General features: G+C 45.6%; 2 protein-coding genes across 4 annotated transcripts in view; both read right to left on the bottom strand.

The window, feature by feature from the left end:
* Positions 1-35,334, bottom strand: part of ARHGEF3 (Rho guanine nucleotide exchange factor 3) — a 308,227-nt gene extending 272,893 nt beyond the window's left edge. The window contains exon 1 of one of the 3 annotated variants that reach the window (XM_065933449.1): positions 35,291-35,334. The gene's annotated coding sequence lies outside the window, so the exon portion shown is untranslated. The other 2 variants (XM_065933447.1, XM_065933448.1) reach the window with 2 other exon arrangements.
* Positions 35,335-43,508: 8,174 nt separating this feature from the next.
* On the bottom strand, positions 43,509-112,086 carry IL17RD (interleukin 17 receptor D). Its single transcript, XM_065933446.1, has 13 exons — positions 111,926-112,086; positions 72,955-73,012; positions 68,086-68,211; positions 63,726-63,844; positions 63,078-63,198; positions 60,688-60,732; positions 60,236-60,387; positions 59,125-59,190; positions 58,518-58,572; positions 57,906-58,016; positions 57,176-57,360; positions 50,313-51,252; positions 43,509-49,574 (listed from the first exon to the last, which is right to left on the bottom strand). The coding sequence occupies exons 1-13, from the start codon at positions 112,049-112,051 to the stop codon at positions 49,462-49,464; spliced, it is 2,217 nt and encodes a 738-aa protein (XP_065789518.1). The 5' UTR covers positions 112,052-112,086; the 3' UTR covers positions 43,509-49,461.
* Positions 112,087-144,179: the final 32,093 nt, after the last annotated feature.

Here is a 144,179-nt window from a genome sequence, read left to right as displayed (position 1 = left end):
TAACTTTCCCAAGGCCCCAGAAGTCATCACTAGAGGATGGGATTTGAGTCCATGTGATCTGACCCCAGGGCCCATGGTACCCTTGACCCAGACCCCACTCTGCTTCCTTAATGCCCCGTCCAAGTTGGGTTAGGCATATAGTTGGTGCTTAATAAATATGTGACACTCCCCCCCCCCCAAAAAAGAGAGATATACTCAGAAGGAGAAGAAAAAAATTTTTTCACAGCACACAAGTAACAAATCAAGACTGGTCACAAAATAATTTTTCAGTCTCAGACCTCAGAAGGGAACACACCCCCTGGAGAGATTTGAAGAAGCCCGCCTGCTCCTTCTTCTGCATCATGCTTGGCTTTCGGGAGCGTTATAAATTTTATCAGCAAACAGTCAGGGTCTGTCCTGCAGGCTTTTATCAAAACAGGGCGAGCTGGATACATTTTTTCTTCTTTTGTCTGCCAACCTCAGGACCAAAGCCAAAGTCGGGGTTGAAGACGGACTGGACGATGGGGTCTATGACCACAATGCCCTGAGCCACCTGCCCTCGATGACCTCACCTCTCACATGGCCAAAGAATGCGGCCCAGAGGCCTTGACTGCAAACAAGGCCGCCGCCCCCGAGGGCTGCTGTGGCCAGAGATAAACTGAAGCAGAGATAATGACACTGACATCATGCCATGACCCACAGTGCAGTCCATTTCTGAGAGGCTGGCCCCTCACTCAGATACCGAACGGCACTCCGTCCAGCGTTGCAGACGTGGCAGCACACCCTCGGCTTCCCATAGACTGGCTCGCAGCATCCGAGTGGATACGGATGGGAGTGCCTGTACCCGGGGTGTGCAGACTACTCAGGACGCCTGTACCCGGGGTGTGCAGACTACTCAGGACACGGTGTTTCTAAACCACTGCCTCTGAGCAGGGACGTGGGACTGACTGGAGGTTAGGGAGGGCTCCAGTTACATCTGTACCACTAGTAGTTTTATGAGAACAACAAAAAAAAAGGGTGGACATTTTGGGGGGTTATTAAAATTGTCTCAAAGTTTAAAAAAAACTATGATGGTTACAGAACAGCATGGTGGAGCAGTAACGGAGAGATGGACAGTTACAAGGGGAGCAGCACCCATGGCCACAGGAGGGAACCACGGATGGAATTTGGTCTCAGCGGGCTCTGCGCCTCTGGGCAAAATGAGACAACCTACACCAAGTGTTTAGCCAAGAGGATGCACGCAGTTAGAGATCAGTGTTACTGAATTTTATTTACTCCATCTTTCCTAGAAGCCAGACATTGTGAGGTCCTGGAGGGTAGGGAGTCGGAGGCCAAGAGTTTAGGAATGAGGTCTCCACTACCACCCTCAAAGGGACACTTTGTAAACAACCACTCTCATCCCCACATGCTTTCCCCGTCCTCCAGTGATTCCCCAGTGCTCCTGCCAGGCTCCCCCCTCACCCAAGTCCTGATATGTGCTCATGTCTTCTTGACTGCACCGGGTACAGAGGCAGCCCAACTGTGAGCATGCTGACAAATATGAGTTCCCTGGGTGAAAGGACAAACTCAACCAACTGCATTTGTCCACTCATGACAGACAACACAAACGCTGCAGGACCAGGGCACCTCGGAGGCCATCACCACGCGCCTGAAGAAATAAAGCGGCCCTTGTGGGAGTTGGCCGCCCCCAGCATCACAGCAAAGTGAGGCTTCAAGAGGCAAGCTCCCTCAGTACCCACCTGAGCCCTCAAGTCACTCTCTCAAAGGAAGATATCGGCTGGGGACCCAAGGACTCGGGGTTACATTTCTAGACACAAGGTCAAGATGCCCCAGTGATGGAAAGGGTACAACAGACTAACAGCATCATCACACGTGTTCCAACAAGCATCCTGGACTCGCCCCTGGCCAGGCAGCCTCCAGCTTCGGTGGTTGGCTCCCCACATGGCTTAACTGCACAGAGAGGCTGAGCTGAGCGAGCCCATTGGCAGCCACAGTTCCAGTTCTCACTGAATTGCCTCCATCACGTGCTCCTTTGGGGAGATGGGGACAGGAGACTGGGTCAGTTTTCAGGTCCTCATCCCAAGCCTCAGTCTTCCCAGAGGAAGGTCGGATCCCAGATCCCAGGAGGAGGGTTTGATGGGGATAGCACCAGTGCTCAAGTACTCTCCAGCTCCTAGCTGCCTGTCCTTAGGCCTGAGGGTGTTGCAATTCCAACCAGGGCATCTCCTGTCCTATAGGATCCATATGCCAGGGTTCCTGGGTAAGTCCTCATACTATAAAATAGTTCCAATGCAACAACAAAATAAAAGTTTGAAAAACCTGGTTCTCACAAAACCTCTAAGTCTCTCCAACAACGCCTTTGATGGACGCTCAGTTTGTTTTTGCTGATAGAGAGCATGCTCATGTGTTCACAGAAGACACGAAGGGAGGAGGGAGTGAGACACAGGTCAGAGCAGTGTGCCCACTGTCAGATGGACCCTGCCCGGGGATGGCTCATCCAAGGGAGGGCACGCGGGCGCCCCAAGGATCTGGGCACCCTGGCAGCACTGCCCCCGCTGTCATCACCGCCCTCCTCCTCACCACAGGCAATGGTGACGGCAGCTTTACTATATGCCAGGCACCCTGTGGAGGGCTTCAAATGCTTGATCCCATTCAGCCTTCCCAGCAATGCTGTAAGATAAAGACTCTTACCTCCTCTTTACAGAGAGGCTTAAGTGCCTTTCCCACATCCACGGAGCTAGTGAGTGGAAGAATCAGGGCAAAGCATAAAAATAAGTGTACTCATCTCCACCACACCCTATGTAACAGGAATACAAAAGGGAGATGATTCTCGTAAAATGACCCTAGAATAGACCTTGTGCTTATGTTGCTATCTGGGAACAAAACTGGATCCTTTGGTCAGGGCAACATTTTCCTGACCTGATCCTTCACCAAACAGGGCATTTATTAAAGTGAGCTTCGTAGAACTGACACATGTCACACTCACTAACTCAGCTCGAGGAAAGTAGCCTGGTTTGCCTCACCATCATTCGTTTCCTGCAGAGACAAATGCTTACATATAGCATACTTCATGCCCAAAGAGTACTTCAAAACACCTGCAAAAAAGGGGGTGATTTCTCGGAGAAGCTCAACTATAAATAACGTTTCATGACATCTAGGCACTTGAAGACAATATAAAATTCCCTGGAATTAAATATATCAAGGACCCACCCTATACCTGCCTTTAGTCACATGACATCCCCAGGAGATGCACACTGTTGGCCACGCGTTACAGAGAAGGACACGGGCTTCAGCAGCTTGGCCAAGCTCCAGCAGCTGGAAGTGGACAGCGGGGACTGAACACCTGAACCTGACTCCTGGACCGAGGCCTCCAAACTTCCCAAACCCGCAACTGGCACCTGAGTAAATACAAAGCTTGACTCCCCCAAGAAAACTCTCTGGCTAAATCTTCGCTCCATCTCTGTGCTCTTACTCCAAAGTATCAGCTGAGAAAGGTCCTACAGAGGAAAGGACCAATCACGGCCTCTGACACTGGAAGACAATGTCTAAAGTTAGTGGGGAAGTCCTGCAGAACCCAGAATTCCCCTGGAAGGCCCCTGGAGAAGGTGGGTTCTGGAGAGGGGCGCCCCCTCCCTCGAAGAGCCCAGTGCTGAGTAGGTGACTGTGTGTTCAGTCGCACTCCAGGTAAAGTCAGTGGTTGGGACAGAGGGAACACACAGACGTGTAACCCTTGGATGCCCACGCAGGGCAGCCCTACGGGAACTGGGGCACACAGGATGTGGGGCCAGCTCTCACCACCCCAATCTCCACCCCACCACCCCTTCCAGAATATACACTCACTTAAGCGGAAGAGCAGGATTCAATGATTGTGTCTTTTTTTTAAATTAATTTATGTATTTATTTTTGGCTCTGCTGGGTCTTCATTGCTGCGTGGGCTTTTCTTTAGCTGCGGTGAGTGGAGGCTACTCTCTAGTTGTAATGTGCCAGCCTTTCATTCGTAGAGGCTTCTCTTGTTGCAGAGCACGTGCTCTAGGGCATGCGGGCTTCAGTAGTTGCGGTTCACAGACTCTAGAGCACAAGCTCAATAACTGGCATGCAGGCTTAGCTGCTCCACAGCCTGTGGGATCTTCCCAGATCAGGGATCAAACCCGTGTCTCCTGGCAGGTGGATTCTTTACCACTGAGCCATCAGGGAATCCCCCAGTGGTTGTTTCTTTCTTCTAAGAGCTTCCAGTTCAATCAACATAAGTCAAATGCAAGAGAGATGGGATTCCATGATACCATATTTCCACAATAGCATGATGTACCATAAGCTGCTGAAAGATTTATATTATAAATGCTGAAAACATTCACACTACAGAGAACCAGACAAGCCTGTCAGTTCTGAAGTTAAGACTACAGGGATTCTAATTTGACCTCTGCCACTTGGCGGCCTCGAGAGCCCAGAAAGGGCTACTTTGTGCTTTGGTTTCCCCACCTATGGGCTTTCCAGGAGGGGCTGATGGTAAAGAATCCGCCTGCCAATGCAGGAAATGTAAGAGTCTAGGGTTCGATCCCTGGGTCAGGAAGATCCCCTAGAGGAAGGCATGGGAACCCACTCCAGTATGCTTGCCTGGAAAATCCCCATGGACAGAAGAGCCTGGCAGCTACAGTCCACGGGGTTGCAAAGAGTTGGACATGACTGAAGCAACTGAGCGATTTCATAGCACTGCCCCAACTATAAAACAGGATGGTAATGGTGTCAGCTCCAGGGCGCTTTTCTGGGGATTTGATGACACGCAGGGCCAGTGACAGCACAGCCCAGTGCTCCACAAAGGCTGACATCCCCTCCCTCTACCAGAAACAGACAAGAAGGCAGAGGGTCTCGCGGAGAGGTTAGCAACTTGTCAGAGGTCCCACAGTGAGAGAGTCCAGAAGCCACACTGTATTCAGCACTGGAGGTCTCGGGGAGCAAGGTGTAAGAGAGAGGGTCCCTGCTGGAACAGAGTGAGCCCAGGGCCGCTAGGTTAACAGGCCTGGGAGGCAGAACTTGAAGCGTGGGGAACTGGGCTAACTGAGCAAACAGGAGCATAACAAGGAGGAGGGAGAAACACTTTCAAAGACTATAAAACCACCTGGTGAGGAACCACTCCAGACCCACCCAGTAGGCAAGACCACACAGACACAGAGATCTCAGGAGCCAGTAAACTGGCCACCTCGAACACAGTCACAAAAAAAGTGACCTTTCCAGTGATGGTCACCCTAAATGAGGCTCTGAGCATGCCACCCCCAACCCCTCCACCAGCCCCAACCTGCTGACAGGCCACCTGGCCCCTCCGCTGATCCCCAGGTCGGAGGCTGAAACCTGGATCTGCTCTGGAAAATCCCCTCCAGGAGTCCAAATCCCTGCCCTCCGCTCTGAGAGGCACACGCCCGCAAAGCACAAGAAATGACAAGGAGGTATGAGCAAGCTGCGCCGGGCCCGCCAAGTCACGTGTCCGGAGCCCGCCTGGCTCTGCCCGCTGCTGAACCCTCACCCACTTCTCAGGCAGAGAAGTAACCAGGAGGTGCTCGCAACACCACAATGGGACCTTTACAGCTCAGGAGGCTGCAGAGGTCAAGAGCAGGACCGCACCTTCCACAAACTCACCCGAAGCCTGCAGGTGGCAGGGAGACAGGAGTGGAGGAGGGCCCTGCTGGCCGGTTATAAGCCTTCCTCTGTGTCCAGAAAGGCACGGACAATGCGAAGGGGCAGATGCTTCCGGACGCAAAGCCTGGCACCCGAGCCCTGAGCTCTGCTGCGGGTGATAGCAGCTGTTCCCCATCACCCCCTCCCAAGGGGCGGACAGGGAGAATGAGGCCACAAAGCAAAGGAAACTGGAGGCAAGGGCCCCCAAGTCATTGAGGCAACGGCTGTGACAAAGGCACTTGCTCTTGTGCAATCTGGGGTAGCAGCAGAGGGACACTCAAGTTCAAAACAGCCAGGTGTTTTCACTCCTGCTGACTGCAGGAGGGGAGCAGCCGCTGCCACTACCCAGAAACCACACCTGGGGACCTGGCACCAAGAAAGCCAACCTCACCCAACACCGCAGGACATGCCAGGGCCTGTGGCTGAGACCGAGGGCCTTGTGTTTCCCTAACAGAGCCACAGGGTGTCACAGCCAGAAGGACATGGCGCTCGGGGCCCAGAGGTATCCTGAGACTGCAGGACACAGAATCGTCCACACACAGGCTCACACTCGGCCCCAGTTCGGGTCTTCCGAATCAGGATCGCGAGGCTGGGGCTGGGAATACGCACTGTGACGACACACCACCACCACCTCCCAGGGTGACTCTGAGGCAGCCAGCCCCGCACCAGGCTGCTCTGGAAACTGGATCGGTCCAGCCTGCTGGGTCTGTCTGTGAGAAAATGAGACCAGACAGTGGTCGACGGTTCATTCCTTCCAAGAGCATCTACCCAGGGCCGCCCAGGGGGCTGGCTCTGAGGAGACTCGGTTCCTGCCCGACAGGGAGCAGCTGGGCCCACCTGAGGAGCTTCTCTGAAACGCAGGTGTCCAAGCTCCATCCACTGCCTGTGATTTGGGTTCAAGGGACTCAATCCAGCGAGAAAATGAAACCAAGGCCAGATAAGAACATAAATCTGGAAACTGATGGTTAGGCAGGCAACGGAGAAGCCAAGTCTGGGGAGACTGAGGGTATGGCATGAAGGACAGCTTTGCACAGCGCCGGCTGTGGGCCACGCCTCTGACTCCTGCTGACACCACTCACATTCAACACAACCTATAACGGAGCTGGTGGCCTAGTCCCCTCCTCACAGACGAGAACAGTGAGGTGCATGGTACAGTGAAATGCCCTGGCCCAAAGTCCTGTGGCCAACAAGAGCCGAGGCTGGGATTCGAATCCTGGCAGCGTTGCTCTTTTCACTGTCATCCCCTCCTCAAGTCCCACCTCTATGCACCACACTGAGAGGTAGCCTTGACCCTTCTCTCTCCCGTCTTACTCATCATTAACAATCAGTGACAAGGCCTGACCCCCTTCTCTCCAAATCAACTGCTAACACCACTTTAACCTTCCATTATAGCCTGTGGGCTTCCCCAGTGGCGCTAGTGGTAAACAATCTGCCAGTCGATGCAGGAGATGCAAGAGACACGGATTCCATCCCTGCGTCAAGAAGATCCCCTCGAGAAGGAAATGGCAACCCACTCCAGTATTCTTGCCTGGAAAATCCCATGGACAGAGGAGCGTGCCGGGCTACAGTCCATGGGGTCGCAAAGAGCTGGACATGACTTAGCAACTGAGCACATGCATAAAATATGAGCCCCGTCAGCCAGGTCACTCCCTGGTTTAATCCTCTGCAAGGGCTTTCCACAGGCCAGAAGACACAAATATTCCTCCTGAGTTTGCCTCCGGGACTTCCCACAGAGCTTCCCCTCCACCTCTCCAGGCTAACTTCTCTCAGCTCAGACCCCCAGCTCTCCCCAGAAGACAAGGCCACAGAGCTCTGTCCAGCCCAGGGTGTGTGGGGGGCGTGGGCTATAGTGGTTGACTGACCAAGGGACTCTGCAGCTGGTCAGAGGCTCAAGGACGGTATGCGGCAGCAGAAGGGCCAGAAAGTCACAGACTGGGCAGACAGGCCAGGGCTAGACTGGGAAGGGAAGCCTGTGAATGTGACAGAGAGGAGCCAGGATGTAAGCCTGGGGCCATGGGTGGCTGAGGAGGCTCAGGGAAGCAGGGGAGTAGTAGGACCAAATTCACATTCACATGCTACTGGTGGAATCAATCGCCATTTTCTCTTTTCTCTTTGAAAGGCAATCTGCCAAGAGCTAACAAAAATTTAAAATCTGCCTGCTTGCTGACCCAGCAATTCCAAGTCTATCAAGGATACTCACTGCAGGATCCCTTCATATTAGCAAAAAAGAGAAACTGGCCTAACTGGCCACCGAGAGAATAAACCACAGCCGCAACTCTTCCAAACACTTGGAGCTGGATGCATTTCAGAACTCGTAACGTTGCATTTTAGAAAGGCAATAGGCAGTATGTACAGTATGTTCCATACAGCCGCAGCAGGGCCAAGTGCAGCATCCACAGTCAAGTTCGTAAATATTTCTGCAGCTGAACATGTGACTTTCTACCACACACTCTGAAGAGGCTCCTATTAACTCAGCTCAGATCTGGGCATCCATTGAGTTTGCATCAAACTTTTTAAAAAAACATGTAGTAGTGTCTTGATTCTATAACTGTGGATAAGGGATGGAGGACCTGTGGTCAGGTGATGGAATAATGAAAAATAGAAAGCGATCAAACATACCCTGAGCCCTGATACATCAAGTAAGCGCCAGTGCGGACACACTGGGCCCACGATGGCCCTGAGGCCCGTCACTACTCCGGCCGGTCTAAACACTCTTCACTGTCGCTGCCACCACCACCAACGTCCAGGAGCACTGACTGCACACCAGGTCTTGGTGCTTTACGTTAATTACCCACTAAATCCACACAACAACCCAGCGGTGGTCTCTAATGTATCCTCTATCATCCAACAAAGAGACTGAAGCACAAACGGACAGAGCGACTCACTCAAGGCCACCAGCCAAGGCACCGCACTGGTGCACAAGCTGCATCCCTGTCCTGGGAACTCCGGCTCCAGAGCCTAGGATACTCTTAACCCCTGCACTTTCCTCATCTCCTCTGGGTAAAGGGGATTAAAACCTAGACAGAACACGGCAGACCACAAAGATATAAACAGATGAAAGTCAGACCATGCTAGCATTCAGATCCACAACCAGAGTGCTTACTCTCTCCCAAGAAACCAGGCCTGTCAGAGAGATACCAGCAAGGGCACCCAAGCATGGAGCCAGGGATCCTCTGGAGCACTAGCCCCGGCCCAGGGACCCTCAGGCCATTCAGCTTGGAGATGTGCCCCCAGCAGACCCACAAAGCTGCCCTGGGCAATCTACACAACACACTTTAACTTGTTACAGAGGATCAGTCCAAGGTGTGGGTGCCAAGTGACAGGCCCAGGCAGACAGAAGCAGGTTCCACCTCCCCACTGGATCCCCTCCAACCTACCCAGTAACACCAACCACCACCATCACCATTTAACCATCAGTTTCCGGTAAAGCTAGCCGACAGGCAGGTTCTCCCCCTTCCAGGATGGGATGCTGAGGGACTCTGAGGACAGCAGCAGATAGATGCATCTCTCCTTTCAACAGCACCACAGTTAGGAACAGCCGGCCACCCTCCCTCCCAAGCACTGACCCTTTCTGCAAAGGGAGCCTGGACTGGTGGTGATGGTGGCTGTTGCTCACGTGCTGTGAGGGTGAGGCGGGTGAGGACGAGGAGGAACACACCAGAGCACCATGGCAGGGGAAACTCCGGCCTCTCACGGGCTCCAACCTCCCCTCCCCTCCAGCCTGCCCTGGCCTCGAACAGTTTCAGCTCCCCAACCTTCCTTCACCAACTCTGGAGAAACACTACCGTATATTTTGGATACATAACAAAACAGTTTGCAACATATATAAACTATACAAATCTAATGTGTACAAGTTATTAATGTTTTTAGATATTTATACTCCAATATAACCACCAACTAAATCAAACTATAAAACATTTATAGCCCTCATTTCTTCATGCCCCCCGTCCATCTAGTTAAGTGTCCTGCCGAAGGGCTCTTTTTCATTGTTGAGTATACTTCATTGTGTGGATATACCACAACTTGCTCATACACCTGGCTAGCTGATGAGCACGTGGGTTGTCTCCATCTTTTGGTAATTATGAATAAAGCTGCCATGATCCTCCCTCTGCAAGTCCTCAGGCACTCTTAGACACTCATTTCTGTTGGGTATATACCTGGGAGTGGAACTGCTACCACATAAGTAGGAACATGTTTAGTTTGGGTAGACACTGCCAAAACAATTTTCCAAAGTGGTTGTACCAATGCATGTGCCCATTAGCAGTATATGAGAGTTCCAGTTGCTCCATGTCTTTACCAACACTTTTGTGTCAGTCTTTTTTATTGTAGCCATTCTGGGTGGAGATATAGTGGTATCTTACTGCGGTTAAAATCTTCTGATGACTACTGAGGTTAAGTACCCTTTTATACACGTTTACCTGTCTTTTGGAATCCTCTTTGGTGACACGCTTGCTCAAGTCTTTTGCCTTTTTTAAATTGGGTTGTTTCTTACAGGTCTGTAGCAGTTTTATATACCTTCTGGATATGAACACTTTGTTGGACATATGTATTTCAAATATTATCTCCCAGATGATAGCTTGCTGTTTCACTCTTTTTAAAACATAATTTATTTATTGGCTGTGCTGGGTCCTCACTGCTGTGCGCGGGCTTCTCACTGCAGTGGCTTCTGTTGCTGGGGAGCACATAGGCGCCGCAGTCGCGGCTCCCAGGCTCTAGAGCACAGGCTCGGCAGTCGCATTGCACGCACCAGCTTAGCTGTCCTGCAGCACGTGGGATCTTCCTGGAGCAGGGATCGAGCCCACTATGTCCCCTGCGTTGGCAGGTGGATTCTTAACCACTAGACCACCAGAGAAGTCCTGATAAAGAGTTTTTAATTTTATTTTTCTAATTTATTTTTTTTAACTTTTTTAACTGAATGATTAATTCTATAGTTCAATTTTCAAAAGTTTCACACACATGATTTCATATAATTCCATAATAACCTTTTTTTTTTTTTTAACTCCTTACCCCTTTCTTACTCAATATTCTTATCTGGAGAATCCCACGGACAGAGAAGCCTGGTGGGCTACAGACAGTCCATGGGGTCACAAACAGTCAGACACGGTTGAAGCGACTTTCACTTACTTTCACCCCTGTCTTGCCCCTCCCCTTTTCCTCTTCCCAGTAATAACCACTAGCTTGTTCTTTATATCTGTGAGTTTGCTTTTTTGTTTTGTTCACCAGTCTGTTGTATTTTTTAGATTTCACATACAAGTGGTATCATACAGTATTTATCTTTTTCTGACTTATTTCATTTAGCAGAATACCCTCTAAGGCCACCCATGTTCACATTACTGTTGACAAGAGTTCTTAATTTCAATGAAGTCCAGTTTATAAACTTTTTCATTATTTTTTCATTATTTCATTATTTCAAAATTATTTCATTATTATAAACTTTTTGTGTCTTGTTTAAGAAAGCTGTGCCTCATCTTAATTTGACACAGATATTCTTCTTTATTATCTTCTAGAAGCTCCACTTACTTGCCTTCTCTATTTAGTTCCTTAACACATCTTGAGCTATTTTTATAGAAGATATGAAGTAAGGGTGGGGGGGGTACTTCTAGGTCCTATCAGCTGTGACCACAGACCAGAAGACAAGGACCCCCTTCTCCTGTCATCTCCTGGGAGAGATGGGGCTTCCCAAGCACCCCTTTCCTTTACCTGGAGCCTACAAAAGCATCTCATCTCACCTCACCTCCTGCAACCCAAGACAATTCAGATGTACATGACCCTACTGTTTGGATTTCTGGACACAGACCATACACAAAGTACTCTCATCCCATATTAAGCTTCCATAACTTCCCTTAAGTCCATTTTGACAACTCTCCATGGATCAAAATCCTTTTAAGATGCAAAATAATCAAGTAGGAATATGCACAGGGATGATGTAAGACAGCACCCGGCTGTCAGATGTGCTGAGCACCCACTGTCTGCGTGTACCGGTTGGGGGGGAGTGACACTAGGGGACGCAACCAGACATACCCCTCTTGTCACCACGCTCACAGCCTGGGGAAGACTAAGAAAAAATGGGGGAAGAGAAAGTAAACAGAGGGAAGTGCTAAGAGAAGGACTCCCATTGCACCATTTGGGCCAAGACCTATATATGGAAAGGAGCTGGCCCTGAGAAGAGCAGGGGTTAGAGCATTCTAGACAGGAGAAATGGCGTACACAAAGCTCGAGAAACAGCAGGGACTGGGATCCTGTTAGAAGGCATGACAGGGAGTGGCACAGTATGCAGTGAAAGGCGAGAAAACGTTTGGGGTTTTTTTTTCTAATCAGAATCATAATTCATTGGAGGATTATGCTCTGTTATCTTCTTGAACACAGAAGTTCTCTAGAAGAGCATTCAGTTAGCTGGTCTACTCTGAATTCCTTCTATCACACCACAGTTCAGACAGGCAAAGAACCACAGCCTCTCAGCCTTGACTGAGCTTGCGCACAAATGCACGCCTGTGAGCAGGTCCGTGCGCATACACACATACATACACACACACCTGCTCCCTTCATGCTACCTCAAGCTGAGGACTTAGTACCTCCACCAATCCTGGGTGAAATGGAGACTGCAGACTTTTGCATCTCAGCTGGTGATTTCTCAGCACTTATCACAGCTGTAATTTTACTTACATTCATGTGACTGTTTGATTAGCACTTGCTTCCTGAATGAGTGTCTTCTGATTCTAAAAGGGCAGAATCTGAGCCTGTCTTGACCATCAAGGCATCCCCAGCACCTAGTACATGGCCTGGCCCAAGGCTGAAATGCTCAATATCACATACACACAAACTGTTTTGAATGCAAAAGTTCAAACACATAAAAAAGCAGAAAAAAAATGTACCCATCACACAACCTCCATAGTCAAGTCATTCCTAACCTTTTTTCTTCTATACCCCTCCCAGTGAACTAAACCCCAGCTGTCATATCACTCAGTATGTACTTGTTGAATGAATGTATAAATGAATGTCCCTTACTGTAATGGACAGAAAACCAGGTGCTTAATTTTACTCTTACTGATTTTTCTGTTGATACTAGACAGACAGGAAAAAAGTCGAGGATGGGCCACCTGGATGAGTCAGTTTGCCAACTGATTAACTCCAATAAGATTTCATGAGATGAGATTTAAACTATTGGGTAAGATGAATCTCCCTTCCCCCCTATTCATTGGATTTTAACTTTTTGGTCCTGTTTTCATCATTGCCACATTCATTAAGAAGTGGCTGTAAGCAGGGGAAAATTACATATTTCCCACAATCTCCTTCAAATAAAATACTGAAAGAACAAGTTTCTTTCCATTAAACAAGACATGTGGCCTTTTACACACAGAAAAACAATGCCTTAGAAACGAATATTGTATTATAGCTTGCTCCCTCCAGGGCAAACTATACTACACCTATTTATTGGAATAGTTAAAGTAATTTGTTCCAAATGAGCCTGGTTCTTCTGAAATACCATCACAGTTTTACAAACATTGGACAGAACTGTCATGACTGTGATACTCACAGTGTCCTGCAGAGTGAGAGGCACTCAGTACTCACTGGGTTTGTTTAATGTCATTCACTCTTCAGGATCCCAAAGGAACCAATAAAAATGAACTGAAATGCTAAAATGCAACCAGAATGAATGATCTTTTTCTTGTTAAATATACTTGTTATCTGTATTTTCCAACTTTTTTTCATCAGCACAAAGAAAAAAGTATTAAAGTTGTCTTTAAAACTAAGACCCAGAGATAAAGTAACATAATGGAGTCTAATCTTGCACGAATGTGTGTGTGTGTTTATGTGTCGTCATGGTTACAAGTCCAGCCTCCTGAATCTCTGCCACCTGCAGCCTGTGTGGCCTCAAGCAAGTTGCTTCATCCCTATGAGCCCATTTTTTCTTCTGTAAAGTGGGACTGATAAGACTAGCTGACAAGGTGAGATGAGGCTTGAAGAAGATTAAATGTGCAGAGCCCTGAGCTTGAGCATATTGCTCAAGCAATGTCGCTGCTATTATTATTGTGTTTGTGTTTCCAAAAACGAGCAGGGAAAGAACTCTGGACAACTTTAAGGCTCTGCTGGGGAGTCTCCTCAATGCCTGCACAGAGGTGGGTATCCCTGCCTCCACCCCCACAGGGGGAAGCCAATCGGGGAATCGGAGGGGGCCTCCACGCACCTGGCGGGAAGCTCACAGAGGCCAAGGCCTCTGAGTCACAGCCCAGCCCCTCCCTGCCACATCCCTCTGTTCCCTGGAGGGTGAGCTGTGACTCACGTGCTCTCCGGTTCTGGGCTGGGCCCATCTGACCCAGGGACAGGACTGACAGTCACTAAGAACACTCATCTGGACCCTTTCCTTGTCACTCATCTTCCACCCTCTGGCCTGGTGGCTTGCTTGTCCCACGCCAGGTCCCAGCCGGCAGTATGAAACATTAGAAGGATGCTGCGGGCTCCTGGGTAGTTTACCCCATTACCACCACCACCCCCACCACTCCTGTTTCAGTCTGTACCGTTTTTTCCACTGTAGTTTGCTTCATTTTGAGTTAACTTGAGCATATAAAGAAAAAGTCCGGGAGACCCACCATAGTTCACACCCAATCACACCTTCTAACTTCTCTTACAGTTTTTTTTTTCTTTTGGTGTGGAGAAATTTACAACACGAAATTTACCATTTTAACCGTTCTTAAGTATACAATTCAGTAGCATTAAGTACACTCGCAATGTTGTACAACTATCACCATTGTCCGTCTCAAAACTTTTTCATCATTCTAAACAGAAGCTCCATACTCATTAAACACGAGTTGCTTAATATATAGCGGGGGTCTCCCTCCCCCGGGCCCTAGTAACCTTCATTCTACTTCCTATCTATATGAACTTGCCTACGCATACCTCATGTAAGTGGAATCATACAGTATTTGTCCTTTTGCGCCTGGCTTACTTCACTTAGCATCGTTTTCCAGGTACATCCAAGTTGGGGCTTGTCTCCCCGCTTCCTGTGGCTGAGTAACGTGCCCCTGTATGCATGTGCCATAGCTTGCCTGTCCATTCGTGTGCCAACGGACACGTGAGCTGTTTTCACTTTTCAGCTACTGTGAATAACACCGGTATGAATATGGGTGTGCAAGTATCTCTGGGTATACTTATGGGTGTACCCAATTCTTTTGGGTAGACATACAGGAATGGAATTGCTATTAGTACTTCACATGGGAGTTTTATGTTTAACTCCTCTTGCCCTTTTAAGATGGACTTCCCAAGTGGTTCAGTGGTAAAGAAGCCGCCTGCCAATGCAGGAGATGCAAGCGATGCAGGTTTGATCCCTGGGTCGGGAAGATCCCCTAAAGGAGGAAATGGCAACTCACTCCAGCATTCTTGCCTGGAAAATTCCAGTGACAGAGGAGCCTGGCAGGCCACAGTCCATGGGGCTGCAGAAGAGTTGTACATGACTGAGCATGCACACCCTTTAAGAGTTGGGCATCATAACCCAGCAGCTGCCACAGCTAATGCTCAATGAGCGTTCCCGCACTCTGCTACACACCATCCTGAAGGTTTTTTTGTGTTAACTCATTGAGTCCTCAAAACAATTCCCTGAGGTGGAGTGTGATTATTTTCACCCCCATTTTACAGACAAATAAACTGAGGTTACCTCTACCAGTTAGCAGTGTCAGCATCTGAATACAGATTGATGATGCTTTCACATTGTCTCTCCAGTATGACCAAAAAATCCCCAAAAAACCAATAACAATAATTGAGCTCTTCTGCTAAAATGCATTTTCTGCCCTAAAAGATGCCTTAGGTACCCTGTAACCACTTTCCTTGCTCTGTACTAAAGAACTAAAAAAGAGAATGGGGGCAGGGGGTAGGAGTGAGTGGGGATGCTCCATTGAGTTGGATTATTCTAGACTCTCTCTTTGCAGTGAGAAATCCAATTCCATCTACATCAGTGAAAAGGGGAATCTGTCGGAAGCATAATGAAACAGCTCAGCCCAGGCACCGGATCCACAGGCAATGTGCCCATCTCCCCGCTTATACTGTCGCCACTCTATTCTCTGTAGGGAAGGGGCCCCTTCCTTACAGCTCTGGTGCCTCTGAGCATCTGTTCTGCCACTTTCGAGTAAGGGTGACCTGAGGGAAGCCCATGGCCTGTCCTGGCTGGGCCTATATGCATCCCTGGACCAATCACCACAGCCAAGTGGCTGGGGAACCATGACAGGCCCAGCCTGGGCCGCAGTCCCCTCCTGGGATCAAAAGAATGAGGACTCTTTTCAGAGGAGAGGGAGGGAGGCAGGGCAAATGCCTGACAGACACTGTGGTGTAATCTCCAATAGCAACAAATTGGAAGCTGCCCAATAGTGCTAAACAAAACAACAAGGTTAAATAAAATTGCTACATCCATTCAGTGAAAACAATATGCAGCTGTTTAGCAAGCAATCATGAAGATTATGTAGCAATTTAAGAAAAAAAGAAGACTTAGGGAGTAATGTCTGGTGGGAAAAAACAGGACACACAGACACACTTATATGTAACAATTCACATGTAAGAAAATAGAGCAAGAATTGTATCATAATGAAAGAATCATAAAAGGCTTTTAATCTCTACTTTTCAAATTCTATTTGCTGGTTCAACAAATAGCGTCTCCTCAGTGCCAAGTGAAGTGTGGGGGATATGGCAGGGAGCGAAACAGGAGAAAAACCCCAGCCCTCATGGAATTTCCATTCTAGTAGGGGAGGCAGAAAACGGATGAGATGAATAAGCAAAATATACACTACACTGGACGGTGACAGAAGTTAAGAGACAAAATAAATCTAGAAAGGTGGAGAGGAGTGTTGGGGGTAGTGGTGATAGCTCAGATATGATGGCCAGAGAAGGCGGTATCTAAGTGAAGTGAAGGAAGTGAGAAGCCGAGTTATGCTGAAGACGGGCTTGGACAAGGGTGGTAGCAGCAAAGGTGACGATCAGTGATAGAACTGCCCCTAACTGAGATGTGGGAAGACCAGTGTCCTGGAAGTGAGGTAACGAAAGAGCTTCAAGGAAGAGAAAACGCCCAACTGTCAGACACTGTTGGTAGCCAAGCAGGATGGGACTAGAGAATGGGCCACTGGGATGAAGAACACAGCCGTCACTTCAGACCTGGGCAAGAGATGTTCACGAGGAATAATGGGCTCAAAAGACTATTGTGGGACGTCCTTGGTGGTCCGGTGGTTAAGACGCCTCGCTGCCAATGCAGGGGGCCCAGGTTCAATCCCTGGTTGGGGGAACTAATAACATCTCACATACTGTGCAGCACAGCCAAAATATTTTTTAAAAAGAAAGAAAAAAGAGATAGAGAATTGGGATGGCAACATTATCCAGTTGCCAAAGTGGAAGCAAACCAAATGCCTCCACAACAGATGAGTGGATAATCAAAATGTGATCTTTTACATACAATGGAATATTATTCAGCCTTAGGGAAAAAACGAAGCACATTCTGACACAGGCTGCAACTTGGATGTAAACTGAAAACATTAAACTAAATCAAAGAAGCCAGTCACCAAAAAAGACAAATACCACCTCACAAATAAATACACACAATGATTCTACTTGTAGGGCACATCTAGAGTAGTGAATTCATAGAGATGGAAAACAGAATGGTGGCTAGCAGGGTCTGGGGAGAGGGAGAAAGGGAGAACAGTCATTTAATGAATATCGGGTTTTAGTTCTGCAAAATGAAAAATTCAGGAAACTGCAGCACAACTGTGTGAACGTACTTAACTAAATTGGACACTTCGGATGGTAAATTTTATGTCATGTATAGTTTGTCACTTTTTTTATTAAAAAATAGTGAGAAAGTGCAGGGGGCAAATAATTGGGAGTCAGCAAGTGCAGACAATTCTTTCAAGAAATTCTGCTCTCAAGTGAAAAGAAATGGGAGTCTGACTGAAAGAAAGAAGTGCGTGCGTTGTTTTCTTTCTTGCTTTAAATTGGAAAAAATAACAGCATGCATGTTTATATACTGATGGGACAGACCTCATCATGGGATAGTGTTCTTGAATGTTTACTTTCAAAATTAATGTACTTTGCGATGATGAAAATATTCTGGAATCAGACAGTTGCAATGACTGCACAACCTTGCAAATATACTAAAAACTACTACTAAATTATATATTTAATGTGGATTGATTTTATGGTATGTGACATATCTCAATTTTTAAAAAAGATACAATTAAAACTATAGTAATGTTGTCTGGGATGCCACGTTTACACATGCAGCCTGAGCTTCCCCGAAGACAGCCCTGGGCACCAACAGTCCCTGCGGCCAGTGACCCACAGGGCACCACAGTTATGTCACAGCTGGTGGCTCAGGAGACAGGAGCAGTCCCAAGTTTAAGCTAAAACACAAATGCCGCATTAGCACATAAAGCAATTGAGATAAAACAACTGAACAAGCACCCAGTAGCTGCAGATGAATGGCCCTGCTCAGTGAGGGCCATGAATTCTCAGGCCTCTGATCTAAAACTGAAATGCAAGAAAAGTCCATTCAACTCAAAGGCAGAAAATCTGAGCCACGCCCGGCCCCACCCCATCTGCCAATCCATGCTGTCTGTCCCTCTGTAACTGCAGAGGGATGGCCTTATCTTGCAGTTAGTCAGTCATGGCAGACGGAGTTCTTTCTGAAATGTCCTCCCAGTTGTAACAGTACCACACTTCTGCTTTCCATTGCCTTATTCCTTTCTTCTGAACAACTTCAAACAGTATCTTAACCTCTGAGATACTTCATTTTAAATATCAATTTGGCTAGACCCTAAGGCTCAGATAGTTCATCAAACATTATTCAAGATGTTTCTGTGAAGGTACAGGAAATTTTTTTAGATAAAGTTTACATTTAAACCAATAGAGTTAGAGTAAAACACGCTGTGTTCATAATATGGGTGGGCCTTATCCAAACAGTCGAAGGCCTTAACTGAACAAAGACTGATCTCTACTAGCAGGAAGGCACTGTGCCAGCAGATGGCCCTGGGATTCAAACTGCAACTCTTCCCTGAGTCTCGAGCTTGCTAGCCTACTCTGTATATTTTTAACTTGCCAAGTCTCGGCGATCACATACAAGAATCACCAATTATTCAAAATAAATATCTCTCTCCTTCTCTTGTTTTCTCACTCTTGCTCACTCTCCCGATGTATATGGTATGTGTATGTGTGTGTGTGTGTATATATATAATATGTAAAACATTCTATTATATAATATTGTATAATATGTATATTATGCATCATTATACACTGATACATTATACACTGTTATACAATATTCTTTTTTTTCTTGGATATGGTCTTGATCCCTGTCTCCTGTACAACGTCACATACCTCTGTCCACAGCTCATCAGGCATTCTGTCAATCAGATCGAGTCCCTTAAATCTATTTCTCACTTCCACTGTATAATCATAAGGGATTTGATTTAGGTCTAGTGGTTTTCCCTACTTCCTTCAATTTAAGTCTGAATTTGGCAAAAGGAGTTCACGATCTGAGCCACAGTCAGCTCCTAGTCTTATATTTGTTGACTGTATGGAGCTTCTCCACCTTTGGCTGCAAAGAAAATAATCAGTCTGATTTCGGTGTTGACCGCTTGGTGATGTCCATGTGTAGTCTTCTCTTGTGTTGCTGGAAGAGGGTATTTGCTGTGACCAGTGCATTCTCTTGACAAAACTCTATTATCCTTTGCCCTGCTTCATTCTGTATTCCAAGGCCGAATTTGCCTGTTACTCCAAGTGTTTCTTGACTTCCTACTTTTGCATTCCAGTCCCCTATAATGAAAAGGACATGTTTTTTGGGTGTTAGCTCTAGAAGATCTTGTAGGTCTTCATAGAACCATTCAGCTTCAGCTTCTTCAGCATTACAAAAGCAAAATGGCTGTCTGAGGAGGCCTTACAAGTAGCTGTGAAAAGAAGAGAAGTGAAAAGCAAAAAAGAAAAAGAAAGATATACCCTTTTGAATGCAGAGTTCTGGAGAAGAGCAAGGAGAGATAAGAAAGCCTTCCTCAGTGATCACTGCAAAAAAATAGAGGAAAACAATAGAATGGGAAAGACTACAGATCTCTTCAAGAAAATTAGAGATACCAAGGGAACATTTCATGCAAAGATGGGCTCAGTAAAGAGGACAGAAATGGTAGGAACCTAACAGAAGCAGAAGAGATTAAGAAGAGGTATAGCAAGAATACACAGAAGGACTATATAAAAAAGATCACAACCGAGATAATCACAATGGTGTGATCACTCACCTAGATCCAGACATCCTGGAATGTGAAGTCAAGTTGGGCCTTAGGAAGCATCACTACGAACAAAGCTAGTGGAGGTGATGGAATTCCAGTTGAGCTATTTCAAATCCTAAAAGATGATGCTGTGAAAGTGCTGCACTCAATCTGCCAGCAAATTTGGAAAACGCAGCAGTGGCTGCAGGACTGGAAAAGGTCAGTTTTCATTCCAATCCCAAAGAAAGGCAATGCCAAAGAATGCTCAAACTACCGCACAATTGCACTCATCTCACACGCTAGTAAAGTAATGCCCCAAGTTCTCAAATCCAGGATTCAACAATATGTGAACTGTTAACTTCCAGATGTACAAGCTGGTTTTAGAAAAGGCAAAGGAACCAGACATCAAATTGCCAACATCCGTTGGATCTTTGAAAAAGTAAGAGAGTTCCAGAAAAACATCTATTTCTGCTTTATTGACTATGCCAAAGCCTCTGACTATGTGAATCACCACAAACTGGAAAATTCTGAAAGGGATGGGAATACCAGACCACCTGACCTGCCTCCTGAGAAACCTGTATGCAGGTCAGAAAGCAACAGTTAGAACTGGACATGGAACAACAGACTGGTTCCAAATAGGAGAAGGAGTACATCAAGGCTGTATACTGTCATCCTGCTTATTTAACTTATATGCAGAGTACATCATGAGAAACAATGGGGTGGATGAAGCACAAGCTGGAGTCAAGATTGCTGAGAGAAATATCAGTAACCACAGATATGCAGATGACACCACCCTTCTGGCAGAAAACAAAGAACTAAAGAGCCTCTTGATGAAAGTTAAAGAGGAGAGTGAAAAAGTTGGCTTAAAGCTCAACATTCAGAAAACTAAAATCATGGCATCCAGTCCCATCACTTCATGGCAAATAGATGGGGCAACAGTAGAAATAGTGGCAGACTTTATTTGGGGGGGCTCCAAAATCACTGTAGATGGTGACTGCAGCCATGAAATTAAAAGACACTTACTCCTTGGAAGGAAAGTTATGACCAACCTAGACAGTATATTAAAAAGCAGAGACATTACTTTGCCAACAAACATCCATCTAGTCAAGGCTATGGTTTTTCCAGTAGTCATGTATGGATGTGAGAGTTGGACTATAAAGAAAGCTGAGCACTGAAGAATTGATGCTTTTGAACTGTGGTGTTGAAGAAGACTCTTGAGAGTCCCTCGGACTCCAAGGAGATCCAACCATTCCATCCTAAAGGATATTACTCCTGAATATTCACTTGAAAGACTGATGTTGAAGCTGAAACTCCAATACTTTGGCCACCTGATGTGTAGAACTGACTCATGTGAAAAGACCCCGATGCTGGGAAAGACTGAAGGTGGAAGGAGAAGGGGACGACAGAGGATGAGGTGGTTGGATGGCATCACCGACTCAACAGACATGTGTTTGAGCAAATTTCGGGAGTTGGTGATGGACAGGGAGGCCTGGCGTGTTGCATTCCATGGGGTCACAAAGAGTCAGACATGACTGAGAGACTGAACTGAACTGATGATAATATTCTACAGTCTTCTGTATACTATGGATTTTGTTTCTCTGGAGAACCCTAATGCACTCCTAAAATAACTGAATTCCTATCAGAATCCATCTCTTACAACCAACACTTTCATAAAATGTCAAGTCGTTACATGATTTAAAAGGTAAACAAAAAACCCCCACAAAATACAGCAAATCTAGGAAGAATAACATCTGTCTATATATTGATCAAACTCATTCAAGTATTTACATTAATTTTAAATGCAACTATACATCATACTACTGGTAATAATTTTGTATCCTTTCTAAGGCTATTTTTTTCAGGGTATAACAACTCATTAGGATACTAAGTTACAGCATATTCCTTTGAACTGATAACAGTACCAGATCTTTCTGGGTTCAAGTCCAGCTCCACTATCATTCACAGGGTGACCCTGGGCAAGCTACCTCTGTGTACCTCAATTTTTCTATATATAAAATGGGGGTAACAAAGCAATCTATAGATTCAATGCAATCCCTATCAAGCTACCAACGGTATTTTTCACAGAACTAGAACAAATAATTTCACAATTTGTATGGAAATACAAAAAACCTCGAATAGCCAAAGTAATCTTGAGAAAGAAGAATGGAACTGGAGGAATCAACCTGCCTGACTTCAGACTCTACTACAAAGCCACAGTCATCAAGACAGTATGGTACTGGCACAAAGACAGAAATATAGATCAATGGAACAGAATAGAAAGCCCAGAGATAAATCCACGAACCTATGGACAGCTTATCTTTGACAAAGGAGGCAAGGATATACAATGGAAAAAAGACAATCTCTTTAACAAGTGGTGCTGGGAAAACTGGTTAACCACTTGTAAAAGAATGAAACTAGAACACTTCCTAACACCATACACAAAAATAAACTCAAAATGGATTAAAGATCTAAATGTAAGACCAGAAACTATAAAACTCCTAGAGGAGAACATAGGCAAAACACTCTCCGACATAAATCACAGCAAGATCTTCTATGACCCACCTCCCAGAATATTGGAAATAAAAGCAAAAATAAACAAATGGGACTTAATGAAAATTAAAAGCTTTTGCACAACAAAGGAAACTATAAGTAAGGTGAAAAGACAGCCCTCAGATTGGGAGAAAATAATAACAAATGAGGAAACAGACAAAGGATTAATCTCAAAAATATACAAGCAACTCCTGAAGCTCAATTCCAGAAAAATAAACGACCCAATCAAAAAATGGGCCAAAGAACTAAACAGACATTTCTCCAAAGAAGACATACAGATGGCTAACAAACACATGAAAAGATGCTCAACATCACTCATCATCAGAGAAATGCAAATCAAAACCACAATGAGGTACCATTACACGCCAGTCAGGATGGCTGCTATCCAAAAGTCTACAAGCAATAAATGCTGGAGAGGGTGTGGAGAAAAGGGAACCCTCTTACACTGTTGGTGGGAATGCAAACTAGTACAGCCACTATGGAAAACAGTGTGGAGATTTCTTAAAAAACTGGAAATAGAACTGCCATATGACCCAGCAATACCACTTCTGGGCATACACACTGAGGAATCCAGATCTGAAAGAGACACGTGCACCCCAATGTTCATCGCAGCACTGTTTATAATAGCCAGGACATGGAAGCAACCTAGATGCCCATCAGCAGATGAATGGATAAGGAAGCTGTGGTACATATACACCATGGAATATTACTCAGCCGTTAAAAAGAATTCATTTGAATCAGTTCTAATGAGATGGATGAAACTGGAGCCCATTATACAGAGTGAAGTAAGTCAGAAAGATAAAGAACATTACAGTATACTAACACATATATACGGAATTTAGATAGATGGTGGCGATAACCCTATATGCAAAACAGAAAAAGAGACACAGAAATACAGAACAGACTTTTGAACTCTGGGGGAGAACGTGAGGGTGGGATGTTTTGAAAGAACAGCATGTATATTATCTATGGTGAAACGGACCACCAGCCCAGGTGGGATACATGAGTCAGGTGCTCGGGCCTGGTGCACTGGGAGGACCCTGAGGAGTCGGGTGGGGAGGGAGGTGGGAGGGGGGATCGGGATGGGGAATACATGTAACTATATGGCTGATTCATGTCAATGTATGACAAAACCCACTGAAATGTTGTAAAGTGATTGGCCTCCAACTAATAAAATAATATTAAAAAAAAAAAAAAAGAAAGAGGGAAAAAAAAATAATAAATAAATAAATAAATAAACAGAAAAAAAAAAAAAAAAATGGGGGTAAGTAATACACCCTCCATGAATCTGCTGTAAGAATTAAATGTGATAGCACATATAAAACACAAAGTAAATTGTGTAGCAGTGTTTTTCAAATAGTAAGTTTCTGATTAGTGAAATAAATTTAGTGGGTCTCACAACTATCATTTGTTAAAAATAGCATAAATTCATTAATGTAGGAAATATCAGAGGACACTAGACATACAGAGGGTGAGTATTGTGTTACCAAATTTGTTTTAGATATGTGTGCACACACACACACACACAGACCAGGTGACACACACAGACTGTTTAGATTTTTGTCTTAAAATTGGGTTACAGTGAAAAACAAGTGTGAAAAGCCAGCTTCCACCATATAGTAAGTGCTCAATAAAATTTGGTAGCATTGTCATTATTTTCTCACTCTAAGAGGTAATACGCCTTTCTTTACTAGCATAGTAAAAGAAAGCTGCTAACATTGGTGTCGATTTTACGCCTGTTTCCTGCAATGCTGCTTAAGAGTCACTCCAGCTCCCTAAGTTAACTTGCCAACTCTCTCTCCTCAAAGGACTCAGGCGGTCATTTAAATATTTTCTGACTCACAATGCTGGCCAAGGATTAGCGAGGCCCTGCCCAGTCCAGAACACATGAAATGTGATTTGCTAAGAAAACTACTTGAGTCTGCAAGGCTGCACAGGGCTTTTGTAAAATTAAAGCCATGCTGGAGAGACACAGTTCTCTCCCCCACCCCTACCCCCCGGGAGATGTGTCATAAAGAGAGGTTACATAAGGTCAGTTAAGCTGTACCTTCTGAGGCTGGAACCTCAGCTCTGTAATGTGCTTCCCTGTTTGGGGGCTGGGTTATGTCACTGTGTTTTTCCCCTAACTTTCCAGCCACACTTGCAGGCACACACACTCCTCACTTAAGAATGGAAATGAAATCCCTATCAACTGTTCTTATAGCTTAGGTAAAGGGAATCTGTTAAACCAAAGGAGCTTAGATTTTGAAGATCTCAAAATAATTTCTATTGCATGTAAGTTTTTCCCCTCCAAAAACGAAAAACTCAGCCCCAACTTTTTTGTAACAACAGTGATAAACAACTCCAATCCCCCACCACAGACAAACACAAATACACACACACATGCATTAGCACTGTTTTGTTTAAAATGGAGCTCCTTGTCCCAGCTGAGAGTAAGCTGAGGTGTGAGTGGATCTGCTGTTTCCAATGGAGTCCCCAGGTTGTTCCTTAAATTCAGAAAACCAGGTTCCTACAGATGCACATGTAGGTGCTGTGCTTCTTATTTCTTCTTCTGTGAGAATACAACCTTGGGCTTGTGCCAAGGCATTACATCTGGAACATATAAGTGCATGTAGGGGTGTAAACTAATCTTTTAATATGTGATAGTATTCCGTTCTTATTTTTATTCCATTCTTCAAACTATGATGGGGGGGCAATTGCTTTAGCAGCAAAAACCCTCCCGTTAAATGCAATCTATTTGCCTAGTAGATAAAACAGGTTAAAATGCAGCCTTACTCCAATGCCTTCCACCATTCCCTGGTACCTCCAGGGTGTGGGGTCCTTAGTTCTCACCACATTTCTCAAGGCATGGAGGCGGGGGAATTGAGGAGTATCTTTAGGGATCTTCATCACAGCCTCAGAGTAAAGGGAGCAGGTCGGTCGTATGCTTGGTCAGTGCCAGATGCACTCCCATTCCACAAAATCGGGTGTTAAATGTCTTATCCAAGGCCTTCAGCCTCAAACACTACACTATACGGTGTCACTTTCTTCAACCATGAAAAAAGATGCTGATGTTCCTGGATCTTTGTGCAGCCTGAAGGGTGGGCCTCTGAGCGTGTCCCCATAAGACAACGACCGGTGGAGGTGAGTGATGCACCCAGGAAAAGTATTTCAGGACTGGACTTAGTATTGATGAGACTGTCAAACTTCCCACTGACTACAGATTCAGCACAACCTTGTCACATACTTAGCTGTCTTTTTTGCAGAAATTGACAGCTGATCTTAAATTTTAAGCTGATCTTAAAATTCATATGGGGACCCAAAAGAGCCAAAGCAATCACAGAAAAGAACAAAGTTGAAAGAATTCATAATTGTTGATTTCAAAACTTACTACAAGGGTATAATAATCAAGACAGAACTGACAATGGTAGTATCATAAGGACAGACATATAGATCAATAGAATAGAACTGAGAATGCAAAAATAAACACATTTGTGACTGATTTCTGACAAGGATGTCAAAACAATTCAATAGAAGAACAGTCTTTTCAACAGACCGCGCAGAGTCAACAGGGCATCCACATGCAAAAGAATGAAGCTGTACTGGTCTACCTCACACCACACACAAAAATTAACCCAAAATGGATCAAAGACCTAAATAAAAGAGCTACAACTGTAAAATCCTTAGAAGAAAATTTAGCCATAAGTCTTTATGATCTTAGATTAGGTAAAGGTTTCTTAGTTAAGACACCAAAAGCAGAAGCAACACAAGAAAAATAGGTAAGTTGGCTTCACCTAAATTAAAACCTTGGGCTTTAAAGGACACCATCAAAAAAGTGAAAAGACCAACCCAAAGAATGGCAGAAAATACTGAAAAATTATGTATCTATCTGATAAGGGACTGAATCTAAAATATATAAAGAACCTTATAACTCAATACTAAAAACACAACTCAGTTTTTCAAATAAGCAAAAGATCTGAACAGACATTTCTCCAAAGATGATTTACAAATGGCTGATAAACACATTAAAAGATAGTCAATCAACACAATACTGAAGGAGAACAAAGTTGGAGGGCTGACCCTACAAGACAGGATTTACTATAAAGCTCCAGTAATCAAAACAGCCAGTACTGGCAAAAGACGAGACAAAAAAAAAAATCAATGGAACAGAACAGAGAGCAGAGAAATAGGCCCCCATAAATACAGTCTAGTGATCTCTGACAAAGAACAAAGGCAATACAGTGGGGCAAAGACCATCTTTTCCACAAATGGTGCTGAGAACAACTGAACATCCACACACACAAAAAAGAAAATCTAGACATAGACATCACATCCTTCACAAAAATTAACTCAAGATACATCACAGACCTTGTAAAATGCAAATGTCTGAAACTCCCAAAAAATAAAACAGTAGAAAGCCTAGAATACCTTGTAGTGGTGATGACTTTTTAGATCCAACATCAATAACACAATTCATGAAAGAAATAATTAATAAACTGGACTTCATAAAATTAAAAAAAATTTCTGCTCTGCAGTAGATAATACTAAGAGTAAAAGAAGATAAGCCACAGAGTGGGAGAAAGTATTTGTGAAAGACACAAGTGATAAAGGACTGTTACACAAAATATACCAAGAACTCTTAAAACTGAATAATAAGAAACCATCTGAATGAAAAATGGCCCAAAGACCTTAAAAGACACCTCGACAAAGAAGATACACACATGGCACGTAAGCACAGGAAAAGATGCTACATATCATCATATGACAACAGGGAAACAAAGTAAAACAGCAAGGAGGACACATATGGCAAAGGCTAAAATCCAAAATACTAACAGCACTAAATGCTGACTAGCAGGTGGAGCAACAGGCCCTCTCTCATATGCTGCTGCTGGGGATGCAAAACGGAACAGCCACTTTGGAAGGCAGTTTGAAGGTTTCTCAAAAAACTAAACACGCTGGGGCTTCCCTGGTGATGTGGGGGTCAAGAATCTACCTGCCAGTGCAGGGGACGTGGGATCGATGCCTGGTCTGGGAAGATCGCACATGCCGCAGAACAACTAACCCCGTGCACCACTTCTGAGCCCTTGCTCTGAGCCAGCCACACCTACTGAAGCCGGATAACCGAAGGCCACGTGCCGAGAGCCCATGTTCACAACAAGAGAAACCACTGCAATGAGAAGCCCATGCACCGCAGCAAGGAGCAGCCCCTGCTCACTGCAAACAGAGAAAGACCGCATGTAGCAATAAAGACCCAGCACAGCAAAAAAAAAACCCATAAAAACTAAGGACACTCTTATCATGTGACCCACTCCCTGGTGCTTACCCAAAAGAGCTGAAAGCTTATGTCCACACAAAAACCTGCACATAGATGTTTATAGAGGCTCTATTCATAATTTTCAGTACTTGGAAGCAACTAAGATGCCCTTCAGTAGGTAAAGGGAAAAATAAACTGGGATACACCCAGACATTCATTCAGCGCTAAAAATGTGCTATCAATTCATGAAAAGACATGGGAAATCTTAAATTCATATTACTAAGTGAAACAAGCCAAAATGAGAAGGACACACAGTGTATGATTCCAACAGTGTGACATTCTAGAAAAGGCAAAACCGTGGAGACAACAAAAAGACCGTTGAATACGGTGGGGGTGGAAGAAGGTATGAACAGGTAGAGCATAGAGGGTTTTTCAGTAGTGAAATATTCTGTTTGACATTGTTAAGATGGATATATGTCATTGTTCACCTACCCAAATCCACTGAAAGTAGAACACCAAGAGCGATGAGCACTTAGGGAAACTATAGAATTTAGATGTCCATGAAGTGCCCCTGCAAGTTCATCCTTGGTGATGAACGTAGCATTCCAGTGAGCCATGCTAATAATGGTGGGGGCTAGGCATGTGTGGGAGCAGGGAGCAAGGGGAAAATCTCTGTACCCTCCTCTCAGTTTTACTATAAACCCAAAACTGCTCTAAAAAATAAAGTTAAAAAACATATTTAACATCCCTAACCATTAGGAAAATGAAAATCAAAACCACAATGAGATCACTTCACCTGGACTAGAACAGCAATGATCAAGGAGGTGGACAGTGGTAAGCATCCGGTGAGGATGTGGAGTAATTGGAGCCTTCACACACTGCTGGTGGGACTGCAGAATGGAACAGCCCCAAGGCAAACATTTGGCACTTCCTCAAAATGTTAATCATTGAGTCACCATACAACCTGCAATTTCACTGCTCGGTACATACCTAAGAGAAGTGAAAATCCATTTCCACACAAATTTGTACACTCTTCCAGGGGAAGGTGAGAGCCAGGGCAGGTAAAAACAAGAGAGCATATGGACAGAGAAGGTGCTCTGGGACATATGGTTAAATGGGGGGGAAATAAAGGCTGGAGAAGAATACATACAAAATAAGTGATTATGCTAGCCTTTTAAAAAAATATACACAGGTACACAAACTTGTAAGGTAAGGTTGTAAGACAAATACACACCCAGTTGATCATAGATGTTCTTTCTGGATGAAAGCCTGGGATGAGGGAGGTGGAACTTCGTTATTTACTCTACAATTTCTGATTTGCTTGCTTTTCTGTGTATTAAGAAATAATCAGGGCAACGCATGCAAAAGAGAATTTCTTTTTCTAGCCAAAACAGAAGAAAAAGGACGAGGCCACTGGAGTTGGGTAGTGAGGGAAGCTGTGAAAGTGGACAAGAGCAAAAGAGCATCCCAAGTAGTGGGAATAGCAGGAGCAAAGATTTGAAAGTGGAAAAGCTTCTGGGGTGTTTGGAGGATGTCAGGTTCATTCTGTTACACGAACCAGTGGGGACCTGGGGTGAAGGTAAATCAGAACAGTGAGTTGAAGCAGCCACGTTCCAAAGGTGTCATATGCCCCTCAGGGAGTGACGGCCATGACGACGTAGAGTACTGCTGGGAGAGAACGGGGGGCTATAGTTGGGTAAGATGTCTCGGCAGCAGTTCAGCTTGGCCTCTGTCTCACCATAAACCAATCGCCAACTCCATTATCCAGATCTGTCTAGTAAGATGGTCTCCAAAAAGAATAACATCCACACCACTGAAGTCCCCAAATCTGAATGAAGAACTTCCTGTGTGTCTGAGCACACCTTTTCGATAGGAGCACAAAGAAGTGATGGAGTGACCTGGGTCAATCCTAAGTACCAGATGATGACCCCAGTAAGCCCGGCCACATGCAGGCTGTGAATGGGGTAAACACTTTGCAAATATCTTTTCAATTAATCCTCAGAGCAAAACTCTGAGGTACAGACAAGCACTATCTCCCTTTACTGATGGGCAAACAGGTCTGGGGGCTTCCTTGGTGGCTCAGATGGTAAAGCGTCTGCCTACAGTGTGAGAGACCTGGCTTCAATCCCTGGGTCAGGAAGATCCCCTGGAGAAGGAAATGGCAACCCACTCCAGTACTCTTGCCTGGAATATTCCATGGATGGAGGAGCCTGGTAGGCTACAGTCCATGAGATCGTAGAGTCAGACACGACTGAGCAACTTCACTGGTTCACTGCAACAGGCTTGGAGAGGTTAAGTACCTTGTCCAAGGTCACTCTCTTGGTTAACACTGCAGCAGAGACTGGAACACAAGACCCCAACTGCCATCTCTACATCTGCCAGACATTTCAATCTGCTTCAAAGCCAGGTCACTACTCTGCTCCAGTTTCCAGGAAAATATTACGGAGCTCAGAACTGGAGCTGAATTCAGAGGTTGGGGTTCTACCAGCAAATTCAGACCCATAAAGTTACTATATGCTGGCTGGAAGTGAAGGTGGGGTGTTGGGATAAGGAACCAAGTTGGACCGGTAACTAGCTAGCTTGCTCTTTAGCTGACTGAGCCAGGCGAGACACCAAACCTCCTCTGTCCTCCAAACTCTGGCCAGGGGTCCCAGTCTCTCTTTCTGAGCGTTTCTGTTTTGACTTGGGCCCCACGTCTAGTTCTGCCCTGAAAACCTGTACTTCACCTTGGAAAAGCCAGGAGACACCTGGGACATGAAAGTGATCACCTCCTGTAGCCTTGTTCCTCCATGGCCACCAGAGACCCTGGGGCACCCGCCCAATGTCCCCACAAGCCCGCACTGAGCCAGGGGCTGAGCACTCGCTCTGCCTCCCAGAGCTGACATTCCACAGGGATGTGCACCCAAGAGACGCCTAAGATACTTAAAACACCTGTCTCTCTTCATGTCACTGAACAGATATTCAGGGAAGATTAACTGGCATTTACTGAAGGCTGCTACGTTAGTTCCTTTCCCACGGTACATTCCAACACACACACACACACACACACACACACACACACACACACACACACAGCTATAACCAATGAGAATCCCGCATCAAGCCCCCAAGGCTCATGCTCATTGCCCAGGCAGCAGATTCAGGAACATCACTGCCCTAGGTCCCACTCTCTGGAAAGGAAAGACACCAGCCTCCTGGTCAGCCAGGAGCGCACACAATGCTGAGATCTTACTCCAGCCACCTGCTAAGATCTGAAGAGAGGCTGGGGGAGGTTCTGCCCGTATTGCCTCATTTCCTCTCTCCTCTCCCCAGGGAAACAGACCATATCCATATGTAAAGAGTGGTCCCCAAGGCACCCACATGGCTGCTCCCTCTTTCAAATGGGTTTCCACTCAAATACTGCTTCCTCAGAGAGACGTTCCCTAACTTAAACCAAACCTGCCTCCGTCCCAGCTACTCTGAATCCCCTTACCCAGTTTCATCTCCTTCATCACACTGACCACACCCCTTGGCATCCTATTATGGGTCTAGTTGTCTATTACCCATCTTCACCCCTGCGATGTGAACTCTGAAGGGAGGAGTGCTGTTGGTTTCCTGGGCGGCTGTGTGACCAGTGCCAGGGCACTCCCTCCATAAGTGATTCTTGAATAAGTGAAGAAAATTAGCTGAGCTAAGTGGCTAAGGTACATGGGGGAAAAAAGCAAGGTTTTCCTCCAAAACTCTCCACAGTGGACCCCGCTCCACTCATCACACTGGTGACCTCCCACAGAAACTGGAACTGACTCAATAAATTAGCATCATACACATAAACATTTTGTTTTCATCCAAGTTTCAACCTGTTTGTGCGAGGTGCCACGAATCAGGCAATATCCTTACAAACCATTAAGGTAATGGGTCCAAGGATTAATCTTCTAAAAATATAGCTAGGACTATAATTAATAAACTGATTAAGGAATTAACTGGACAAATCTCAAAAAAGAACAAAAAGAATGAAAGAAACAGAGCCCCATTCCTCATGGCCACCCACCCCTGCTGCCCAGTGAGTTACAGGAGCCTGGACGATAGAGAACTTGGCCTCCAACGGTTCTAAACAATTGCAGTTTTCTTTGGTGCCTCCTTGCCTCAGGCTCCCTCCAACGACTTTTGACTCAGGAGAACACTGAGCTCTGGTCAGGGGCTCAGGAACTTTGGTGATGGCAGAGAAACAGAGGCAGCTCACTGGGATGGATGGGTGGTGGATGAAAGGATCAGGATGCAACTTGGACCAGAAAAACTGGAGCAGTAGCACGCACCTCTCCTCCTCATCAGAGGGGGTACAGGGATAACATCCGGTTCTCTGCATCCCACATCTTTCTCTATCAGGAATAGGCTCTCTCAGGAGGCAACGAGTTCCCTTCATTGGAGGATCCAAGCTTGGGTTAAGCAGTAACTAAGAGGAGGTGCTGTAGAGGTGGTTTAAACTGCAGGCTGAACTGTGTGACCTCAAAGGCCACGCTGTAGACTGACATTCCTATGGGCCAGTTCCTTCGCATTTCACTACTCCTAAACCTCTCCAGCCTCCACGAGCCTCCCTCAGTGGATACCCAGTCCGTGCTGTCCCTCACGGACATTTAGTGGGCACTTACTGTGTGCCAGGGGCCAGAGTGGAGCAGGGACAAGGGCAACAGGATTTTATGTTCTTCTGGGTGGATGAAGACAATAAACCCATGAGCAGATCCGTGAGGAAAACCATTTGAGGCAAGCTCCAAGAGTAAAATACAATGGGGGAATACGGGACTTCTCTGGTGGTGCAGAGGATACAAATCTGCCTGCCAACGCAGGGGATCCCTAGTCTGGGAAGATCCCACATGCTGCAGAGCAACTAAACCCATGTGCCCCAACTTCTGAACCTGCACACCTAGAGCCCGTGCTCCGCAACAAGAGAAGCCACCACAATGAGAAGCCTGTACACTGCAATTAGACACTAGTCCTCTCTCTGCGACTAGACAAAGTCCTCACACAGCAACAAAGACCGAGTGCAACCAAAAATAAATTTTAAAAGTGGGGGAACATGACAGAAACTGACAGAGAAGGGACTGCTCTGGACAAAGTTGTCAGGGGAAACTTTTCTACAGAGGAAACATTGAGCTAAATGGCATGAAAGTGCCAGACATGAGAAAAGGTGATGAAAGAGCGTGCTCAGCAGAAGGAAAAGCACATGCAAAAGAGAAGTCTGAGAAGTCTCCTGACAAGTTGAGTTCAAATATTCATCAACTGCACCCTATCCTAAAGGCCCCACCACAGGCCCTAAACACACATCTCCCTCCACCCCGCCTGCCTTCTTTCCCCACTGACTTCTTTATCAGATTTTCTCAAGTCAAGGCAGAGCTGATTTGACTCTGAACTTTCCACTGGCAGGTGTGCTCTGAGCAAGGGCACAAAGGAACATGTGTGCACCTCTACCTACAGGGACAGAGGAAACGCTGACATCTTGACTCCATAAAAAAGTGGGCCTGTCTTGTATAGGGAACCATAACTCCCATCTTCCCACCTGGCGTTCAGGGCCCACATTTGGAGGATGCAGGCCTTTTGTAGAATACGATCTAAAGAGAACCCTCTGAAAAAATACACACCTGTGCTCCAAGCATCTCAGGTGTATTTCAGAAGGATCTTAGAGCCCCAGGTTCAGAACGTCTGTCTGTGGTTACCACCGTTATAAGAAAAAACTAAACTTGTTCAGCCCAGGAGCACCCCACTGATAGAAGGGACAACCTGTTAGAGGTGAGTAAATGAAAGAGAGGGGACAAGATCAGGCCCTCAGACCCATAAACAGACGCCACACTACCTCATCTAGCTCTGACAGAAGATGTCAGCCTGCCAGGGTACCAAGGCCTGAAGGGGTCCTTAATGAAACCTTATCCGCTCCACTCCAGTGAGGGAAACATCCCACAACACCCCAGAGCCTCCAGAGAAGGTCCAAGACCCCTTTTTCCAGGACTGTCCTTGACAAAGGTCATCTCTAATCTCACACTCTGAGACAACATTTCGCACAAGGCTGGTTAAGCATAGGAAGTGTTAATGCAAAGCCCAAGTGTTTCAAGGCGGAAGGGGACACCAGGCTACTGTGTAAATAATTCAGGTCCTTATCAGGAAATGGGGAAGTGCAGAGAGCTTGCTCACCTAGCTCACAGGGGAGTTAGGGGTGGTGGAGCTCTGTAAATGTCAGTCAGAATAGTAACAAGAAGGACAGTTAGCCCAGGGAGAACTTACCTTGTACCAGGCACTACAATAAAAACTTTAATCTTACTCAACCTTTAAGGGTTTCTACTATTATCATCTCCACTCTACAGATGAGGAAACTGAGGCATGGGCAGGTGAAGTAACTTGCGCAAGACTACACAGCTGACACCCAGACATAGCAAAACTCTTCCACACCCCAGGGTAGAAGGAGGTAACACCTGGGCAGTGCATGAACTGCTTAAAAATAAGTTTCTGCTAGTTCACCCAAGACAACCACCGTTTGGCAGTTCTCGCATCCTTGCCCGGTCCTGGAGGCATTAGGCATTAAATGGTGAACCCTCGAGGAACAAGCCACTCAGTTTCAGAATGTATAAGCCCTTGATGGGGCCGCTGATACTGCAAGCGCGGCTCTTCCTCGTGGCAAACCCCATGGGAACTCGACTCGGTAGAAACTTCCACACTCAGAAAACGCTTGCCCCTCTCTGGCTACGAGGGACCGAAGTTCGCCTTAGCCCCATGGTGTCCGCCTCCCCCTCCTCTATCCCTGGATCCTCGAGCCGCTTAGTTTAAGCAGCAACAAGCACGGGAGCCCGAGTGGGCCCGAGACCGCAGCCACCGCCCCGCGCGCGCAAAGCCGGGTTCCCCGCCGCGAAGTGACTGGTGGGTCCTGCGAGCCCCGACAAACAGCGCCCGACGGGAAGACCCGCGGAGGGAAAGGGGCTGCACCCCAAGACAGGTGGCACCTCCCTCCCCGGAAGTGGGTCCGGGAACTTTTAGCCCAGGAGCTACCAGAGGGTCGAAGGCAGGGTCTAGGCGGAGCGGCGGCCGGTCGGGGCTGGTCGTGGCACTGCCTACCTGTGCCGCGTCCGGGGTTCCCCTGAGCGTTCAGGGTGCCCGGAGCCACGAGCGCGCACTGTGCCGCGGGCACCGGGATGAGCGAGGGCGGCTTGGAGGTGGGGTCCAGCTCCGGCTTGGTGGGTGAAGTGGAGAGGAACCAGCCCGGGAAAGCCTCCCGCCCCAGGGTGTCTAGCAGGGTCTCCGGCCCGGGAAGGTCTAGCGGAGTAGCGGGGCTCCAGGCCAGCCACCCACACTCACCTCGGCTCCCAGTACGGGCTCGACCCGCGGGGCTGGCGCGCGCCGCCGCTACGACTCTGGCAGCGGCCGCTACGGGGGCGGCTCCCCGGGGCGGGGCGGGGCCGGGGGCGGAGAGGCCGGGCCGGCCACGTGGGCGGGAGGCGGGCCGGGGACCCCAGCGGGCGCCAGGCCGGGTGGCGGGGAACTCGGACTCAGTCACGCTTGGCCGCTGCTCAGCACTTCCCACTTCGCACCCTGTCGGGGTCCCAGGGAAGACTGGGGACGGAGAAGGGGAGGCCTGGCCCCCGGGGCAGGCCTAGCACCCATTTGGGAGATAACTTACTGGGTCCGGAAAAGGATGCGCAGCCCCCCGAATCGGTGGCTCCGGGGATCTGCATCCCAACGGGAGGGGGCTGTGGCGACTCCCGAGCTCCGGACAGCAGGAGCGGCCCCGGCGGGCGAGGGCCCGGGTCAGCGCTTGGAGCCGCAGCCTCGCCTACCAGGCTGACCTTGGGCGTGTCTGGTCCTGCCCAAGCCTCACTTTCCCCGACTGTGGGAGTGAGAATAAGGCGAATCCCCGCGCGCCCAGCAGGTTCTCAGAAAATACGTTTGTGGGCGGATGCTGAGTTTGAAAGAGCAGCAGCCAGCAGTGTGGCCTGGGTCTTTTCTGCCGAAATAGACATGAGAATCTAAATACTAAAAGCATTTTCTGTACTTATTCATCCATTCAACAGATTAAATTCTTCCAGTCCTCAGAACCCCATAAAGTCAGGAATAAAAAAATATCCCTACACACTAGTTATGAGCTCTTATGAAAGTACAAACCATGATAAAAAAGAAAAAGTTCATCATCTGCTTTGATGTGCCTGGCGAGGACTTCGGGTGCTTGATCTAGTTGCACGTTCACAAGAGCCTTGTGAGGTGTAGGGCTTGTATGGGCCGTCTCAGGAACTGAAGCTTAGAAAAGTGAAGCCAGCCCCCAGGTCAGAGGGGAAAACACCAGTTCCAGGGCTAAGTTTCTCCGCAGCCATACCGCCAGTAAACCGAGGATCAGGTTCTGAGTGAACCTCCTCACTCTCTCCATGGGGCGAGCTCTAACCCCCACCCCCTCATTCCACCTCACAAGAGGGAGGAGGATGTTGAGGGCTTCCCAGGAGGGACCTGCCCTGGCAGCAGCCGCTGGGTTGTAAATCTCCCAGCCCAGGCACCACCACCCCCACACACCATCACCAGCACCAGGCATTCAGACCTTCATATGGCACAGCTGAGACTCCCTTTATTGCAAACTCCTGTCTCTCCTTTGCAGGGACTCAGCCTCCTAGAGCTGCGTGACCTCTTCCTAGCCCACAGCCCACCTTCTGGGCCAGAAACTGACCAATCTTGAGGAAAGGAACTTTCATTCCAACAGGGGCAACTTCATTCCACTACACCTTGACCCCAAACCCAGTGCTTCATGACCTATCCCTTTCCTGTGTAAGGATCACACACCCTCTCCAGAACTCCATCTCCAAGGCCAAAACCTATATCCAGATCCCTCGTCCTCGACCTTTTCTTCCAAACCTCTTTTGTTACTCTCCCTCCTCCACACGGTAGAAGATCACTTACTACAGCCAGCCATGTTTATTAGGTAATAATAAAGGGCTTCCACTCGCTCAGCAACCCAGAGCTCGGCAGGCACTTCCGCCCCAGAGGTCAGCACCTGGTGCTCTACTCAGGTGGCGTCGTCCGAGATAAAATTTCTGTTTCCATTAGATTCATGTAATGACTGGAGCATCTGCTACATGCCACAGACCACGCCAGACTCTGAACCTCAGCAGTGACTGTGTCACAAGGCAGACAGACATAGTCCCTGACCCCACGGAGCTCACGGCTGACGTGGGAACAGTCAGAGCCATCACTGGGCAGGTGAGGGGGCAGGACGTGGTGAGAGACACACAAGGAAGTGCCGGCCCAGACTCGAGCACCGGAAGGCTTCCTGTGGGATGTGGGGCGACAGGGCTGCAGAGGACAGACGTGGAAGCCCAGAGGTGGGAGAGCAGAGGGCACGCTTCTGGAAGCCCATGGAAAGGGGCCTTGGTGGCCAGGGTGACGCACGAGACCCTGACCGTGGAGAGGCCCAGGCAGAGGTGATGGGACCCCGTGGCTGCTGAGTGAGGAAGGGATGCAGTGGGTCAGTCTCCCGGACACAGCAAAGGCAATGGGCGTGTTGACTATTACTGGGGATGCACTCCTCAGTTTCCTTTGTTTTTCAATTCTGGGTGTCCAGAGATCAGAACAGATCCGCAGGAATATGTAGACCAGAAACAAATCTATGTAAACTTACAACGGTTTATATTGCAGTGCCCCATCACCTCCCACCTACTCATGGTTTGGGCCTGCTAGGGGGAGGGTAAGGAGGACTTGGCTCCTGGGCTTAGATTAGGAAGCTGTTGGGGAAGAGGTGATACACCCAAAGGGAGTCCTGTGGTGGGGTGTGTGGAGGGAATAAGCAGGAAATGTGCGTCACTATCCATGGAGTTTGAAAACTGGTGGAGAAGCCGGAAGATACTGATGATCAGCCACCTTTTCTCCTTGAAACAGTCAGTTCATGAGGGCTCATTCTTGAATTCAGCTCCATCTCTCCTAACTTTGCAAGACAAGGTAGAATAGGACCAAGGCTGTCACCTAAGTCATCAATTGGGAAAGCTGGGGTGTGTACTGCAGGTCTCCACACGAAAGAGTGAGTGAAGAGCTATAACTGGTGACAGGGAGGCAGGGGTGAGGGGCTGGGATGAGGCACCAGGGAGCACAGTTGGAGAAAGCCATCTCTTGAGAAGGCACAACAAGGGCAAGGCGAGATGGAGACCACCAACCCGGCCATCGAGTGCCCACCAGGTACCTTTAACACTCATCCTGTGAGATCACACATTTAAAGCCCACTGATAATATAATACCACTCGTATGACCAATGCTGAGAGAAATATTAAGAATAAGATAAAACCCACCCACAATCACCACCACCCAGTAATCAGTTAAGTTGCTCAGTCGTGTCCAACTCTTTGCGATCCCATGGACTGCAGCACACCAGGGTTCCCTGTCCATCGCCAACTCCCGGAGCTTGCTCAAATCATGTCCATCAAGTTGACGATGCCATCCAATCTTCTCATCCTCTGTCATCCCCTTCTCCTCCTGCCTTCAATCTTTCCCAGCATCAGGGTCTTTTACAATGAGTCAGTTCTTCGCATCAGGTGGCCAAAGTACTAGAGCTTCAGCATCAGTCCTTCCAGTGAACACCCAGGACTGATTTCCTTTAGGATGCACTGGTTGGATCTCCTTGCAGTCCAAGGGACTCTCAAGAGTCTTCTCCAACACCACAGTTCAAAAACATCAATTCTTCAGCGCTCAGCTTTCTTTATAGTCCAACTCTCACATCCATACATGACTACTGGAAAAACCACAGCTTTGACTAGACAGACCTTTGTTGGCAAAGTAATGTCTCTGCTTTTTAATATGCTGTCTAGGCTGGTAATAGCTTTTCTTCCAAGGAGTAAGTGTCTTTTAATTTCATGGATGCAGTCACCATCTGCAGTGATTTTGGAGCCAAAAATATAAAGTCACTGTTTCCATTGTTTCCCCATCTATTTGCCGTGAAGTGATGGGACCAGATGCCATAGTCTTAAGTTTTTTGAATGTTGAGTTTTAAGCCAACTTTTTCACTCTCCTCTTTCACTTTCATCAAGAGGCTCTTTAGTTCCTCTTCACTTTCTGCCATAAGTGTATGATGTTATCATATGTATCTGAGGTTACTGATACCCAGCAACATCTACTGTTATTTTGTGTGCTTTTTTGTTTTCCATTTAACATATTGTGAGCCTTTTCCTTGTGATAAAATATTCTTCATGACTGTTAAGAGTCGCCTGTTGGTCTGTGGTATGAATGTGCCTCTTCTTATCAGCAGTCCTGAATGGTACCTGGATTGATCCTCACTTCTCAGCATCGGGGATAATGCTTAGTGATGAAAATCTTTGCATAACTAACTTTGATACACAGTTCTGGTTATTTCCTACAGAGAAAATGCTAGAAGTGGATCACTGAAAGGAATATTCAAGTCTTCTGCCTTTAGCAATGTTCAGATGCACCCCCCCACACACACACACTTTCTTTGAAAAGTGTGGAGAATCCAGTTGATGAAGCAACACTAACCTTCTCCCCCAGGAGATGGTGACACCTGTGAAGGAGTAACGTGTTCATCTCCATGTTCAGACCTAAGCAATGTTCTGCAAGCAGTTAATACAGTAAAAGACTTCTTTCTCTAAAAGCAAGTCCCATCTGCTCTCATAATCTGGGCTTGAGGAAGACCTGAGAAGCAAGACCAGGAGGTGGAGTGGAAAGATAGACAGGTGCTTCAGAGCAGGAAATGCCTGGGTTCAAATCCAATGTCGCCCTGCCCTGAAGGTGGGATGTTACACCTAAGCCATAAACCCTGCTGGGAGTATGGGACGCGCCCAGGTGGTAGGTGTCCAACTCACAGGGGTGAATCTAATACACAACAGGTCACCACCAAGCCTAAGTCTACAGTCTGGACACAGGGTCCACAGGGGGTACAAACTTGAGACAACACAAGCCACTCGGCGGGGATGTGGGACACCCCAGTGGCCCTCAGCTCTGGAGATCATGGTAAGCGAATGGGGGTCTCACCCCAATTTGCAAAGCAGGAATAGATGCAGTTTACTCTTCTGAGAAGCCTTTTGAAACTCACTAGCAACTGTTACTGCTTACCCTGATGACAACTGAGACAAATGATGGCTGTGCGCACTTGCCACGTGCCAGGCACTGGACTATCCGGACTATCCCCTCCATCTGCTTTATCCTGACAACCACACCATAGGCAGGTGCATTTTTATCACCATCAGACAGAGGAGGAAACTGAGGACCAGGGAGATGAGGTAACTTGCCCTGCTGACCAGTCAGTGGTAGGGCTGGGGTCTTAAGCTGGCTAAAGAAGCAAAGCCCAAGTCCAGCCCACATGGAAGGCATAAGCAAGGGGCACAGCCTGCGCTCAAGGAGCAGCTGGACTAGTGAGTGAGAGGGTCTGGCAATAAACACGGGAGCTGCTCCTGAAGGCGTGTGTCAGGACCTAATGAGGGTGGACAGTGGTCAAGGAAGGCCTGCCTGGTTGGAGACTTCGAGAGGGAGAAGGAAAAATCTGGCACAGAGGGTCCAAGACAGGACCACACCAGTGAGGGTCCTCAAATTCTGCTGTGGTGACAGAGAAGAAAGAGAAACACAGAGGAAAAAGAGGTTGGCTAGGAGCCAGGTAATAACTTTGGGGTTCACTTCTGGGCTATCAGCAGTTTACAAGTAGCCATTTCCTGTAGTTGGTTCAAGCCAACTGCCTGCAGAACTGAGTCCTCCAGGAGACAGGGACTCCACTGTGGTCACTAAGGCCCTCTGCTACCCAGACCAGGGCTAACGGAGACATCTAGGGGATCACACTTTATCACTGTACATCCCTTAACCTGCCCCAGGTGACCACATCCCCAAAGGCAAGGGGGCTCATTGTGTACTGGGTTCTATGACCGTAACTCTGCTTGGGCTCACAATTAAACCTCACCTCAGCCCCATTTGGTACTGAGCTATTACTTATTTCCCAGATGTAGAAACTGAGTCCTGATTGGCTCAAGTGACCTGCTTAAGAGTCCCCCCAAAAGTGGCAGACTGAGATCTAAGTTCCGGGTACCTGAAACCAAATCCCCACTTTAATCACAATGATTAAAGAATCTCGTCAAGAATGCACAGTTATATAACCGTGTGCAGGATCTTCAAGTACAGCAAACTTCAAGTACATAAACCAAAGGCAGGTGCTGCTTATTTTTGCCTTCTGTCACCAGTCATGCTTCGGCCTTTGTCTGCTGTGAGTTCCGCCTGGCCTGGCCTTGCCCAGCCTGTGGGAAATGTCCATGCTCTGCCTGGGACCTGCCACCTGTCCTGCTCCCTGGAATGTTTGGACCAGCATCAGGAAGAGCAGTCCTCAACCTGAGGACCATCACTCGGTCTCTGCATCCCCTCCAGCTTCTAAAACTTGGGAAATCCCCCCAACCACGAGTTGGTCGCCGTCGTCGGTTAGAGAAACAATCACTGCCTTTGTTCACAGCCAGAGCAGAGTGTGGTAGTCCAGCACAGGGACCTTAAAGCAACAAATTCAGAAAAATGTCTGTACCTCTATCAGAGCTGAAAGATGATCAGGGGGAAATGAGCCTGGTAAATGGGACATAGGCAGATCTGAGAACCCAGTCAACTGTTACAGGCTATGTACAGTCAACTTTTAAGAATCCTGCCTTAGCTTAATTTTGTGAGGAGCACCTCCCCCTCCACAAGCCCCATGCCTTCCTTCCACAACAGTCACATGTAGACCCACCCTCTTCTCTTAGGGAAAGAGATGATTTAATGTAGCACCTAATAAAGGTGCTGCGCCCGAGCTCCTGGGCTGAGGCTCCTATCAGCAGGGAACTCTCTTCTACCCATGTCCATAGGGCCCACAAGTAGTCCAAAACCTGCTCTTCCACAGAATAAAAACTGCTATTTACCACACGGCTAGCACTTGCCAAGTGTGGCTGTGGGTGCTATATAAACCCTGGCTCACAATAACCCAGTATGGTGGGTATCAGTCCCATCTTGCAGATGAAACTGAGGCTCAGAAGAATTAGGGGGTTTACCCATAGTCCCATACTGAGAATGAGGTGGAAACGAGATGGCAGGGATCATGTATATCTTATTCATTACTGCATCTCCAATACATATTTTAGGCTCTCAAATAAATATTGTAAAAAGATTTTATTACCTATAAATGTGAAAGATGGTCTAAAAACCCTCTAGAAAGAGGCCAGGGAGCCAAGTCTAGTGATCTTGCATTATTTTTCCTTAATCTCAAAGACGCCATTTAAATTTTATCTCCTTGCAAAAGGCCTTACCCCTTGTTTCTGTCTGTCCTGCCCTTCATTCTATCTCCACTATTCTTGAACCACTTCTGATTTTGTTCCTCTCAACTGAGAAGACAGGGTAGGGGGTAGGGGTGGGAAACATCTTATTGAGTCCTTTATTAAGGACTCACTATGCCCAAGACGTGCATGCATGCTCAGTCGTGTCTGATTCTTTGCGACCCCATGGACTGTAGCCAGCCAGGCTCCTCCGTTCATGGGATTCTCCAGGCAAGAATACTGCCGTGGGTTGCCATTTCCTCCTCCAGGGGGTCCTCCTGACCCAGGGATCGAACCGGCCTCCTGCACTGGCAGGTGGATTTTTTACCACTGTGCCACCAGGGACACCCACGCCTGAGATAGTGAAGGTATAAATTACATCTCCTTCCTCATTCACCTGCTTATTGCCTGTAGCCTTTTATTCAACTAAACCTAAATTAAGTGTCCCCTAATTAAAGCCTGTAAGGGGAAGCTGGTCTTTATGCTACATGAAGTTTGCATTTCTAAAACAAAGTAAATAAAACCAGTGGTGAGGTCCCACAGATGTTGGCAACTGTATGAACCCAAAGCAGATATAAAAATGGACTCTTGGTTTTTAACACCATGGTAAAAATTAGGGCTTCTCATGCTGTCCAACGACTGAGTGACTTCACTTTCGCTTTTCACTTTCATGCACTGGAGAAGGAAATGGTAACCCACTCCAGTGGTCTTGCCTGGAGAATCCCAGGGACAGTAGAGCCTGGTGGGCTGCCGTCTATGGGGTCACAGAGTCGGACACGACTGAAGATACTTAGCAGCATGCTGTCCAAAGAGGATTTTCTCACCACTAACAGGAAAGAGGTATTCACTTACTGCAGCATCCACCTAATGAGATCCTTCCAATGGAGTCCTTTTAGATCCGTCTGCTTAACCTCTGAACCAGCTGTACTCTCAATATGTGGACTCAGGAGGGAACCAACTCGCCGTAACCTGCTACTCAAGTTTTCTTCTTCTTGGAAATTATGGTGAGAGACAGTACAGCCCATTGGTTAGGAATGAGGATGATTCAACGAGATGTACGAATCCCAATGTTGCTGACTTCTTGTTTGTGCCCTCGGCAAAGATACCCCATTTCTGGGTGTCAGAATCTCAAAAATGAGACCCCAAAGTTGACATACATCAGGGATATAACTCAGATCACATGGCACACAGAAGATGAGACACCATCTGTCAGAAGAATGAACAGGCACTCTTTTCTTTCTGAATGACAGGAAATTTGTGGCTCCCAAATTTCAGCATCCATCAACTTCTTTTCCAATTTCTTCAAAGAAAGTCCATTGTTCTGAGAATCAAATTTCTCCTTGAGGTAAGTGTCCCTGCCCCTGTTCCAGACACCGAGGAGACAATAGGTATCTGACCGACGGAGGGTGGAGTAAACGATCAAGGGCAGCAGGTTCCTTTTCCTGCAAGTATAAGACAGACCAGCCAACCTGGCCTACTCTTCCTCCTGGGTAATCTCTCTCCCTCTCAGAATGAGGGCCCACAGAAAATTGTGCTAGGAACCCCAGCTATTCAGGAAACAGAAAACACAACCTAAAATAATGAGCCACCACAATCTTAAAACAAAACATTTTATTTGATGCAGATTCTAGGGTACAAAAACAACATTTTGCAAATGTCACCTGTGGACTACTATCACCTATTTACAGTTATGTACAAACCAAATAAGACAATAACATCTTCAATGTAAAAATATAGCATACTGCTACAGTCTGCTGGTCAGTGCTCACTATTCCATCAAAGCTCACAAAGGAGAAACTTAAAGATGAAACAAAGACAATGGCAATAACCACTGTTCCACAGGCCTTCCCCCAGACATAGTAATAGGGAGCTTCTGCAGTGAAAAACAAAACATACAGTGAAAATAAAAGTCATCTACTCTCTAAATGAATACATTTGGTTTTTACAAAAGCTTTTGCTCTCTCCAGACTCACTACATCTTTTTCTTGAGACAGAAAATAACCACTTATTAAAAATAACATGCTTACACATTAGTGTCATCCAACGGTAATTATTTTTTGGCTAATGACTGGAGCAGCCAACTTTGTCACATACAAACAGAAGATAGCTTCTTTGAATCTTCTCCACTGAAACTTTCTTTGATAAAAACATCAGATACACAGTCATAATGGTTTGCTTTCGTCAGACATCTGCTTGTACAAACCACAGTGCTTGGTCAACTTGGAGCCATGGCTCCAGCCCTTTAGAATATGGACACGTTCCTTGGGGAGTCTGTGGTCCTCACTGAATTTTGGAGAGGAGTTGAAGAGCAGGAAGGAAGGCAGCTGCCCAAAATTCCCAAGAGGGCCTCACTTGCCCTATTAGCAAATTAGCCCTTAGCAACTGCTATCTTGTCTGTGGTTAAAGTCTGCACCATTTAATAATACTGTGAGTCATGAATTAAAGGTGACATATACAGATATATAAAAATAGAATCCAAAATTGGGAGGGAGGGATGGTTGCCACTCAGAAAGTAAGAGCTGGTCTTGAAGGGTATCTTGAAGAAGCTCGGGAATGACATCAGACACATCAAGAATAAGCAACAAGTGTTTGAATACACAAGGGAAAAAAATAACAAACCCACATACGATAGAGGACTACTGCTGAGGAAAAAAACTGTAGTAAGCAACCTTCAAAATGAACACAGGTGATATACCACTTTTAAAAAAGCATCTTTATATTTCTAAATAGTAAAAAAAGCTGGGTACGTAAGAATTTCTGTTAATCCCCATCCTGAGCTTGGCTTTCACAAGGCACCAATATGAATAAGGCACCACATTCTATTTGGGCAACTAAACTGAGTGTGAAGCTGAGAAATAGAAGGGCAGTGAAAATTATTAGGCCCCTGGCAAGCAAGAGCTGTGAAGAATGAGTAGGGGTGGGATTATTTATCACTGGAATAAAAACACTAGAGGGATGACTTCACTGTGGTTTTCAAATACACGAAGGTGACCAGCTGTTCTTTTTCCACTACATGCTGAACAAAAGAAGGCTGGTTTGAATTTCTATAAGGAAGATGTACAAAGAACTATCTGATCAGCAGGGTAGGTTACAGAAGCTCCTTCGCTGAAAATCCAGTATCACATCCACAGCCAAATGTCTGAAATAATTCATGCGCAACCCTTCCTGTTTGACACTAGAGGGGCACCTGCCAGATAATCCAAACTTTCTCTCACCCCCTAAGCTCTGCAATCGCCATGAAAGCTATTGGCTTACAGTCTGATCTCCTTCTGTTTACTTGCACCCTTAACCTGGAAAGGAGGTGATATAGCAAGGATGATCCAACTCCATGAGGACTCCTGACTGGTACCACCATATTCTGTCACACATCTCCAAAACAGATCAATTCACAAGTTATTTAAAACCGAAGACAGGGCAAATGCCTGGCTCTAGTGGATACTCAGGACTCCTCGCCATACTCTTCACAATGTCTGCTTTCCTCATTAGGGCCTGGCCTAAGCTCAGCATTAAAAAAAGTGATTTTTTTTTAAGTGATTTAATTCATCTAAAAAAGTGATTAAGCCAAGAGTTAAAACTATAAATAAGGTCCTTTAAGGTGTGGAATTTAAATGAAACTGTTCCAAGTGTCACATTTTTTAAATGAGGACAAATCTGATTTTGAAATTAACAGTTGCCTTGCCTTTTTCTTAAGATACATGAAGTGTGAAGAAACAATCAAAAGATTTCAAATATATTCACAATCATAGCAAATTTCTTTAGGGAAGCAATGGGTAAAAAAAAAAAAAAAAAACCAATCTATCTTCTGGCTGCATTTAGCAAGAGTATTTTCTTGTGGTACCAGACATCTGTAATTACCATGGATGCCTTTCTTTTCAAATCTTCTAAAGCAGATGCGGCAAACTGATAGCTAGTGGGCCAAATCAGGTCCACCCATGGGTTTCCGGAATTCAATTAAGAATTTTAGTGCCCATGCTAAAGAAAAATAATCAGATTTTTTTCATGTAAAACTCCAGATTCTCAGTTTCTCTTGAAAAATGGGACAATCAGGAAACACTATATGTTCACAACTGGTTGGAGCGGCTGCTCCCTGTAGGTGCAGCACAAAGGTGTCTGCTGGCCACAGTCTCCACCAGGCCCCACTGTCTCTCTGAGCCTGAGAAGGGTTTGTCATCACACCTTATTTATCACTACACTTGCTACAGGGGGGCCTCCTAAAGGAACAGCATTTGTTAAGTAAGAACAGACTCTTTCCCAACAATATCAACTAGAAAAGGCTCATAATCTTCTCATTGCCATTGTCCACCTCTCTCCAATAAAGACAAAGTAACTCCTCTCTCCTTAAGAGAGCCCCATGAGTGCTGAGGTGGTTGCGGACTGCAGGGCTTTCTCTCTTTAGGGAGGACAGTATGTCATTTCTTCACCAGGAATTAAAAAAATAAAAAAAGCTTTTTTCTTCCTCTGCTTCTTTTAAAGGAAAAGACAACTCAACTCCGAACTTCGGATCAGGGACTATCTTCAATTATAATTGTGTCAACTAAAAACTCTTTGTCTCATGACTTTTATGGCCTCTCTCATGTTGGGCTCAAAACACTATTACCTGACTGGGTCAGCCACTGAAATCCTGGGACCTGGGCCTGGATGAGTTCTGATTCTCTGGAGATCAACGTGCCTCACAGCCCCAGGCCTCAGTCCTCCAAAAGACTCCTGCCCCTGTATGACTGGGCTGGGCCCACCCAGGCAGTCCCCACTGCTTGCAGCTCATCTCAGAGGAGAACACACCTTTGCCTGGGCCTTCATCCACCTGGTCATGCTCTAAGAAGAGCCGACTGTGCCAAATGCTAATGTGTCACGTGTGTCAGACATGGACGGCATCGGCGAGTCAAGACAAACAACTAGCTCCCCCATTTCAACTACCTGCCCTCCCCGGTTAGCTGAAGGAAGCCTGGACCTACCCCTGGTCTCCTGTACAGAGGATACCACCTAACTGAGCTACAGAGCCTTTTACTCTCGGGATGAAGGCCCTTCAGTGAGTTCATTCCCACATTCGAATTCTTGGTTCCCCAGCATCTGAAAGCCTGTGACTTTTGAACCTTTATCTGAATTCTGTCCTATGATTTCCACCATCCAGGACCATTCGTGAGTCAAAAGCACCTCTGCGAAAACAACGTTTTGCATTAATCCATACGGTAACCATTCCCACTTTCAGCATGAAGTGAGGAGGGGTTAAAAAAAAAAGTGAAAGTAATAAGACAACACTAGGAAGTTGGACTTCTCAACTATTCAGAGCTGGGCATTCACACTGTCATTTTCATTACTTGGTACAAAAGTTTGATTTTGCTGAACATCACAATCTTTAATATTTCAAAATAAGTACCTAAACCCTAAATCCAAACTAAAGCATCACTTGATTGTTGGCCAAGCACAATTTTTCCTTCCCATTTTCCAAGTGAGTTTATTTAGCAAGCTCTCTGCCCATGCTCACAGAGCTCAGCTGACGCTTCTTATCCAGTCTTTCACTCAGTTTCTGGGGCCAGTTTCTCAGAGATGCCTCCTTTCACTTACAAAGCTGAACATCTATCCTAAGGCAGCTCCTAATGGCACTTCTGGGGCATGCACCATTTCTTGACTTCAGTAAGAAATCATTCTGAAAATGTTCCAAAGTGCATTTTCATACATTAATAAGACTGACCTATCTCCTTCACAGAATGGATGCCGACAATGGAATGGCAGGACACTCACGGGTGCGCAGAAACTCTACATTCATCTCGGATTCCACAGTGGCAGCATGGAACATCCCTCCTCCAACAAGATGCTTGGTCTTAAGGGGAGACAGTTCTGCAGCCCACTTGTCTCTCCCTCAGAGCAGCTGCAGGAAACTCGATGCCAGAGAACAGACGAGCATGTTCTTCTCCCAAGAAGCTGCCAGCTGCCTTTAGAGCAGGCAGTGTGGTATTTGCATCAAAGATATACACAAACCTTTTCTTTCCAGCAAGGGTGCAAGCCTTCCCTTCTCCACCTGCTGGGCATGAGCCTCGAAGGAAAAGTCCTCCCCTCCCACTTCCCCACACCACACCTTAGGATGCTTCTCAGTGTCCCCCCCCCCCCTCAATATTGGTCCTATTTTGTGAAGGAGTGAAAATCAGGGTCCCTGATATTGGTGCCAAAATTCAACAGCATTTATGAAAAAGGTAGAAAAAGATATTCACTCCCCTTTAAGGTCATGGAGATGAAAAAGGAACAACTATTTTCCCTTTGGAAACTAAAATTCTGTACAGAAGTCACTCATAAAAACAGAACATATACTTCTCCCTTTTAAAGCAAATTCTTTCCTCTTAAGCTCTCAATACCTATTTTTGGTAGAGTGAAGTACAAGAGACAAATCTTTAATTGGGTAAGTCAAACAAAAAGAAAATGAAACCTTATTCACAGGCTGGGGTTGTGAGGGAAGTACTTTAAGATTCAAGAATTTAATGATTTCAGGTCCCATGTCTTCTCTAGACAATACTTGAAGAGCACATTCATCTTTGTAACAATCCCTTCCTTTTCACCTTCTTAAAAAGAGGTTTGTCATTAGGTAAAACAAGTTCAGCAGATTAACTGGCTACCACCTCCACATACTGCTGTTTTGTCAGTGGATCCTCATCCCTAATTTTCTGTTCAGAGCTTTAGACTAGAGGTCAACCAAAGCACAAATTACAACTTCAGTGAATACAGCCCAGTTAGGTATCAGTTTCTTAAAAATGAACGTTTAGGCACCAATATCTGAAATTCAACAAAGTATAAGCCAGGGAAACTTGGTGGGCAGACCTGGCCCCTACATGATGCCTATTCAGATCAAGATGTGGCCCCAGTGCCCTCTGCACAATGACCAACCCATCTCAGAAAGAATGGTCTAGATGGTTATCGGCCTGGCCCTGCAGTCCCCTCTTTGGACAGACATGTCCCCCAGTAATATATAAGACTCATTTTTATGAAAAATGACTGTATATTCAGTTACCTTCTTGACCTCTGACTCCAGAGCTTTTTTTAAAACACCCCTGGCATTGTAAATGGCACTGTAAATTCCATACCAACAACGGAAAGAGGTATTATCTTTAACTACATGGATTCCAGAGAGACGGGCACTTGACTTCTGTGGGCTGTAGTGGCATCAAAAGTGCTTTTTCCACACAGTATTTCAAATCAAAACAGCCAATAGCTAACTGGCAAAGTTTGCACAGATAAATTAAGTCTGAATGATCAGTGCGGGTATTTTCCTGTTTCTTCCCTACCTCCCAAAATTGGCTCTAGTCCAAAGTCTGACCTAACATGGCAAGCTGCTGTCAGACATTATGGACATGCCTTTCACAGTTCCACATGGTTTCAGAGAACGGGAGACTCTGCCAATATATTTGGTAGAGAATAGAGAGGCAAGGAGAGCAAGTACTGGCCAGGATTTCGCTCTGAATATCCTTGTAAGAGACCTCAGCTCCAAGTGGGCCACATACCCAGAGAGATGAGCTGGGGAACCAGAGAGAGGCGGCAGCTAAAGTGGCAATGCTTAGACTCTTCCATTCTGTTACAAAGGGGCGACCGTGTGGAGTTCACCAGTGTAGCTGCAGCAACCAGGTTCTGCTTTGCATGCCCCCGAGGCAAGGAGCTTGGAAGGAAGGGCAGGAGGGTCTTCCTCACCTAAGAAAAGAAGAGAGGGCAGAGTCACATGTTACTGCTGGGTGCTCAGGCCAGAATGAGGCTAGATCTGGGTTTGCACCATGCACTTTGCACAAGTGAGGCAGGCATCCCCACCAGCTCAAGGCTGGGCATTCTCATCCTGCCACTAGATTCCAGTTCCCTCAGCTGAAGGGCCAGGTTTGCATGCATGAACTCCAAAGGGTTATAGGCACAGTAAGAGCAGCTCCAGATGGCATCCTATGGGGGGGTTCCCTGGGGAAGCAGGCCCTTCTACCAGAGCCTGTGTTGAGCTAGAATAGAGAGAACACTATGCCCCATGAACCCCTGGGTCAATACATGTGGCTTTAAAGACATTGGCAAGGTGGGGAGTGGTGAACTCTACAAATCTACAGGTCCACAGACACTCATCCAACACACTTGGGGCCCAATGTGTTTAGTATTGCCTTTAGAAAGGCGATCTAATGCACATACTGTATGTTACATAACATGGTACTGGGCAGCTAGCTCACCATAATTTCTTATCAGTATTTCTGTAGCGCACACACCTGAACAATCCCATTACCTACCTGGGAGGCTATCAATGTAGTTTTGTTACTTCCCATAACGTTCGACTGACAAATAAAATTGCAGCAAAATTAGCAAAAAGCTTCTCCTGGATTCTGGAATCAGGGCAAAGCTGTGGCCCGCATTAGGAACCCAACCCACCGAACCACCAGCTTCCCATTCCCCGCGCCTCACCCAGGCCGGAGGAGGACGACACGCTCTCCGTCAGCGAAGACGTCTCCGTCTGGTCGGCGGAGAGCCCTTCCATCAGGGGCAGGGACAGCTCGGACGAGGGTACGGATGAGTCGTAGATGCCCGAGTCCCGCGGCATGTCCGAGGGCCCAGCCGCTTTCCCCGCATGCAGCAGGGGCCGCAGGACGGCACTGGCACCCGCGACAACGGGTCCAGCCTCCAGGTCTTCGTCAGGCCCGAACTGTGGGCCCCCAGAGGGTGGGTCGGCTGGTGTCCCGGGGCCCGCCGACTCGGCCTTGAGGCCGAATTCATTCTCGGGCCCTGGCTTGCAGAGGACTTCGTTTAAAACCAAGCCTGAGTCAAACTTCTCCAAGACTGGCTCCTGGTAGCGGAGAGGAGGCGGATGGAAGGGAGCGAACTGTTTCTCAAACCAGTCAGGCTCCTCATCAATAAACTGGTGCATGTTGCAAATGGCGACATACAGGGAGCGGCCCGACTTGCTCCGGAAGTAGTTCCTTCGGCTAACCCGCCCCGGCTGCTGCCCCGGCTCTTGCGGACTGCGGTCCTGGGAGTGCAGGTGGGAGCAGAGCTGGGGAAGATGGTCCATGAGTTTGTACTTGGTGCTCAGGTCCAGGACACCGGGAACGTCTCCTTCGCAGGAATAATCGAAGTAGACGGCGATGAACTTGCTGAGCGCCGCGGACGAGCTCTGCTTGGCCTGGCGGAGCTTCTCGGCAATGGCAGACACCGCCACCAGGAAGAGTTCCCCTTTCCCCGAGCCTCGGCCGCCTCCTTTGTGCTTGTAGTTCTTCTTGTCCACGAAGTATTTCATGCCTTTGGAACACACCACGATGATGAACTGGGACTCATGGATCTTCTGGATTACCCATTCTCTCTGCCCTTCCCTGCAGAGGCTGAAGTCTTCCCACAAGTCCAGAGTCACCTGGAAAGAGACCAGGTAACCTCACTCACCTGTACAGCTTGGCGAGTCGAGTGACAAGATGGGCAATGTTACAAGAAGGGCTCATCATCTGCCCCAAATCTCTGCTATATGCAGGCTCCAGGCCACCCAGCTCCAAGGAACAGCTAATATTCCATGGGTGACCAACCACCAAGCACCAGGCCCTCTGCATCATGTCTTTAGCATACTGTGGGATCATTACCACTCCCACCCTACAAGTGAAGACAGAAGTACAGAGTATCTGACAACCTGCTTAAGTCACACATCATATGTGAGGCCTCCAGTAAACTTAAGAGTGTGATAGTGAGCATGGAAAACAGAGGAAATGAGGGAGGATCTATCTGATGAGTGAGGCTGCCTGGATGGGGGCAGATCCAGAAGAGAGAACTGGAAGGTGGTAATAGAAGCGTATGGGTGAGGGATCTCAAAGTGGGCTGGAAAATGGAGTTCAGGTCTGGATGCCAGGGTCGCCCACTCATGCTGCCAGCTGACTCAACAACAAATAGTATGAGTGACAAAGAGGGCCTCCCTGGCCACTCTCACAGCCCTGAGGTCAGCCTGCTGTTTATTAGGTGACTGGTGCATGGAGAGAAGGGTGATGATCTGCAATAATACCGCCACTCTGGTTCACTCACTTGTAGAGACTGCCATCTCTCACCATGACTTCTCAGCAGTTGACAGGACCACATCCCTACCAGGCCTTAACCCAAGGGGAGGTCTGGGAGGGAGTTGAGAGTGGAGCACTGACAAAGTAAGACCATAGGACATGTGTGGCCCCTCAGAGGGCTTCACTTTCTCAGACCATCTTCACCTGATTCTGCTGCAGATTCTTTTGGCAATTTCATTTTGTAGTTCAGAGATTAATTTCCAATGTCTATGCCCAAATATGGCAGCCACAGTCTCTTATGGGGGAAGGGGTTCTGAAATGACTTTTGACTTCCTTTTTTGCTCTAAGGTATTACCAAAGGGAAGAAACTCCCCAACATCTACCTACTTGCTAAAGATAATCCTGAATTGTCTTACACTTTCCTTAATTCTCGCTAACATTATATAACATTATATACTCTGAAAGCTAACTGACCAACCACTTAAAAAAATGTTCCTGCCTGACCCAGCAATTCCATTTCTTTGGAAAATCAACAGAAATGAGGCAAACTGGAACCAAAGATGTTTAACACTTTGAAAAAACTCAATTATGTTGAATTATTAATATGAACCAAGTGTCTACTTAAAACTTCAGTTTACATAGAACTGCTAATAATATAAAAAGTCACTGAGTGAAGAGAAAGAAAAAAAAACTCCAATCCATCCAAAATGCAAAACTGTATGTATGAGTTCATCTATGCAGAAAAACAGTAGGAGGAAATACAGCAACTTTAACTGTGGTTCCTCTTCTCCAAGTTAAGATTATCATTCATTTTGAAATTTGTCATTCTTTTCTAGTTTCCAAATTTTCTATTACACCCATATTTATGTTACACTAGCCCACCTTTGAAGTTGTTCAGTTGTGTCCGACTCTTTGTGACTCTGTGGACTGTAGCCTACCAGGCTTCTCCGTCCATGGGATTTTCCAGACAAATGTACTGGAGTGGGTTGCCATTTCCTTCTCCAGGGGATCTTCCCGCCCCAGGGATTGAACCCAGGTCTCCCGCAATGTAGGCAGACACTTTACCCTTTAAGCCAGCAGGGATGCCCTAAAAAGTGTCCAAAATGCAGTACTTGGATGCAATCTCAAAAATGACAGAATGATCTCTGTTCGTTTCCAAGGCAACCCATTCAATATCACGGTAATCCAAGTCTGTGCCCCAACCAGTAATGCCGAAGAAGCTGAACGGTTCTGTGAAGACCTACAGGACCTTTTAGAACTAACACCCAATAAAGATGTCCTTCTCATTATAGGGGACTTGAACGCAAAAGTAGGAAGTCAAGAAACACCTGGCATAACAGGCAAATTTGGCCTTGGAGTATGGAATGAAGCAGGACAGAGGCAAATAGAGTTTTGTCAAAAGAATGCACTGGTCATAGCAAACACCCTCTTCCAACAACACAAGAGAAGACTCTACACGTGGACATCACCAGATGGTCAACACTGAAATCAGATTGATTATATTCTTTGCAGCCAAAGATGAAGAAGCTCTATACAGTCAGCAAAAACAAGACCAGGAGCTGACTGTGGCTCATATCATGAACTCCTTATTGCCAAATTCACACTGAAATTGAAGAAAGGAGGGAAACCCACTAGACCCTTATGGGTATGACCTAAATCAAATCCCTTATGACTATACACAGGAAGTGAGAAATAGATTTAAGGGACTAGATATGATGGACAGAGTGCCTGATGAACTATGGACGGAGGTTCATGACATTGTATAGGAGACAGGGTATGACCTAAATCAAATCCCTTATGACTATACAGTGGAAGTGAGAAATAGATTTAAGGGACTAGATCTGATAGACAGAGTGCCTGATGAACTATGGACGGAAGTTCATGACACTGTATAGGAGACAGAGATCAAGACCATCCCCATGGAAAAGAAATGCAAAAAGGCAAAATGGTTGTCTGAGGAAGACTTACAAATAGCTGTGAAAAGAAGAGAAGCAAAAAACAAAGGAGAAAAGGAAAGATATTCCCATTTGAATGCAGAGTTCCAAAGAATAGCAAGGAGAGATAAGAAAGCCTTCCTCAGCAATCAAAGCAAAGAAATAGAGGAAAACAACAGAATGGGAAAGACTAGAGATCTCTTCAAGAAAATTAGAGATACCAAGGGAACATTCCATGCAAAGATGGGTTCAATAAAGGACAGAAATGGTATGGGCCTAACAGAAGCAGAAGATATTAAGAAGAGGTGGCAAGAATACACAGAAGAACTGTACAAAAAAGATCTTCACGACCCAGATAATCACGATGGTGTGATCACTCACCTAGGGCCAGACATCCTGGAATGTGAAGTCAAGTGGGCCTTAGAAAGCATCACTACAAACAAAGCTAGTGGATGTGATGGAATTCCAGTTGAGCTATTTCAAATCCTGAAAGTTGATGCTGTGAAGGTGCTGCACTCAACATGCCAACAAATTTAGAAAATTCAGCAGTGGCCACAGGACTGGAAAAGGTCAGTTTTCATTCCAATCCCAAAGAAAGGCAATCCCAAAGAATGCTCAAACTACTGCACAATTGCACTCATCTCACATGCTAGTAAAGTAATGCTCAAAATTCTCCAAGCCAGGCTTCAGCAATACGTGAACCGTGAACTTCCACATGTTTAAGCTGGATTTAGAAAAGGCAGAGGAACCAGAGATCAAATTGCCAACATCTGCTGGATCATCAAAAAAGCAAGAGAGTTCCAGAAAAACATCTATTTCTGCTTTATTGACTATGCCAAAGTCTTTGACTGTGTGTAAAAGAATGAAACTAGAACACTTTCTAACACCATACACAAAAATAAACTCAAAATGGATTAAAGATCTAAATGTAAGACCAGAAACTATAAAACTCCTAGAGGAGAACATAGGCAAAACACTCTCTGACATAAATCACAGCAGGATCCTCTATGACCCACCTCCCAGAATATTGGAAATAAAAGCAAAAATAAACAAATGGGACCTAATGAAACTTAAAAGCTTTTGTACAACAAAGGAACCTATAAGCAAGGTGAAAAGACAGTCCTCAGATTGGGAGAAAATAATAGCAAATGAAGCAACAGACAAAGGATTAATCTCAAAAATATACAAGCAACTCCTGCAGCTCAATTCCAGAAAAATAAATGACCCAATCAAAAAATGGGCCAAAGAACTAAACAGACATTTCTCCAAAGAAGACATAAAGATAGCTAACAAACACATGAAAAGGTGCTCAACATCACTCATTATCTGTGTGGATCACAATAAACTGTGGAAAATTCTTCAAGAGATGGGAATACCAGACCACCTGACCTGCCTCTTGAGAAACCTATACGCAGGTCAGGAAGCAACAGTTAGAACTGGACATGGAACAATGACTGGTTCCCAATAGGAAAAAGAGTACGTCAAGGCTGTATATTGTCACCCTGCTTGTTTAACTTATATGCAGAGTACATCATGAGAAATGCTGGGCTGGAAGAAGCACAAGCTGGAATCAAGATTGCTGGGAAAAATATCAATAACCTCAGATATGCAGATGACACCACCCTTATGGCAGAAAGTGGAGAGGAACTAAAAAGCCTCTTGATGAAAGTGAAAGAGGAGAGTGAAAAAGCTGGCTTAAAGCTCAACATTCAGAAAACTAAGATCATGACATCTGGTCCCATCACTTCATGGGAAATAGATGGGGAAACAGTGGAAACTGTCAGACTTTATTTTTTGGGCTCCAAGATCACTGCAGATGGTGATTACAGCCATGAAATTAAAAGACACTTACTCCTTGGAAGGAAAGTGATGACCAACCTAGATAGCATATTAAAAAACAGAGACATTAATTTGCCTATAAAGGTCCGCCTAGTCAAGGCTATGGTTTTTCCAGTGGTCATGTATGGATGTGAGAGTTGGATGTGAGGAAAGCTGAGCTCTGAAAAATTGATGCTTTTGAACTGTGGTGTTGGAGAAGACTCTTGAGAGTCCCCTGGACTCCAAGGAGGTCCAACAAGTCCATCCTAAAGGAAATCAGTCCTGGGTGTTCACTGGAAGGACTGATGCTGAAGCTGAAACTCCAATACTTTGGCCACGTCATGCAAAGAGTTGACTCACTGGGAGAGACCCTGATGCTGGGAGGGATTGGGGGCAGGAGGATAAGGGGATGACAGAGGATGAGATGGCTGGATGGCATCACTGACTCGATGGACATGAGTTTGAGTAAACTTCGGGAGTTGGTGATGGACAGGGAGGCCTGGTGTGCTGCAATTCATGGGGTCACAAAGAGTCGGACATGACTGAGTGACTGAACTGAACTGAGCCCACCTTTCCCCAGGCTAGTCACTCACAAAGTAGAGCAAACAATGGGTTGTCTGTATTTGAAGACTGTGCCACTTGCTGGTCTTTCAGGCTGATCAGCCCACCTCTAGAACCTTCATACATTAGGAAACCCTGCCAGCCTTGTTAATATGCCTTACTGACACTAGGGGGCAGCCTCACCACATGGAGAGAGTCTAAGAAACTCATTGAGCCCTCCATCTCAAAGCACAAATAACTTCCAAGGGTGCCTCCACAGTAAGAGAATCTGCTTGCAATGGTAGAAACACAGATTCGCGGGTTCGATTCCTAGATCAGGAAGATCCCCTGGAGAAGGAAATGACAACACACTGTGGTATTCTTGCCTGGGAAATCCCATGGACAGAGCAGCCTGGCAGTCTGTGGGGTCACAGAGTTGAACACAACTTAGTAACTAAACAACAAAAAACAGAATCATTGTACAGTTCTTGCATCTGTAAGAAACAAGAGTGTGTTTTCCATGAGAGCTTCAAACTTCACTCTAAAATGAACACTATGACATTATAAAAAAGTTACATGTTAATAGCTTAACTCAAAAGAATAGGCAAGAAACCAGAGTAGACCATATGAGCACTTAACATGCTGTTAAGCAAAGTTCCCCCAAAGAATTATCTAAACCCACTTCTTTACTTACCATTTTCTCTTTGACCCTCCAATGCCATGATGACCTCCTCCCACCACCCCCACTGCACACTGCCATCTCCTCCACCATCCATACACCCAACAAGTCTTTTTAAAGCGTAAAAAATTTCCTGCCAGGTGGGTGCCACTCAAGGCTTTTGAGCAGGAGTGTCGGGGTTAGAACGAAGTGTCAGCAAACATTTCGTTTCAGTGATAGCTATGACAGGCTCAAAGAAGAGTGCCACGGCTAACCCCTAGTTGGAAGCTAAGAGCTTATTAGCACACATCCCACCCAGGATAAAAGAAGAGACTTTACACTCCTCACCTCACAGCCACAGAAGTCCTGGAGGAAGTAGGCAAAGCACTGGACAACGTTCATGTGATTCTGGCCATCTTTGCTGGAATAGCAGAGGAAGACCCTGGGCCGAGGCCGGAGCCTCTCCCTGGGGAGTGCGGTGGTGTACGTGGAGGACTCCGAACTCTCTTCATCTAAGTGTGAATAGATATTTTCTAAAGTGGACAAGAAGATAGGGTTGGTGCCCATGAGCAGCGCTCTGACTTGTTCCCCGCGGCTCGAGACGTGAGGCTGTGTTCACTAGCCATGTCACCTGGCGTACTCCCAGCTCCCTAACTCTACCAGCCCCTTGGGTCACCTCTGGGAATGGGACAGCTGATTTCTCCAGCGGAGCCAAAAAGGGCCAAACTTTGTTCTTCACCTGAAACTGACCGTGGTTAAGCCAAAAACACTGCCGGGGCCACCCACCCACCCCCACCCTCCACTCTGGTCAGCGGTATCTCGAACCAGCTCTTGCAGCCGAGTGCAGCTTCCTGACCAATAAAGCTTCAGCAGAGCTGACGTCCTTTAAAACTTTCATTGAGGTTTGGGGGAGCTTTTTTGCACAACTTACAAAGGTAAAGTGCGTACATCTTAAGAGTACATTTCAGGAAATTTTTATCTAAGTTTATACCTCTGTAACCACCAAGTGCTCCCAGTCGCCCTCTGCTGGCCCCAGTCCTGCCAACTTGGATGGGGGGGGGACACACCACACAAATACCTTGCTGCTTCTTTCGGCACATTACTGTGAAGAGCGTGGCGAACGCAGATATGACGACCAATGGCACAGTGATAGCCACGGCTCTGATGGGCCCAGCCCACGGGGAATGCACTGGGAAGTTTCAGAGGGAAGGCTTTTAGATGTCAGCAGTGTAACAGGTTCAAAGAGAAACATTTTTTTTTTTCTTTTTAAAAATAAGCCGCACGACAGGTTCCAAGACTCCCTGACCACCTTCCTCTAGTAATGATTCAGTGATTATAAAAGGATTCACTTTAAAAGACTGTAGCATACAATTCAACAGCTAGAATCTGCTGAGACCACTGAATACCTCTGAGTGAGAATCTGCCCAAGGAAACCTCCCATCCCACCACTTTGCTTCTGAGGACAATTGACTACTTATTTAGTCCCAGTTGACACATGTAACACACTGGCTTTGATCTTCCAGGCATCAACATTAGGGTGGAAGGAAAGTCAGATTTGATGGAACATCATGTAAGAGTGAGGAGCTCAAGTGTTTTCTTTTCCTAAACCATGAAGTACGGAAAGTATCAAATATCTTGGTCCCCTCTGTAGTTCAGAGGCAACATTTCAAACAAGCACACAAAATCTCACCTGGTTTTAAGGCATAATGCATCACTTTTCTTGTCGTATTACTGTCATCGACCAGCTGCAAAGCAGAGGATACTGTATTATTTTTTTTTAAGTGATAGCATCTCAACAGATTCCATTCATTTTTCCATCTGTGGTCAGTGGGGCAAGGGGAGGGCAGAGCTGCTGCTGCCTGTGATCATTTTCAAACCGAGATTAGACAGTAACAGTCAGATACATCTCTGCTTTTCCAAGCAAATGAGTATACAGAAGATAGATAAATAGTAAGGCCCTACTGTATAGCACAGGGAACTGTATCCAATATCCCGTGACAAATCATAATGGAAAAGAACATGAAATAGGAAATATGTATATATGTGTGCATGTATAACTGAATCACTTTGCTATACAGCAGAAATTAACACAACATTGTGAACCAACTCTACTTCAATAAAGCTTTTTAAAAAAACAGCAGTTCCCTGGTGGTCCAGTGATTAGGACTCGGTGCTTTAACTGGCAAGGCTCTGGGTTCAGTCCCTGGCTGGGGAACTAAGATCCTGCAGGTATATGGTACAGTCAAAAAAAAAATTTTTTTAATAAAAATAATAGGGCTTTCCTGAGTTGTGTATACCTCAATTATATAATCCCCAGGAGACACATTTTGAAGAAGGCAGCTGGTTATCTCTGTATTTTGCTCCTGTAAAGAAACAAATAACACTTTAAAACTTTCTTCTCAGATAAAGGTCACCAGGACCCCTCTTTTGTTCTGGAACTGAACGAAGGAGACTTCCCACCAGTTTCAATTATGGTTTCAGAAGATGACAATTAGGAAGCAACTGTCCTTATCTGCCAGGTTATCTGAACTTCACTCTGCTTAAAAGGCCCAGGAGAGCCTGCGACCCCGGTCATAGTCTATGCTGGGCTAGTGATGCCCTGAGCAGCAGTTTTTTTATCTGAAGACAAAGAAGCTAATTAGAATACCTTTTACTTAATAAAAGAATGGGGGAAAAAATTACCCTCCCCTGTTTGTGCATATTTTATTTGCCATAATAGAAGGTCAATGACAGAGGTGAGAGCGGGCAGGAAAACCAAACTCAGCACACGCATCTAGGAGGGCGCTGGTTTCTGCCACCAGAACTAAAAACCTCTCTTGGTGCTCTTGTGGGGTCATCGAGCAGTCTCGTGAACTTCCATGAAATACCGCCCACTCCCTCTGACTATCTCAAGTTTAAGAACTTGGTTACTGAATTTCAAGTTAACCTTGGCCTCTGTATAAATTACGAGCCACTGACATGCTAGTGACTTGGCTCCCAGATTAGCCGTGAGGCCTTAAGCAGCAGGCCAGGTGACCTCCGTGGGCCTCAGGTTCCACATCTCTAAAGCGAGGATAACAGCAGCCTTGGTTTCATTGAGCTGTAAAGACTCAGTGACCACAGAGCTTGCTGACCGGCACACCGCGAGCACCTGATTCAGGTCTGAAATGCAAAAGACCTGACAACTACGTCATTGTTTCGGATCCTTTGGTAAAACTTCACTGGGTACGTCAGCACTGGGCTGGCTAGGGTAGAGATAATTAGATAATTAGGGAGTGAGGGGTGACTCAGGATGACCCTGAGATGAACTCAGTGATAACATTCAGAGTCCACAGAGCCTAAAGTTCACACTGAACCATCCAAATTCCAGAGGCTCTGGGGTCACTTTGAAACATGCAGTGGTTTCTTTATGCATACCCAGCAGCTTACCTGCTTACAGGTCTTTCTCTTGAAGGGTCCTTCATGCTTGAGCTTGTAATGAAGATAGAAGAAACGGAAGCCAAAGGTGTGGGGCGCGTGGTCAAAAGACACCTGCATGTCCGAACCGTGCTGAGTGATGTTGAGGTTCCGAGGCTTCCAGACTAGGGGCAGGAAGGACCCGAGTGAGCACCTGACTCCACTTGGGATTGGACAAAGACAGCTACATGTGTGCTCAGTCACTCTGTCATGTCCAACTCATCGCAACCAAAGGGCCTGTAGGCCGCTAGCCTCCTCTGTCCATGGGATTATCCCAGCAAGAATACTGGAGTGAGCTGCCATTTCCTCCTCGAGGGGATCTTCCCAACCCAGGGATCGAACCCACTTCTCTGACGTTTCCTGCATTGGCAGGCAGATTCTTTACCACTGTGCCACCTGGGAACCCCAAGGACAGCTATACTTACAGGGTTTACAAGCCAGGTTGTCCGGCTGCAATAGCAGGTCACACGCTATTAAGAAAGACACATGCTTTTAGTTTTAGGACAGTTTGACATCTTCCTCACCTAACAATTCAATACAATATAAATATTTGGTACTAAACATTGCTGGAAAGAATGTAAAACACAGCAACCGCATCGATTCAACAATGCTTTTCAGTATAGCCCAGTTGTATCTTGTGAAAATTTGAATTGTACAATATAAAGATTTTAATGCAGTTCATTTTATGCCACATAAGTGGAAACAACATGAAGTCACCTACATTTTAAAAGCTTGTCAGGTATTACATAGTTTCAAGGCCATGGCCAAGGGCAGTGAGACTGTGTTCATGCTTCTGTCCTATGGAGGGGGCTGTCTTAGCTGTAGATAGAAATAATGCCAGCCCCTACCCAACTGCAGAGTGTTTAGGCATAAGAGAACATCGGAGTGATCCTGGCAGCTTGTCTTGAGGTTACTTTAACTTTTGCAGGCTCTCCAACTTAAAATCCTTTTGATGGGGTCTAACAATGACATCCAGGCATCTACTAGGTAGCAGCACCAGTGCTGAAAATGAGGAGCTTTGAAATAGGATTTAAATGTGATTTAAAAAAAAAAAAAAAAAAAAACATGAGAGAGGCCCTATATGCCATGCTGCTAACCCAGGAGGACCCTCTGGAAAATGTGCTTATGATGCCAAGAAAATCAAAGGCTGCACTGAGGTCATGGTGCCCTGAAATTGTGATAAATGCACCTCCTGTCCCACCTCACCCCCAGAGAGACTCTGATTCTGATGAAGAAAATTAAAGTAGGCTAGTTTTGATTTAGGCAAGCTTTCCATAAACACATTCTTTGAATCCTCTATCTGGTTGTTACATGTAAGGCATTAAGAGATACTGTAAAATGCACATGGTCTCTGCCCTATGAAATCTTATTTTCATTAAGAAAATGAACGTCTCTGCATAGAAAACCACTACAGTGTTAACAGAAGAAAACAATCAGAGTGAGAACTCTAGAGCAGCAATTTGTGCTGATGAAAACACATCACACCGTGTGCAGAGCAGGTGGAAAAGCAGAGGCAGGCAGAGAGGGGAACCCAGTCCAGCCAGTGGTTGGCTGCAGGGTGAGGACTCCAGAGTTGGGCTCCGTGGCATTCAAATTCCAGCCCCCAGCAGCCCCATTAACCTCTCTATGTGTGGCTCCACCTCTAGTAAGTGGGGATGGTAAGATTAAATCCTTTGTAGGGCTGTTATGGAGGTCAACTGCATTAATATTTGGAAAGTATTTAGAATGGAATCTGGCACAGAGATGTTAAATAAATAAACTTCCTAGAATGAGGTGACCTCAGGGACACTACTTGATTTTCTTAACCTAATCTTGAAAAAATGACAGGCAGCCACCCACAGAGGCCACCCTCCAGAGGACAGGTACAGAATGGAATCCTTTGATGCTTACCCTTCACCTTAAAATAAACTTATACTTTCTTTTCCTCTTCTTAAGTTAAACAATTTTACTATATGGCTGTATTGCAGCACCTTCAAAAAAGGTCAATTGTCATATCTACTCTATAACGAGCCAGGAATGGGTGTTTCTGGTTAGATGAACAGTTGTTGTTTAGTTGCTCAATTGTATCTGACGCTTTTGTGACCCCATGGACTGAAGCCTGCCAGGTTCCTCTGTCTATGGGATTTCTCAGGCAGGAAGACTAGTGTGCATTGTCATTTCCTTCTCCAGAGGATCTTCTTGGCCCAGGGATCAAACGCATGTCTCCTGCATTGGCAGGCAGATTCTTGACCACTGACTTGCCAGGGAAGCCTGGGTCAAATCTTAATTTTATTTTTTTATTTTTTTAATTTTTTCTTTTTTTTCCCCAATTATTTTTTTTTCATTTATTTTTATTAGTTGGAGGCTAATTACTTTACAATATTGTAGTGGCTTTTGTCATACATTGACACGAATCAGTCACGGATTTACATGTATTCCCCATCCCGATCCCCCCTCCCACCTCCCTCTCCACCCGATCCCTCTGGGTCTTCCCAGTGCACCAGGCCCGAGCACTTGTCTCATGCATCCAGCCTGGGCTGGTGATCTGTTTCACCATAGATAATATACATGTTTCGATGCTTTTCTCTCGAAACATCCCACCCTCGCCTTCTCCCACAGAGTCCAATCCCAATTATTTTTATTAGTTGCAGGCTAATTATTTTACAATATTGTAGTGGTTCAAATCTTAATTTTAAAAATTGCTTTTCTGGATGCTTTTCTCTTCCCAATGCTAGTTTCATACTAGTATTTCGTGTACTCTTTAACATATCTCTGTTAAAATGTCTTTTTGAGAAATGTCTCCCCGTGGAAAGCAGGCAGGAAAGACCATACTCACTGCGGGTTCTGAAGAAGAAAGGGTGATAATTGCTTTCATTTTTAATGGAAGGAAAAGGGACGATCTTTACAAAGTAATCCGTTTCAAATTTCATATTCAGGAAAGGTTGAGATTCCATCCCCTAAAAGGGATCAAAAAACACGTGTGATGTCACGGAGAAATCACCCACCCCTCTACCTATGTGCAAGAATTCCAGTCCATCCTGATAGTCCCCCAGACACAGTTCTAGGGTTGCAGGGGGGGCGGGGGGCGGGTGTCCCAGGGCAGGAAGAAGTCAGGTTTCTTTTCCAGACCAAGTTTAGGTTTGGACCCCTAAATGAAAAGGAATATGGACAACACTGTCTGTTTTTCTTACAGTGAAGCCGAGGCTCCAAGCTGGTGGGGAAGAGTCCACATCCTCTCCTGAGGCCACAAAGCCACCTTCCAGGATGGCTGCTCCACTCCAGCTTGTAACCTGAGAGGTGTGTCTGTCTTACCACCAAGAGGTGCTGGCGGGTTTCTGGGAGTGTGGAGCAGGCTCGCCCACCTGGGCAGGCGGGTTGGACTCCGCAGCCCCTCCTCCTGCAGTTTCACAGGCTCTCAATAGACCATTCAGTCCCCAGAACAATGGCACGTCTTCAGGAGTGCATTCCCCTGCATGCGACTTACAGCTCTTTTGAAGCTACTGTTGAGCTGCTTCGGGTCCTTTAGAATCAGTTGTTGGCACTGTCGTCCCTCTGACTTCAGCTCCTCCAGTATTACCCGAAATCCTTTTAGGAATTCGATGCCTGAGCAAAGCAGAATGCTTTTATTAATATGAAAAGAGGACCTAATTACTTTTGAACATACTTTCCTTCCTCTAAGATCAGTGTCCTCTCCCCCTACACAACAGAATAAAAGGAATTCTAAGTCAGGCAGGAATATCTGGGTTTACAGAAAGGAAAAAGGCATACCCTGCATTCCTCTCATACAGGCCAGGTGACTTTCGGTCCCACCATTACTAATGAATACATCTCTAATCCTGCCAGCCGAACGAACGTCTGTTTGCTCTATGACATTAGGGTTCAAATATTTAGACCCAAGTCACAATTGATCATAAAAATCCGCAGTGGAATATGTAATTTCAATGTCATTAAACAAGGTGTATTCAGCTGACAATCATTTCCAGTGCTGACTAGGGACTTGCCCCGAACCATGTTTCAAATACTTTCCATTTTAGTCCTGTATTTGCTGGCGTGTTTCACTGAGCAACGTAGAAAATTCCCAGCAAAGTGTGTGTCTACACCCAAGGGGGTCCTAGGCTGGAGATTAAATAGCTTAGGAGAATGCCTATGTGATTTACAAAGCAGTTCTTGCTCTAATCACGCCTGAAAGGCAGACACCCAAGAGCTGCCCAGTATGTACTCTTGATGCTGCCCTCAGAGGCCCCCGGGACGCCCACAGCGCCGCTCAAAGGGGCTGGCCCAGCCTCCGCCACCTGAGCTTCCCCCGCTGCACGTCCAACTAGCTGCTTTCAAAAGGATTAAGCTCTGATGGCCACGAGAGCCGGTGCTGGGGCTTCGTATCCCATGGAGACAGGAGAGGTCCAACTGCAGCTGGAGCTCCCCGAAGCAGGCCTCAATTGGCAAGATATCGATTTCGCATTCTTTCGAAACACCAGACAAGGAGACATTTTTCAACCCTTCCCCTTTCCAGGGCAAGAGTAATTACACAGGATGCAATTAAGCAGGTGGGAAAATTATCGATGGCAAAGGCCAAGGAAATCTTTTTCTCTTTCGAATAGGTTCTCCAATCCTGTAATTATTTGATGAAGAGCACATATTTTATGGTGGGAAGGGCAAAGGAGTTACAATTAGAGCTTCACGACTTAAGAGGTCGGAGCACAGAGGGCACAAGTCCGGAGCCCGCCGTGTTGTAGTATTTCGGGTACAAAGCTTCCTGCAGGAGGAGGGCTGGCGGAGCCACAGCCAGAGATTCACACATGCTGACCAGATCCAAGGCTTCTGACCAGCAACTATTCAGGAGATCTCACAGGAACTTGTCTTTTGAAATTCTCCCATTCCTCCCCTGCAAATATTTTTGAACAAATCCTTATTATTTATACTAAGATTTAATTCATGCAATGTTGCCAGAACTGTTTAAACAAAAGCCAGGTGATTCATATGACTGTAAGACTGTACATCTCACAGTTACAGACAAATTCATCAGTTGGAGGTGGGAGTGGGTGATTCCAGTTCTTATATTTAAAAAGACTTGCCTGGAAAACCACTATTCCAAGTTTGGGAATAAATGTAAATCTTATAGTAACAGGTTTATCAAAATATTATAACATCTCATAGTTAGATCATGTTTACAATTTTACAGGGCAGTAAAATAAAGGGACTTATTTACTCCTTGTCATTTAACTGATTGAATCCGTCTCACAACCACAAGAGGAAGGTATTTGTCCCCACTTTATAGATGAGGAAACAGAGGTGTACAGACACTAGATGACTTGCCCAGGGTCACACAGGGATGAAATGGCCCAGGTTGGATCAAACCTAGAGTGCTCTTAATGCATGTGTTTTTCTATCTCCCAAGGAGTCTCCTTAACAGAACCTCATAGAAATTGCTAGAATCTATCCAGCCATCCCCACCCACACACTGTCATGCAGAAAAAAGCTCATCTTTCTGCCCTCACGGTTCCACATGTCAGTTCTCCTCACATCTCTTACTTTCATTCTAAATAAGAAGGAGACTGCAATGTGTCAGGCCAATCCTTTAACCATTGTTAGCCTTATGTTGGAATGACCACTTCTCTTTTATCCACAGAGGATGTTTTTCCTTTTAAATGTTAAGATAATGTTGTTTTTGGAAAACCTGCTGCATTCAGACCCAGTGGTATTTACATGAAGAAGTGAGTCAGGCCCATAGGTCTGATCCATTCTTCCTCTCTGTACTCACCTTTTCTGAATCTGGTTCCTTTGAGATTTACCCCATTTAGATTAAGAAATTCAGGCTTTATCTTACTTGTTCCTTGGTCAGACTTTTTTTTTAAGTTCTAAGATTGGGTGGCAATGTCCTAGGAACCTGAGGACCGGGATCTGATGATGATAACAACAGACACTATTACTGTTTTTTAAGAGCTCTCTTTAGAAATGTACTGTGTGTGTGTGTTGTCCTTAATTCTTTTTCTACTTTTAACAGGTTTATTGAGGCATAATTGGCATACAATTAGTTTCATTTTACAGAGAACATTTTCATATACTTTGACTTATGTGTATACCCATGAAACTGTCATTAAAACCAAGAACTTACCTATCACCTCCAAATTCTTTCTCCTGTCACTTTATACTCCCTCTCCCTTCTGTTTCCAGGCAATTAGGAGCCTGCTTTTTGCCACTAAAGCTTTGTCTGTGTTTTATTGACTGTGTCAATGCTCAACTTTTTTTTTTGTCTTGCTGATTTCACTCAGGAAAACTATTTTGAAGTTCATTCACATTGTTAAGTATATCACGGTTTCATTCCTTCATTGCTGGCTGGTGTTCCATTGTGTGAACTCACCTCAGCTGGTGTATCAGTTTATGCACTGGACGTTCAGGATGTTTCTAGTTTTGGACAACTAAAGATAAAGCTGCTATGAATGCTTGTGTGGATATATGCTTTCCTTTCTCTTGGGTAAACAGTAGTCAAATGGCTGGATCATGTGGTAATGCATATTTAACTATTTGGGAGAATACAAAAAGGTTTTCCAAAGTAGTTATCCCATTGTACATTTCCATTCAATAATTTTTGCAATTTTTTTGGAGTATGCGTGCTTAGTCACTTCAGTCGTGTCCAACTCTCTGCAACCCCATGGACCATGGCCCGCCAGGCTCCTCTGTCCATGGGGTTCTCCAGGCAAGAATACTGGAGCAGGTTGCCATTTCCTTCTCCAGTGAGAAAGTATGAAGTGAGTGAAGTGAGTGAAGTGAAGTCTCTCAGTTGTAGTTGATTTATAATGTTGTATTAGCTTCTGCTGAATAGCAAAGTGAATCAGTTATACATATACATGTATCCACTCTGTTAACTCTTAAATGAGGAGAAAGTCATATGCCTCAGATGGGGAAGCTGAGGCTCAGATAGGTTTAAATGCTTCTCTTAATTTGTGTGTATGTGAGTGCACACTGTCGTGTCTGATTCTTGGCAACCCCATGGACTGTAGACTGCCAGGTTCTTCTTCACATGGGATTTTTCCAGGCAAGAATACTGGAGTGGGTTGCCGTTTCCTTCTCCAGGGGAATCTTCCTGACCCAGGGACTGAACCTGTGTCTCTTGCATCTCCCACAGCGGCAGATGGATTCTTTACTACAAGTGCCACTGGATAGCTCATCCTGGGTTCAAACCCAGGCCCATCTGAACAAATGAGCTCTCTCCATGTCCCACACTCAACTACCCCATCCTATCCTGGGCATCATCAATTCATTAAAGAGGACAAGCAGATTCAGCCCTAACTTGAATCTGGCCAGATAATGTAGGTTTGTTGTTGTTGTTTTCTGTTTAGTTTCTTTGGCTTTTTTTTCAGTCCATACAATTCAAATATAAATTCAGTTCATTTCCAACATTTAAAAATTGTTGATTCCATGATTTCTCCTGAAAACTGGGGTTGTCCTGACAACTCACAAAATGTGCCAAGGCTAGGCCGGTACATTTCCATGTGGCCAAAGAAATGCGGGATCCTGAATCCATTACATTCTTGGATAGGCCACTCATCCCCCCACTCCTGCTGAGACACACAAGCAAAGACCTCAGGGACATTTACCATTCACACACTATTATTTTACAAACCTACATCTCTCTCGACAACAGCCAAGGGAACAAAAGATGAGCCATGAAGCACAGCATGAAGCTGTGTGCATGCGCAGCAAGAGTTACAATCAAGTAGTGTCTGTGCAGAGGCACACCTAAGCCACACTTGTGTCAAGACCTACTTGGCCCCAGGAGGCCACTGCACTTAGGACCTCCGGATTGGGTACCACCCACCATCGTAGACTCCACGTGGACCACTTACCGAGGGCCCCGGGGGACCAGAGAATGGTGACAGCCACTTGGTCGTGGCAGGCATACTGACTGATGGTGATGTTCTGGGCGTCAGCGATCACGTGCTTGCCTACCGGATTCAAGTAAGTGGTGCAGTCTGGAGGGTTGGGAGAACGAAGACAGTTAGATTTAAAAATGTGTTTCTTTCTTTTTCTAAATTCATCTTCTCAAATTACACAGAGCATGCTCAGAGTTAGCCAAATCTACTCTGTTTAAAGATGTGTGCCTCAAAGCCCACAGATGACAACAAAGTTTAGCTGTTGGGAAAACTGTAAGATGCTGCTGTGGGGTTTATGTATAACACCAACACCCCCTCACTTTTGAGTTAAAGTGGTTGGAGGATTATGTAAGGTCTGGAGTTTGCTGTATCAGGCATTCACTTTTTTACTACTCTGACGGTTTACCTAAATCAGTAATAGGTTAGTTCAAAATTTTTCCAATGTTACAGAGTGATCTGAAACCAAACAATGACTAAGTAATCTGGGGTTTGTTCTTTTTCAGAAGAAGCCAAGAGGGCAAGATGAGTGGGAAAGAGGAACTCTTAGGAGGATGTGAACTTGTGGGGGCGTCATTCACAGCCAGGCTGTTAAAGAATCCAATTAGGACCTGCCAAAGGGACTAAGTGATTTAGTGATAAGCAGAGCACCTTGGACGTTAACTAGCATGACAAAGGTACAACTTTTGTTCCCAACACTACCTCATCAAAGACACCCACAATACCCACTGAATCCAAACACTCCCATGGTGCTTGAAAAAAACGAAAACCACTGATTCTTTGATTTTGTCTGAGGACGTGACTCATTGCCACCTGCCCGTGTAGCAGCTGTGCCACCTGGAATTGCTAAGTACACTTTCAAAGTCTGCACGATCCTAAAAAAGCTGCCCGAAGCATCCAGCCAGACCCAGGCGGGGACCTCAGAGGATGGCTGCAGGCTGTTTCAGCCACGCGTGCAGGGGGAGCCGCCAGCCTTCACTACAGACGTCAGAATTACACTACTTTATCGATATTCCTTTCCAGTGATTAAGCTTGAAGACTTTTTTTAGTATATGATGCAAAAGGTCTTCCATCAGATTTCAAACCTACTCATTACCCTCTCGGAAGTCAGGTGGTTTTGGGAGTGAGGTATTCAGAGGTATTTTCTAAGAAGCTTGGTGAGTTTGTGGCACTGCCATTCCCCCTCCCCATAAACTATACCACACATTTCCCACTTTTTATGACAAAAAACATTCACGAGATATCTGAAAGCCGCAAAAGAATATGAGATAAACGTAGAAGTCATCCATAAGCTCCCACCACACAGAAGTAACTGCTAACATCTAATGGATACTTTTGCAAGCCTTTTAACGTGCACATGATATTCTTTTAAAACTTCTTATAAGGGCACAACACTCATGCACTGAAAACACCCCCTCCTATTTGAAACTCCATCTTCCACTCTGCTCTGAGTTCTGCTTTTTCGCCTCACTCCTACAGAAGGCACACTCCCTTCTGCAAACTCCATCTGCTTCAAAAGCAATCACCTCTACATTTCAGCATTACTTTTGAAAAGATGTTAATGATTAACAAAACCAAATTCTACTTCTGATGAAAATTCACTCTCAAAGTGTTCTACACGTGTTCTCTAGATAGACGAGAACTTTAAAGCAGGGGGAAAAACTGTTGAAACACCTGGTTTAACACACACATTGAACAAACAAGGAAACTGTAGCTACAAGGATCGCCTGAGTGGCTTGCTGTGTTGCCAGTGATCAGCCCAAGGCCAGGACGCAACACCACCTCTGAGGGCTCACACAAAAGGCTCTTGCTGTTCTAAATCCAGCACAAAGCTGGACTAAAAAATAAGTTCTGAGTCAGAGGTATTAACTGGCAGAAATCCTGGCTGAGGCCAGCTTCTCAATAAAAAAAAAAAAAAGAAGACAAAATCCCACCCTATATATAAAGTTCAGACATTTTCATTTATTGAGATCAACAATGAAAGAAGGGGCCTTCCAGGTGGCACTTGTGGGAAAGAACTCACTTGCCAATGCAGGAGACATGAGGGACACAAGTTTGATTGATCCCTGAGTCAGGAAGATCCCCTGGAGAAGGGGACGGCAACCCACTCCAGTATTCTTGCCTGGAGAGTCCCATGGACAGAGAAGTCTGCCAGGCTAAGGTCCATACGGTCCCAAAGAGTCGGACACAACTGAACTAACTTAGCACAGCACAGTACATAATGCAAGAAAACTTTTGACTTCCAACAGCTTTAGGAAAAGATTCATGGACAAAAGTAAGTCATTCTTTTTCTTTCCTCTTTTTTCATTTCTAATGTCAAAATCGGCATTCTCTGGGTTTCTGCAAATACAATTATGCAAATATAAAGTCTATGAATTAAAAAAAAAAATGTATTATAACCTATTCAGGCATTACCCCCTCAGAGCCTGAAGAAGAAACAAGAAATCCAATGTGAAAGGAGGCAAGATCTGAGAGCTGGTTTTGACTTAAAGGCAAGACATTTTCTTTCTTTCTAACATTAAATAGCAAAGGAATAGAAAAGTAACATTTCTGTAGTTTAATACTTTTAGTGAAAACTTGATAATTGGTTCTTAGCTATTTCAAACAGAACTAGTAACCAGTCAACAGAGCAGTAACAGGAACTTCTTGTGGGAGAAATAAATTATCTTTTTCAATGGAAAACAATAACTAAGTATTTTTGCACAGCCTGGATCCAATTATTAGCAACTCTAACATTTTGGATTCTGGTTACAAAATAATTATGCCCAAATGACATTTGGCCAAAATGCAACCTAGCTTCAGATGTCTCAGGAGTTGAGTTGTGAATTAAATTCTAATTAAATGCCAAGGAATCAGAAAGAAAATAATGACCAAGAGATAGACATTTGCATGGGTGCCATGTATCTAGTCCCATGAAGGAAACACTAAGGCATTTTAAGTTTTATAGGTATGGATCCTCTTTCACAAAACCCCATATTAAATTAGAGATGCAAATAGTTGTTTGCAGCTGACCGGAAAGTTTTGAACTTTGAATGTAATACAAGATCTACCAGGACCAAGAACATATTATTAGAAATTAACTTTCGAATCTAAAGAAAGATCCCTTACACGTCTTTACTTAGCTGAATCAAGTCTCATGGACTTGTAAATCTTTCCTAAGCATCTAGCATTTACCCAGAACATGCATGCATCATGGACGTGAAGTATCTGAGTTTCCCATGTTAAATCCTCATCAGTGAAAGTACCCATGTCAGCGACTGTGGGCATGAACTTGACATCCACACTTGTATTTAAAATTGTTAGGTTGCACACATGATCTCAAAAACCCTGCTTTAGTCGTGTTGATTCCAAAGACCTCAGTGTGACCTACAGCCCTTACTCATAATTCTCTCCAAGAGACGAATCAAACATCAGGAGTCACTAATATGAATCAATCTCCTTCCTGTCAACATTCTTACCTATAAATTATGGCTCGTAAGGCTAAAATTGCTCATAATTCTATATAATTACCTTCTAGGGCATGAAAGCAGATGCTCAGAGGGGGTTCTACATGCTTCATCAGAAAAAAAAAAAAAAAAAAAAACCCAACCTGCCCTCAAGGAAACAATTTGGCCAGAAAAAGTCACAATTCCTTGACAGAAGGGCCCCAAAAGGTGCTTGGGTTCCAGTTCCAGTTGGAATGACTTCTAATAGTAACATATTAGTTACTGAATGCACACTGAGGACAGATCCTGAGATGAGCAGGTATACGCATTACCTCACTTAAGTCTCAGAATGGTGCTGAGGAAGTTAATCATTACTTCACTTGATGAGAAAACTGCGGTTTGGAAAAGTGCAGTCGTTGGTCATCGTTCACGGCTGATGAGGTGGGGGATGGGGTGAGAACTCAGGCCCCCATCAGAGGTGGCTGCCTGGAGACGCCCGGGCCCGTCTGAGACACAGATTCACTCGGCCCACTCTGTGTTTGTGAAAACTTTTAAGTAAATGCCAATATATATATTTTAATTAATTTATTTAATTGGAGGATAATTACAATATTGTGGTGGTTTTTGCCATGTATCGACATGAATCAACCCTGGGTGGACACATGATCCCTTATCCTGAACCTCCCCTCGCACCTCCCTCCCTACCCCATCCCTCTGGTTTCTCCCAGAGCACCTGCTTTGAGTGCTCTGCTTCATGCATCAAACTTGCACTGGTCATCTATTTTACATATGGTAATATACAATATATATATTTTTTAAGTCCATGCTGGGACTTCCCTTGGTGGTCCAGTGGTTAAGATTTTGTACTCCCAACGCAGGGGGCATAAGGTTTAATCCTTGGTCGGGGAACTAAGGTCCCTGAATGCCACACAGCATGCCTCCCCCGCCAGAATGCTCAAACTAAAAGAAATCAAATTCCCCACTCCTCTTGGAAACCACATCTGACTGAGCTGGTATGGAGGACCCAGTGCTCCTCTAGGACCAGACACGGGCTGTCCGGCTTACCACGGTCCCCATCACTCTCAAGCATCCTGTGCTTGGGGTGCTTTGCTCATGTGACCCCTACTGGGCCCAAGGGCATCTGGGTTGTTCCTAAGGATACGGCTATCTCCTGAGGAAAGCAGGGGAGGTCTCCCCGCACAGCTGCTCTTAGCACTCTGGAGGACAACCAACCCGTTCAAGCTCTGAAATACTTGGGTGGCTTAGATGAGTCTGAGGTGCTTCGGCTCTGTTGACAAACCTGAGCAAGTTCGGGAAATCCCCCACTCGAGGACCTGCAGGGTCCCCGATTAAGCACGACCGTGCAAGCTTTAGATCACTGAGGGGGCTCTGTTCTGCAGCGGTCAAGTCGTTTACTTACTGTCATATCTGAAAGTGATGTTGTGCAGCCCGCTGTTTCTGCTGGCCGGCCCCACTCCCTGTGGGAAAACAGGAGAACATGAGGAGGAGTGAAGTCAACTTGCTTTTCCAGCCCAGATCCACATGGGGTCAAAACGCACACATGATCGCAGAGGCCCAGAGTCACGCCAGTCACCGAGCAACATCCACACTCTTCGTGGCCCCCCGCCCAACTCCCTCCAGCCCAGGAGGTGCCTAACTGCCAGGCCACAGGGATGAGGGGTACTCACTTCCCCTGAAACAATAGCAGCAGGCTGCTCTGTGTTTGGGGGTTAAATAATAATTCATTAACAGTAAAATTGGGAGAGAGAGAGAGACCATGAGCTGCCAGCTGGAGCCCATCCAGTTGGATCCACTTTTGAGCACTGATTGGTTATAAAATTTGCCTACCAGACACTCTCGTCCAAAAGCCCTATTAAGCCACGACAGATAGGCAATTCCTAAAGTTCGAGGAAACAGGTTTTTCATTCCAAGAGCGGGAATGAGTGTGGGAATAAGCTGTTACTTTTAATGAGAAAATTCTTCACTGCCTCCATACCTATGCTTGGAACATAGATGATGGGTCATAAAAGAAAAAGAAAGGACTTTAAAAGGTCTACCTCTGACTCCCAGTGATGTGGCCGCTAGCCATCTGCACTCCTAATAGCAGGGCTAACAGCTCCGCCAGACTTCCCACTTTAATTACAGCATCCACACGGGAGCCCCGGCATCCTCCTGGCGGCCCCGCCTTTTCCTGACCCACCACTTATCCACCATGGGAAAGATCAGCTAAGACTCTGGTTTAACCGTTTCTGTAACCATCAGCAAGTGCACCATTCAGCGTGAATTGCAGGATTCTCCCCCCTACACAAAATGTTAATTCTTAGATGCTAACTGATGGGAAAATATTCTAACCACACAGCTACAATTTCCACCCGACGAGGAGGATGCTGGGGAAAACCATATGCTGGCAGTCTGGTATTTAATGGGCAGTTGTTACACTGAGACGCAATGTGCGGAACCCTTCTGACGGAGCCCAGGGTCTCAGGCCACAGTCCCAGCACATCCATATGGTACAGACATGTTCACTCGGCTTATCCTGAGGCCAGGCACACCCACTGAAACTGTATCCCTGGGCTCAGATAAACACAGACCTTGGGAAAGCACAGCCGTGCAGAAAGGGATGGACACACCTCGTTCTAATTAAAGTGAGGAAGAAACGGTTAACAGAAAATCTAAATCATCATGGTGCGTGAGCTCCATGATCAGCTGGGGTTCCCCTCCCCTTCTTCCTGGTTCACCTTCCTTCTCCAGCTATCCTCCTTCCATCCTCCCTTCCACGTATGTATGAGATTCCAGAATTCCTCATCTGAGTTGAAACACTTTGCAAGGTGTTAATACCTTACTCAAACCTTAAATGCCTCTATTGCTGATTAGAGATAGGCCCACAGTCTGCAACTGGAAGATGCCCAACTTATAGATGGCCACAACCAGAGCACCACGACCAGAAGGAGACCAGGAAGTAGAGGATACAACACCTCCATGCCCCCTAGGTCTTAGGACCCCCAAGACAGCCAAGCCATACCCTTCGCCTCCCATACAAAACCCCAGGACCAAACTTCACTTGGATTCCCTGGTGGCTCAGATGGTAAAGAATCTATCTTCAATGCAGGATGCCAGGATTCAATCCCTGGGTTGGGAAGATCCCCTGGAGAAGGGAATGGCAACCCACTCCAGTATTCTTGCTTGGAGAATCCCATGGACAGAGGAGCCTGGTGGGCTATAGTCCATGGGGTCACATGAGTGAGCGGCTGACACACATCTACTATGAGTCAAATGTTATACGAGGTACAGTGGTGAATGAAAGTCATTATCCCTACCCTTGAGAGCAAAGTGGTTCATTCATTCAAAGAATGCAAATCACACACAGCACATATAGACAAATCTCAAATCACACCCTGACCCTCCAAGAACTCTCAGTATAGAAGGCATACAAGGTCTATGTAGCTATGGTAACAGGGCCATAAATAAGCACACGGTGTATGAAATGTCACAAACAGTGCGCCAGAAAGGATAAACCCAGGGTAAGAACACTGCGTACCAGAAGTTTAAAAGAGGGAAGAATAACTGGGCTAGAATGGAGAGGAAAGGGGAGTCTCAGGAGAGGGAAAGAAAAAAATGTAATCCAGGGGCCAATGAAAGTACCTTAATCCTTCATCCTCTAGCTGGGACCAAGGGCAAACCACCTCACTCCACTGCGTCTGAGTCTCCTCAACTTGTCTTTTTATTAAAAGACAATTCTTTCCTCTGAGATGGGAGTTTGAGGAGGGCCACACGAAGCCATGCAGAGGAAGCATTTTTCAAAAAGGAAATGCATTCCATTTTAATAGCATGCCCTGAGGCGTGTAGGACTCTGGTGACCAATCACATCAGCTTTTCATTTTGCTCTTGTTCTCCCTATATTTCTATTGCAACGTTTTTAAGATATTCATTGGGCACTTGCCATGAATGCACTATGGAAAGGAGACCAAGACAGTGAGAGGGGCTATATTCTGTATTCAGAAACCAAAATCACTGTAAATAAGGGCTCTGTGATGTGGGTGAAGCTGCTCAGAGGCAGGCCCAGGGGCCTGGCCTCAAAGGACAATGAGGCTTGCCTGTAGCATCCACTCACCACCAACTGAACATTCCACCTTCTTCGAAGAGCACTCGGCCAAGAACCAGTCCTGGGTCCTGACCTGGGGCAGGCGGCAGAGGGTGGGGCATGGCCTCTGGCCACCAAGGTGACCTCCTGACATGCAAATCTGCCCTCATTCTGCTCCAAGCCCACCGATGGCTCCCTGCCCCACTTCGACCATTCCTGACGTGGCCCCTGCCTACCCTGTCAATCACTCCTCTCCCCGCCTCCCACCTTGTTCTGGGCCTACACGACTGCTCACTATACGTTCTGGGGACACACATATTCCCTGAATGCCCTTCCTTTCACCCGGGGCCCGCTCCTCTATGGCTTCTCACCTTAGCCTAGTCCCTCTCACACTGTCTTCCTGACACATCAGCTTGCCTACACACTTTTTTTTTTTTTAAATATACTTATTTACTTACTTGTTTATTTATTTGGCAGGTTCTGGGTCTTAGCTGCGACACGTAGGATCTTTTAGTTGTGGCACGTGGGATATAGTTCCCTGACCAGGGATCAAACCCAGGCCCGCCTGCATTGGGAGCTCGGACACTTGGCCACCAGACCACCAAGGAAGTCCCTGCCCATGCACTTCACTCGATGGGAACACAGTGACCCATCCCCACAATCTGACCGGCATAGCACTTCTCTGAATGCAGAGGCAAGGTGGTCATCCTAATTCCACAGAAGATCAGAAATAAAAAGACCATGTGATCAACCAAGGCTGATCGTGCGAGCAGGAGGCACGGGCTCCTGTGTGAGCTGCAAAGATTTTTCACGCTGAGACGTCATCAAGTACACAACTTCCCAGCACATGCCTCAGAGAGACACTCCACCAGGCTGTCCTCAGCTCACACCCGAGAAATGCTTCAGCTGCTCCAGAGTCCCAGGACCCGCCTGAGCATCAGTGCGCCAGGCTGGCCCACAGAGCACTGGTTTTCTTACAGTTGGTGGTAGACAGAAGAACAAGCACCTTGGCAACACATCCACATACGCGCTCCAGAATGCATGAATATGTTACTCTACGTAACAAAGGGGCAGTACAATTAAGTTTCAGGATCTTGAAATGTAGGGGAAAGTAGTCTGATTTACCCAGGTGAGCCTAATAATAATCACAAAGGTCCTTAGAAGAGGGAGATGGGATGGTAAGTCAGAGGAGACAGGACAATGGACATAGAAGGCAGAGAGGCAGAGAGATGCTTTAAAGATGATTTAAAGATCTTATACTACTGGTTTGGAAGATGGAGGAAGAAGGGGTTATTAAGCTGAGGAATGCAGTTAGTTCAGCCACTAGATGCTGGAAAAGGCAAGGAATGGATTCTCCCCCCAGAGCCTCCAGATGGAGGCCACTGACACCTTGATTTCAGCCCCAGAAGATTCATTTTGGAGTTCTGATGTCAAGAGCTATAAGATAATAAGTTTGCATTATTTTAAGTCAATAAGTTGGTGGTAACTTTTTAAAATTAATTTTTACTGGAGTATGCATGTGTGAACATACGCGCATGCTCAGGCGTGTCCAACTGCAATCCCATGGACTGTAGCCCGCCAGGCTCCTCTATCTATGGAATTTTCTAGGCAAGAATACTGGAGTGGGCTGTCATTTGCTTCTTCATATTGGAATATAGTTGGGTTACGCTGTTGTACGGTAGTAACTTTTTATTACAGCAGCAATTGAAAGCTAATGACTTACATAATTTCAGCTGCCACGTGGATGAACTGCCTCTCAATGCCACACACACACACACACACACACACACACACGTGCTGTCATTCTCCCTTCCTGCTGACCGATCACTCTCACTGCTTCCTCTCCCACCCCCTCTTCAGGCAGATGCGGAACCCTGATCCGTGAGCACTGCTCCTGTAGATTTTGCCATCCTACACAGACGCGTCCATGCAGGGGCTCCTCTGGAGTAGAAGAATGGTTAAGAGAATGCGGGCTGCGATTGCCAGAGGTGTCTGCAGATCTCCTCACTTTCCAGCTGTGTGACCTTGGGCAAGCTCCTCAACCTTTCTGAGCCTCATTTCTCAGTGCTGTAAAATGCTGGAATCAAGCTCCTTGGAAAGGACTGGTGTGGGGACCACGTGAGATGATTGATATGTGTCAAGTGCTCTGCACGGTACCTGGCACATATTGAAACAGTTATTTCACAGGCGGCAATGGTTGTGTCATGATTCCTGAGAAGACTCCTGCCCTAATAAACACAGTGAGAGCTATGCTATGAGGGGACACTCGAGGGAGGAAGGGGGGTGCCCAGAGGAAGTGGCATTTCCAGGTATGAGGTTTCCAGCAGCCAGATCTGGGGGCACGGTGGGAGTAGCAGCAGCCGTGCAGGGCAGAGCGAGGTGGAAGGAGGCACCAACCAGCAGACAGGACTGAGTTCTGCTGCTGCTTGTGGCGGGAGCTGGGCCACCCAGAGACTCCACTCCTGCTCAAATGGGGAGAAACTCAAGGCAAAGTGACTAGGTCAGGCCCCAGAGCCCAGGGCCGAGGACATGGTCAGCCCTTGCCCCTGACAATTATCAGCTTTTCATCATAATGAATGCATGCATAATCGAGTCAGTTATACACCCAGGAGCCCAGGAGGTCCTAGCTTGGTGTGACAGGGGGCCTTAAGGGCTTACAGTCAGGGCCGCCGTTAGAGAGCACAGAGGAGGCCACTCACAAAGCTGGTCAACAGCTTCGGAAGCTCTTTCTTCAGGAAACAATTCTGAGCTTTTACCTACTACACCCATTTTGATATTTAATGAGCTGAAAATTAAGAATACTTGCTTGTTGCCTATTACTTAAAAATGCCAGTGCTGTGACCTCAGGGTGTCACATTCTTAGTTAACTAACCACTAACGGCAGCTTTTAATTTGTTCCCATGCGAGGTAAGGAGCCAAGCCGGGGCACCTCAGTTGGGCTGTGATCCCTCTATGCTAAGCAGAGAAAGAAGCAGCAAACGCAAAGAGAAGGGATAAACAGCTTTTACTCTGGAAGCGGGAGAGGAAGGAACACCCTTAAGTGCTCGAAAGGAATAAAATTAAAAAGGCAAAAACCTACACCATGCTCCACCCAGATGGCAAAAAAAAAAAAAAAAAAAACAATGGCCTGGACTCAAAATTCAGCCACGGGGCGGGACCCCATACAGAGCAGCCAGCATTGCCACCAGGGGCCAACAGCTGGCCAGTTTCCTGGGGGGCCCTGGGGATTCCAGGCCTTTTGAAAACACCAACTTTCCAGAGCAACATTCCCATTCCAGCTCGAAAACAGCTTTGGAAAAATACATTTTGAAAAGGATCATGCTGATTTATATAGTGCCCCCTTTCCGATGGAAGACAGGCCAAACGGTAAGGCCTACGTGAGACTGCCTTCAAATCAATTGTGGTGAAGGAACTTTAAGAAAGCTACTGAAGTTTCAGTGAACTGAGATTAGGGGAAATTTTGAATAAGAGCATTTGTCAGGAAGAACTGAAAGGATGTTTTTTTTTGGGGGGGGGGGGGCGCGTGATGTCCGGCAGGCAGGCAGGATCTTAGTTCCCTGACCAGGGATTGAACCTGCACCCCCCTGCATTGGGAGCCTGAAGTCTTAACCACTGGACTGCCAAGGAAGTCCCTGAAAAGATTTTTTTTAAAGGCACACCAACCAAGTAACTACTTAAAATTATGGGCAACTCAAACATCCTATTGTACATAACATTTCCTTCACCGTGAGTTTACAAGCGTGTCAATGAGATTAAAAAGATAGCAGACAGCTTTGTGAAACTTAAAATGCACAAGGGGAGTGACGTTTTTGCTTGTGACCAGTGGACATCACGAGGGCAAGAAGCAGAACATGGGGTCAATGTAGTTCATGTGGGTTCAGAGGGTTTCATAAATGAAGACAGATCCCACTTACTTCAGTTCAAACCTTTAGTTTTTAAAAAAAAAAAAAAAAAAAAAAAAAAACAGCAAAGGCAGAGAAGCCCCAGGTGATGTAAGCCGAGGAGAATGCTGGCAAACCCAAAACACAGGGAGAATAAATCACAAAGCCAGCTTGGGCCCGGATCTATCTATCCGAGATATTCACGCCACATTCCCAGGAGCTGTTCTCTCCCACTCCCCATCTAGAAGCAACCAACTTCAGACTCGCGGGGTGCCAGCCAGCTGTCTGCTTTAGGGAGGTGAGGGCTCAGATGTCTAGTGGGGAACACACAAGCTCTGTGGGGGGAGAGCCGGTGGGTTCCCACCAGCAATTACCACGTCGGCCCAAAAAGACCCGGAGATCTTAAGCTAATTAGAGAGATTTGCTGGAGGAGGTAGGAAATAACTTCTCCACAGCATCGCCTGTGCACCAGACCAAAGCCGTAATCATGATTCATCTCTGACATGTTGCTAATCATTGCACACATGTTCCTAATTTCACGCTCCCCGAAGGAAAGCTGAAGGGACAATTGTTTCTGAGCTCTAACACGGAGCCAACCTATGCCAAGTTACCATGTGTCCTGCTTATCAAACTGAAAGCTCTAGTTTTCATCTGAGCGTCTTTTCCCTCTTTCGCCCTTCCTCCATGCCCGCCCTGGAAAAAGAAATCCATTCACTAAAGACAGAAGTGTGGGAGGGCATTTATGTGCGTTGTTTCTCAGTTTTTCTTTTTTTATCTTTTTTTTTTGAAATATCATTGACATATAATGCTGTGTAAGTTTAAAGTGTACAAAGTGTTGACTTGATACATTTATTTATTGCAGTATGACAGCAACTTTTCTACATGGTGATGGCCTAAATGGGACTGAATACATTTTAATATAACCTTCCTTGCTGCAGACTTCATAATTTTCTCTTTACCTTGCCACTGGAACATGCAAATACAGTAAAAGCCCAGATATCAACACACACACACACACACACACACGTGCATGCTGACTTTTTTCCTCTTGTTTAAAAACAAAACAAAACTCTGCAGCCGCCCTGGTTTTCACAAAGCAAAACCCCAAGTACTTTTTCCAATGAGTCTGTTAAGAATCTGGGCGGTGTGTTCTCTCATGGCTGATACTCGCAAATAGACAGGATTGTTCCATTTTTCCAGTTCTCCAAACGTTAAAAGCAAGCTATAAAACATGCCTCTGGACGAAGAGCCAGGCCTCTCCCCTCCACTTGCACACACCACTCCCATCCACACAAATGAGAACCGCATGTTAAAGCACCAGCATCCTTAAGGTAACCATCAACATATTTGCAGTTTCAAAAGCACACATGGGCAACGCGTGGACACACATAACCTGGTTTTCTGTAAATACCGGGTACGAGGGGGATGCAAACACCAGCCACCCGAGCACACACCCGGCCAATCGGCTACCAGCTCGCCCTCAACTTAACTCGGAAAGGCGGCTACAAAGACTTCACTCCAGAAGCCCAAGAAAAGTATCTTCCTGCGAGGGCAAAATAGTGATTAGACAGCAGAGGAAAAAATTAAAGCTATAAACATGATTGTTATGCCTAAGCTCAGAGGAAATGTTCGGATCAAAACAAAACTACTAATAAAAAGCCTTAGGACCACACAGAGAGAGAGGACTGAATTGTGCCGACTTCAAATACAGTTTTCGAGGCCGGGGGACGGAGCCTCCAAACGCTCTATCACATCTGGAATTCTGCTTTTACAGCACAGATGCCTGCAGAAATGGGGGACCGTGGCGTTGCCATGGGACCCAGACTCCTCCGGCGAGGCCAGTCCCCAGCATGCCCCACACATGTGCTTCCTTCAAGGTGGATTTCACATCTTCGCAGATTATGGAAGGCTGCCCTCTCAGGTTTTAGTGCTAATTGAAACATCACAGGCTGCGCTATAAAGCAAGGCGACCCCTTTTGTCGGCCTATTATTTCTGTCCACCTGGTGGTCTTGGACAGAAAAACCTTAAAATAACAGCGGGAAGCAGCAAGTCAACATTAGACCCCTTTTCATAAGCTACTTGGGGCCTTCCCCCCTTCACAGCCATCCAGCATCCTTTTTAAATTTTCCTGTCTCTGGCTGCAAAAACCCAAGGCAGTCCCCTGTGCTCCAGGCCACCTCCCATCGCCTGCTTTCGGGAGGGACCAGGCTCAGGATCCAGGGCTGCTTGGCCGGTTGCCGGAAATGAGCCACTAAGGCCATCCCAGCAGCGCTCCTGCCGTAGAAGGAGGTCTTCACTTTTAATTGCTGATGACCCCTTTGCTGTTAAGGGGAAAGGGTTTCTAGAGCCCCGAGGAGACGCCTGTAAGAAACACTCCTCACCCCACTTCCCCCAGAAACATTCCTGGGGGAAACCTTCCCCCCCAGAAACAATTCTGGGACATTCCCAGAGCTCTGGAGAGACCACTGAGCGCTTTCCAGAGTCATGTTTAGACACAAAGAATTCAGAGACTCCACTTAGAAATGAAGGGGTGCATCTTGGCTTCCTCCTTCTCTGGGAAGCAACCCCCACACACAACTGACTCCTCCAGGTGTTGGTTCAGATATACACACACCCGATGGGTGCTGCAGATGCTTCCCATCACCCCTCATCTGCCTCCCTAGGGCCCCAGTGGGCTCAGAACAGGGGTAAAGACCCTCATCTCTCTTCTCCCTGGGAGCACTCTTCCATCCGTACTGACTAGAATGTCCTCAGCCAAAACTCCAGTGACCTTCCCAACATATATCTGCCTCTTTGCAAGGTCTGGCCTTTCTCAGATTTCATGGAGGAAAGGAAGAGAGTCAGCCCACCCAGAGGTGAAACAATAGTCACCAAGCCCCACGGGCGGGTGGGGGGACTCAGGCTTCCTGGTTCTCAGCCCTGTGACCTCCTGATCCAACTCTTCCAACTAGTCTGTTAGAGACCACATCCCAAAGTGTCCCTGAGATGCAGCCAGAGTGTGTGTGTGTGTGTGTGTGTGTGTGTGTGTGTGTGTGTGTGCACGCCTGCGTGTGCACGTGTGTGCGCTCTCTTGCGCGTGTGCCTGAACCCAGTCACACAGAAGAAGAAAAAAAAGCACCAGGAAGCCAGCAGTGTGGCTCCAGGTGTTAACACTTAGCGCATCCTGCCCAGCCCCCAGCAGCTTGAGGCTGGCCTCCTGGGAGCCGGACACAGCAATTAGGCCCTTCCCGGGCAGGGCGCCTTTGTCCCCTGGCTAACATCATTAGTGTCTGGCTTCCTGCGCACAACGGGGGCCTCCCGGGGGCAATCGCCGGCTGACCGGGGCAGGGCATTAGACTTCCTTTGTCAAAGACCCTCAAATGTTAACAAGCATGTGAACAAGCTTCTCCTCCACCCCCACCTCCGTTGCTCCTCCAGCCCACCAAACACTCCGGGGGCAATTCTCAACAGTCTTGGTTCTCCCAACTGGGGGGGAAATCTTAGTTCCCTGAGAACAGTCTGAAGTCTCCATGTCGATTTCCTAGAGTTGTTCTCCTACAGGCAGGCCACTCACATTTGCTGAGTCCCTGTTACTTGCCCTGCATTAAGGAGGCTGAAAACGGATAAAGATGACAGCGCTCAGACGACAGGAGTCAGGGGCTGTCCGGCCCCCAGCCTGCGGCCCGCCTAAGCACACGTGTCCCACTCAAGCATGCTCACAGGCTGAAGTACAAGATGGTCTCAAGATGCAAGGACGTGCTGAAGGTTTGAGTAACATCCTGAGGCTTTCAAACACGAATCAGATCGGAAAAATGGGTAGGAGGGGGGGAGTCTGAGTTGTTACATAGCTTCAAACCACTAAAAACCTCTCACTGACCCTTATCCTTCCCAACAGAAGGCTCCAGCCTTTTATTTGGGGACACAGATGTCTGAGGATTTGGGGAGAGCTGTGGTCCATGTATATGCATGTGAGTTCTTCAGGAGGTTTCAGGATTCCTGAAATCACCCAGGCTCTTACCTGCCTGCCTTACCGATAGCTTAACACCAGGTCCACAGAGGGAGTGGTTTAGGGACCCAGGGGGAAACTCTGGCAATTAAAAAAACTAAATTCAAATAAGGGAGGGAGGTGATTAAATCTAAGATCTCAGTTTTAAGTAAAATTCCAGATTAATGCCTCAACTGTTATCCTTTGTAGCCAGTATTTGTTCCAACTGAGTAACTGAAGACTTTTTCTAAGACTCTGGGACTCATGAACTTAAAGTGGGAACGTAAAAGACAACCATTTCTGCTGTTAACCACCTGAACCCATGAAGAGGCTCTATCACTTTTAAGATCACAGGTGACAAGTCCCGTTTGCAGTCAAGTCCTTTTTACTGAGTCAAGTTTTTTTTAAAAACATAAACTATAATGTGGTTAATTCTTATTTCTTTTTCCCCCCTTTGCTGAATGGGAAGGAACACACTCATATAGTGTTCAGAAGAAGGAGGGAATGGCTGAGTTTCCCACTCCTGCTCAACTGCTTCTTCCTATCTTTGGTATCTGTTGTCAACACACAAATTAGGTTAGGCTTGGGACACGTTCTCAAATATTTGCCCAAGAACCACTAGGGAGGATAATCTCAAACCCCAGTTTCCCAAAATGAAGAATAATCTACAATTTTGACTTCTTACTCCAGACATACCAAAACTTATTCGAGATTCAAAAGTTAGATGTCGGTAAAAGCAGAGAAATGAGACTGTCACCACCAAGATGCCAAGACCCCCACAAGTTGATTCTGATGAACCCTGCAAGTTTCAAAGAGTATATCAGTTTACCTTTGGTTCTGGTTTTTTACCTTTTGCCACACCAATTTCTAAATAGTAGGTGAGCGGAAGGGTATATTCAAACACTAATGATCCCTGCAACTTGAAGTCTCCCTACTTCTTGGATGGAAGCCAGTAGTCTGCCCTTAAACTATAAGCAATAAATCCAGAAGGCTCTCTTTCCTAGCTTCCCAATGATACCACATGGAATTCCCATTAAAATACTCCCATGCAAACACACACACAATGACATACCAATTAAATCATTGTGTGATTTAGGCCAGGAAACAACTGTGTTTGCCAAAAACTATTCAACTTTGTTTTCATTTCCTTCAATGGCCAGAATGTCACTCTGAGAAGGAGGGCAAAGCATAAGGTAAAAAATGAGTATCAATGTCCCAGTTGATTTCAGATTTAAATAAATATTCCTTGTGGGTGAAGGAGAGCATGCAAAGTTCCCAGGAATGAGAGTTCCCTGCCCCACCTCCCCAGGGACAATTGGCACAGATCGGTGTAGAGGTAAATTAGCCAACACGCGTGAGGCAGACAAGGCAAGGAGAACGGCACTGATGCGGTGGTGCTGGTGGTGATCCCTACTCCCCCAAGGGGGGCGAGGCATGCAAGTGACATACACAGCCTTCCTCTTTGACCCGTCAACAGAAAGAACTCAATGCACCGTATCCCCTTCATCAGCTTTCTGTGTAGAAGTGCTTCCAGAATCAAAGCAACATGGTGGAACTAAATTAGAAGCCTGTAGTGGCTTTTTATCATGAAGTGGGTTTTATCATGAAGTTAGGATGAAACAGACACTTACCAGAAAAAAAAAAAAATTAAAAGAAGCAGTGATTAGGTATTTTTAAGAAAATAAAAAAGGGAGGTCTGAAGTTTCTGGCTAAAATGATTTCAAGCTGAGGATGAGCAGCTGGGTGGACGTGAGGCCAAGCTGTCAGGCTCTGTGGGACACGGAGCCACGTCAGCCACAGGAGATCTGAGGGAGACCGCTCCTCCCCAGGCCGGGAGGGACCAGGTACCAAGTCCTGTCGGCTGCTTCCCCAACTGCCCACGAGGGGCGCGACACTCGGTGGTTCTCAAACAGAGAACCCTAGGAGTGGGTTTTCAAGTTTCTGGGGAAATAGTGGGCTTTTCTTTGAAAGGGGCTTTATTACTTTTGTAAACATAACAAGTTCAAGGCAAAAGAAATTTAAGTACAGAGAAGAATGTGAACATCTTCTCTAGTCAACACTATTGTATTGTATATTGGGGTTGGCCAAAAAGTTTATTTGGGTTTTCCATCTTTTGGAAAAACTCAGACAAATACTTCAAAATTGCTAAGAGACTAGATCTTAAACATTCTCATTACAAAAAAAGAACTGATAATTATGTAATATGACAGAGGTGTCAGCTAAAGCTATTGTAAATCATACTACAATATAAATGTATCAAATCAACCTAAATGTACACAGTGCTATCCCTTAAACTTATATAATGCTGTAGGTCAATATATGTATATATCTCAATAAAAAGAAAAGTGTCCCTAAACTCCTCCCCTCCCCATCTCTTTGGAAACTCTTCCAAATGATATCTGTTGCACGTGTCACAAGGACTCTAACTTAAGTAGGATCCTAGTACACACACTATTTATTATGATAAACATCTACTAGCTAATGTAGCTCTACTAACTGATGTAGTTCCTATTGGGAGAGCCATGTGGGTAAAATAGCAAAAAGATCCTAATGAGGTGAGAATCAAGCCCACTGGCAAATTTCTAAGCGTTCAGCCAGCTCTAATTAGCTATCATTATTAAAAAGTAGCGGGCCCTTTCACCTGTTCTGAACCCAGTTGTGTATACGGAAAAGGCAACAAGGCAGATTCATCAAGAAGGCAACACACACATGTTAATATTTCGGTAGGCTGCCTGTTGATGTGGGTACCCTAAATGTTGCTCTGTAGGGTAATCAAATTACTATGATTTATGCTGTATGTTTAAAAGAAAATTACACAAATTTAGGGGATTTTATGATTAGTTGGCTGGTCTCATGTGAATAACAGAACTGTGTAAAATTAAAAGGGAAATGGGCAAATCCAGGAAGCGGCTGACAACAGCTTTATCCTGCATGGTAATCACATTACAGCGGCTCGGAAACCTCCGAGTGCCAACTCTTCAGAGCCCGGATGGCTGGGGGAAGACCACTGTGGGCAGATTCTCCAGAGCAAGCTGAGGAGATAATATAATTCGCCAATAAAAACTGTATACTCCATTTTGTGATTAGAATCACAACACACGTGTAGCATGAAGGAGGAAAAGGATCTTGCCTCAAAAACTTAGCTGTGCCCCAGAATTTATCAGCAGATGCCTTGAGGGCTAGAGATACACTTTACACTGGGAAGGTCCTTTTGAGTGATGGAAAACAACGCTCTTCCAGGAGTTTACCATCTGTCCTGGAAAACAAGCTAAAAGACACGAAATTAGAGGCAGTAGGAGATCCAACCAGTCCATCCTAAAGGAGATCAGTCCTGGGTGTTCATTGGAAGGACTGATGATGAAGCTGAAACTCCAATACTTTGGCCACCTCACGCGAAGAGTTGACTCATTGGAAAAGACTCTGATGCTGGGAGGGATTGGGGGCAGGAGGAGAAGGGGACAACAGAGGATGAGATGGCTGGATGGCATCACCGACTCGATGGACATGAGTTTGAGTAAGCTCTGGGAGTTGGTGATGGACAGGGAGGCCTGGAGTGCTGCGATTCATGGGGTCGCAAAGAGTCGGACACGACTGAGCAACTGAACTAAACTGAACTGAACTGAATGTTATATTTATGGAATGAATGTGCTCAGTTATACAACTGAGCTCCAAGTAACAGAAGCCCAGAGAAAGGGAAGTGGAGAGGGGAAGGCCCACCAGACACCAGAGAAGTATTTTCACAGAGGAGACAGGTCTCTGGCTGGACCCTGCGGCATGTCGCACTTTTGGGGGGTGGGGAGGGGTGGGAGAGGGTTGGGGTGGGGAGAAGACCTTTCCAAGCAGAGGCAGACAGAGGAGCATGTGGCCACATGGTGAACACTCGGGAAATGGTCCTTAGTCCTCAGGGATGAGGAGGAGCCTCCCTCACCAGCCAGAACGAACACTGGCAACCTGGAGTGACCGACCCAACAAACCCATCTCTTTCGAGTTAAACACCCCCAAATAGCCTGAAAGGATAGGCACCGCAGGGCTGGGATGGACAGGTGGGCTGGGATCTGCATGTGGCACAGCCTGGAGTTTGGCAAGATCTAAACAGAGAGGGCCTAACAGACGTGAGCACAGCCTGATGTGGCAGGTGGGCCTGCAGGGGAAGGGTGCAGGGACCTCTGATCCCAGTCGATGTCGCAGTGGGCTAGGCTGGGGGTGGAGAAGAGCAAGAGACAGACAGTAAAACAGCAGCTTCAAAAGATGAACCAAAAGGACCAGAGAGCTGAATCAAAAGGAGTCAGATCCTGGGGCCTGTGGACCGAAGGTGCCACTGACAAAAGAGAAAAGGTTAGAGCTCGGGTGTCTTTTCAGAGTCCTCTTTGAACATGGGCCTGATTTCCTGCCTGATACAGATGGAAGGCATTTAAGAAGGAGGAAGCAAAGTCCAGAGCACCATCAACCTCCAATTTTCACCTATCTTCCCTCCATGGCCAAAAATGTCACTAACTGTTGGAATTAGTGCCACAGACACTCAGGGTGGCAGTCAACATCTGCATTCTCTAATCTTTCCCACTCGCTCCCACCCACCTCGACTGTCCTATCTATACTTGGGGTAAACCAGCGCTGTGCTCCTAGCAGAGTTCACTAAAGACAGAAGGAAGATGACTCAGAAACAAAGGCCCTTTGTTAGCCTCTACCAACTCTTCAACAAAATTCCTGAAGATCAGAATGACGAAAAACAATCTTTAAAAATCAGACCTTGGCACAAACGGACAGAGACCGTGTGATTCCTCTCACACAAGGTACCCAGCAAAGTCAACTCCAGAGACAGAAAGTGGAATAAGGGGTTTGCCAGGGGCTGGAGTGGGGGTGAGGGATGGGTTTAGAGTTTCCATTTAGGAAGATGAAACGCTAGACATGAATGGTGGTGATGGCTGTAAAACAATGAATGGGACTTAATGTCACTTTAAAATGGTTAAAACGGCAAATTTTATGAAATGTATATTTTACCACAATTTTTGAAAAGATGGGGGAAAACAACAGCAAAGAAAGGAACTGAAGGATTCTGAACAGGAAAGCAATTATTAAATGGCGCTGTAGCTATGTTTGCAGGAAGAATTGGGAAGGGGAACAACTAGAGGAGGAAGAGGCAGCCACTGCAGGCATCCAGATGTGAGGTGAGAAGGATGGAGATGATGGGGGGATGATGAAAGGCCCCGTCTGAGGTGGTTTCTAAGGAAAAAAAAAATGGCAGGCCTCTGTGACAAATGTGATAGAGAGGTGATGATGGAATTCAAAGGCAACTTGAGGGCTCCTCTTTTGGGAAACCTGGAAGGTTAGTGATTTTCTAACAATATAGAGAACCCCGGGGAAGGAGTCTTTTCTTTTTTAGGAAAAAAAATTTAGTGAAGATGAGGTGATGACAGGGAACCTTCGAGATAATACCGTATTTTTGGGGGGGAAATACAGGATTATAAGGCAGGAAGTCATGCATGAGGTCAAGCAACAGAATCTTAACAGCAGATGGGCTAATTAAAAGGAGGTATGAGCAAGGACGAATGGCTAAGAACAGGGCTTTGTGGGATGGGACTATCCACATTTAGGGCCCATGAGGAGGAAAAGAAGATAGAAAAAGTGGGGTTGGTAAAGTAGAAGAGGAGCCAGGAAAGACCATTAGGTAAAGGAGAGTGAAGAAAAAAAAAAAGAATGCCAAATAGGTTTCATGTAACAGAATGTCAAGATGGATATTTTCTACATGAAAACCACCTTATCGATTACGAAAATTGCTAAGCAAATAAATATATTGATGGCTCATTTAAAATAGCTTCTCCATATAAATAAATTCCTAGGTCTTTTGTTGCTATTCAGACCTAGCCCCTGGTTTTCTAAAAAAGTAGGAAGCATATTATAAATACTACCTAAAGAAAATCTTTTCTTACATTTGCAAACTTACAAAGAAAACAAACGACATTAGCACTGGAAAAGGCATTTAAAAGAATCTGGTTCACTGTCAGGGTTTTGTGTGCAGGATCAGAGCTTAGCATTCTGCCAGGAGAGCCATCCAATCTCCCATGTTATTATGGAGAAGAGCACAGGGGCCCTAAGTCATGATACTCTCCAATTTCTGCTTAGCACTTTACACTTTTGTTGTTGTTTAGTCACTCAATCAAGTCTGACTCTTCTGCAACCCCATGGACTGCAGCTTGCCAGACTCCTGTGTCCATGGGATTTTCCAGGCAAGAAAACAGGAGTGCGTAGCCATTCCCTTCTCCAGGGGATCTTCCAGACCCAGGGATCGAACCTGCATCTCCTGCAGTAGAAGATGGATTCCTTACCATTGAGCCACCAAGGAAGACCAGTTTATAGTCTGAGTTACTGCTAAATTAGTTTAAAAACAACAACAACAAAAAACCACAATCTTTTGGCAGTTTTGAAATGATGCTATCTTGGAAATGTAGAGGTAACCAACACTCACGTCATTTTTAGCCAAATACCCCTAACTAACCTACCTAATAGCTAGCATTCAGAATAAACAATAGCCCAGAACTCAACAAAAAATTTAAAAAGTTGGAAAGATAAGCTACAACATTATTGATACAACTCAAAGTTATCAACTTAAATTTCAGTTCAGGCATATTCTTTTTGTCCAAACCTCCTGGAAATGGTGAATTTTTGCACAAAAGCACAAATACAAATATTAATTTTCAGACCATCCTCTTTTGGATATTTTTCATCATTAACGGCCATTTGACAGGCAGACATCCATAGTACTGCCAACCTTAAGTGGATCAGTTTTGGCTTTGTGGCTAACAACTTTTTCCCCAAAAGTAAGGGAATAAAGCTGAAGTGCGGTCATCTCTGAAATTTGATTCATCTCTGAGAAGAGGCCTGCAGGAATATTACATCGCTTGAGTTTATTTCCAGATACCCAGAACAGTCTGGAGAGAGGCATATTTTAAGAAAAGTAACTCCTACACTGATTAAATGCTTATCGCTAATGAACATTTATTGGGTAGTAACAGAACTGTGACCCTCATAACCACACTACACTCATGTCTTCCAGAAGGTACAGCTTCAATTCAAAAACATAGTTTTTAAGGGGGGGGAAAAAAAAAAAGAAACTTCCAAGCTACCCAACATAGCAAATACCTCTCTATCTCAGTTTTAAAAGTTTCACACTGTTTTGAAATTCTCCCCATACTTGAAGAACCCCAGGCCAACATCTTGTTGACTGATATTAAAGAAAGATTAGCCTCACTTTCCTCAGCAACAATCACCTTCCAGAAGATTTGCCCAAGAGGAAAACAAACACTATCTGATAAGGGAAAAGTGGATTCCATTGCCAACCTCTGGACTCTCGGACCTGGAGCATTCTAATCTGATTGTTTGTACATGTACATTCACCACGGGAGCATTGCACGGTAGCAAAAGCAGACAGTCCAGGGCTCTAAGCACCCCTGCCCCAACACTGACACAGGCACAGAAAGCATTTCAGACGGGACACATGGAGCCTTTACTCCTCGCTTCCCAGCCCCCACCGAAGAGGGCCAAACACAGACTTTAGCACCTCTCAGAAACTTCATGAGAGAGCAGAGGAGAGTGTGTCGGCCTGGCTAAGGACCCTCATGTCAGTGCAACTTCTTTCTTCCCAGATTTATTAACAGATGCAAGCCGGGTACTTATAAACAAAGGAGTCATTTCAGTTTCTGCTTGGAAAGATGGGAGCCAATACGTTCCTTCTGGGAATTCAGGGTAAGAGTATTACAAAAACAGTGTCCAGATGTGCTTAAAAATTCAGTCTGCTTCCTCCTTTGGGGCGCAGTGGAGGGAGAAACAAAAGGGTGGGAGAGTCGTCTTATGAAAATTGAAAAGGTTATTAGTTTGGGGTTTTATTTTTGGCTTGCACGCTAACCTGTCCTCTACTGACAAACCACACAGGAGCACCTGAGGCAGAACCATTGGGGCTTCCCTCCCTTGAAGGATGCAGGGAGGTATTTCCGGCTGACCACAGTGGGAGCCTGGGGACCTTCTCTAACTTCCAGAATGTCCCGAGTGACAGACAGTTCCACCAGGTGGTGATGAAATGGGAGAAGAGACTCTTCTGAAAGCTGAAGATTCTCAAAATGAAAATCAAGCATTTTTGTATCAAAACCACCACCCCTGGGACAAACCTTCATTTAAAAAACAAAAAAAAATGTCTTATAACTGAAATGTTTCATCAACGTCACATCCCAGTTCCAACCTGGACATTTGCTGAGATTTGAAGCTTCCTCAACCCAGTGATTTCATTCCCAGAGTTCTTTCTAACTACAGAGAGATTTAAATAGATAGTCTATTAGATAAAGTGTTTCTCAGTTTTCAGAGGGCTTTGGGTCCTGAGAGTGAATGAGTGTTTCAAGTACAGCATAAATAAGGGAGACAGAGAGCTAGGCATATATTATGAATAAAAAGATAATCCTAATAATAGTTTACATTATCACAAGCCAAAGTTTATGTGAGCAGCTAAGCTCCCTTTCAAAGCAGAGGGCAGCTGCTGGTACGGCGGAGGAAAATGGTATGTCAAAAAAGTGACCTACCTTCAAGCTTGTTTAACGCCCCTGTCAGCCACCGCTTCCTTCCGCCACCTTACAATGCCATGGGGGTGGGGAAGGGATCCGTTCTGAAATGTGTTACTTGCAAAGGCACAGAACTGTCTGAGCTAGACGGACTTCATCTCCGCTGCTCCCGAACAATCCTGACAGGCCCAAGTGACCCCAGTCAAGTGACCCCAGCAGAGAGGTGGCCCTGGGGTACTCTTCCGCTGCCTCCCACGAGTCAGGGGGACAGGTCCGGGATGAACAGTCTTAGTCCCCGCAGGCTGCCAGCAACCCTATGCAAGTAGGCAGGGTGGTGCTTCCGTGCAGATGAGCCAAGTCACTAAGATCCTCCTGGCATCACACGCTCCCCAAAATGCTTTAAAAAAAAAACCCAAACCCCTTTAACCCAAAGCCCTAACATGTGTAGACTGAGAATCTGTACTCAGTAGGTAACCCAGCCCTATTCACAGGGCACCCAGGATTTGCAGAGCACATGAAGGGTCTAAGAGTGACTCAGATGGGGGCCAGGAAGTGACATGCAGGTAGAAGTGACTACCTGAGTGAAGAAAGGGTGAGGGAGCACCTTTGGGGAGTGGCCAGCTTCACATCTCCAAATTAGAACAGTGGTACTTCTCAAACCACTTATTTGGAGCTAAAATATGTCTGTACTTACAGGGGGCAGGAGGCACATCTGAACAGGAGAAACGGTCCCTGTGATTTATCTCCTTTTCAATTTCCATAGGTAGGAAGCCTATTTCAAGATGTTTTCACCTAGGCCAGAGCTTTCTGCAAGGGCTGAAGCTTCAACCAGCCCAGAGCAGAACAAAGAGAACAAGTTCTCAGTAAGGAGCAGATCCCGAGGAGACTGCCCCCTTCCTCCCATGCCTCCCCTTGTCCTCACTCTCACCAGCAAAGCAGAGCAACTCACTCAGTGAGGAGCCAGCTGGGGGCACTGGGGAGACCCTCAAAGTGCCTGTGAACCCAAAAGAGTGGCCACCCTGCCCAGTGCCTTTCTGGCAGAGTACCACAAGTTAGAGGCCACAGAAGGGAACCATCAAATCATGGGGTGTTGGTAAAGGTTCAGGGAACGTGTTCACAATCAACCTCTATTTCTTGGGGTGAGGGAATTCAGAGCTACAAGCAGCATGTATCGCGCACAGCTCGGTCCTTTCTGCAGGGGATTAAGACACTGCTCTATCACTGCTGCAGGTGGTTTAAAACCACCCAGCACCTTCCCAGGGCATCCTGTCATCATTCCTGGCTAAGCTCAGAGCTTCCGGAGGGCATGACCCTAGGAGATAAGGCTCTTCGTCAAGAAAGCTTTCTCACTGCCCTCAAGCAGTAGGCCATTCCGGTCTCTGCGTGGGTGACCTCTTCCCCAGTCTCTCCCCATCTTTTCCTCCTTCCACCTGCGTCATAGACCCCTGTGGAGATGACCAGCTTCCTAACAGCCTATCAAGCATTCTTGTCTCCTTGCCTGCCCATTAGCACTGTCAAGCAGAGTTTCCTTGTGTTGTTCTTATGAACTGGTAATTTCAGCCTAATGCAAAAAAGTCGGGGGGAGCTTAATGAACATTAAATGCTACTTCTTCCACTCTTCCAGAAATATTTTTATCGTATCCATGGGACCCTCACCAAGGACCCACTAAAGCAACACCACTTCAACCTGGGCAGGTTGCAACCACTCAGGATGACAGCACCTGGATGGAAACCCAGTGGACAGCAATCCCTTGGTGAGGGCATGCATGTGCATGTCACTATTTTCACATCTTCAGCTTTCCTAGTGAGACAGCTAGGTATAAAATAAGATACAAAGGGGAAGAGAAATATTATTTTATAATAACTTTAGATGGACTAAAATCTATAAAAATACTGAATCACTACATTGTAGACCTGAAACTAATATTGTAAATCAACTATACTTCAAAAAGACGACAGCTCAATGCAAATGGGGGTGAGAGGGAAACGGAAGATTAATCTCTCAGCTCTGCAATTACCCACATGCAGACTTTCTGCCAAACAAACTATTTCTTATCTCTGGTCAGTTTTTATCTGCAGCTGCCCTCTCCCACCCCCGCCACCACTATGCACAGACCCAAATCTTCTCTTCCGCTGACAGTCGATGACAGAGTGGTCCAGGCCTCCGGGACTGTCAACACCCTGATGGAATTCAGGGCTCACGGGGAGTCTGAGACAGCGCCCTTGTTTATGGACTCAGTGATTGATTGGACCCTAAAAGCTACTGGTCCAGAAGAATAAGTAGGTTGAAAGCAATCATTAACAGTAGTATAATGTCTAAAAAAACAAGAGATGCGAGGGGGTCTTTGGCATTGAGGACAAGTGTACAGGAAATGTGAAGGATGGAGGCAGGTGGACATACTAAACACTTTCAGGTAAACAGCAACAACACAAATCAACAATGACAGAGGTGTTGATGGGGTGAGCACACTTTGTAGAAATAAAGCAATCTGTATACAAAAAAAATTTTTTTAGCCACACCACACAGTTTGTGGGATCTTAGTTCCCTGACCAGGGATCAAACCCATGTATTTGGCAATGAAAGCACAGAGTCTTAACCACTTAACTGCTGGCGAATTCCCTGAGTGTGAATTTTCTTTTTAAAAATCAAAACCTTCATGGAGGACAAATGCTACTTTTATTATAGAAAGAGCTGCAAAAATGGCCAAAGGCTGGGTGTTTCTTTCTCAAAAGAGATCAAAAGCAGACACCCAGGTGCAAAAGGCAAGAATCCAGATGGAAACAGAAGGGACCAACTCAATAAGGAAATGGAATGGGAAGGATAGAAAAATTACACCCTCTGAGTTAAAAGTTCAAGTTATCTCAATAAAAACAATCCCTAAATTCTTCAGAATAATTCTAGTCTGACTGCCCCACTGTGTAAGTAAAGAAACTGTCAGTCACAGGGGTCACCCACCTTGTCGACAGTTATAGTCAGCTGGCCTGAGATGCCCTCATCTCGGAGGTCACACTGATATGAGACCGTCTAACAGAGTGACTTCTAGCCCAAGACCAGGATGCACAAAAGCTCCAGTGAAACAAGATTCATTTATATTCGATTCACAGGAAATGTGCAATCAATCCAAAATCAACCTTGGAAAATCTATGTCTGAAAAAAGGTTTGCCAGCCAAACTGCTGGTACAGATAGAATTCCCATGAAAATGCTTAGATTCAGCTGTTTTTGTAATAAGTTATTAAGCCCAAAAGATTCACTCAATCAATAATCTTATTTTAAAAACCCTCATTTACTCACTTCAACATTTTCCCTAATACTTTTACCGCGCAATACTTCATCCACACAAAGCAATAAAACTTACTCCGAAGGTAAATAAGAAGGTGGAAAGACTAAGTCCCACTCTAGTAAACTCAGAATGAAACAAATACACAGTGCCATTCAAATAACAAAATATAAATAAAAATTATAAATGTCAATATTTTTTAGGATGTGGAAAAACGAGCACAGTTATTCACTGGTAGCCGTCTGCCACCAATCATTATAAATTTATCTACTACGTGGCCAGGCACAGAGCTAAAGGTTTTTAAAACAGTATCTTATTTAAGCCTCAAAACAATCCTGGGAGATAAACTATTATTAACTCATTTTACAGATGAAGAAAATTGCCCAAGGTCACAAAAAATGGTAGCAAAAGGCAGAGCTGGGATTTGTGGACCAAATCTGTCCTCTTCTCAAAACACAAGTCTGCACTGTAAATTGGCTCAGTCATTACAAAAGGCAAGCTGGTAAATGTGTAGTAAGAGCTATAAAACCTTTGCCCCAGTAACTCCACTTTGGGAAACACTGTGTGCCAAGGAAGCAAACCAAAATGGCAAGGGTGGGAGGGCAGGAAAGCAATCTGCATGAAGATATGCATAGCAGCTTTATAACAGCAATAACCTGGAAACAGCCCAAGTGCTTCATCTATGGGGGGACAGGAGCAATAAAAGGGGCAGGGGCACACAACATGGAAATATGTGGCCACAAAGAGCGACAAGTCTGTGAACTACGTTACATCAAAACATGGAAATATCTTCAGAAAACAAACATAAGTAAAAAACAAAATAAAATTAGTCATTAAAAAATGCAGTGATTACAACTCTGCATGAAGATGTGTTTATGTATTCAAGAGAGGAAGAAGAATCATTTAATGCTCATTATGCTCTTCCTTTTTTTTTGCATTAAACTGAAGTTACCAATTAATAAAAGCAACACAAGGGAACTCTGCTCAAAGACGTTATGATCCAGAATCTCCTTCTCTTTCTGATGCAAAGATGTGACATTTTCATATAAAAATAAAGAAATAACTCTTCTAATTTTAAAGCCTTTTCTTAAAAAAAAAAAAAGACCACCCCCTTAGCCTCCTTATTTATAAAAACCTATGGCTCATGAATTTTTTTGTTAGCCATTTAGCCGATTTAAGAACTAATATGTTGACAAATTGGAACATTATTTCTGTTACCATTTGGTTTGCATTAATAAAAGGTCACACTCTCAGAATCTCACTCTTATAATGCATTTGGAAAAGTAACGCTATTTAAGACAGCATAAATACATGCGGGTGGGGAGATAGGTTTAAGAGTGTCTGAACACATTGAGATGGAAGCCATGTGTTGGATGCCTAAGGTGGGAGGTTTGTGCCCAGGTGCCTTTCCAGAGAATCTCATTCCCCAAAGAGGAGCAGGATCTGCCCATGCAAGTTCTTCACCACACCCTGTCCAGGTTGACACTGGGACCCAGCAAACCTCCAGGGAAGCCAGAGGCACCCCTAACCCTATCCGCTCATCATTTTCCCGAACTCTCCAATGGCTTCCTGTACATCCCAGCATCTCAGGGAACAGAAGCTCAATTAAGGAACATGGTAACTATTGTGTCTTTTTAAGATGAACGAGGTTGGGAAGTTGGGGCAGGAAATGGCCCACAGTTCGCCCCGACTTCTGCACATATGGGAAGAAAAGCTGATTCCTCCAGTTGGCGAGACTGTTCCCTGCCTGGGCCCACCTCACATCACTGTTCTTTCCAAAGTTCCTTTCTCCTCTGCCCTCACCAACCCAGACGGCTGGCCTGCATGCCCGTCCTGCCCTCTACCTGGGATGACTTACTGCTGTTCCTCAAGCACGAAGGACCACAGGACCCTGTGAGCACCTGGCACAGAGCCAAAGCCCCCCATTAAGGCAACATCTGCCTCCAAGGCAAGCTGTCCGAAGGGCAGCCTTGAGCTCTGTGCAGGTATTGAAACTTGAGCACAGCTCAAAATTCAGTCCCACAACTGTGCTGGCCACATTTCAGCCACCATGGTGAACAGCTGCTGAAATGGACAGTGCAGGGAAGAACATGTCCATTGTTACACAAAGTTCTACTTGATAGGATCTGCCTACCTGCCTCTGCAATTCCAGGTGGCATTCTCCCACAGCTAGAAAACTCGTCACCTGACACCTCGGTGATAGCTCAGTTTCACTGGAGCAGCATTTGTTTTTTTACATGCAAAAATGGACGTTTTTGTTGTACAGTTCCAGTTTACACACATATAAATGTATGCATGAGTGTGTGCTGAGTCGCTTCAGTTGTGTCCTAGTCTTTACGACTCTATGCCAGTGTCCTCTGTCCATGGGACTCTCCAGGCAAGAATACTGGAGCGGGCTGCCTTGCCCTCCTCCAGGGGATCTTCCTGACCTAGGGATCGAACTTCCATCTCTTTTGTCTCCTGCACTGGCAGGCAGGTTCTTTACCACTAGTGCCGCCCGGGAAGACATTTCATGAGTTTACACGTGTATAAATATACAATTAGGTGCATAAATGCATACATCAGTGTATCCACCACCTCAGTCAGCACACAGAACAATTCCATTATCTCCCAAAAATCCCCTTGTTCTGCCCCTTTGTAGTCAAACCCTCTATCCACCCCCACCCCAACCCCCCCAAAAATCCCTGGCAACCACTGATCTGGCAGCTTTTTTAAAAAAAACTCAGATTCCCGGCCTTCCCCGGGAAATCCCACTTAAGCAGATCTGGGGTGAGTCCCGGAATCTCCCACCCCCGCCTACCCCCAAGAATGTTCCTCCGTCCGGTGCTCCTGGGGTTCAGCCAGGTTTGGGAACCTCCAGGGTAAATGCCGGATCGTGGTTTAATTTAATTCTCTGCAAAGCACTCGGCTGGTATCTAGTCCTGCTCTCCTCCCGCCCCCACGAGCTGCTCTGCAGCACATGGCTGATGTCCATCTCAGGCTGGGTGCTGCTGGGAAGGCAGCGCAAGTCGGCCTGCTGGGGGCAGGGGGCAGGGGAGGAACTGAGTGGCTCTGGTTTCTGACGGAGGGGAGAGAGGCCTCTCTGAGTCACGTGGCCTCCCATCCTAATCCCTTCCTGGCTCTTTGTGCCTTGGAATCCTCATCTGGAAAAAAAGGAACCACATCAGAAATAATCCGTCTACCTCCGAGGCTCAGGGGAAGCAATGATTTACATAACACGTTCAAAGGCGCTGGGCAGCAGGAACCAAGGAGCCTCTCACCCGGGATACATCATCACTACCCAGAGCTGCCTCTGAATGGAACTCTCCTCACCCTGTTTACTTGACAGTGGTGGGGGGATCAAGACTCAAGTTACAATAAAATTGCAGCCTTTGAAAAGAAAGAAAAAAAGTAATCACAAGGCTTTTTTTTTTTTTTCCTCCTAAATTTGTGATCCTGACGGCAGTGTACCAGATTCCATTTTTAAGGAGGAATTCGGAAGAGTCAGCATCATCTCAGAAAACCTCCTCTGCTCGTAAAGTAAACAATTACAAGGAGGGTCAACACTTGAATTGAGCCTTTCTCCCCGGCTTTCTCCTGCCCTGCTGAGGATTCCTGGAAAACACTCTGAAAAGTTTAAGATGATAAAAGGAGAAGAATGGCCAACCCAAGAAATGCTATCATTTAAGATCACATGTTTATTTAGCCCCACCAAGCCTAAGAGAGAAGACTGAAAGGGAGAGAATGCCTGCTTAATCAACTAAAAATGCATTCATTACTATGCTATTCACCGCAGCTTTCCTGAAATCAGACACTTTTGCCCCTAGACCATAAGATTGAAGCGATTTGAAATGAAAATATTTCCTGTCCACTGCTTGCCAGTTTCTAGCCCCAGAGTGATATAACAGATGACATCCAGTACAATAAATGCTTTTATTAACCATAAATTTGAGACTGCTTTAGGGATTTGAAGTGTTGGGTTTCATGCTGAAAAAATGTAATGTTATCCACAGACCATCGGTGAGTAACAAAAACAGAGGCACAGGTTATGCTACTTTGATCAAATTATGGCCAAAAAAAAAAGAAACCCACCGTCTTTTGCATTTTAAATAGTAGTTGAATTCAGGGCGTATCTTCATGGAGCACCACAATAGTTTAATCATATGTCTTAGAGACTTTAATGGAAATTCATCCTGAGTGCAGATTTATAGAACCAGCAGCTTCTATTAAACAGAAAGGAAGTCAAAAAGTGTTATAAGGTTAAGTGAGCTGCGAAATTCAAATACTAAAAAGGGACTCCGAAATCAGAGTTGCTCAACCCCGGCACTACTGACATCTTGGGCCATTATTGGGGTAGGCTGACTTGTGCATTTTGGGATGTTTCGTGGCATCCTTGGCCCTCACCCGCTAAAGGCCAGTAGCAAAACCCTCCCAGTACAAAAGTGTCGCCGGAGATACCCCAATCACCGCCAATTGAAAACTGTTGCTCTAAAGCCTGTTTAGCAAATGCTGCGTGATTTCTCTTTTTCTAAAGAAAACATTAGAGTCCAAGGAGCCTCCCAGCCTCATCCCCGCCCAGGGCTGCCCTCTACACAGAGATGCTTAGTGATTTCTCAACTGAAAAGCACTCTGCACTTCCTCCCCCACCAAAACCAAAGGGAGCAGAGCCGTGGAAACTAGAATTCTCTCTCCCTGAACGGAGCGCACCAGACGAAGCAAAGGTGGTCGGCCGCCCCTTCCCCAGGCGCACCCCGGCCCAGCCTCGGCGTACTCTAGCACAGGGTCCCAAGCCATGCTTCTCTGGCCTTTTGCTGTCAGGCCACAGAGGCCACTGTGGATTCTGTGCCAGAAAAGAAAATGAAAAGCGAGACTGAATCTCTGCGGTCCATTCTCTGGACGCTGAATGTCCCACTATTGCATCTCGGCATGACATTTCACGGTCAGCAGGGGAGGAGGCCTGGGCCTGAAAGCTGAACAAATGCCGGGCACACAGGCCTGCCGGCGCTCTCGCCAGCTCCCTGTACTTATGAATAAAAGATGGAGGTTTTGTCTATGTCGTCTCCCTGGTACCCTGGGAGAATAACAACTTGTTGCTTTTTGACATTTTAACTTACTTTGAGAAATAATCAATATTAATTTTCTGTGCCTTTGACCCTGAAATCTAGGGTAGGGATAAAAAATAAAAGCATGCCATGAGGTGGAAGACAGTAATTCAAATTAAACAAATAAACTCTCTTAAGGGTCTCTGATAAAATAATTCAGGCAGTATGTACTCACAGAAGGAGAAGGCTGGAAACTGACTTTAAGGACATGTTTTGAGTGGAGTGGCCTTTTCTGGGAATAAAGTTCAATGTTTTCTCAGCACAAAGGAAAGAAGTGACCGAGTTTGGTGTGAGGGAGCACTCAACCATGCACTCGCCCAGGCCAAAGCGGGAGCTATAATAGGAACTCAATCCTGGTCAGTCACTGACGGTGACATCTACAACTCTTTGAAACAAGCCCCAGTGAATGGCAAAAGCCTTAAGCATTCTTCGGACGCGACACTCCCAATCTTGAGAGCACAGCTGATTTCAGATCGTCTTCAAGGAAAAAAGATTACAAGATAGTGCAAAAGACACCTTGCCATTTCTTTGGACTCCCAGTAAAGTAAAAGAGAAGCCTTTCTGTACAGCACTGAATTAAAAAAGAACAAATAATACAAGACCAAACTGGGTTAAATCATAAAGTTCTCTGTGTGCAATAATTTCAAGTAGAAAAAACGCATTTTGCTCTTTGCTAGAACTGCACCTGTGTTTGTTACCTACTGATACCTAAAATCCAATAGCGTCACACTTGAACCTTTAAAAAGATCTTGCAAAATTTTAACTTGACCCTAATCATGAGGAAACAATCAGAAATTCAAATTGTGTGACTGTCTATACCACAAGTGACCCCGACTCTTCAGAATGTATATGTTACAAAAGATCAAAAAAGAGGTGCAGGGACTCCATCAGATGCAAGGACACTAAAGAGACAGGGAAGGTCTGCAAGTGGTGAATGGCTCTTGTCTGAATCCTGGATATGATTCAGAAAGAAAGCATGAAGGACACTGGGCAACAACTGAAGTACCTGGGGGCAAAGCACTGGTGACTCTCAGCTAAGAGGAAATGGTGTTTACCCCACTGTTCTTTCAACTTTTCTACAGGTTTGAAATTTTCAGAATCCAAAGTACGTGGGAGACAATACAGTGAAGGGGAGCCCCGGGTTCGAGTGACTGCTGGTCTGCGTGGGCACGGGGCGGCAACGATTTCACATTTCGGTTTAGTTTCAGAAAATGTGTGCTCCCCAAATATAAAGTCTTAATACAGAATAGGTTCAGAATTGACATAAATTTTTAAAAACGTAATAATGTGACTTATTATTCACTTACCTGGGTGGTGGTGGGGGTATGTACACACAGCAGACATTTAAGATAATTTAGGTTTCTGCCTTTATAAAAGGCACAGGTCCCTTTAAAATGCCTTTATGCCTTTCCCTAAAACTTGTCTGCAATTTATCATTTTCTTCCTCCTCTTATCAGAATTCCAGTTTTCAGCACGGCTCTTTAAAACTCCCCTGCCTTCCGCCCAGGCTCTCTCCCGTTATCGACCCCATCTTTTTTTAATGAGATAAAGGCAATGATTATACTAATCTCCAACTTGAAAACTATGCACCATAAGGGGGGGAAAAAGTGTGACCAAGCTCAGTAGACGGGAAATGTGCTCAACTGAACAGATGTCAGGATAGCATTTCTGTGTCTTGAGGTTCAAAACGCAGGGGGGAGCACAAAGGGGCAGGCTGTGCATCCAGAGCGGCCCTGAGAGAGCGGGGTGGCGCGCCTCGAGCACGTCGGACACTGGGAACCCATCGCTCCCGCCCCCCCGACAGCGGTCTTCAGGCAGCACAACCAGATGTTACATTTTCCCTGCTTAATTTCGGTAAAACTCCATGACCTCTTTCTCAAATTAAAAAAGGCAATGCTATTTTTTTTAAAACCACAGGAGCTATCTTTAGGGAAGCCTTCTAAGGATTTCATTAATTCATAGCCAGCCAACCAGGACTTTTCCCACAGTCTCCCACAAAAAAGCCCGGGAAGTCACTGATTGCTTGGCTGGATCTGAATATGAGCAGAGGTAAGATCAGAAATATCTAGTTCCTCCCACGGGGAGGCAAGGCATGGAAATCAAAGCTGGGCAGAAACTCATTACCACAGCTGGCCGGCAAACCCACAGCCCTGGAAAGAAGGCAAAGAGCATCTTTGATTCTGGACGGACCGGTGGGTGACTTCAGAAAATGAAAGGCATTCACAAGCAGAGAGGACTGAAAGAAAATGAGGCTTGATTCTCTGTTAACACTACCAAGTTTTCACATACCACCTAAGGGCTGCTGCCAGGGAGTGAGGGCCATCTTGTTCACATTGTTTCGTGAAGTCCAAAACCAGGATGTTTAGTGAGCCCTTAGCAGTCCTTTTTCATCTATTTACTTTTTCCATTCACAGTGCAGCGTAACCTGGACAGTCCAAACACCCCGTCTTCAAGAATCCAACCCTTTCCTAAGTGCGACTGCCATCCAGGACCAGCCCCGGTCCCCATTTTTCTTGTTCCCTGGGAACCCGTCCTGCAGCCCAGAGGTGGGCCAGTATTGGGGACACGGTGCCAACAAACCACGGTGTGGATGAAGTCGGGCGTATTTTTATCCGCCTCTCAGCACCCAATGCCACATGATGCACCAGTGTTAAGAAAGCATAAATAAAGCCAATTATACTCCGGTCAAAATAAAATGTAAAAGATAAAAGAAAATCAGAACTTCAGAGGACATTGTCATTATTAATACAATTGCTCGCCTTAGATGACACCTGCTCAGAGAGGCCACCCAAGACTGCCAGCTCTCATCGCCCCTGGTTTCCTGCAGAACACTTGCTCACACAGAGGGAGAATCTACTGTGGCCACTGCTGATCTCCTGGTACAACAGGAAGCAAAGAGATCAAGGCCCTGCCCCCAGGGAGCTGACTGTGCGGCAAGGCAGATGCACAGGAGACCAGAAAATACTGTGTGTTTCATGGTACCAAAAAAAAAATCTATGGGGAAAACTCAAGTGAAGAAAAGTGGTGAGCAACAGAGAGTAGTGGTATTTTAAATACAATGGTCAGGTTCTGGTAGCTTGTTATCCAATTCATCTTCCTTACTACAATCTAAGCTCCAGAAACCAGGCCTGCACATAGAAAGCACCAAATACACACTGAAGGAAGGAATGAAGGTCGCTGAGGGTCACCCCCATCAAGCTGTTCGGCTGCTGGAGAAACCTTCCAAGCGCCACCATTCCTGACACGTGCATATGTGGGCAAAATTCAACGCACCCCTTTATCTAGTCCCAGCCTCCGTCTTCAGCCTTCTTGTCCCCACCGCCTCCAAGGAGCCGCCCTCCTCCAGCTTCACCCACATTTTTCTTTCTGTCCAACTGTCCCTCACCTCCGGGCTCCACTTGCCAGAGGCCCTTCTCAAAAGTCCCCTGGGTGAAGTGTGTTTTCCCTAGCCATCTAATCCTTGCCTCAAAGCCTCCTCTAAACCATCCAAATTAAGTGTCTTCTTCATAAACAGATCAAGATTCCCCTTCTTGACTGCATCACTGCAGAAGGCTGGATGCACCCTCACGAGATCTGGAATGAAGGGGTGGTGTCTGATTTCACTTAAGGTAGGCTTCCTGGGAAAGGTGAAAGTCACACGGGGGGGAAGCTGGGGGGCCTTTGTGGAGAAGCCTCCCAGGGAAAGGTGGGTCTCCTCCAAAGCAGGAGAAACTGAGGCAGAACAAGTAGCCAGAGTTCCTGGGAATCAACCGGGACGTGAACTGCAAAGCCAGAGTCCGCGAGGCAGGCGCCAAGCAGCACCTCGGACACAAGCTTCTCGTCGCCCAGCTTGCCACGGGGGAAACGCACAGGCGGGATGTTCCGGGATGCGGAGCAGGAGCCCTGGTTCCTACTACTCTGGGGGGCGTGCGCCAGGCAGAGCGAGGAGGGGGAGCTCCCTGCATCTCCCGGCCTCTGAGCCCCCAGGCCTCACAGCCCCGCCTGGGTGGGAAGCCACTGCAGCCAGGTGCCTGGGCCCACTCCTCTTTGTACTTCCCCAGAAAATGTAACCACAGTACTACCCCGTGGCCTGACACAGAGGAGCCGCTCTTGCCGCCTCACTCCAAATGTCTCTGTGAACTGCAGACTGGGAGCAGTTACAGCAAATCCTATAAGCGTGTGAGTGCCTGGGTCCCAGCCCGGGCAAACGTGCCCCCTCCAGAGGATGGAGGTGATGTGCTGTCACTCAGCTGGGATCGCGCTCAGGCTGACCGCTTGCTCCTGCGTTTTGTCTGGATTGCATTGTATTTTCCTCAGATAAAAGGGAAAGAAACGCTTTTCAGAAGAGAAACCAGAAATCACCTGGACAGAATAAAATCATAGAGAACCATATGGCCTGTCTCAGGGAAACGTACCACCTCTTCTTTCCAAGGAAACCCACCCTCTATCCCCATCAACCTCCCACTAGCAAGTCAAACAGTCCAGCTCAGAACAGAAGTCTGGGGCCATAGCCAGCATTTTTTTAAAGGGTTACCATTCAATGTGGGGAAAAAATCTACAAAACTGACAAAACAGAATACTTGGAAAAACTCTTAGTTTTTAAGGGAGTAAAGGACTTTCAAATTTGAAAAAAAAAAAGCTATATTTAAAGCCTGATCCCTTATGATTTAAAAGGATTCATTTGAAGTATTCATTTAATGTGTAAAAGGTAAATTTCCACCTGAACATTTTCATTAATGCTATCAATTTCCAAATTCTCTTTTCAAAGTCATGGTTACAATTTTATAGGCATTTCTGATAAGTTCAAGCAAGTTTCCCTACAATGTAGTAATTTTAATGAAAAGCCTCATGATTAAGGTCTATTAAGATCAGGTTTAGAGTGAAGAAACGGACAGAAGAATTACAATGTATTAAACTTTCCACAATACCTGCCATCTACTGCCCTTTCAACTTTTAATGCACGGACTTTATGCAAGTAAGACATGAGGTTTACTATAAAACAAATGCCTCTTAAAAGTGCAGAGTAGAGGTAGTTTTCATTTACCCTATTAAATGAGACAATTTATAGGTCAACTTCCGTTTTAGAAGAGAATTACAAGTGTGTTCACATCACATCTTTATTTTGTCATCCACCCGGCTGATTTGTTGAGGACAGCTGGTACTTATTAAGCCCGCCCTTTAAATGTTGTAGCCTTAATTAACTACATCCACCTTTCCCCAACATTTCCAAACAAGGAACCAAAGAAAAGGAAAGCTGTTTTTATCATGGATGCTTTGAACAATGGAGTTGCAAATGTTAAAATAATAGTCTTCGTTAGAAACTCACTAGTCATTCCCTTTTTAGGCCCCTTCAAGAGAAACAGGGTACAGATGGAGTTTAAATTTCAGTCTTTGTTAACTGTAGGTAATTTTTCAATTGTTCAATTTTTAGTTTCATACCTGGTGTTATTAATTAAACCTTCTCAAGATACTGCTCGGGAAAGCAGGAGAGACAGTCTCCGCAGATATATTCTTGTTATTAGTTAAGCTATAAATGTCTTACTTGGGTTTCTGAGCACATGAGAACAAACAGACAGGATCTACAGGCAGAGAATAAGCCAAGTATGGTTTTCTATGAACAGACATCATGCCCTTCCCAGACACTGAAGCATTCCCAACTCACACAATGAGAAATTCAGTGGATCGAATTACTTCAACCTGCCTTATGTAAACGAAAGACACACTCACTCATTTGGTTACAACTTAGGAGGATTTCCTTCTTAAAAAAAAAATAAGAATGCATTCATGACTTTAAGTGTGAATGATATCAACAGGCTAAATTTGAGCAAGATAAGGAGCATCTCAAGGAATCCCCCTTAGATTTGGTCTCTTCTTGCCCCAGCTTTAATCTGCAGTAAGACTAGATCTGTTTCAATAGGATGTGATCACTCCTGGGCTTGTGTCTTTTCAATCAGCCGGTGGCCCTGCCGGGTTTAGAGTGGCAGAGAGGAAGTGGCCTGTGGTTAAACAGAGGAAATACCAAGGCATTTTAATAGAGCAAATAGTCTCTTTACTTCCCACAGGGAAGAGCTTCAAAGGCCCCAGGCCCTGGAGGAGACAATGTGTTGTGGGGCCATCAGTCACCTAATCATGTGTCAGGCCCATTCAGAACATCCCGGCAGCGAAGACAAACACTGCCCAGGAGGACGTTGCCTCCCACTGCCCAGGCAAGTCAGGCTGCCTGGAGATGGGGCCTGCCGCACCGGCACAGACAGGTCCTGGGGCTTGCTGAGGTCAGGAACACTTCCAGATTTGGGGGGGATGTGAAACAGAAATGGTCTTGGCTGCCAGTCTGGGGTGGCTGGACAAAGGTCTGCTCCACAGACAGACCTGTCCCCCAGCCCAGCCTGGTAAGTTCTAGGGGTACCTGAACCCCTGCTTCATCCCATTTTTTTTTTTTTTTTACAGATCAAGGGTGAGGGGCCCTGAGCTTCCAGAAGCCTAAGAACCTATCCATCAGGGGCAGACACAAGAGGCAGCAAGGAATGAAAGGAACTAACTGTTGATGGGATGGCCTCAGCAGCAGCAGACATCTGCCAGGTATGGCATGTGAAAAGTTTAGGGACTGATGAGGGAAAGAGAGTCTGAAAGCTTTAAAAAAAAAAAAAAAAAAAAAATTTTAAGCCAAATGATGTATGAGAAATACTCAACTTAAAGACTTAAAAAAGCATTAGCAGTTCTTTCCTTTGTAAGGAAGCTGTCTGAAAGGTTTGAACGGCTGAGAATATGATTTGGACCCTACTCGAGTCTTTCCTGAGACTGTTTTCCAGACAGGCCCAGCTGTTCTGGGGAGGAATCCAGTGGAGGCGTCGGTCCCCCTCACCCCGGCCTCCTCTTCAGTCCCCAGTACCAGAGGCACCCCCGGAACCACTGGCTCCCCGGGTCCCCCCTCAGCCAGCCTCACCCCTGCCATTTTCCAGGGCTTGGACAAAGTCTCCACTTTCCATTTTAAAGGTCCAGTGAAGTAATTTAAAGTCAAGCTCTGATTTTAAATGTTTACAGTGCGGCTTCTCACCTCCTTCTTGCCATCACAGAAGTCCTTTCTCCTAGAGCAGTGATTCTCACTGCTGAGAGCATCAGAGGAACTTGCTAAAATTATCAGTTCCTGGACCCCACCTCATGCCCATTCTGGTCTCACTGGTCTTGAATCTGCATTTTAATGAGCTCCCAAGGCAATCCTGATACTGGAAGGGCTCTGACTTCACTTTGAGAAATGTCTAGAAGGAAATGGTGCCTCAGCCAGTACTTAGCTGCTGGGCTCATTCACCCAGCTGTACCCTCCCAATCTCCCCCTGCCGCACCCCCCGCCTACCCCCACCCCCCCCACCCCCCAGTTAATAACTAGCACAATGCCCCAGGCACTGCAGGGGCTCTGGGGCCAGTGGACCAATGGGGGAGGGATGGGAAGTGAGGGCTGCTCAAGAAAGATGGACCCCAGCCAGAGGATTCCCAATTAACACAGCAAAGCAGGCTGGAAGAAAGCATCACGCTTCTTATAAAAATGTTTCTCTGAAAATGTGTCAACCAGGGCTGAGTCATTTTTAACTTAGAGAGGCAATGTGCAACATGGACAACACAGCCACAAGACAGGCAGATCAGATGCAGGCTTGAGAGCCACGAGCTGCAAGTGAATGAAAACACATCCAATTCAGAATTAAATAAACATGGCTGGGCTCGCGGCCAAGGAGAGTTCTTAGATTGGACTTTTATCAAGAACCTAAATTTTAATCAGCTGCAACTTCTTCTTTTCCAAGTACCACCCTATTTCTTCCTACCTTTTGAGATGAAGTGTTTGCCTTAAATGGGAAACTTGCACTTCATTGTAAAGACGATGCCAGCATTCTGGCTTCCTGAATTCCTGAAGAAGCAGACTTTTGGGAGGGGAGGCAGTGGAAATTGAGTTTCAGGGATAATAGACTAGGGAAGGGGTACCCCATTTAGGTAAGAAGGCAAGAAATGTTCCTTCCTCCTCCACTGCAAGAAAAGCCACTGAATAAAAACCAGTGGGAATAGATTTCTAATTCCTTGTTCCATGCATAGGCTTCTTAAAACAATGAGCAAGGTAAGGACAGGGAGGGGCGGGGGGAACCTCTGTGCAAGTGACTGATATAAAGTTACACATACAAACACAACCATTCCACTTCCAAGAATCAAGCAGTTAAGACTGTCAAGGAGGATGCTGGCCGCTCTGGAAGTTTTACAAGTTGTTACTTCTTTGAGAAAACTGTATTACTCAAAGGGCAACTTCACCTGGCAAGTGCCCTAAGAGACTTTGTTTTTAAAGCAGTCGAGGAAGTGTGCCCACAACTCATTTCTAAAACACTGAGATGGTATCAGCCCCTTAATTGCCCCACTAATAATGGGAGGTTGTGAAATCTGACCACTTAAACCAGGCTGGCTCCTCTGAGAGCAACCCCAAAGGGAGGGTTACAGCTGCTGAGGGTTAGCCGGCTCCAGTCACCTTGGGAGTCCTGGGAAAACACATTCTTGCAGGGGCAAGAGCTCCTGGAACACCCGCTCCCTCCAGAGCCAGGGGGTCAATGGCTCAGTTCCTCTCCAGCACCCAGATCCTGCACCTCCTTCAGGGCTCACTCCTCTGCCCTGCTGTGCCTCTACCCTCCAGGTTCTGTGTGACCTAGACCCACAGGAAGCCTTCACTTATTTGCATCACACAGCATCAACCCCTACTGTTAGATGTGAGCACGGCCCCAAATAGACGGTAAGCAACCTCAGAACTGAGACCAAGGTCTATGGGTTGAACACACTGTCAGGTGGGTCACATGGAGATGAATCAGACACCCAAGTAGCAGTACATCAGTACTTACTGGCCAGCCCCCTGACAAAGCAACTTCTGGAAAAATTCACCTAGGGAGGCAGGGGGAGAGGGGGCTTCCTGCAGGAAGTGACGCTGGAGCTGAGAGGGGAGGCTGAGGTGTGAAGGGAAGGAACACAGGCGGGAACAGAATGTACAAAAGCCTGCTTCGGGGAATACACTGCAGCCCGCTGCTCTGATCTTCATCCCTCCCCTTCCCCCTTCTATCTATCACTTAATACAGGATTTAGCAGGAAGACTGCGAGGTCTAATTGGGTTCATCCAAGATTTACACTGCGCCAGGCCCTGAGCCCACCAACAAGAGGTTAAGTGCCTGGCTAAGGAAACTAGTCTGAAGACACAGATGGGAACACATACTGACAACGCAGTCTGATGAGAGCCAAAGGCAAGGACCAGCAAGAGAAGGCGAAGCAAGGGGAATAGCATTCAGAGAGGGCCTCCTTGAGGAAGCATCACCTGAGCTGAGTCTTAGGCCCATTGGGCTCTCAGGGGAGGAAAAGGAGCAGGGAAGCAGCATGCCCTTGGCAGCATCATAGGCACAGGAGTTAGGAAGCAGGGTGGGAGGGGCAGGTGGAGGCTGGGAAGGTGAGTATGTGAGGCAGGTGGGTGAGCTGGGCTCCGTGAATCAAAGAGCAAGTCCAGGAAAGAAGGTGCCAGGTATTAAGTTGGGGAGAGCCCGGAATCCAGGAGGTGACCCTGAGACTCCCATGCTCATTTAGGAAGTCGGTGAAGATGACCCCAAGGGAAGGATTGTGGGACCAAGGTTAAGAGCTGTTGAGAAGGTTACCTCCAGCATGAATGCAAAGCCACTGGAGCGAGGTTCAGGATGGGGAACCCATGTACACCCAAGGTGGATTCACATCAGTGTATGGCAAAACCAATCCAATATTGTAAAGTAAATAAATGAATAAGTAAATAAAACTGAGATTAAAAAACAACAACAACAATGTGGGCGCAGGTTAAGGGAGAACAGATTCTCACTGAGAGCGCAAAGCCACTAGCTCGGCTCCTTTAGGGACCTGCTATACCCACAGCATTAAAACTTCACACAGTTGGTGCATGGATACATGAAGCGACCTGGGCAACTGCAGAAAAACAGCAAATTACACTGACCTACCTATGCCATCTTATGAAAATAGGAAATGCCAGTGATGCTGTTTACCCAAACGCCAACATACCAGTGTAGAGGTAAAAAATTTAAAAACTGGTAAGTCAATGTGAGGATAGTCTTAAGGAAAACTTTTAAAACCCCCAAACAGGAAAACTTGGTATCTACTGGGGAAAAAAAAGAATAGTGGTATTTTACTAAAATGGAGCAAAGTAGGAAAATACGATGTTTTACTCAAATAAGGAGGTTTTGTTCACTATGGGGTGCGTGAGAAGGTGGGTGACAGCTGTCTACACTGCAGCCATTGGGCTTGAAGACATTTCAGCTTAGCCGGCTGGTACCTAGTCTTCCTTGCTGTGTTTCTCTGAAGGCAGGGCAAGTGACGTGAGGGCACCAGCCTGTGGTCCTAAAGGGGTGGCAGTTCTAGGCCGTGACTGCTTGAGGCCCATTCACAGCACCCCACAAAAGGTGAATGAGCACTGCTCTAAGAGATCTACCCCCTACCCTTCCCTCAGAGAAGCAGTGCTAGCGAAGCTAGGAAATCCCCATTTACTCCCATTTCCCAAGTGAAGAATCGAGGCTCAAAGCTGCCCAGGAAAAGAGGCAAGGTCATGTTCGTCGCTGCCTGAGTGCAAAGCGGTGTCCTCTCCACAAAGCTGAAGGCGGTGAGTGCCCACACGCCAGGTTGATCCTGGCTTGGGTGGGAGGGGAGCCGGGGTCAGATAGATACAGTCTCCAAGTCCTCGCGCTCCCCAAACCCAGGAGCACTGCTGGGGAGCTGGGATGGCAAGCTTCCAGAGCACAACCCCCTCCACATGTCCCACCGCTCAGATGGCGTTCAAGAAGCGATGGTTAGGGGCAGACGGCTCCCAACACAGGACAACGACGCTGCCCCTCTGCTCTCAGACACCTGACCGAGGTGACAAACTCACTTCTCCCTTTGGTCATGAAAAATATCCGCAACTTAAGCGGGGTCGGGGTGTGCGTGGGTACTAGAGGGTCATCTGAGAGACCATCCGCAAGGCAAAGGGCTGAATGCAAAAGCAAACTGGAGTCTTGAGCGGGGGTGAAAGTGGGGTAAGATGGCCTGGCCTGGAAGGAACAAAGCAGTCCCGAGAATGGGGCGCACCCCTGCCCAGCATTCAGGGTCCCCTGCCTGGTGGTCCCGGACCTTTACAGAGCTGAGGACCGGAGGTTCGGGGGAAGAGCCCTCTCCCGACTCCCGCTCCAAAGCGCCCCCCATTCGGACAGCGCGGAGGAGCCTATCCCGGGGGCGCGCTGCCCTGAGGTCCCGGGCCTGGAACAAAGGGTGGGGCGCCCGCCCGCCGCCCGGCGCCCCTCTCGCCCGCCCGCCTGGAGCCGGACCCCAGCCCGTGGCCGCGCCTCATTAGCAACACAAAGCCGGGGGTCGGGCGGCCTCTTTCAACCCAGCCGGGGGCAGCCGGACGCGCGCCCCGGGAGGGAGGCAGGAGGGCGGGAGCAGACGGGATCCCAGCCCAGTCGCGCACGCCACGGACGGAGAGCAGGCAAGTCGGCGTGGGCTCCGCTGCCCGCGAGCACCTGTGCCCCCGCGCTCTGGGGGACAGCGAGACCTCTCCTTACCCTCCAGCCACAGGTGTCGGCGCCCCGCGCTCTGCTGGAGCCGCCTGCGGCCACGGCCAGCTGGGAGCCGTTGAGGCAGGCGTTGACCGTGAAGAAGACCGAGCAGAGCTGCAGCCACGGGGCCATGGCCGTGCGCTCGCCCAGCCGGGCCCTACTCTGCTCCCGGGCCGCCTGCCGCTGGCCAGCCCGGAGTGGGCGGTGGCGCCGGCAGCCGCGGCGGAGCGGGCAGCACCTCTGGGCATGCGCGGCGGACCCTAGCCCCGCCCCTTCCCCGGGGCCCGCCCCTAGGCTCGAACTTCAGGTTTTGGCCCCGCCCCCCAGGTCTGGCTTGGTGACTGAGGCCAAGAAATTAAAAGATGCTTAAACCTTGGAAGAAAAGCTATGACAAACCTAGACAGCGTATTAAAAAACAGAAACAAACAAACAAAAAAAGCAGAGACATTACTTTGCCGACAAAGTATAGTCAAAGTTATGGTTTTTCCAGTAGTCAAGTACGGATGTGAGAATTGGATCATAAAGAAGGCTGAGCGCAGAAGAATTCATGCTTTTGAACCGTGGTGTTGGAGAAGACTCTTGAGAGTCCCTTGGACAGCAAAGAGATCAAACTAGTCAATCCTGAAGGAAATCAACCCTGAATATTCATTGGAAGGAATGATGCTGAAGCTGAAGCTCCAGTACTTTGGCCACCTGATTAGAACAGCCAACTAACTACACTGGAAAAGACCCTGATGCTAGGAAAGATTGAGGGCAGGAGGAAAGGGGGGCGACAGAGGATGAGATGGTTGGATGGTATCAATGACTTGAGTTTGAGCAAGCTGCAGGAGATAGTAAAGGGCAGGGAACCCTGGGGCACTGCTGTCCACGGATCGCAGAGAATTGGACATGACTTAGCGACTGAACAACTCTCCTTTTCGGCCCCACCAGCATCTCTAAGCCATGCCCCTACAGCCAATCTCCAGTTGACTTTTGAGGAGCCAACAGCTGCAGTTTTTTCCTGACCTGAAAGGTCTTTTTTTTTAATCGAAAGATTTTTTTTTCCATGTGATACCTGCTCCCTGCAAAACTCCGGAAACCCCCCAAAATATGATAATAATGTTTAAATAATAATTTACAACCACCTCTTGAATCCTCCCAAACACACCTAAAAGCATATTACTGTTATCCCAGTTTTCAGCACAGAAAAGCTAAGGTAATGAATGTGGTGGTTAGAGAAATCCTGGCTGAGACCTCAGGCAAATGACTTGTTCTCTCCCTATTATTGTTCCTTCCCCCCACGGAAAACTGGTATAACAGACTAAGTGTCTTATGCTGGGGAGGATTCTATTGGTTAACACAAACACGTATTCAACAAATGCTACAATCACTATTAACTGACTCAGATAAAGTCACACAGCTGGTACCTGCCAGACATGAGATTCAAATCCAGATTAGCAAAAACAATACTATTAACCACTACACTTGTCAGACTTTAACTCTTGTGAAGTGGGTAGTACCTCTGCTTGGAAAAGGAAGTGGAGGCTGGGAGAAGTGGAGTAACCAAGATCCCCTGACTTCGCCACAAGCCCCCTTCCCCTTTGTCTTGCCTCTGTGCCCTTGAATCCCATCTCTTCACATCTCTCCATTGCCCCGTCCCTCATATATGCCACCACCCCTCCTTCTCCACAACAGCTTCCAAAGGGCTTATCTTGCTTCCACTTTTGTCCCAAATACAATGCATTTCTCCACCTTGGATCCAGAGTGGGCCCTAAAAAGGTGTCAGACCACTGTCTTCTCCTGATTAAAAATCTTCTGCGGTGGTTTTTATTCAATGGCATTTGGAATAAAATCTGTCCTGACCTCTTCCTCTCCTGTGTTCTCTCTTCCTACTCTGCCTTCACTACTTGACTCCAGCTATAATGATCTCCCCGCTCAACCTCATCTTGGTTTTCCTGTCTCAGTCAACCTTAAAGACTCTCACCTCTGCCAGTCCAACAAGGCAGTCTCCTCTACATGACCCTCTCCTTCTTCCAGGGCCCAGAATCTCCCCAATCTCCTGTATGCCTGGCCTTCATGTGGTGACAGACAGCTCAGCTGCTGCTAAAACTGGGTCCCTGTATTTTCCATTGTGGCTCCACCACACCCTGCCCATACCTTGAACTTAAGACTCTGCAGAGGCAGGGTGGCCCTCCCAGCTCTGTAAGCTACCCTCATGGAGACAAGTGGGCTAGAAGAACTCCTAGCGACTGACTTTGGGACCAGGGAGCTGAGCCAGCGTCACCTGAACTGGAGGCTGGAAGTGGGAGACAGTAGTTGCCCAGAGAAGAACCTGGTGTTGCCACCAGAGAAGGAAAGGGAGGGTGGGTACTGGGTTCCCAAATTACAACATCCACCGGAAGATTCGGGTGCTGGGATTTCCTGTTCATGTGCATCACTGGACAGGGAGATGTTTTATTTTTCATCTCATTGCCAGGATATTCAGGAATTCAGCCAAACCCAGCATCACACTTCTTTGGCCATCCAGAAGAACCAGGATCCACAGAAGGCTAACTCCAGGGTGGCCTTCTCTGAATAGACCTCATGCAGACTGCAAGGAGATCAAGCTAGTCAATGCTTAAGGAAATCAGTCCAGAATATTCATTGGAAGTACTGATGCTGAAAGTGAAACTCCAATACTTTGGACACCTGATGCAAAGAGCTGACTCACTAGAAAAGACCCTGATGCTGGGAAAGACTGAAGGCAGGAGGAGAAAGGGCCGACAGAGGATGAGATGGTTAGATGGCATCACCAACTTCATGGACATAAGTTTGAGCAACTCCAGGAGTTGGTCATGGACAGGGAAGTCTGGTGTGCTGCAGTCCACAGGGTCACAAAGAGTCAGACACTATTGAGCAGCTGAACTGAATAGAACTGAACTCCCTGGTAGGCCAGTGGATAAGACTCTTCCAAAGCAGGGGCCCTGAGTTCAATCCCTGGTTAGGGAACCAGATCCCACATGCCGCAACGGAGAGTTTGCAGTTAAAGTGCTACCGCTAAAGATCCCACAGGCTGAAATGAAGATTGAAGACCCCATGTGCCATAACTAGGACCCAGTGTACAGCCAAATACTTTTTCTTACATCGCCAAACTGCTCAACATCTCACAGTAGTCTTAACTGGCTTTTCTAGTTGCTAATGAGGTGAACCATGTGCTCTTGTACTTAAGAAACCATTTCCATTTCTTTCTTTCTTCCAGAGTTGGACCCCAGAAAGAGGATCAGTATTTGGAGCTTATGATAGAGGGAGTCTTACGAAGTGGGAAGCAGGGGAGAAGAGAGCAGTTCTTCCCGGGTTTCACTCACATCACCAATCACCACATGACTGAGTGACTGGGGAAGGGTCTTACATCCTTTCTAGTCTCCACACCCGCTAACTTTTGAGTTCCCTCCTGCCCACAGTTCTCTGCCCCATCTGGCAACTGATGGCCTCTGAAAAGATGCTACAGAATTCAGAGAGTGCTCCAACTTTTCTAAAGGAGAACAGAGGGTGCAAGAAAGAAAAGACCCATGTGTCTAGTCTAAAATATGGTTAGAATGACATCTCTCCAGACCCGGGACTGAGAGGTCCTTCTGTTTGCTTTCTAGGGAGGCCTAAGCATGCATGTGGGGGGCGGGGTGGGACAGGAGAACCACATACATCAAAGGGTCAGATTTGGTCAGGAAATAAAGGCAATAAATTGGCATTTGGCAACATCCGCCCATACTGGTCTTCTTCAGTGATTCTTTTCCTTTCATCCCCTTTTTATTCTGACCCTTTAGAATATTTGTGCGGCTGCAGGAAATGAGCCTCTGTACTAGAAACAAATAAAATGAGGGGGGTTGGATCCCCTCAAGGCCTCCATGGGCCATCCTTCCTCTATGCCACAGCAGAGCCCAGTCTTGTAGGTGACCAGAGGATGAACAGCCCTCCCCGCCAACAATACAACACATGGTCTCCTGGTATCACCCACCACAGCTAGGACTGTCTGTGGCCCAGGCACAATTTATGCCGCCCCTCACTGTCCCTGTCTGCTTCGCCTCCCTGCCTCCAGTGCCCTGTACTCTGCCTGACACACATCAGTGGGCAAGGAACTGCGGCTGCCTCCATCTCTACTTGGAATGAAAGCTGGGGATTAAACAGATTAAATCACCTTAAGTTGTTGATGAAATGCAAATAAATATATTTTCCCAGTATACCTAGAACCTAACCAGATAAGGGGGGAAAAATAATCCTTAACACGAGGATTGGATTTTGCTAGGAGTCAAATTACCCCCTGAAACATAAGAAAGGATAAAGTGATCATGCAAACAATTTGTATCCTGAGTCATTTTCAGCTGAAAAGGACTAGAAACCATTTTAATGAACGGTAGTTAGAAGCGGAGGGGCCAAAATTCTAACTTATTTTTGGTATTGTGATGTCTATGTGTTATGCACTAATCCAGGCATTAAAGGTAAGGTGTGTCCTCCACCCTGGGTCCCAGCAGACTGAGGGCGCTACTTTCCCTGGGCTTTGGGGAGAGCAGTAGCAGGAGCATTGGTGCCTTGCTGAGAGTCCCACCGATGCCAGTCCAACTCCAGACAGTCCTGGCTAGAACTGAGTAGTTGTCATCATTTCTACTTCACAGATGGGGAAGCCGAGACTCGGCCAGGAGCTCCCAGACTCATCTGATCCCCAAACTTTCCCTGGGGCGCTGGTCCGCATTCTTCGCAAGCCCGCACTGGCACCGCTCGGATTGCCCAGAGGCCCGGGGCGGGGACGCGCGGAGGACCCGGAGCGGATGACCCAACCCCGCGCCCCGAAATCCCCGGACACGCATCCTAAGTGCCGTGGCCACTACAAGGAGTTCACGCGTCCACTGCCACTTCCCGTTTCTTTTGAAGCGCGGGGCACCCAGTCTGCACTGTAGCCGCGAGAGGGCGCGCGTGGCGCAGGTTGGAGACGCCCAGACCATCCCGGACGCGCAGCCGCGAGGACGGTATATTTTAGGGCAAAGCCGCGGTGCAGGTGCAAATACTCGCGGGGTTACGTAAAGCTGGTGCTATGTAAGGGTGCAAGTAGAGTTCAGGAGGCGGTAAGAAAACAAGGTTAAATATTGGCTTTCAGTAACCATGTGGCTTTGGGCAATTTACTAAACCTCTGGTTGTCACTTTTCTTAATGGTCACATGGGAATGACAAGGATGCAGACTTCAGTTGTTACTCAGTCCTGTCCAACTCTTTGTGACCCCCGCGGACTGCAGCACACCAGGGTTATCTGTCCATCACCAACTCCCAGAGCTTGCTCAAACTCGTGTCGATCGAGTCGGTGATGCTATCCAACCATCTCATCCTCCTTCGGCCCCTTCTCTTCCTGCCTTCAACCTTTCCCAGCATCAGGGTCTTTTACGATGAGTCAGTTCTTCACATCAGCGGGCTAAAGTATTGGAGCTTCAGCATCAGTGCTTCCAATGAATATTCAGGACTGATTTCCTTAAAGATTGACTGGCTTAATCTCCTTGCAGTCCAAGGGACTCTCAAGAGTCTTCTGCAACACCATGGTTCAAAAGCATCGATTTTTTGGCGCCCAGCTTTCTTTATGGTCCAACCCTCACATCCATACATGACTACTGGAAAAACCATAGCTTTGCCTAGATAGACCTTTGTCAGCAAAGTAATGTCTCTGCTTTTTAATATGCCATGTAGGTAACAGCTTTTCTTCCAAGGAGCAAGTATCTTTTACTTTTATGGCTGCAGTCACCATCTGCAATGATTTTGGAGTCCAAGAAAATAAAGTCTGTCACTGTTTCCATTGTTTCCCCATCTATTTGCCATGAAGTGATGCGACTGAATGCCATGAGCTTTGTTTCTTGAATGCTGAGTTTCAAACCAGCTTTTTCACTCTCCTCTTTCATTTTCATCAACAGGTTCTTCAGTTCCTCTTAACTTTCTGATAAGGGTGGTGTCATCTGCCTATCTGAGGTTATTGATATTTCTCCCAGCAATCTTGATTCCAGCTTGTGCTTCATCCAGCCTGGCATTTCGACTAATGTATTCTGCATATAAGTTAAACAGGGTGACAATATACAGTCTTGACCCACTCCTTTCCCAATTTGGAACCAGTCTGTTGTTCCATGTCCTGTTCTAACTGTTGCTTCTAGACCTGCATACAGATTTCTCAAGAGGCAGGTTAAGTGGTCTGGTATTCCCATCTCTTTTAAGAATTTTCCAGTTTGTTGTTACCCACACAGTCAAAGGCTCTGTCGTAGTCAATAAAACAGAAGTAGATATTTTTCTAGAACTCCCTTGCTTTGTCGATGATCCAGCCGATGTTGGCAATTTGATCTCTGGTTCCTCTGCCTTTTCTAAATCCAGCTTGAACATCTGGAAGTTCTCAGTTCAGTTCAGTTCAGTCACTCAGTCATGTCCAACTCTTTGCAACCCCATAAACCGCAGCACGCCAGGCCTCCCTGTCCATCACCAACTCCTGGAGTCCACCCAAACCCATGTCCATTGAGTCAGTGATGCCATACAACCACCTCATCCTCTGTCGTCCCCTTCTCCTCCTGCCCTCAATCTTTCCCAGCATCAGGGCATTTTCCAAGGAGTCAGTTCTTTGCATCAGGTGGCCAAAGTATTGGGGTTTCAGCTTCAACATCAGTCCTTCCAGTGAACACCCAGGACTGATCTCCTTTAGGATGGACTGGTTGGATCTCCTTGCAATCCAAGGGACTCTCAAGAGTCTTCTCCAACACCACAGTTCAAAAGCATCAATTCTTTGGCGCTCAGCTTTCTTTATAGTCCAACTCTCACATCCATACATGACCACTGGAAAAGCCATAGCCTTGACTAGAGGACCTTTGTTGGCAAAGTAATGTCTCTGCTTTTTAATATGCTGTCTAGGTTGGTCATAATTTTCCTTTCAAGGAGTAACCATCTTTTAATTTCATGGCTGCAATCACCATCTGCAGAGCCCAGAAAAATAAAGTCAGCCACTATTTCCGCTGTTTCCCCTTCTATTTGCCATGAAGTGATGGGACGGGATGCCATGATCTTAGTTTTCTGAATGTTGAGCTTTAAGCCAACTTTTCACTCTCCTCTTTCACTTTCATCAAGAGGCTCTTTAGTTCTTCTTCACTTTCTGCCATAAGGGTTGTGTCATCTGCATATCTGAGGTTATGGATATTTCTCCCGGCAATCTTGATTCCAGCTTGTGCTTCATCCAGCCCAGCGTTTCTCATGATGTACTCTGCATATAAGTTAAATAAGCACGGTGACAATATACAGCCTTGACGTACTCCTTTTCCTATTTGGAACCAGTCTGTTGTTCCATGTCCAGTTCTAACTGTTGCTTCTTGGCCTGCATACAGATTTCTCAGGAGGCAGGTCAGGTGGTCTAGTATTCCCATCTCTTTCAGAATTTTCCACAGTTTATTGTGATCCACACAGTCAAAGGCTTTGGCATAGTCAATAAAGCAGAAATAGATATTTCTGTGGAACTCTCTTGTTTAAGCCTTATTGAGAGAATTTTGAGCATTACTTAAGTAGCATGTGAGATGAGTGCAATTGTGTGGTAGTTTGAACATTCTTTGGCATTACTTTTCTTTGGGATTGGAATGAAAACTGACCTTTTCCAGACCAGTGGCCACTGCTGAGTTTTCCAAATTTGCTGGCATATTGAGCGCAGCACTTTAACAGCATTATCTTTTAGGATTTGAAATAGCTCAACTGAAATTCCATCACCTCCACTGGCTTTGTTTGTTTGTAGTGATGCTTCCTAAGGCCTACTTGACTTTGCACTCCAGGATGTCTGGCTCTAGGTGAGTGATCACACCATTGTGATTATCTGGGTCATGAACATCTTTTTTTGTATAGTTCTTCTGTATTTTCTTGCCACCTCTTCTTAGTATCTTCCTCTTCTGTTAGGTCCATACCATTTCCGTCCTTTATTGTGCCCATCTTTGCATGAAATGCTCCCTTGTATCTCTAGTTTTCTTGAAAAGATCTTTAGTCTTTCCCATTCTATTGTTTTCCTCTATTTCCTTGCATTGATCACTGAGGAAGGTTTTCTTGTCTCTCTTTGCTATTCTTTGGAACTCAGAATTCAGATGGGTATAGCTTTCTTTTTCTCCTTTGCCTTTCACTTCTCTTTTCTCAGCTATTTGTAAGGCCTCCTCAGATAACCATTTTGCTTTTTTGCATTTCTTTTTCTTGGGGATGGTTTTGATCACTGCCTCCTGTACAATATCACGAATCTCCATCCATAGTTCTTCAGGCACTCTATCAGATCTAAACCCTTGAATCTATTTGTCACTTCCACTGTATACTCATAAGGGATTTGATTTAGGTTATACCTGAATGGTCTAGTGATTTTCCCTACTTTCTTCAATTTAAGTCTGAATTTGGCAATAAGGAGTTCATGATTGGAGCCACAGTCAGCTCCTGGTCTTGTTTTTGCTGAACTGTATAGAACTTCTCCATCTTTGGCTGCAAAGAATTTAATCAATCTGATTTCAGTGGGTTTTTGTAAATCTGAAGTAAGCATACAGCTATGAGGGTGCCTGAATGTGATACTGCTGCAGCAGCTGTGGCTGTGGACCAGGAGTTGATGGAGGCAGGCCCAGGGGAAGCTGCAAACGAGAAAGCAGCTAGGGCAGATGGCCACCTCTTGTCTCCTTCCAGAACTCACACCCTGGTTTGGCTCTGCAATAGACTGGAAAGCTATGCACCATATCCTGTTTACCGTTCATTCATTTAACAAGTGCTCATGGAGTCCCTGCCCCTTGTCAAGCATTATGCCAGAAGCTGGGGACTGGTATGAACAACACAGACACTGTCCCCAAGACACTGCTCCAGGTGTCATAGAACCAAAAGCGAACATTCCATGGGGGATGCTGTCGCTATTAAAATAATCACATGGCCAGGGAAAATTATAAGTAGGTGAGTTGTTTCTAAAGATGTGATGCCTAAGCTGAGGTTCCAAGTATAAGAATTACCTGGGCAAAGGTGAGGGAAGAGGAAGAGTATTCTGAGCAGAGCTAACAGCACAAGTAAGGGCCCTGGGGCATCAGAGGATGCGGCATCTTCAAGGAACCAAAAGAGGCCAGTGTTGTTGGAGAGCAGGGAGGTGTGGGAAAATGACCAGCAGGGATATGCAGATGGAATTTCATGCCCTGTTTTGAACTGGAGAGTAGCCAGTAACTTCCAAAGGGTTTAAGGGCAATGGCGGGACTGTATTTTGAAAAAGTCCCTTGTATCCCAAGTGCTGAGTGCAGGGTACTGCCTGGCATGTAGTCACCATTTGACACATACTTGTTGAATGAATGAATAACCAGGATTATGGCTGAAATTCTGGGATTTAATGTCTTGCATGCAAAAATAATTCAAACAAAAATAAACTGAAAATATGTTAAAGAACTAAATGTAAGGCCAGACGTCTCAGAGGAAAACACACACTTAACAGTCTTTGACATAAATCTCAGAAAGATATTTTTTGACCCACCTCCTAGAGTAATGAAAATAAAAACAAAAATAAACAAATGGGCCCTAATTAAAAGTATTTGCACACCAAAGGAAACCATAAACAAGATGAAAAGACAACCCTCAAAATGGGAGAAAATATTTGCAAATAAAGCAACTGACAAGGGATTAATCTCCAAAATACATAAACAGCTCATGCAGCTCAATACCAAAAAACAAACAATCCAATCAATAAATGGGCAGAAGACCTAAATAGACATTTCTCCAAAGAAGACATACAGATGACCAAGAGGCACAAGAGAAGATGCTTAGCCTCACTAATTATTAGAGAAATGCAAATCAAAATTACAGTGAGGTACCACCCTACACTGATCAGAATGGCCATTATCAAAAAATCTACAAACAATAAACGCTGGAGAGGATGTGGATAAAAGGGAACCCTCTTACACTGTTGACGGAATGTAAACTGTTACAATCACTCTGGAGAACAGTATGGAAGTTCTTTAAAAAACTAAAAATAGGACTACCATATGACCCAGCAATCCCACTCCTGGGTATATACCTGGAGAAAACCATAATTCCAAAAGACGCATGCACCCCAATGTTCATTGCAGCACTGTTTACAACAGCCAAGATATGGAAACACCTAAATGTCCAATGACAGAGGAATGGATAAGGAAGATTCGGCACATATATATAATGGGATATTACTCAGCCATAAAAAGGAAAAAATTTGTGCCATTTGCAGAGACATGGATGGACCTAGAGAGTTTCATACAGAGGGAAGTAAGTCAGAAAGAGAAAAATATTATATATTAATGCATACATGTAGACTCTAGAAAAATGGTACAGGTTATCTTATCTGCAAACCAGAAATAGAGACACAGACATAGAGAACAAGCATATGGACACCAAGTGGAGGAAGGAGGTGGAGGGATGAATGAGGAGATGGGGATTGACATATATATATCACTACTATGTTTAATGTAGGTAACTAATGAGAACCTACTGCACAGCACAGTAGTAGCTGCTTATAATCTCTGTAAGATACAGGTTAAGTTAATCTTAAAAAAGCATTCCAATACACATTAGGTGTAGACAAATACTATTTGATTCTATTTATACGAGAGTCAAATCCATAGAATCAGAAAGTTCACTGGTAGGAATTTCCCTGGTGGTACAGTGGAGAAGGATCTGCCCGCCAATGCAGGGGACACGGTCCTGAAAGATTCCACATGCCACAAATCAACCAGTACTGAAGACCACACACCTAGAGTCTATGCTCCACAACAAGAAAAGTCACCACAGTGAGAAGCCAGCGCACTGCAACAGAGTAGCCCCCGCTTGTCACTAGAGAAAGCCCAGGTACAGCAGTGAAGACCCAGCGCAACCAAAAATAAAGAAACACTGGCAGAGGCCAGGGATCAGGGGTGCGGGTGGGGAGGAGGAAAGGGGAGTCAGTGTTTAGTGCGGACAGGGCTTCAGTTAAGGAAAGTGAGAACCCTGGGGGGTGGATGACGGTGAGAGTTGCACAACAACGTGAATGTACTGAGTGCCTGGAACTGTACAGTTAAAATACGGTTAAAATAGTACATTTTATATTATGTGACTTTTACCACAGTGAGTGAGTGAGTGAGTGAGTGAAGTCGCTCAGTCGTGTCTGACTCTTTGCGACCCCGTGGACTATAGCCTATCAGGCTCCTCCGTCTGTGGGTTACCACAGTAAAAAAATACATTATTTTCTTTTAAAAAAGCCTAGAAAAACATCCAGCCCAATTAAAGCTCCAAATCATGCAAATAAAATAAAAGGTATAAATTTTTCTTACTGTCTTTTAAGATTACTTATATGGTAGAGTCTTTTATTATTTTTAATAAGGTTATTTTATAGAACAACTTTAGATTTACAGAAAAGTTGATAGGATAATACAGAGACTTCCCATATATCCTGCCCCTAGTTTTCTTTACCATTAACATATTATTGATACATTAGCATGATACATTTGTTACAATTAGTGAACCAATACTGATAAAGTATCATTAACGAAAGTCTGTACTTTGTTCACATTTCCTTAGCTTTTACCTCTCATCCCTTTTTTGTTCTAGCATTCCATCCAGGATACCACTTAACATTTAGTTGCCAACTGTCTCTGGGTCTGCTTGACTGCTGATAGCTTCTCACAATTCCTTGTATTTGATGAGCTTGACAATTCTGAAGAGCTTCAATTAGGTATTTCGCAGAAGGCCCATCTATTGGGAATTGCCTGCTGTTTTTCTCGAGATTAGACTGAATATTATTATTTTTCCCTTTAATCAAAATTATATGTGTACAAAGTTTAAAACGTCTTATCAGTACTAATAGATGCATAATGAAAAAGCAGTCCTCTGAACTGTCCCTTGCCAATCTCACTCCTGAGAGCCTGAATGTGTGCTAAGTCACTTCAGTCATGTCCAACTCTTTACAACCCTATAGGCTACAGCCCGCCAGGCTCCTCTGTCCGTTGATTTCCCCAGCAAGAATACTGGAGTGGGTTGCTATTTCCTATTCCAGGGCATCTTCCCGATCCAGGGATCGAACCCACGTCTCCTGGGTCTTGTCCACTGGCAGGCAGAATCTTTACCACTAGTACCACCTGGGAAGCCTCATAGCACCCTCCACTTCAACAATTTTAGTTGTCTTCTGGCATTTGCTGCCATATTTCTAAATCCTACGCTGATCTTATTTTTTATATATATTGTATATTTTTTAAACTCTTTGTGCATAGCCGATTAACAGTGTTGTAATGGCTTCAGGTGGACAGCAAAGGGACTCAGTCACACATACACATGCATCCATTCTCCTTCAAAACCCCCCTCCCATCCAGGCTGCCACATAACACTGAGCAGAGCTCCCTGTGCTATACAGTAGGTCCTTGTTGATTATCCATTTTAAATACGGCAGTGTGTACATATCCATCCCAAACTCCCTAACTATCCCTTCCCTCCATCCTTCCCCTCCCCCTCACCACCAGCAACCATAACCATAAGTTTGTTTTCTAAGTCTGTGAGTCTCTTTCTATTTTGTAAGTATGATCTTGCCTTTCTTGACAGACCAGTTTAGACACTGGCTCCTAAACTAACTTCCTGCTTTTCATGACACCTGAGAATCATGCTCTCTTTATATTCCCTTCCCCTAGCTGCCCACTGAGGTGTGAGCTGGATGTCTTCCCCCAGCCCTTACAGATCCACTCTGACCTGTACAGACCACATCACCAGGCTCTCTTTTCCAGGGCTTCTGGGTGGGATGGGCTATAGCGGGGCATAGGTAGGCAATTGGGGGACAGGGAGAGTGAGCAGAGGTGTGTGCGCCCCCAGTTACCTCTGGGGGGTTGCTTCGGGGGCTGCATCCTTGGCTCCACTCTCAGCACCCTCTCCATTTAGTTCCCCCACCCCAGCTCCCGTTTCTGACAACTGCTCCTCCACTGTGCCTTCTTGGGTTTGGCAGGGTGGGGGTAATGGCCTTCCCTTGGAGTCTCTTTTCACTGCTCGGGCAGTCTCTTCTCTAAAATTCTCTTCAAATTCTCCCCATTTAAGAGCTGTTTCCTGTGGGGATTACTATTTTAGTTAAATCAATATTCAGTGTGTCTATTATGATGACCATATAAAACATTATTCACCTTTAAGGCAAATACTGTTTGATGATGGAATTTCCTCTCTTGATAAAAGTACCTTGGGGTTTTGTATGGGTACTCACTATTTGGGTTTCCCTGGTGGCTCAGATAGAAAAGAATATGCCTGCAGTGCAGGAGACCAGGGTTCAATCCCTCGGTTGGGACCATCCCCTGAAGAAGAGAATGGCTACCCACTCCAGTATTCTTGCCTGAAGAATTCCATGGACACATGAGCCTGGCGGGATAGTCCATGGGGTTGCAAAGAGTCAGACAGGATGAAATGACTAACACTTTCACTTTTACTTAGTATTTACCTAAAGGCATTTGTTTTGTGTAATGCCCCCCTTACTAAGTCTTCCCATACAGCTTTCCACACTGACTGGAGCATGAACTTTTCTCCCAATTTTATTTTATTCCAGGAGTGTTGCCCACGGAGTCCCCATGTTCCTGCTCCAGTCAGGCGTAGGTGTTCCCGAGGTTGGCTGCCCAGCTGTCATTTCCTTCCTTCTGTCTCATGCTGGAATCATAGGTACTTTTTCTTTCTGAGTTTTCTCACTCATTTTGATGGACATATCTTTCATTAGCTTCTTGAGAAAAGGTGTGGAGGTAAATTCTGTGAGACCCTGCACATCTAAAAAACATCTTTGTTAAACATTCAGTTCAGCTGAGTTCAGTCGCTCAGTCGAGTCTGACTCTGCAATCCCATGGACTGCAGCACGCCAGGTCTCCCTGTCTATCACCAACTCCCAGAGCTTACCCAAACTCATGTCCACTGAGTCGGTGATGTGATTCAACCATCTCATCCTTGGTTGTCCCCTTCTCCTCCTGCCTTCAATCTTTCCCAGCATCAGGGTCTTTTCAAATGAGTCAGATTAATAATTTGGGTATTGAATTTTGTGTTGAAAGTGATTTTCCCTTGGACTGTTGAAGGCATTACTTCTCTGTCTTTTGGCTCTTGAGGTTGCGGTTTAGGAATTCGATGGCAATTTTTTATACCTGGTCCTTCGAAAGTCATTGTGTCTGTCTCTGAGCATTAAGTGGCTCTGTTTATCCCCTTTGTCAAGAAGTTTCACAGGGGTGAGTCTCTTCATTCACTGTGCCCCCTGGCTTCTGGGAAATTCTTTTGAGCATTTATTTTCTTTTATTTATTTATCTTGGCTATGCCCCGTGGCATATGGGATCTTAGTTCCCTGACCTGGAATCAAACCTGGGATCTTGGCAGTGAAGCCAAGTCCTAACCACTGGACCTCCGGGGAAGCCCCTTCTGAGTATTTCTTTGCTTTCTCCTTTCCTCTCCCTCTGTTTACTCTCTTTTTGGAAATCCTACAGTTGGAAGATAAGTATGCTAAGTTTATCTTCCAATTTTCTTTTCTTTTTTCTTTCTTTAATTTAGTTCTCCAACCAGGGATTGAACCTGGGCCCCCAGCAGTGAAAGCACCAAGTCCTAACTGCTAGACTGCCAGGGAATTTCCTTTCCTCCAATTTTCTCATCATTATCAACCATATCCCATCTCCTAGTCACTTTATTCCATGCTTTTGAACATTTCAACTAGATCTTCAAACTCTCATGAATTTTTGTCTCAATTATTACATTTTTGGATATCCCCTAGCAGTTTTTTCTTATAGTGACTGTCCCTTTTTCAGAATATCCTGTTCTTGCTTGAAGAAGGTAATTTCTTCTCTTATCTCACTGAGACATAGCTTTATTGATGTCTTCTTCAGTTTCCTCCAAATGTCTTTTTAAAGTTTGTTTGAACTTTTCAAATGGAATACGCTTTTCCTGGCTTCTCTAAATCATTTTTAAGGAAATGGACATGTTATGTCAGCAGATTTAAACTGGGCCATCAGCATCCAGAAACAAAGATCCCAAACAGGTCACATACGGCAAGAGGAAAGAGGCCCCAGTGAGCCACTTGAATGAAACATGGTCAATACACATCCTGGAGCAACCACACCAACTCTCAGTCATTTTATTTCTCAAATTATGGTGCCTAGAATTTTTAGCTCCCCATTCACCTTCTACCACCAGATCTGTTGGGACTTTGTTCTCTTTAGTACCACCTTGAACCTAAATGATACGACTTGCGACATGTATGAATACATTATCAAAATAAGCAGCATTTATATATTCAACTGTTTGTTTAGCAAGCATTTGCTGAGTGCCTGCTGTGTGCAAGGCATTGGAAAAGAACACGCTCAAGGCCTTGAGGTCCCTGCCCTGCAGGAAGGTACGTACTGTCCAGGGCAGTGCCTCCTGCTTGGCAGAGCCCACGGAGCCTGGCAGCAGCCACTGCACTCCTCATCAGATCAAGGATGTGAGGCCAGGGAGGTTCCCTGGTTGGCCCATGACATGTGGCTATTTGGAGACAACGCTGCATCATGAACCTAAATCTTCCTCTCTCACATTTTGTTTCAAGCCTGGGGTATAAAGAGAAGCTGGAGAAAATAAACCACAAAAGGAGGGCTCAGAGGACAGGAAGCTGTGCTAGAGTCTTCCAGACAGACAGAACCCATGCGATACATTTAGAGAGAGAGAGAGATTGATTTACTGTAGGAACTGGCTCATGAGGTTATGGAAACCGAGAAGTCCCACGCCCTGCCCTTTGTAAGCTGGAATACCAGGAAAACTGGTGGGGTAGTTCAGGACAAGCCTGAAGGCCAGAGAACTGTGGCTAACTCCCAAACTGAATCTGAAAGGCCAGGAACCAGGAGAGCCCTTGCTAAAGCACAGGAGATGTGACCTCTCAGCCTAGGCCAAGAGAGAATTCACCTTTCCCAACCTTCCAGTCCTAGCTGGGCCCTGAAAAGATTGGCCGATGCCCACACCCTGAGGAGGGCCCTCTGTGGTACCCAGTTCACCAGTTCCAATGGTAATTGCTTCTGGAGACACCCTCACAGGCACAACCAGTGATGTTTTACCAGCCATCTGGGCCTCCCTTGGTCTAATCAAGCTGACAGAGGAAATGAGCCCTACCATCTCCCTGCTGCTCCTGGGTTGGGGGGGACACCCCATTTATATTTTAGCAAGGACTCGCTCAGGCAAGCAGCCAGGAACTGGGGCTGCGAGGCATCTGGGGAAACAGGAGGGAGGAGGAGGAAGAGACACTCTGTGCTCCTTGTACAGTTGGGAACATCTTCTCTACTCCTCTGAAGTTAATCCCAGTGGAAGAAAATCCCCACGATTGAATAACATACACACCTGGAGGCAGCAGTGGCCACCCAGAGTGTCAGTCTATCTGGTGAGCCCTCCACGGTGTGGGAGGCCCAATCAGCACTCCTCGGCCGCGAAAAAACACAATGCAACCTGACTCTCTGGTCTCTCTCCCAACCTAAGTCCCTGAAGCAGGAAATTCTACAGTTAAATGTCACTAGAGATGGAGCAGGAAAGTGATAGATTGTAAAAGCAGCAACAGAGCAAGGTGTTGAGCCAAGTTCATGGGCGAGAGAAGTCAGCCTCACACCACCAACAAAAAAGCACATAGAGCCCTGGGAGGCCCGCTCACACCCTCCCTGCCAGGGGTCTTCCCCTCCTGTGTGAGCCCCGCCCTGAGGATGCAGGTCAGACAACTCGCCTCTGGCATCCCTGCCCCTTGGTGGGATCGCCTGCAGGTGAGCCCAGGTTGGGGCTGGGGGAGGAGAAGCAGGAGGGAGAATGGTCAGACGATGGCTTCCACTGGCCTTCTCCAGTGTCTATGCACAGACATGGAAACCTAAGATAAATTCTTCCCTCGCTGCTGGCTGCTGCTACGTAATGTTTCACAGTGTCTCCCTGGGACTCTCCAGGCAGTCTCATGTATTGTCTTAGTGTTGTTCATGACTTTGTTCATGATTTCCAGCTTTCTTCACGACTTTCAAGCTGCTTTCCATAACACTGAGCTACATGTACATTGGCTACTTTTGACATAGCTTGTACCTTTAAAAGTATGCATATGTTATCAAGGCTCGTGTTGAGAATGGTGTACAGTGCCACAGACTGGATTCCTTTAAAAAAAAAAAAAAAACTGGGAACATTAAAAAAAAAGTTTCTGAATTAATTTTAAGCTTACAAAAAAGTTGCAGAATTAGTTTCAATAGTACCAGTATACTTGCCACCCAGCTTCCCCTACCGATAACCTCTTGTATAACTAGAGCATAATTATCAAAACCTTCACATTGATGCAACACTACCTCATAATCTACAGATGCTATTGGAATTCCACCAATTTTCCTACTAATGTTCCCTCTTTTAAAAAATGAATTTTTTAATTAAAAAATTTTAGATTTATAGAAAATTGAGAAGATAATAGAGTTCTCTCATATACTTCACACCCAGTTCCCCTTTTTAAACATATTAGTGTGATACATTGCAACCATAAAAGAAACCAATATTGGTACATTATTATAAAATAAAGACCAGAGTAGAGATGCACACTCAGTGTGACTATTTGTGACCAACTATTTGTGACCCCATGGACTGTAGCCCACCAGGCTCCTCCGTCCATGGAATTGTCCAGGCAAGAATACTGGAGTAGGTTCCATTTCTTATTCCAGGGAATCTTCCTGACCCAGGGATCGAACCCGAATCTCCTGCGCTGGCAGGTGAATTCTTTAACACTGTGCCACCTGGGAAGCCCCTTAATAACTATAGCTCATGCTTTATTCAGATTTCTTTTGTTTTTATCTAATGTCACTTTTCTGCTCAGGGATCCCATCTAAATATCACATTACCTTATGTCTAGTTTCATATTCTCCTTAGACGCCTCTTGGCTGTGACAGTTTTTTCAGACTTTCACTTTCCCATTTTCATTTTATATACAGGTTACTGAAGTTAATGTTACAGTTGTCTGTGAAGTTCCCCAACCAGGGATGGAACCTGAGTACCCTGCAGTGGAAGCATGAAATGCTAAGCACTGGATGCCAGGGAAGTTTCCAGTTTCGTCTTTAAGTAACTGTATATTCAGTGGGACTGTGACTGAATTTGAATTTAAAGGGTAAATAACATAGCCAGCAATGGATAAAAAAAACTGTTGGGATTGTGTGTGTCTTCAATTTGTGGACAGCATGAAAGCTTCTTCTTTTTTTTTGGCCATGTGGTACGGCATACGGGCTGGGATCTCAGTTCCCCAACTAGGGATCAAACCTGTGCCCCCTGCAGTGGAAGTGTAGCGTCTTTAACCACTGGACTGCCAGGGAAGTCCCACTTCTTCATTTCTAAGATAAAAAGTTATTTTTTGTTAGGTAAAATTACAGAAAGGTTTTGTTGCATGAGAGTTCAAACGTGTAAAAAGGGGCATATGAAAGGTGAGCAGACAAAGGGGCCAGTTCTCAGTTCGTTGCCTCAAATCTAAAATTCATTTTTCATGACTTGACATGCAGAAATGGAGTTGATTCTTTATTTTCTTTTGTCAGCTGGCACCATGTCAAACAGTGGAGGGCTACAGAGAGACATTGCAGCCAGAGGAGGAAGGCCTGGTCTGGTGTGTTCCTTCTGGCAGGCGCCTGCAGTGTGGGCTGCTTTTCCTAGCACTCAGCTACTAAGGCGTAGATGGCTTTTCCAGCTCCCCACTGTGTAGACACCTTCTTCAGTACCAGGTTGGAGCAGCTGGGCTCCTGCAACGCACAGCAGTCAGAAGCTCCAGCGCCCAGCAGCCTCACCTGGCACCCCTTTGGGGCGGTTTCATAGCAGAATGTCTCCAGTGAGACAGCTCCCCGTGAACTGTCTTCCTGGGACCACGATGGATGGGTGTCTGGCAGGTTCTGACAGTGCAGCACTCACCATGCAGTGAGCTACAGCTGAGCCCTGTCCTGTATTCTTTAGGGTTCTCTCTTAGGGCTGCTTCTCAGTAGCCAATTCTTCATTTCTCCAATCTCTTGCTATAGTTAATAATACTTTATATTAACCTTTCCCTGTTTAAGTAACTTGTGGTTTCTGTCTCCTAGTTGGACCCAACTAGTCTTCACATAAAATAGTTTCAGACTTGCTAACTCATCTCCTTTTAAGAATCATAGAAAGAAATACTCAGTAATTAAACTATGATCTTTATGTACAGTTCTTTTCATCCTTAGTCTCACAGTATTCAGTCAAAATATTGTTTTTCAGAGTTACTTATGTTAGCCTTTTCTTCCCTAGTCTTCCTGAGGTCATATTATTTCCTTGTGATACCTTTAGATTCCATACTGCCAGTGTTCCATTTGGAATTCTCTTCTCATCCTGGTTGATGTGAATGACCAACTTATTCTTGGACTATATGAACCATTACCCTGGTTCCATAAAAGGGTATAGGTATACTCCTATAAGGGGTTTCCCAGGTGGCACTAGTGGTGAAGAATCTGCCCACCAATGTAGGAGACGCAAGAGATGTGAGTTTGATCCCTGGGTCGGGAAGATCCCCTGGAGGAGGGCATGGCAACCCACTCCAGTATTCTTGCCTGGAGGAACCCATGAACAGAGAAGCCTGGCAGAATACAGTACATGGGGCTGCACAGAGTCAGACATGACTAAAGTGACTTAGCATGCACAGAAGCAAACTTCTGTAAGTGCTGTGGTGCCCTCTACCCGTTTCCATTTCTTCCTTTTCCATCCAGTTCACATCCACACACCTTCTATAAGCATCCAGTCTTTTCAGCTTCTGATTTAACCTTCTTGGAATTCTTTTGCCGGATGATATATGGGGGACTATAGATGAGTCTCAGCCTCTCTAGAGGGCAAAGACTTAGTTTCGTATTCCTCCTGTCTTTGCTTTGTTTGGAGGCTAAGGGGAGCTCATCCCAAAGCTTAATAAAAAGAAATATTTGCTGAAGCTTACCACTGAAAGTCATGTTGGAGTGCAAATTGGTCATTTTTATTAAAATATATTAATTTCCAGGGACTTCTCTGGAGGTCCTGTGACTAAGATTCCATGCTCCCAGTGCAGGGGACCTGGGGTTCAATCCTGGAAATTTGAAGTCAGGGAATTGAACCTGGTCAGGGAATATGGTCAGATCACATATGCTGCAACTAAAGATCCTTCATGCCACAACAAAGACCCGGCACAGTCAAAAAAATAAATAAATATTTTTAGAAATGAATTTCTCATCTCTACCACATTGCCATTCCACTTCTCAATATTTAACCTTAGAGAAAAAAAATCACATTTGTGCACAGGTAGATGTGTGCAGACTTATTTTCTGCAACATTATTTTTCATGACAAAAAACCAAACCAGAAACACCCTTAGTATCTATCAATAGAGACTTGGCTAAAAACATACAATGGGGATAGCCAACCTGGCACAATATACGATGCAATGGGTTTGTTTGTTTTAACAAAGTAGAGTATGAGAAGCTTAGGAAAAGCTCTAAGACATACTGATCAGTGAAGGGAGGAACTAATTACAGGAAAATAAATACGGTAGAGTATCATTTATGAAAGCCAACAGATAAATAAAGCAATACCACATGCTTTATGTCGGTACATATATATATATATGTATACAAATCTGTAAGAAAAAGATTTAGAAGCATGCATTTCAAACTGAAAAAGTGATTTAATTTGGCAGGGGCTGCAATAGAGGGACTAGAGATTCAGGGGAGAGGATTTCAAAAGGAACTTTGATCTGTATTGTGCTCACTTTTTCAATAGTAATGTGTTCATGTGTTATTTGCATAATTAAAAACAAACAAAATGCTGACTACAGTAACTAAATCACAAAACCCTTGAAAAGGGCCTACAATCTATAGTAGAAACAGATGGCACAGTTACACAGTCAGTATCTGCCCTTCTATAGAAAATTCTGGAAAATGACAAGGAGCTACCTCTCTCTCTCCCATAAAATATAAATTCTTTTCTAAAATTTGCCTGAAACTAATGTTTGTTGTCTACTAAAGCAAGTAATGTGAGTAATACAATAACTTAGAATCTACGTGCACAGTGAGTACCATATACCACCTCCCGCCTGTATTCTATAGTTAACATCTGACCAGACCTGCTCTATCACATTACACCACTAAAGTGTTCAGTTCAGTTCAGTTCAGTCGCTCAGTCGTGTCCAACTCTTTGCAACCCCATGAATGGCAGCACGCCAGGCCTCTTTGTCCATCACCGACTCCCAGAGTTTACCCAAACTCATGTCCATTGAGTCAGTGATGCCATCCAGCCATTTCATCCTCTGTCCTCCCCTTCTCCTCCTGCCCCCAATCCCTCCCAGCCTCAGGGTCTTTTCCAATGAGTCAACTCTTCGCATGACGTGGCCAAAGTATTGGAGTTTCAGCTTCAGCATCAGTCCTTCTAGGGCTGATCTCCTTTAGGAGATCTCCTTCCAGAACACCCAGGACTGATCTCCTTTAGGATGGACTGGTTGGATCTCCTTGCAGTCCAAGGGACTCTTAAGAATCTTCTCCAGCACCACAGTTCAAAAGCATCAATTCTTTGGCGCTCAGCTTTCTTCATAGTCCAACTCTCACATCCATACATGACCACTGGAAAAACCATAGCCTTGACTAGATGAACCTTTGTTGGCAAAGTAATGTCTCTGCTTTTTAATATGCTATCTAGGTTGGTCATAACTTTCCTTCCAAGGAGTTAGCATCTTTTAATTTCATGGCTGCAATCACCATCTGCAGTGATTTTGTAGCACAAGAAAATAAAGTCTGACACTGTTTCCCCATCTATTTCCTATGCAGTGATGGGACCAGATGCCATGATCTTTGTTTTCTGAATGTTGAACTTTAAGCCAACTTTTTCACTCTCCTCTTTCACTTTCATCAAAATCCCAGAATACCCTGCGGCTTTGATTCTTTTCTCTGCTGAGCTGTAGGATGGATATTTGACCTGAGGAAAGCAACTAATAGTTGAGGACAGAGTCCAGGTACCCCAAGGCATATGCTTTCTATTTCAACCATTTGATGACAGGTGAGAAAGGACACAGCCGCTCTGTATCAAGGTTGCTAAATGCATAACTAAAGGCAAAGGGTACACAGGGCTCCCCTGGTAGCTCAGACGGTAAAGAATCCATTCGCCTGCAACGTGGGAGACCTGCGTTCAATCCCTGTGTTGGGAAGATGCCCTGGAACAGGAAATGGCAACCCACTCCAGTATTCTTCCCTGGAGAATCCCCATGGACAGAGTAGCCTGGTGGGCTACAGTTTATGGGGTTGCAAAGAGTTGGACACGACTGAGCGACAAAGCATACAGCAGAGCACACAGCACAAAGAGTATATAAAATACCTTCAGGTTTGTATTTATTTTCCTATGGGAAAAAACAAAGAAAAATAAAAATAAAACTAGAGTCTTAGCCTTATTACATTAAAGGGAAAAAAAGATTAAGATGATAATGAGCCAGAAAGCTAAGTCACTAATCAAAGACAGAGACACAAATACAATTAGTGTTTTGGGCAAGTTGTTCTGAGGATTCTTGGCTAATCCTGAGACTTCCAGAGGCTTCGCATGGGGAGCTACATTTCAGCCGGGACACAGAAAGGCACTTCCTGCCACTGCTCTCTGGTTTTTTGTGTAGCTTGACTTAAGACCGTGCAAAATAAACAATGGAATTTTGCCCAGGCGTCACATTCCCTTCTGGGAGGAAATTACTACACTGGTGTTTCAGCTCCTCTGTTTTGGAGTATATTTTCTGGTATTTTAATTTTTAAATCCCCTAGTCCTTCTCCTGCCTTTTAGGAAAATTACTTGTGTTTTCTAACTTTATAGACTCAAAGCTGTACCTTTTGAAAGCCTCTCTTTGACTTAGAAAATCTGCACAAACAGCAGAGAAATCAGGCCAAGAGAGATTCAAACTCCCCCGTCGAATGCACATCATCTAAGCACCTGGAATCATGCTTTTTATGCACAGGGAAAAGCACGTTATAAAGCAGAGTGCATGGTGTGATTCTACTTGTGCAAAGGGCATGTTATTCATGTGGAGAATGTCTGGAAGGAGAGGAGTATCTCGGGGCGGTGGGATGGCTGGCAATTAATTTCTTCTCTGTACTTTCTTTCCTGTATGGTTAACAGTTTAAATATTGAGAATATATAATTTTTATAATTAAAAAGAATATTTTCATTTTGAGGCAATAAAAATGGAGGGTAGGCAATATAACAACTGGAATAGAAGAAAATGCAAGCAGGAACAACAGGATGCAGTCAGACTGAGGTTTGCACTCAGAATCCTCACAGCCTCAGTTGCTGTTCTTTTCCTTACCCATCCCCTGCCAGACCACCATGCCTTCTGGCCTGCACCCTCCTCCAGGAGACTTCTGTCTCATCCTCCTGCCTTTTAAAAATCTGTTCTCTAAAGAACAGCCAGAGTTATGTCCTTAAAGTGAAAATCTGATCTGTAGTTCTCCCCAAACTTATAACCTGCAGTGGTCTCCAGTCACACTAGATAAAAACCCAATCTTGTTACAACCCTGAGGCCCTGACTGTTCTGGCCTTTTGCCCCTTGTCCTCTTGCTCACTTTGTTGATAGTTCCCAGAGCACTCTTTTGTGCCTCGGGGCCTCTGCATTTGCTCGTCCCTAGTCAAGGCTGTGGTTTTTCCAGTGGTCACGTATGGATGTGAGAGCTGGACTACAAAGAAAGCTGAGTGGAGAAGAATTGATGCTTTTGAACTGTGGTGTTGGAGAAGATTCTTGAGAGTCCCTTAGACTGCAAGGAGATCCAGCCAGTCCATCCTAAAGGAGGTCAGTCCTGAGTGTTTACTGGAAGGACTGATGTCAAAGCTGAAACTCCAATACTTTGGCCACCTGATGTGGAGAGCTGACTCATTTGAAAAGACCCTGATGCTGGGAAAGATTGAAGGGGGGAGGAGAAGGGGACGACAGAGGATGAGATGGTTGGAGGGCATCACTGACTCAATGGACATGAGTCTGAGTGAACTCCGGGAGTTGGTGATGGAAAGGGAAGCCTGGCGTGCTGCAGTGCATGGGGTCACAAAGAGTCGGACACGACTGAGTGACTGAACTGAACTGAAGTGATGCTGAGACAACTCTTCCCTAAGCTCCACACATGGTCAAGCCCTGCTCCTCAGGGTCTCTGGGAGTGGGGCCAGAAGTCTGCATTTTAAATATGTACTTCACGGAATTCTCATGCACACTTATGGCTTCCCAGGTGGTGGTAGTGGCAAAGAACCTGCCTGCCAATGGAGGAGACATAAGAGATGTGGGTTCGACTGGGTTGGGGAGATCCCCTGGAGGACGAAATGGCAACCTGCTCCAGTATCCTAGCCTCCGTATTCTCATTACTTCCACTCTGTTCTTGCCTGGAGAGTCCCATGGACAGAGGAACCTGGCAGGCTACAGTCCATGGGGTTGTAAAGAATCTGACATGACTAAAGCAACTTTGTATGCAGACACATTCAAAATTTCTGGCTTCTGATGAGCATTCAAGTGACAGGGAACTGAAGAACAAATTTCTGACATACAGAAATTTGTACCTGGAGTACAGCTAGACTCTCTCTGCCCCTTGTGAGGCCACGAGGGTTGTTTGGGCTCAGATATTCCTCAAGAAGGACCTGGGTGTGTCTACTCGCAGAAGGATGGGACTTTAGGGCCTCAAAGTACCTCCAGCTAAAGCTATTATGGCCAGAATTATAGCTAGGACGATTCTGCAGTGGTGACTGTTATTTATTCATCAATTAGTAAATTAAACATAAAGTATCTACAATAAATTCACTTGAGGTAGGCTTGGAGATGGAGCCAGGAAGAGTTCTGAGGCAAATCCATTCAGACATCTGCCTCAGACACTTACTACCTGAGAATTAAAACTAGGACTCTGGAGGGCCCATGGAGGAAAAACCCCCAGAAGGTACTGGGAAAATTAAACAAATGCTCTCTGAGTTTATACTTAGGACAAGTTCCTGAGACAGGCCCAGTATGTGGTGAGGACATCACAGGAAGATGTGTCCAGGTTTGCCCAACCCACCAAAGAGGGCTTACAGCCCCTCAGAGGAGCTTATCACGGTGCAAAGTGGTTAGGGTTGGTTTGTTTTTTTTTCCCAAGGAATTTACCTAATCCTACCTGGCAGGCATACACGGAAATCAGAACTTTACAAGGAGGCTGTGGCAGGAAAAGCAATGGAGAGTTATTACTTTGCTGGCCTCTTCTCTCTGTGCGTCCTTTGGGAACCCTCTCCCACCCACCCTGTGGTTCAAGGGTTGCTCGCCAAGGTGGTCCTGTCTCTCCCTGGGCCTTCTCGCCAAAGTCTTTGGGGGCAGGCGCTCTTTTCACTGGGCTTGCTAACCTGGCCCAAGATGAGCCTTGTGCTGGGAATTCCCTGTTGGCCCAGAAGTTAAGACTCTGTGCTTCCATTGCAGGGGGGGTGGGTTCTATCTCTGCTCAGGGAGCCAAGAACCCATGTGCTGTGCTGCACAGTCAAAAATATTTTTAAAAATAATTTTTTTAAAATGAGTCCTGAAGCTATCTGGTTTCATTATGGCACCCAGCAGAGAAAGCCTAGGTGGTGAAGAGGAAGTGTCCTAGTGATATCAAACAAGCCTCTAGATCCAGGCAGACCTGAAGATGGATCCACTTCTACTCTTCCCACCATAGGCACTAATCAATCTCCTTATTGCTTCAATTAGTTTGAGCTCAGTCTCTTCTCTTCTAATAGAAAGAGGCCTGACTCAGGCACTCACAGGCCTTTGTTTCTTTTGTTATTGTTCCAAGTCTCCAAATAAAAAATGTGCTATTGGCAGAAAACTGTCTTTGTAATGTGATAGTGAAAGCCAATCTCCGAACATAGATGGGCAATGTTAACAATCCTACAGAGTGGGGGCGTCTGTAAATACCGGGCCAAGCACAACTCTCCCATTAGTAGCTCTCCGAGGCTGCTCTCCTGTGGGGGAGTTTTGCTGGCTCTTTTGATCAAATGCTCTGCTCTCCAACTCTCTAACTCAACACCACAGAACTCAACATTCCAGCTTTCCTCCTTTCCATAATTGTAACTCCTTTCCCCAAGAGTGGGAAACCCAGCTCCCATTATCCTCAATATACTTACTTCCTTAAATGTGTAATGCACAAAAAATAGTTTCAGAATTGGTAATTCACACAACCTCAAAAAGCAAGTGTGCTAACTAGAGTTCAATATTTGCTTATAACTTGTTATCAATAGTCTGAGGGGATGTAGTCAGAACAGAGCGTGCGAAAAGTCATAATGGTATACTCAGGCAAGCATAATTCCTGCTCTCATTCCTTCCACTCTGTTCTTACGCACCCATCCCCTCCAGCCACCCCTACTCTCCCAAGGTAACCAATCTCATTTCCTGGATTATCCTTCCTGTGTTTCTTTTTTTAAAAATAAGTAGATACATCTGTGTTTTCTTATTTCTTCTTTTCACACTATAGATACTCCTTAGCACTTTTCTTTGTTCATAATATGTATTAATTATTGTATAATAATTAATATTGTATATACATATAGTAATATGTATAATATCGCTTAATAATATATATTCTGGACATCATTCATCAGATCATAGAGATATTTGATCTTTTTTACAACTGTGTAGTATTCCACTACATCTGCATACTACGTACATTATTCAACCATGCTCCCACGTATGGGCATTTAGGTGGCTTTCAATATTTTGCAATTACAAACAGTGCTTCAAAGAATAATCTTATGCATAAGGATTTTTATGTTGTTGGAAATGTTTCTGGAGAGTAAATCCCTAGAAGTTGCATAGATGCATCAAATGTTAAACAATTATGTAATTTTCTTAGACGCTGTTAGAGTTCCCTTTATATGGATTCTACTAATTTGCACACTTTCCAACAACATACGAAAGTGCCTATTTCCTCTAGCCTTGTCACCAGAATGCTGTGTCAAACTTTAAAACTTTTGCTAATCTGACAAGGAAGAAATTTTATCTCAGCAGAATTTCTTAAAAAACAATCTATTTAGTAAAAAAAAAATTCTGGTATATAATTCCATGAACTTTAACGTATGTATAATTTGTTTAATCACAGTCAGGATATAGAACACTTCCCAAATTCCCTCATGTTGTCCCTTTTTGGTCAAACACTCTCCCCACTCATAAATTCTAGACATCACTAACCTGTTTTCCACACCTGTAGTTGTGACTTGTCCACATGTTATAAATACACATTGTCATAAAGAGTCACAGAGTATATAACCTTGTGAGATTTACTTTTCGCTCTACATGATGTCTTTGAGATTCATCCATGTCACTGTGTGCACCAATAGTTTTTTTTCTGTTGCATCCTAATGTATGGATGCACCACAACTGGCTTATCTATTTATCCACTGAGAGACTTGGATTGTTTCCAATTTTTGCAGATTATGAATAAAACTGCTATAAATAAGTACTTTTTAAGGAAAATACTTAGAAATGGGATAGCTGAACCATAGAGTAAATATAATGTTTAAGAAACTGAAACTATAAAACTCCTAGAAGAAAACATAGTTGGTAAGCTCCTTTATCGGAGAAGGCAACGGCACCCCACTCCAGTACTCTTGCCTGGAAAATCCCATGGACGGAGGAGCCTGGTAGGCTACAGTCCATGGGGTCACGAAGAGTCAGACACGACTGAGTGACTTCACTTTCACTTTTCACTTTCATGCGCTGGAGAAGGAAATGGCAGCCCACTCCAGTATTCTTGCCTGGAGAATCCCAGGGACAGAAGCCTGGTGGGCTGCAGTCTATGGGGTAACACAGAGTTGGACATGACTGACATGACTTAGCAGCAGCAGCAGCAAGCTCCTGTATACTGGTGTTGATGATAACATTGTGGATTTCCCACCAAAAGCAAAAGCAACAAAAGCAAACCTAAGTAAGTGAGAACTCAATTAGAAAAAGCTTCAGCACAGCAAAGGAAACCCTCAACAAAATGAAAAGACCACCTACTAAATAGGGTAAAATATTTGCAAATCATATATCTGATAAGGGGTTAATATTAAAAATATATAAACAATTCATACAACTCAATAGCAAAAATAAATAAATAAATAAAATGAACAATCTGATTTAAAAAACGGATAGAGGAAGTGAGTAGATATTTTCCTAAGAAGATATACAGAAGGCAAAGCAAGTAATCATTTTAAAAATTTTATTTTTGCAGTAATAGTGCAAAGAACCAACATCATTTTTAAAGGTACTTACAAGGGACTTCCTTGGTAGTCCAGTGTTTAAGAATCCGTCTGCCGATTTAGGAGACATGAGTTCAATCCCTGCTCTGGGAAGATTCAATATGCAACAAAGAAATTAAGCCTGTGCACCTCAGCTACTGAGCCTGCGCTCTAGAGCCTGCGAGCCACAACTACTGAGGCCACAAGCCACAACAAACGAAGCCCACGTGCCCCAGAGCAAGAAAGAACCCACTCCTGCAACAAGAGAAGCCACTGCAACAAGAAGCTGAAGCATGGCAACTAGAGAAAGCCTGCATGCAGCAACGAAGCTCATCACAGTCAAAAACTGACAAAATATTAAAACAAAATTAAAAAAAATTAAAGGTACTTAAAAACTGCTATTAAATTTCTGAACATAGTTTGAAGTTTTGAGATAATTCATCAAAAAAGTAAAATTTTCCCTAAATTTCAATTTCCAAACTTACAAATATGCACACACACACACACACACAACCATTTTGAATTTCACTTAACTTTGCAGGAATTTTTTACCTCATTAAAATAGCTCTAAGATTTTTCTCTATCGTTCATCTCTTATTAAGAATGGTTTTCAAATGTTTTAAAGCTTGGTACTCTCTTGGAAAGCTAGGGCACAGTGGGAAAACGATGAAGCAATCAAAGAAGTGTAGATTATGAGAAAAACCTGTTAGAGGACTTATTGTTATTACTCATAGGACGATTATTACTTGCAAAACTATTATTTGCAGGGATTACTTTGCAAATTGCTAAGAAAAAGATGTTTTCATAACACTGGAAGTAACAGTAGGTAAGTCAAGTTCCTTGCCTAAGTGCGTAAGTTGCGAGCTAAATATGATCTGGTTCTCGCATATTTAGTAATCTTCAAACGTTCCAAAGTTTGCAGCACTTTCAATTCACTCTCCTCTCCTTTTCCCCACTCTATAATCTCCCTCTCTTTGTTCATCTCCATTTGCCCCCACTCTCACTCAGGCCCTCAACTTCAAAAGCACATACTGCACCTGTAGATAGGTTGATTCCCTCAATCCAGCTGTTTTTTTTTTTTTAAACCCGTGTCCTGCTTCTATCATCCTAATCCAAGCTGCAACCCTAATTCTAGAGCCAAACACGGCTCATAATTTACCGCCATATCAAATTGAACTTCCTTGGGCTTTTTCTGTATCTACCCTCAGCAGGCAGGACTGGTTACAAAATTTTAGGGGCTCAGTGAAAAATGAAAATGTGGCACCTCTTGGTCAAAGAATGTCAGCAGCAGAGCATTAAACCAAAGGCAGGGAGGGCCCTGTGTAACTGCATGGGGTTGCATGGCCATGAAGTTGGCCCCTTCCACCCTAAGGAGGCCACTGTTCGTGCTGCCCAGCTTTAAAGTCTTCTCACATGCTGTTCCCTCACCTGGAACACCCTTCCACCAGCATCCAGCTCCCTTCCACATTAAGCCTTACCCTTTTCCCATCGCATCCATGTTGGGCAACAAGTTGAGGACTAATCTTTACACATCTCTCTGGTCCTTCCCCTCCTAAAACCTACAGTAGTCCTGACCATTTACATACATTAATTTTGTCCCTAATTATATACTTCCCTGTGTTATTTTCTATGCCGTTCATTCACCATCTATTGTGGACCAACTATTTGCCTTGACAGGTCACTCTCTCTCTCCACCCCACCCCGCCCCCCCCCCCCCCCCCCCCGCCGCCGCCTCCCTCCTCAACTGCACTAGGTACTGGGTATACTAAGTCCACAAACAGTGGAGATCTTGTTTGACTTGTTCATCACTCCAACCTTAGAGATTGACATAGTGGCTCGGTGGCTCAGGGCAGACAGATACTGAACAAATATTTATTAAATAATCGTTGAATAGTCTTTTCTCTCCACCACATGGTGAGTTCCTAGAGACCAAGAAATGTTTTCATTTTGTTCTAGGCTGTTGATTGAGAACCTACTATGCACCATACATTGTTCCAGACATGAAGACACAGTTCCAGACAACTTCATTTATTCTATATTCCCCAGCATATTATCTCCAGCACATTATTATAGCAAGAGCCAACATTTACTGAGTATTTTATATGTGCCAGGCATTAGTCTAAGTCTTACCTATTATCTCACTTAATTCCCCCAATGATTCTATGAAATAGGTCCCATTATTATCCCCATTTTATAGATGAGGAAACTGAGGCCTAAAGAGATTGACTAACTGGTCCAAAGTCAAACAGCTGCTGTGGTTTGAAGTCAGATTACCAGACAATATTCCAATTTCTTGACTACATGGTTATGCTGCCTCCAGTGAGTATGTTCTGACTGACTGACTTGATTGAACTAGAGATCAAGGAACAGCAGGGCTAGTGGCACCACAAATCCATAAATAACCATCAAAGGGGTTGGGCTTTATGAGAAACAACAAATCGTTATACAACTCCTTGACCAACACCAGCTGTAACAGGTGCATTAGTTTTTGCAAGCTTATGATACAGTAATAGAATATAAACTATGATATCATTTATTTCATTGAAATCACTCAGTCATAAAGTGCTAAGGGAGATAGCCCACTAAGCCACCCATGGAGACCTGAAGGAAAAGAACACTAAGTTCCTAAATGTTGGTAACTCTTTACTAGACTGAAGGTAAGCAATAAACATATTTATTGGAGTCAATAAAGCCTGTTGACACCAACAAGCTTACCAAGGCATTAGCAGGGAAAAAGGAAAAGGATGGGAATGAGAAAACAGGAGGGCAGAAAATGGAAAAGGTGAGTCTAATGGGATGCTGGGAGCCCCCAAGAGCTGCCTTGGCTGCTCTGCTGCTGTGGGTTCTTGCCCCAGGAGAAGGCAGAACAGTCAAACTAAGCATCAGATTTAGCCAAAAACACGTGGAGGAACTTTTAGTCCAATGGGGCTCAGTGAAATGGAGTCAGCAAGTCACTATCAGTCACACTTTGATTTGGATTCCACATCAAGTAAAGGGGCTAGCATACTAAAAGTGGACTAAACACAAGGCCCAGGTTGATTCTGTGTGTTGTGTTGTGTTGTGTTGTGTTTGGGAGATTTATGCCATTCACATAAGTGTGTGATAAGATGCAAGGGGTGAAAGCAGCAATTAACACTGATTAACTCAAAAGTTGACCACCAGCACACACAGCCATTGTTTCCACCAGCACTTGTTAGTGATGGGCTTTGGCTGGCTGGCTTCACAAGAGACAAATGCCATTACAGGAGACAGAATAACCTTATTTAAGCAGTCAACAGATAATAGAGACGCTCCAGGTATTAGCCTGACTGCATTAGTTTGATTTGTTACTACTGTTCACCTTGTCCTGGCATTAATGGAGACAAAGGCTTGGAATTACTAGGAGCAGAGTTAAGCTATGGATTACAGAGAGCCTGCGTGTTTTGAGGAAAAGATAATTTTATCTTGGGTTTTCATTTCCATTTTCATCTTGCTTGATTTTTCCTCAAAGTTAAAGTCCAGTTTTCCTCCTGAATATCATCATACTCTCTCCAATATACTGACAATTAATTGCTAAAAAAAAAATTACCAACACATTATTTCCTTTAACAAGATCAGCCTTTATCTTTTAGGTTTTTGGAAATGATTTTAGGGGAAATATACTAGTTACTCTGTATATTATCTCTTGAATATTCTCACATATTATGAACTCACTTCACAATATTTTATTATAGTCTGTTATTAGTATCTGAAAATATAAAAGTATGCACATATTACATTCAGAGTTGTTTCTTCAATATGACAATTTCTGTATTTATTTTTTTCTGACTTATGAATGCTACTTGTTTCAGTTAAAAGTGCATAATTTCTATTATAAACAATTTCATTTATAAATATGTAACTTTGGTTAACAATGTATTTCAATTATACACAAAATTGAATTTTAAAAGCACATAAATCTGTGATATTAAACTGTCACTGAGAAATACTGTTCCTTTCCTCACCAGACTTTTTATAGTTATAAGTTCATATAAGTAAAAAATAATTTAAGTACATTATTAGTTGTTTATCAAAGTTTGTGATGCTGTTTCATTTTTTTCTGAAGTCTGTAAGTTTATAAAGAATCCTCACACTTCTCAG

Source organism: Muntiacus reevesi, chromosome 4 (genome assembly GCF_963930625.1).
Source record: "Muntiacus reevesi chromosome 4, mMunRee1.1, whole genome shotgun sequence".
NCBI lineage: Eukaryota > Metazoa > Chordata > Mammalia > Artiodactyla > Cervidae > Muntiacus > Muntiacus reevesi.
This window is presented reverse-complemented; position numbering and strand designations above follow the sequence as displayed.

Excerpts from the sequence above, each read along its gene's own strand:
- IL17RD (XM_065933446.1), bottom strand. The coding sequence starts at position 112,051 with ATGGCCCCGTGGCTGCAGCTCTGCTCGGTCTTCTTCACGGTCAACGCC. Across the intron at positions 63,199-63,725 it reads ACAGTAGCTTCAAAAGAGCT|GGGATGGAATCTCAACCTTT; the intron begins GTAAGTCGCATG and ends GATCCCTTTTAG. Across the intron at positions 60,388-60,687 it reads CAACCTGGCTTGTAAACCCT|TCTGGAAGCCTCGGAACCTC; the intron begins GTAAGTATAGCT and ends TCCTGCCCCTAG.